At 40.0% G+C, this 144,179-nt stretch overlaps 2 protein-coding genes and 1 non-coding gene across 7 annotated transcripts; all 3 read left to right on the top strand.

The window, feature by feature from the left end:
* The first annotated feature begins 36,201 nt into the window (after nt 1-36,201).
* On the top strand, nt 36,202-43,914 carry SPP1 (secreted phosphoprotein 1). 5 transcript variants are annotated; one of them, XM_055297039.2, is made up of 7 exons: nt 36,202-36,350; nt 37,421-37,488; nt 37,598-37,636; nt 40,621-40,701; nt 40,967-41,008; nt 42,045-42,368; nt 43,070-43,914. In XM_055297039.2, the coding sequence occupies exons 2-7, from the start codon at nt 37,435-37,437 to the stop codon at nt 43,472-43,474; spliced, it is 945 nt and encodes a 314-aa protein (XP_055153014.1). In that variant the 5' UTR covers nt 36,202-36,350; nt 37,421-37,434; the 3' UTR covers nt 43,475-43,914. The 5 variants fall into 5 exon arrangements, with proteins under 5 accessions (XP_055153014.1, XP_055153016.1, XP_055153015.1 ...); XM_055297041.2 differs by lacking the exon at nt 40,621-40,701 and having other exon boundaries at nt 36,228-36,350; XM_055297040.2 differs by lacking the exon at nt 40,967-41,008 and having other exon boundaries at nt 36,228-36,350.
* Nucleotides 43,915-60,295: 16,381 nt separating this feature from the next.
* On the top strand, nt 60,296-60,460 carry LOC129492432 (U1 spliceosomal RNA). The gene has a single exon (XR_008660880.1). It is a non-coding gene; the product is annotated as a U1 spliceosomal RNA (small nuclear RNA).
* A 7,546-nt stretch (nt 60,461-68,006) lies between these two features.
* Nucleotides 68,007-138,795, top strand: PKD2 (polycystin 2, transient receptor potential cation channel). Its single transcript, XM_055297037.2, has 15 exons — nt 68,007-68,700; nt 80,411-80,524; nt 97,570-97,703; nt 99,642-99,892; nt 104,698-104,922; nt 108,116-108,344; nt 113,432-113,599; nt 117,150-117,331; nt 119,033-119,153; nt 122,932-123,030; nt 126,399-126,520; nt 126,787-126,904; nt 128,938-129,101; nt 135,827-135,974; nt 136,469-138,795. The coding sequence occupies exons 1-15, from the start codon at nt 68,106-68,108 to the stop codon at nt 136,703-136,705; spliced, it is 2,907 nt and encodes a 968-aa protein (XP_055153012.2). The 5' UTR covers nt 68,007-68,105; the 3' UTR covers nt 136,706-138,795.
* The last annotated feature ends 5,384 nt before the right edge of the window (nt 138,796-144,179 follow it).

Below are 144,179 nucleotides of genomic sequence, written 5' to 3'. Positions count from 1 at the left end.
CCCAGAAAGCAGAAGGGTAACCATAATCTAAGAATGAGTTTAAACCTGTGGAGGATCATTCAGGAGTGCACTTTGCAGAGTGAGCCAGGAACCAGCCTTTGTTTCCCTGCATGATTCTGTCAATCTTGCTTTCATGCTTCTTTCTTCAGCCTTTTCATAATAGTCTTAACAGTCATGTCAACACATCACTTATTACATATTGTTAAAAAGGATTGCTTTTGGGAGACTGTACTGAAAGGAGAAATTGCTGCCTTTTGCAATTTCCTATTTCTATTCTTCTGGTAGAAAGTCAATAAAATCTTATTTTAACAAAAACTAAAACTAAAATGTTTCATGTAATGTTTTTACAAGGAACATTTTTTAAATCGCTCTTGCTATAAAAATAGTGCTGCTCACTCCATCAGTTCTTAATTTAAAACAGATTTCCAACACCCTTAGAGAAGTTGAGTAATTTGCCCAAGGTCTGTGGCTTTCTTCATTATTCCAGCCCCAGCGCAAGGAAAATATTCTCTGTTTGGCTCTTCCCAGTTGCATAATGGAGAAAAAACTATCAGGACAATTTTCTTCAGTATGAAGTGGGAAGCTATGTTTTATTGGATTTTTTGAAGACACTCAAGCGTTTCATCTTTTTGACAAAATCAATGGTTCCTCTCTGGTTAGCAAAATAAATGGCAATTTAATTAACTCCATGAATGTTACACTTGAAGTCTGCGTGTCCACACTTTCTTCTTAGGAGTTAAAAAAAAAAAAAAATATATGATACAAATCCCTAGGGAATTATTCTTACTTCAGATCACTGAAAACAGCACAAGCATATTTTTTAAGTGTAGAATTGTCCAAAAGAAATTCTATAAAAAGTGGTTTCTATTTTTTTTGAGGCAGGGTCTTGCTCTGTTGCCCAGGCTGGAGTGCAATGATCATGACTCACTGCAGCCTCGACCTCCCAGGCTCAAGCCATCCTCCCATCTCAGCCTCCCGAGTAGCTTGGACTGCAAGCACTCACCACTGTATCTGGCTTTTTCATTTTTTGTAGGAATGGAGTCTTACTATGTTTGAGGCCGGGCTGGCCTCAAACTCCTGGGCCCAAGCAATCCTCCTGCCTCTGCCTCCCAAAATCCTGGGATTACAGGCATGAACCACTGCACCCATCCCTCCATTTTTTTAAATTGCCTTGCAAGATACTCATGGAAATACAAAAATGTTAAGGTCATGGCCACAAACTATACAAGGGCCATGTCCTCTATTAAAAAACAAAATGAAGACCAGGCATCAATGTCATTATATGGTACATTCTGGGAGAAGATTTAAAGAAAAACAAAAAGAGAGAGAGAGAGAGAGAGACTGGAAATGCTTTTTAAATGCCTCTGGAAATATTGTTTCTCTACTGTACTCCCATCTGTTTTTACTTTTCCATTTGTGGCCTCATAACGATGTAACAGGATCTGGATACATCATTCACCAAAATGACAGGTGAAGGTTTTGCCATCAACATGAGCTCATGCATCAGACAGCAGAAGCTGACTACATTTCTAGATCTGTGATTTTCAAAAGGTAAAAAAATTAAAAAAGACACCCTTAAGAATATGATACTCTGGTGGTTTCTGCAGAACACAAATGGTAGAGAAACCCGAAAACTATATTCTCTGTGGTGTTTCCCAGAAAACCTAGAGGTCCAGTCTGGGATAACTCAAAGAGGAGTTTGTTAGCACATTTATAGGTTTTGTAATGAGTCAATAGTCCAGACTTATCCTCTGGGATACCAAAACATTAGGGCTACACATAAGCAAGTCTATAGGAGATCATTTCTCCCAGGAGTCAGTAAATCAATGTCTAAATGTTTTCTTTCTTTCCTTCAGCCAAAATGTGAAGGACTTTATAGGCCCTGAATGCAAATAGAAAGATACAACTAAAATCAGCATGATAAAAAGCATTAGTAGAGAAGCTATTGAATCTACTACTATAAAAAAAAAGAAAAACTGAGACACCTGGGGAAAGGGGAGGCTGTGGGTGCAGTGTCAGCAGACTTAAACGTTCCTGCCTGGCAGCTCTGAAGAGAGCAGTGAATCTCCCACCACAGCACTCGAGCTCTGATAAGGGACAGACTGCCTCCTCAACTGGGTCCCTGACCCCCATGCCTCCTGACTGGGAGACACCTTCCAGCAGGGGTCGACTGACATCTCATACAGGAGAGCTCCGGCTGGCATCTGGCGGGTGCCCCTCTGGGACAAAGATTCTAGAGGAAGGAGCAGACAGCAATCTTTACTGTTCTGCAGCCTCTGCTGGTGATACTCAGGCAAACTCTGGAGTGGACGTCTAGCAAACTCCAGCAGACCTGCAGAAGAAGGTCCTGACTATTGGAAGGAAAACTAACAAACAGAAAGCAATAACATCAACATCAACAAAAAGGATGCCCACACAAAAACCCCATCTGAAGGTCACCAACATCAAAGACCAAAGGTAGATAAATCCACGAAGATGAGGAAAAACCAGCGCAAAAAGGCTGAAAATTCCAAAAACCAGAATGCCTCTTCTCCTCCAAAGGATCACAACTCCTCACCAGCAAGGGAACAAAACCGGGCAGAGGATGAGTTTGACGAATTGACAGAAATAGGCTACAGAAGGTGGGTAATAACAAACTCCTCTGAACTAAAGGAGAATGTTCTAACCCAATGCAAGGAAGTTAAGAACCTTGATAAAAAGTTACAGGAACTGCTAACCAGAATAACCAGTTTAGAGAAGAACATAAATGACCTGATGGAGCTGAAAAACACAGCATGAGAACATCGTGAAGCAAACACAAATATCAATAGCCAAATCGATCAGCAGGAGAAAGGATATCAGAGATTGAATATCAACTTGATGAAATAAAGCATGAAGACAAGATTAGAGAAAAAAAGAATGACAAGGAATGAACAAAACCTCCAAGAAATATGGGACTATATAAAAAGACCAAACCTATGTTTGATTGGTGTACCTGAAAGTGATGGGGAGAATGGAACCAAGTTGGAAAATACATTTCAGGATATTACCCAGGAGAACTTCCCCAACCTAGCAAGACAGGCCAACATTCAAATTCAGGAAATACGGAGAACGTTGCAAAGACACTCCCCGAGAAGAACAACCCCAAGACACAAATTCATCAGATTCACCAAGATTGAAATGAAGGAAAAATTATTAAGGGCAGCCAGAGAGAAAGGTCGGGTTACCCGCAAAGGGAAGCCCATCAGACTAACAGCAGATCTCTCTGCAGAAACCCTACAAGCCAGAAGAGAGTGGGGGCCAATATTCAACATTCTCAAAGGAAAGAATTTTTTTTTGTCAGACAAAAATTTAACTTTTTATGAGATTTCAGTTTTTCAAATACACAACTCTTACAGGTAACAAACCTGCATATTCTGCACATGTATCCCAGAAGTTAAAGTATAAAAAAAAAATTTTAATTTAAAAAAAGATAAAAATAAATGTCAAATTTGGGTACAGACATTCTTTTTCTTCTTATCTCACAAATTATAAACACAATATTCCAATTTATAATTAATAAAACCTTGATTATTTTAAATGAAAAAACAGTGAAGCTGAGTAAACAAGGTGAAATATGGCCTGTTAGGGCACTTCTATCATGGCTTTAATTAAATATTGTCCTAAATGAACAGAAAAGAAATTTAATGAAGCTTAATAGTGTTAGCTATATATATAGATAAATTATACATCCATATATATACATGGAGTATGTAGTTTTGGAAGGGTAACCTGAAGAAAAAAGGCATACGGAGGAAGAATGATGGTGTGCTGAATGCAGATAAGAGCTATCTCACCTGTTTGGCCTTGATGTTGGAGGGGATACTCTCCATCATCCATGCAGCTTTCACCTGGCTAACTCCTGCTTCCCATTTCAGGTTCTTTGTCTGATGTCCCCAGGTGAGGTTAGGTGTTGTGCTGTGTGCTCTGAGAGCAATGGCATGCTGGTAAATGTCTATAACTGGCTCTTTGAAGGAAAAAACCTGATCTGTAGCAATTTCCATGGTGTAAATACTCACACCATGGTTTATCTCGAGCTACCAACATGATGTCATTGAATGAAGAGTTAGGGAAATGTGTGCGGTAGCCAGTGTTAAGAACAATTCCACCACACAATGACAGCCATAAAGAATCTCAGGAGCAAGATCATCAGGAAATGATGGGGCATTTATTACCTTTGCTTTTTAGTATAATTTATCTAATTTATTTTTAATATAATTTATCTAATTATAAGTTTATATAACAATTTTTAATAATGTCTGTGTTTAAAATAAGCTTGCAAATTTCCCAGAAATTCAACAGTCAGCTCCCATAAACTGGCAGATGCCACCTCTTCCTCCTATCCCTGTTCCATAGCATCCTATATTTATCTCACAATAGCGCTACCATGATTGATTTTAATTGCTTGTTTAATTGTCTTTCTTCCCTGATAGACTTTATTCTTGATGAGGGCAGAGATTCCTTATACCTTACAATTGAGCTACCACAGTTCCTGACACATCATGTTTCAGAATTTTGTTTTATAAACAAATGAACAAAATGGATAAACAAATGTCACGGGTAACAGCCCTGGTCTCAGCACTAGCTACCAAGAGCCAGCCTTTGTGTTACTGCCAGAATGCACCAGCTGACTCTGCACTATGGATTGCATTTCAAAGAATTACTCAAACATCACCTACCAGAATTCAATGAATTAAGAAAGCTGTAACATACATAGATCAAAACACCATGTTGTACATTTAAAATATATACAATTTTAAAAAGAAAGTTATAACACAACAGAATATAAGTAAAGATAGAGTTTGGATGAATACTATTCAATCCATCCATTTAAGAAAGTTTTTGAGGACCTGTCATGTTCCAGGCACTAGTGATAAAGCAGTGAACCAAAGAGAAAATTTTCTACCAACATAGGCCTCACATCCTCGTGGTAGAGACAGGCAAAAAAATTAACTAATTAATTAATTACTGTCTTATAAAATGCCAAGTAATGATAAATTCTATGAGGAAACAGAGACAAAATAACGAAGACTGAGAAGTATGAAGATGATGAGGAAAGCCTTCTTGAGGAAGTAGCATCTGTGAAGACACTTGAGTGAGGTGCAGGAAACAGTCACGTGACCATCCGAGGGAATATTCCACGCAGAACGGACCACAGAAGCACAGGTGATGTGGCACACGGAGCCCAAGCATGTTGGAGAAATAGGAAAGACATACATATGATTGGAGTGGGGTGCGTTAGGGGAAGAGTGTACATGAGATGAGAGCATAACATGGGAACAGGTTATGCAGCGACTTAAAGGTCAAAGAAAAGATTTGGTTTCATCTTGTGCATGTGATGCTGTCAAATTGTCGGAAAAACAGTGTACAATATTTCACCAAAGCAGAATGAGTTGAGTGTGTGTGTGTGTGTGTGTGTGTGTGTGTGTGTGTGTGTGTGTGAAATTTAATCACCACCCTGGGTGCAGTTAGCTAATATTTGTAATATTCTGAGCAGTAGTTCACACACAGGAGCATTAAGTGTTTGGAAAACTATGATCAGGAGTACACATTTCAGAGTTGCTTTTAGCAAGTGCTTCAAATTTCCCCTTCTAAGTCTTCACCAAAACTTTTTTAAAAATAGCATTAGGGATATTAGAAATAATCTTACGTTGCTGTGATTAGTAGTATTTAATAAATATAATTGGCTAGAAAGTCTACATAAACACTCTTTTCCTTGCAGGAAAAAGGTGTAAAAATCCGGCAGGCTCAACAGTCTAACATTTACAGGACGCGGCTGTGGCTCTGAAGTTCTGTTCATCAGGCCTGCGTCTCCCCACCCCACCCCATCCCCTTCTGTCCTAAGTGCACACACATACACACACTTACATTTCATACAAGACTGTTTACCTGATCCTAGTAGATGATTGGCTCATCCTACACTGAAATATTGACAAGGCTGCCTTAAAGTGGATCTTGTGGAATGACAAAAGGACAAAGGACTGAACGAGATTGAATAAGTGCTTTTATATCTGTTTGCTAACAGTTGCTTATATGTGTGGCAGAATTCTGAACATTCCCATATCCTACCAGGGAGTGAAGCTATGGGGACGAAGACGAATGGCACTCATCCATGGCTAACTGGAGTGGTATAATGTGTGGAAAGCCTGAGGGAGTTGTTGGGCAGCATGGTAACATGCCTGACTGGCATTTTAAATTCTCATTTAGAGTAACTGTTATTAATTTTTGAATATTTAAAAGTGTTCAGTAGTAATTAGCACATAAGCTTCAAACTTTTTTTTTTTTTTTTGAGACGGAGTCTTGCTCTGTTGCCCAGGCTGGAGTGCAGTGGCATGATCTCAGCTCACTGAAAGCTCCGCCTCCTGGGTTCAAGCCTTTCTCCTGCCTCAGCCTCCCGAGTAGCTGGGACTACAGGCACCTGGCACCATGCCCGGTTAACTTTTTGTATTTTTAGTAGAGACAGGGTTTCACCATGTTAGCCAGGATGGTCTCGAGCTCCTGACCTCGTGATCCACCCGCCTTGGCCTCCCAAAGTGCTGGGATTACAAGCGTGAGCCACCGTGCCTGGCCTCAAACTTCTTTATGAAATAGAACTGTAATAAACAATCATCCCTTTCTGAGGAGAAAACTTTGCTGAGGAACAGTAGACATGAGTAGACTGATATGTGGGTGAAATGGGTGTTCTACAGAAGGCCTGTGCTTTTGAGAACCCTAAATCCTTCCAGAACTAAAGGTATTTCACATTTTAGTGTTTTTCTGTGAGCAAACTTAAGATTTGCTCAGTATGATGTTATTTACTCTGTTACTTCACACTTCACAGGGAACCTCTTTCTGTCACTAGGAAGGCTCAAGTGATAAAAGCAGAATGTTTCATGACTATTACTGCAAAACAAATAGTTATGCTAAAATATTTTTTACAATCCTGGAATCTCTGGGTCAGGAATTCAGGAAGGGCTGGGCTTGGTAGTTCTGGCTTGAGACTGCTCCCGCAGTTGCAGCCAAACAATGGCTAGAGCTGGTATAATGAGGACTGGGCGCCTGGGTGATAACCAGGCACCACCACCCCCACTCTGTCCATTTGGTTTCAGAGTTTCTGCATGTGGTCTCTCTGCATGGGCCAGCTTGGGCTTCCTTACAGTATAGCACCTCAGGGAAGATGGACTGTTTATATGGCAGCTGACTTTTTTGAAAACAAATGTGCCAAGAAAACATGATAGAAATATGTATTTTTATGACCTCATAAATCACATAGCATCACTTTCAACCAACTGTCTTGGTCACAGAAGTCACAGAGGCCCTCCATCGTCAAGGAGAGTGGACTTTGAGTCCCCTTTGATGGGAGGGATGGCAACATTACCCTGTAAGGAGAGCACACATGGGATGCTGCAAGATATTGTTGCAGCCATCTTTGGAAAATATAATCTGTAACACAGGACAATATGGGTATGCTGCACACAGACTTGACATCAGTGCCATCATCTTAGTCCGTTTGGGCTGCTATAACACAATCCCATAGATGGGGTGGCATGAACAACAGAGACTTATTTCTCACGGTCTGATGGCTGGGAAGTCCAGGATCCAGGTGCCAGCATGGTTGGGTTCTGCTGAGGGCTCTCCTCCTGGTTCACAGATGGCTATCTTCTTGCAGTGTCCTGACTTGGTGAAGAGGAAAGAGAAGGTAAGCTCACTCCTGCCTCTTCTTAAAACGGCACTAATCCCATCATGAGGGCTTCACCCTCATGACCTAATTGCCTCTGAAAGGCTCCACCATTCCACTGGAAGTTATGGTTTCAACATATGAATTTGGGGTGAGGGGAAGGACACAAACATGCAGTTCAAAACAGCCATTATAACGTGTTTCAAGAAGGATCATAGTATAATTGTTCACATCCATTTAGCCTTCACCATGTTCCCAGCACTTGCTAAGTGCCTTATGTGCCTTATCTTGATCTTCACAACATTTCTATGAGGTAGAGATGACTAATTCCTCCATTTCTCTGAGGAGAATTGGGTTTCAGAGAAATTAAAGTAGCTTGCTGTGCAATGTCCCTACCAACTCAAATCATAATATCATTAAAATAAAGCTGTAAAAACAAAAGCACAATAAAAATACCCAATTGATAAAAGGTTTCTCCCTTACATAATTAGAAAAATATAAATAATAAGGAAAATAACTTTATATTTTTGTTCTGTTTTGTTTTAATAAAATTATGTTCAGAAACTATCTGATGTATTGATAACTAATCCCTTCAATGTCTTCAGTTTTTATATCTACAGGCAGCGTGTTGTTCTAAGGTTCCATTAGTATTCAAGACGATAAAAACATTTTTTAATAAACCCTCCATTAGCTAGAATCCTATGTTCCCTGAGGACTGGAATTCACCATGGTTTTTCCCTAATTTCATTTAGATTAGAAATTTTTGTCGCGTTTTATTCCTATGATCATACGACATAAAAAATGGAAAAATCAGAAAAACTAGACCTTTCTCACTATCTGATATATCTTTTGAGAAGAAAATGAATCCTATTTCTTTGTTCTGTTGAACTTTTCTTAGGGGAGTTTTATTAAAGAATCATGCCGTTTAAAAGGAAATTTAACTCATCTTTCTAGCCCAGTTTACTCTTATCCTTAGGATTATATGTATAGAGAGAACTCTTCACAGGAAAACCTTTTGTCCAGAAAATACCCTCTTCTCTCATCCAAAGTCCCTGAAGTCTAAATATAATTATTGGAATCTTAACATGTAATTCACACTACTACTTCTTACAAAAAAAACTCAGTTAAAATATTGACAAGGCTTCCATAAAGTGGATCTTGTGGAATGAAAAAAGGACAAATAACTGAATGAGATTGAATAACTGCTTTAATATCTGTTTACTAAAACTTGTTTATACAAATGGTACTTGATATTTAGAATTTCTGAAACAAACCTGAACTTGAATGGAGCACCCTAGCCCTGTGGAGTGGGAATGTCTTTAAGACTTAGGGTCAGCCAGGAGAGGTGGCTCACGCCTGTAATTCCAACACTTTGGGAAGCCAAGGCAGGAGGATCACTTGAGCCCAAGAAGTTGAGACTAGCCTGGCCAACACAGCAAAACCCCGTCTCTACCAAAAGTTCAAGAATCATCCAGACAGGGGTGGCCTGTGCCTGTGGTCCCAGTTACTCAGGAGGCTGAGCGGGGAGAATCGCCTAAGCCTGTGGAGGTTGAGGCTACAGTAAGCCATGACCACGCCACTGCTCAATCGTGATAAAGCCTGAGCAACAGAGTGAAATCCTGTCTCAAAAAATAAACAAATGAAACAAGATTTAGGGTTATTTGGTTAAAAAAAAAAACAGGAATAAAATCCTTGTTCGTTTATTACTTTCAGTATCTGGGTAATGAGAGCAGTTTCACCAGTAATATTTACGTGAGAGCACAATCAGAGGTAATATTAACGTTTATATGGGCACCAAATTGTGGAATAACCCAAAAGGAGATGTGTAATTTCATTAGTACATCTCTCCCGGATCCTCAGCCAAGCAGAATTCATTGGATCCTCATTTGTTTATACTGTATCATTTTATCTCTTAACATATTGCATAGTAATCATTTCAAATCCTTGCTAGCTACTTACTTGTTTTGTAACCATAGGAAAAGTACTTAACATTTCTGTGCTACCATTTTCTCATCTGTACAATGGGAATAACAATAAAGTTATATCACAGAGTTGTTAGGATGTCTTCACGTTTGATAAATTAACCACTGATTATGTTTGTGTCTCTCTTCTGCACAGAACATTTAGGAAAAAAAGGAATTCAGAAGAACCAAACAAGACTCACCAAGTAGTTAAATACCTAGAAGTTAATCATATCTTATTATAGAGAGATAAATTCAAAAATTCCAGCCCTAGTGACATTTTAACAGGGCCTTGAGGATACACGCTAAGATACGCATAAAGGACAATATAATCGCAATCAAAGATTTTCTTCCTGAACTATGTTCAGGAAATAAACTATGTTTATTTCCTTTGGCCCTTGGCCATCTTGTTTCATTCTCTTGCCTCTCCTAATGAATTTTTCATCCTGATTCACTTTTGAACTGTTTTTTAGTTTGTTAATGTTCTATTTCTTTTCCAAACCTTTCAGTAGCTTGCTGCTTCCTGAAACAGTGTTTCCTAATCTACACTCCTTTGGCATTGACCGAGATCTCCTTCCCTTCAGTGCCTCCCACCAACTACCGTGCATCTCCTCTTGCCATGTATGACCCTGACTGGCATGAATCACCTCTCTCCCTGCCTAAACCAGAAAGGGCTGGACAAGGAGCTAGCCAATATGTAAACCTATGTCAACCAGGATAGGGAGGTGAGATGCAAAATTTAAAAGAGTCATTTTATAAGATTATGAGATTGGGGATAATTACCCACCCCTGCAAATATTCTTTGATTTTAAACAGGGTCAGGGGGAAGGAATATAAACATGGATAGACCTTACAGTTTTCAAATGTTTGAAGACACAACTAAGAATTTTGACAACTCCAGCCCCTTGTGAGAATTTGAAAAGCAGGAGTATCTCATATCTGATATTCTTGTACAGTGAAAACAGCAGGGACATAAGAACCTGGCATAAGAACCTGTATGTCAGTCAGGGTCATACATGGCAAGAGGAGGTGCACAGTAGTTGGTGGGAGGCACTGAAGGAAGGAGATCTGGGTCGATGCCAAAGGAATGTAAATTAGGAGACACTGTTTCAGGAAGCAGCAAGCTGCTGAAAGGTTTGGAAAAGAAATGGAATGTTAACAAACTAAAAAACTGTTCAAAACAGTTCAGACATAGGTCAAATTCAGCTTCTATCACTAAGTAGCATATGACTGTGACTGACTGAGACCTTCTGCTACAACCTCTTATCTGTAAAACATGTTTAATAATATCAACCTTACAGGAATGTTGTAAAGATTAAAGATAATATAGACCAATTGCTCAATAAAGATGACTTGAGTAAATGAGTGCTGAGAGTGCCCTGGAATTGCAAAAAAAGTCCCCAAAAGGGTGGAATCAAAGGAGCAGCTATTAGGATGGGAGAGATTAGGGAAGGAGAGGTTTGGAGAGTCAACTGCATTTCTTTGGCTTATTCATGTAAGGTAACTGGTATGGACTGGATAACCTTTTGTTTAAAAAGAATCCTGAAACCAGTGTATGACCAGCTGACAAGATATTTCCTTTTCTTTCAGAATTAGTACCTCTACAAATTCTTATTGTAATGCAAGTGAGTAAACTCAAGAGAGAATACGTGAAAATGCAAAAGGAAAACCAACCTCAACAAACCCTCACCCATCTAATGGCCCTGTGAGAACTTCAGCACAAAGAGAATAAATCACATTTGTTCCCACTGCACACAAAGATTGATGGTAAAAAGAATGCTATCACGTAACTCATTTATATTATAGAAGAAACTGTAATGTCAAAACTCATCCTGGGGCAAAGCACAGTAATCCAAGCACTTTGGGAGGCTGAGGTGGTAGGATCCCTTGAGCCCAAGAGTTCAAGACCAGCCTAGGCAACATGGTGAAACCTTGTCTCTACAAAAAAAATACAAAAAATTAGCTGGACATGGTGAAGTGCACCTGTAGTCTCAGCTACACAAGAGGCTTGGGTGGGAGGATCACCTAAGCCTGGGAAGTTAAGGCTGCGGTGAGCCATGATCATACCACTGCACTCCAGCCTGGGCAACAGAATAAGAGTCTGTCTCAAAAAAATAAAAATAAATAACTTTCATCTGAAGTCTGAAAGTAGATATCATTTTGTGTTTAACATACAGAGAGGTATTGAATAGAAAACAAAGTTGTTCTGCTTTAGAAATGGAACTAAAATTTGGGGATTGGGGGGTAAAACAAAAGAGAGAAAGGGCTTGGAAGCTATTATGGGCTGTATTGTGTGTCTCCCAAAATTCATGGATTGAAGCCTTAACCTCCAGAATCTCATAATGTGACTATAATTTGAGATAGGGTCTTGAAAGAGGTAATGAAGCTTAAATGAGGTCACTTAAATGAGGGTGGCCCTAATCCAATCTGATTATGTCCTTGTAAGAAGAGATTAGGACACACAGATGCTAGGGATGTGTGTGCACAGTGGAAGGGCCAGGTGAGGGTGCAGAAAGAGGGCAGCCACTTGCAAGCCAAGGAGAGAGGCCTCAGGAGAAATCAACCCTGCCTACAACTTGATCTTCAACTCTAGTTCCAGAACTGTAAGAAAATATGTTTCTGTTGTTTCACAGAATACACCCAGTCTGCGTCCTTTGGTATAGCAGCTCTAGCAGACTAATACTGGAGATGACAGGGAAAGGACGTGAGCAGGGCAATGCAGTGACCAAGAGTGAAAGCAAACAAGTCTAAGGAGAGACAGCCAGTAAGAAATGGTGGATAGATGGCCAATGGAGGCCACGGTAGAACCATGATGACTATTATTGAATTTTAACCTTTGGCTGGTAGTCAGTAATACTGTAATTCTACTGTACAACTCCAAGGCTTCAGTAATAGGATGCTATATATAAATATCTTGTGGGGGGTTGTATGTTTGTTGTTGTTGCTGTTTTAGTCAATGAAGGAATCAAGGCATTGTCTAGAGGGGGGCAAAATGATTTAGAAAAAAGATTGCAGTTGCAAGAAGCAAGAGGGAAGTGAAAACTAAAACTTCAACAGCTACAGATATCAGAGCAAGAGGAGACTGTGGAGACCTAACTTATCCAAGCAGCTGCTCCTGGGACCACTGGTGCAACTGGACAGCATGGAATGAATGCCCTGAGAGATGCTTGGTTTCTGCCTTGAAGGGCCCAGAGGGATTTTGGCATGCCTGGAAAGTGAATCTTAATTTAATTTTTAATTTTTTTAATTTTTAATTTTTTGAGACAAGGGTCTCGCTCTGTTGCCCAGGCTGGAGTGCCAGTGGTGCGATCACGGCTCACTGCAGCCTCAATCCCCTGGACCTAAGTGATCCTCCCACCTCAGCTTCCCAAGTAGCTGGTACTATAGGCAAGCACCACCACACCCCGCTAACTTTTTGGTAGCAATGGGGTTTCACCATGTTGCCCAGGCTGGTCTCAGATTCCTCAAGTGATCTGCCCACCTCAGCCTCCCACAGCAATGGGATTACAGGCAGAAAGTGAATCTTAAGTAGATAAGGAGAAAGGAAAATGTTTAATACATAGTTGTCATTTGGTGTACTACTTTACGCTGAATCTCACATTAGACAATTAAATGTATCCACTGTGACTGAGCTCAGATTCCTTCTGAAAAGATTCACTGTAGTAGACAGTTAATGTTTTTCAGATTTAACATTAGCGGAAAATAGGAGTTTAGATGCTATATGTTAAATCTGTGCTCTCAAATTTAACAGGTGATAACCCTGATTAGACTTAGACTAGTGTCTCAATACTCATCTTTGCCTTGATATATTGCCATGTGATGAAAATAAATACACTGACACATGATCAGTAATAAATACCTTGGCACATTAATGTGAAACATACTAGAAAGAATGAAAATGGATGGAAAAGATTCTTTCTTTGACATTCTAAATACTTCATTACCTCTAAAGTACACATAACCGTCTTAACTAACATGCAAAACAAATTACTGTGGAACAGGGCTACTTATTTTAACATTTCACTTTATTTTTTCAGCCAGCTAAAGAAAGATCTCCATGTAAGAAGAACAGAATTTTCCATCTGGTGACGAGATTTTGAAGAATGATTTTTTTAAATTATTGAATTTGTAGTAATTATTATTCCAAACAACTGACTTTTGAGGGCTCAAATACTGATCTTTCTATAATCGTAGTCTCGTCAGTTTCAGTTAGGTTCTCCAGTGTAATTCCTGACTTCTAAGATTGGGATTTGAATTATGCAATTTTTATCAGTTCAGCAAAATGTACACATGTGCTGTGGTGAGGGTTTCATCTTTCTGAGGTTATGCTTATGGGCAGGGGAGAAAAAAAGATCCCCAATGGATAAACTGTCATTATAGCTCGGTCATAGTGGGCTTTCCTAGACTTCTTTTTTACTACTTAAACAGGAAGCTAAAGAGACAAGAACTTTCTTCACAAACCTAACTTCACATATTTTCTTAAAACTGCATAAACCAGAGCCAAAAATAGCTGCCTGATAACTTCTTCTTTAACTCCAAGTTACTTTCCAAATTATACCTTTTTGTAACAGGAAACAAACTATGTTGATTGTATTTTGTACAGGATTATGCTTTCCATGATTTTCTAAAATAGACTAAAAGAGAAATTTTCATAACAGCCTCATTTGAACATAAGTATTTTGCTATTTAACACTATGAACACAATAAGCTATTGTAATACATTTATTATAACATAATGTTGCATCATATATATGTGGGTGTGTGTACATGTACATAGAGAGAGAGAGAGCAAATATATACATATATATATATATATATATAGAGAGAGAGAGAGAGAGAGTCTCTGTCACCCAGCCTGGAGTGCAGTGGCGAGACCTCGGCTCACTGCAGCCTTGACATCTCAGGATTCAAGTGGTCCTCCCACCTCAGCCTCCCGAGTAGCTGGGAATTCAGGCCTGTGCCACCATTCTTGACTAATTTTTTTGTATTTTTTGTAAAGACATAGTCTCACTTTGTTGCCCAGTCTGGTGTTAAACTCCTAGGTTCAAGTGATTCTCCCACGTCGGCCTCCCAAAGTATAAGGATTACAGGTGTAAGCCACGGCACCCAGCTATGTTATATATTTAGTTGTCAGCTTTTCTACAATCAGCTTTCACGCTAGAATTCAAACTCTTTGAAGGCAGGGGCTTTGTTTGGTTTCACTGCAGTTTCATTAACTGAATGAGTGAATTTCTGATTGTTACCTGTACATACTTACGTATCGTGTTTCTTTTGCTCTATAAAAATAACTAAATTAATTACGTCATAATATGAAGATGGAAAATAAAACATTCCTGCTGTTTCATAATTACAAACCTTAACAGAATTAATCCAAAAAACTGTATTACTCCTTTAAGCAATACATTGCTTACTTATTGTTTCTCTAGTTTTGGATTCTATGATTTTCAAATACAAAGGAAAATAAATGGAAGGAATAATAATAAAGCTACTTGGTAAGTTCACAATTTTCCCATGGTGATGAGATAACAAAAAGGGTGCATTTTTCAAAAATGAGGAATTATCTTGTATTGGGTTTTACGTATGTTTTTAAATTGAAGTGCATTTATGAACTTTCATATGTATTGTGAACAAAACCAAAATTTAAGTAGAAATATCTTTAATTGGCAATACATTTTATAATTTAAGCTTTTCAGTGGTCAGTAATTAAGTAAGAAACAGTTTTAATATTTTCTGCATTGGACAAAGTATGCTAAATGATAAGAGTAAATCTACTGTGTCTGGTCAAGCAATATATTCCAGGAGAATAAAAGATACTTTTTAAAACCATTTTGACCAATGAAATTAGAGGTAGTAGTCAGGCTCTTTTCTCCTAAGGAATGTTCACCAAGTTCCAGTCAAACCTGCCTACATTCAGCTCCTCAAGTACACACCCCAGGTCTTTTATTTTCTTGCAGACTGTGCACATACTGTTCTGTCTCTTCTGGAACATTCTTTTTCTTGCTTTTGTAGCAAACTCCCCTGAATTTTTTATGTCCCAGCTTATATGCATCCCCTCAGAGAGGCCTTCCTTGACCACACTATCTAAATAATTCATTTGTAACTATTGAACCTAATTGTTTATTTGGATTTCTTTGTATTATTTTCTTTCCTCTCCTCCCTCTCCCCATCCAACTGAAAGGAAGAACAGATGTTATTTCCCATGAAAAGGAGCATATTTCAAGCTTTATGGTAATTTAGAGGAGAAAGATAATACTTCTTTTGGGATGGCCAGGTAGGTTTTGCAGGACACATGCTGTTTCCTTCCACCACAATGGAATAAATAACATTCCTTCTCATGGACGCTAGCTCATACAACTAGTGTGACCACTGAGGGAAAAGGGAATAGTTACCCATTGATTCCAGCTTCCTTTCCTCTATCAGCTGTGTGCAATTGCTGCCCATTTGTCAAAATTTCCTGCTTTCACTATGTTCATGTTTTCCTCTCCTTTGCTCATAAACTTGTGAACTCCCTAAAAGTTGTGATTAATCACATTTACCTTAGCTACTCTGAGTATTTGTAGAATGGTGGAGAGTCTCATGGTAGGAGGGAGTCCAAGGACAGTGATGTGGTAGCATTTCACTGGCTACATAAACAAAATCAGAAGAAAGTCAGAAATTTGAGCTTTGGAGATCCCACAGCAACCCACCTCCCTTTGGGCCCAGGCCCATCATGGCCATTCACTCTCATTACTTTCACTTGCAACCTGTGTGTTTATTTCTAGTTCTATAAATGTTGCTCTATAATTGTCTTTAATAAATGCTCTGTCACACTTGAGCAGGTGAGGGCATTAAACTAGCCAAAGGCCAGAGTTGTCTCCAAATTCAGGGGAGAAGGGGCTAGTGTCAAAACACAGCCTGTGTTTGGAATAAATTGTCATAGGTAAATCAGTGGGTTTGCTATGAAGACGTAAAAGGAAAATGTGAGGCTGTTTCATGCTTCTTAGCTCAAAATCACAGGGATATACTTCTTATCTTTTCCAAGAAGAATCACATGACCAGCCTCACATTGGCATGCAAACTCATTTCCAGCCACATGAATCAAGTGAGATGGGAACACCAATGCATTTGAGTCAACAAAGGTTAACTTTGTTCTGGAGGGAAAAAGTGTTATAAATTCCCAGAAAGTGTGTACATGATTATTTACCATTTCCTAAACCTGAATACATTTATAAATAGTGCCATTTAGCTATTTTCAATTAAGTCTTTTGTTTCCAGAATTCTTATAGGGGAAATCCTGCATGGACCTTACCAGCTACCAAAGTCATTATAGCAGAACTTACAGCCTGCTACAAAATTGGTGTCCCAACAATGACAAAATGGATGTCCCCTCAAAAATGCAGCTGGCAGCCTTTTTTGCTGGGTTGATATTTGTTAATGTAAAGATTGGCACCACTATCCACTGGAAGGAAGCAAGGGATAGACATAGAGACAGAGACAAACAAGGAAACAAAGTTTCTATCAATTGTTTTCTATCTAAACTATTTTTAAAAGCTGCATTTGCACTTCTCGTGGAAAAGATGATGTAGCATAATTAGGACATGTGCTTATTTCCCTAAACAGCTCATAATTTTCCATCTGCAGAAAAATGTCATTTGACTTCAGTAAGCTGAAAACACTCAGGAAACAAAGGGAACATAAGCTGAATGTTGACCACAGTTTTAGATTTGATATATCCCAATATATTGCCCATCTAAATGCAGTAACTTTATTTTGTTGCAGATTCCCAAGTCCCAGTTATTCTGCATTCTCTGCTATTATAACACACAGTAGCGTTTCTCATCATGTATGTGCAGATTGTGCCCAATTAAAAGAGTTTTATTTTTAAATGTTTTTCTATTGCTGCCAATTTGTCAAATTTCCTAGCTATAACTGGTTTTCTCTTCTTTGCTTGTAAGATGGAACACCTGATAAACTAACATGATTTCCTACATTTAATGTCATATATAACTTTATGCATTTATCTAAAATGTATTTCCTATGCTTTGAATTTAGCACAAACTCTAGAATCTCAGGTATTGTTTCTGAGAGATAACATTCAACTTGCTGTGAGGCCTTCCTAAGTTCCAGGCACTTGGAACTAAGTAATCTTTGTATGTGTGAGCTCATTTAATCTTTACAACAGCATTCTAGAGGAGGTGCTATTTCTGCCGCTATGTACAGAAAGGCCCAGAGAGGTTACAGAGGCCCAGAAAAAGTAAATAGCTTGCTCGAGGTGCCTCAGTTAGGAAGTGACCAATGCAACATTCGAACTAAATTTTTTTTTTTTTTTAGACGGAGTCTTGCTCTGTTGCCCAGGCCGGAGTGCAGTGGTGCGATCTCGGCTCACTGCAAGCTCCGCCTCCCGGGTTCACGCCATTCTCCTGCCTCAGCCTCCCCAGCAGCTGGGACTACAGGCAAACGCCACCATAGCCGGCTAATTTTTTATATTTTTAGTAGAGATGGGGTTTCACCGTGTTAGCCAGGATGGTCTCGATCTCCTGACCTTGTGATCCGCCTGCCTCGGCCTCCCAAAGTGCTGGGATTACAGGCGTGAGCCACCGTGCCTGGCCAAAAAAAATTTTTTTGGGGACAGAGTCTCGCTCACTCACCATGGCTAGAGTGCAGTAGTACAATCATAGCTCACTGCGGCCTTAAATTCCTGGGCTTAGGCAATCCTCCTGCCTGGAACTACAGACGCACACCGCTGTGCTTGGCTAATTTTTTGTAGAGATGGGGTCTTACTGTGTTACTAGGGCTGGTCTTGAGCTCCTCAGCCTCCATAACTGTAAGAAATAGATTCCTTTTCTTTATAAATTTCCCAGTTTCAGGTATTTTGTTATAAGCAACAGAAATGGACTAAGACATCAATACATTCCCATTTTCTCTTCCACTTTTCTGTGGCTACACATAGTCATCCTTTCCCATCAGAGAGCTATTACTCAATCAAAAAAGTAGAAATTTTAGAACTCATGTAGTAGCTGGTCAGTCATCCAATGATATTACATCATGGGGATAAGCTTCAAGGAATAGTGTGTTTAAAATTGCAAAAGAAAATATATTAAATTAATGTGCAAAGGACCTTGACACAAATGCTCCATGCTTTGGGACATTTATTGAAATTTAGTTGCAGACTATTTCCTTATTGAGTTTTGCTTTTCTGCTTTCCTGGAATATAATCATAAAGCCAAATTTGACAAATTTATACTGGTAAATCACATTCTGCCAAATTACATTATTTCTTTGTACTCCCACAGAGATGTTTAATAACTATTTAGAAGAATAGAAAAGATGATAAGGACTCAAAAAAAGTAATGTTTAACTTTTATAAAGTATTTTAAAATAATTTCTCAGTTTCAAAAATATTCTTACCTTAAGCACTCATTATATCTTATTTAAAAAAAAAAAATTCTAGGATGTGTTAAAAACCACCCCCAAAACAGTAAAGTTTATAAGCTAATAGACATTCACAGCAACTTGTTCTGTTCTTATCCAATTGATACTTTCTTATCTTTAGTCAAAACAATGAACATTTATAACAACTTGGTCTGTTTTTACTAAATTTGGCACTTTCTTACCTTTAGTCATTCCCTCAAAAACTCCTATAACAGGCTTCTCTGTCTATGGAGTAGCCATTCTTTTATTCCTTTACTTCCTTAATAAACTCGCTTTCACTCTATGGACTTGCTCTGAATTATTTCTTGCATGACATACAAGAACCCTCTCTTGGCCGGGCGCGGTGGCTCACGCTTGTAATCCCAGCACTTTGGGAGGCCGAGGTGGGTGGATCACGAGGTCAGGAGATCGAGACCACGGTGAAACCCCGTCTCTACTAACAATACAAAAAAAAACTAGCCGGGCGTGGTGGCGGGCACCTGTAGTCCCAGCTACTCGGAGAGGCTGAGGCAGGAGAATGGCGCGAACCCGGGAGGCGGAGCTTGCAGTGAGCCGAGATCGCGCCACTGCACTCCAGCCTGGGCGACAGAGCGAGACTCCGTCTCCAGAAAAAAAAATAAATAAATAAAATAAATAAAAAAAAAAAGAACCCTCTCTTGGGGTCTGGATCCAGATCTCTTTCTGGTAACATCTTTCTGGTGACCACGGAAGGTACTATAGTGAGGAAACCCCCAACTCAAAGGCTACCTTTGGGTAAGTGATGGGGTCCGGTAGCATCTTCCTGGCAAACCCTGAAGGGACAATATTGAAGGTACCCCCGACCCAAGGGAAAATCATCTGTGTGCACCAATTGGCTGACTTTGGGTAAGTAGGGTGCATATACCTGGGTAAAGGATGGAATTGGGTTAGAGGCCCAATTTAGGGGAGTTACAGTCTCTCCTAAAACAGGGTGGGTAAAAGGCCCTTCTTAAGAAAATGCAAGGATGCTTGACCAAACTCGGGTCTGAGGCCCAACTTAGGAAGGTTGGAGTCCTTCCTAAGATTTAGGGTGTTAGAGTCCCCTCTCAGTAAAGTCCCTTTGGCTAAGAATGGGTTTGGCACTATGGGATGTTAACTATTATCCTCTTTGGATTAATCTGCCTTGCACTCTTTGCTGATCGCTATGGGTAACAGAATTAGGCATGTACAGGACCATGGGACACGAGGAGCTTTTTCCTCCCCAGAAGGGGAAACTTGAGAGCTGATGGGTCTGCTGGAAAAGATCCCTTCACTACCGACAAGTGGAAAATGCCATATTTTCCTTTGCTAAATCTGGCATCCCTATTGTCTAAGTACATTTGTGCTGCTGTAACAAAATTCCTAAAATTGGATAATTTATAAAGAACAGACATTTATTTATCACAGTTCTGGAGGCTGGGAAGTCCAAGATGAAGGCACTGGCAGGTTTGGTTGTCTGGTGAGGGCTTCTCTCTGTTTTCAAGATGGTGCCTTGTTGCTGTATCTTCCAGAGGACAGAAATGCTGTGTTCTCACTTGGTATAAGGGAGAAGGGCACAAGAGGGGCAAACTTCTTCTGTCAAACCCTTTGATAAGGACACTTAATCCCACTTATATGAGGGTGGACTCCTCATGACTCAATCACCTAAAGGCCACAGCTGCCAATACTGTTGAACTGGGGATAAATTTCAGCATGAGTATTGTAGGAGACAAACACATTCAAACCATAGTACTTACCATAGGGTTAAATATAAATTTCTGTTTTATCATGGGTTAAAAAATGTCTTGATAATCAGACATATTGAATGGTGATGGCCACCCAATAAGATGTGCTAGGTATCAGGGGAGAAACGAATATTGATCATTCTCATAAATAATCTTTTAAACTTTTTAATAAATTATTTGAATAAAATAATTTAGTTTAAAAATAAATAACTTGGATAGAAAAATCTTGGCTGTTCAGGCAAACCATCTTCTGAGACCTGTTCCTGCAATTAAGTAAGTATGTACCATTGAAAAACCATTTATCCTCTACAACTTTCTATTAATAAAATGACTGTAATTCCTTTCTTACCATGTTGAGAAGAAAAGAGGTAGATTCAATTGTGAAAGTTTCTTTATACCCATTCATCTCTCCCTCTGCTCCATAGACATAATCATTGCTGACCATTGGATGGGTAGCATTCTCACCATTTTGTCTACATTTTTATATGTGTGTGTATGTGCACGTTCTTTTTTATTTACAAAAGTTGAGCCATATTTTACATATTGTACTGAGACTTGCATTTTCACTTAAAAGTCTTGGATATCTAAAAGCACTTTTATTTATTTAATTTTACTAAATAGGTAATACATATTCTTTGCGCTGGGCTGAGTCTAAAATAGCCCACCATGATCCCCAATTTGTGGTATTCATGCCCCTGTGTAATTCCCTCCCCTCGAGTGTGGGATGGCCTAACAACTTGACCTAAGGAATCAATTATGGCAAAAATAATGGGATGACATTTTCATGATTAGGTAACACAAAATTTTGACTTCTGTTTTGCAAGCAGACTCCCCAGTTGCCTTCTTGGCTTGTGTGCTTTGATAAAGCAAGCTGTCATGTCGGAGAACTAGGGATGCCTCCAGAAAACAGATAAGTGGGAACTGAGGCCCTCAGTCCAATAGTGCTCAAGGAACTGAATCTTGCCAACAACTATGTAAGCTTGGAAGCAGATCCTTCCACAACCAAGCCTTTGAATGAGACTCAACCCTGACCGACACTTTAAAACCAGCTTCGTGAGACACTCTGATACAGAGAACCTAGTTAAGCTGTGCCTGCATTCCTGACCCACAGAAACTCTGAGATAATATATGTGTTGCTTTAATCTGTTAAACTGATGGTAATTTGCTGCTCAGCAATAGGTAGCTAATGCACACATTATACAAAATTTAAAAGCTATAAAAATTATTTCTCTGAAAATTTGTTTCCCTCCCATTCTTTCCTCTAGCCAATCAGATCCCTTTCCCAGAAGCGAACAAACACTGTTACAAGCATCAATTTAGATAGTCAATCTGAAAGCACTTCAAATTTTTAAAGGACCATGCATATTAAAGGTACTGATATTATTCTTATTACAATTCAAAGATTTACAAATGATTCTAAGACCTTTGATTAGTGAAAGTGAGAACATGAGACCAGCTTGGGCAAAATAGTCAGACCTCATCTCTATCAAAAAAAAAAAAAAATTAGCTGAGCAAGGTGGCACACGGCCTGTAGTCCCAGCTACTCAGGAAGCTGAGGTGGGAGAATCTCTTGAGCCTAGGAGGTCAAGGCAGCAGTGAGTCATGATTGGGCCACTGCACTCCAGCCTGGATGACTGAGCAAGACCCTGTCTCAAAAAAAAAATTTTTTTCTAAAGAAAGTGAGGACAACAGGGATAACTACAGAGCTATCTCACAAGAGACTGTAAAGAAAAGGCAAAAAAAATTAACAGGTAAGTAACAGACAAGTGTCAGATAAGTTACATGTCAAATGCAAGTAGGATTATTTACACCTGGTATAAATTCAAAGTACAAGATTTTGTAAGATTTTACAAGATTTTGTAAAAGGAACTGTTACTTATTACCAGAAAGGGATCAAAAGATCATTAAATACCTATCCCTAATATCATTGATTCAGTGACCCATGCTGACCATAACGCAAGGCATTATCAGGATGTATGAAAACAAAAGAGAAAGCATTGTATTGAATGGTTCAGAGCTATGCTCATGCATCTGACACAGTATATGGAATACAGTCCATTGCACCTCAAAACTGACTTGATGGAACTAGAAATGACAGGGTGGGGATGAGGGTGAAGGATTGACTCATATACTTGAGCTAAATAATAGACTAAAATTAAAAAGATATTTCATCTGGAATAGAGGTGAGCAAACTTTTTCTGTCAGAGAGCAAATATTTTAGGCTTTGCAGGCCATACGGTCTCTATCACAACTATGCAACTTTACTGTTATAGCACTAAAGCTACAACATAAAAGATGCGTAAATGGTAAATGAATGGGTATGGCCATGTTCCAATAAAACTTCATTTACAAAAATAATCTATGAGTGGATTTGAACAAAGGGCTTTTGAACTCCTGATCTAGAAAGATAAAGACAAATGATGCAAGCAGCTGAAGTCTTTTAGTTTCATCTGATTAAAAGCTTGAAGATATCAGAAAAGACCCAGATGCCAAGAAGAAACCCACCTCCCCACCTCATAATGTCAATTCCAGTACTGCTTTCTGAGTACATGGAATTGACTATCATTGAGGGCATCTTTTTTTATTTGAACTAAATCTGCTCTAATCTTCATTCCTTGTGATTTTCTGCCCTTTTAGAATTTAAGTTGTCTTAGAGCCGAAATGAAGCCACAAGTCAAGAACCATCCCCTTTTTTCTCAATGCCCTGCCTTCCTACCGTCTCTCTTCCAGCTGGGAGAGTCTAGGACTGGAATCATAGTGCTAGATAGGAAATACTGTTTTTAATAGAGGTCTCATTTTTATCTTTTAGGGTTCCTATCACGCTTTTTTTTCAAAAATGCATTTTGGTTAACTGCATGGATACATACAACGCATATTTTTAAATCATAACAACTGAAACTGATATTTTTATTTTGTTGTTTCAAAGCAACTAAAATTAATATTTACATGTCACTGTATAGAACTAAATGTTTTATATTTTGTGCAATATTTACTCTGACACTTTGCTTTCTTTTAGAATTCTTTCTGAATTCTTAGCTTTCTTTTAGTAAATTCCTCAACTGTTTACTATATACTTTTATGTTTCACAAATTTTTGTTAAAAAAAAAACATTCAAATCCTGTGTGTGGAAAAGATCTACGCACAACCATGTACGCACTCGAACCTGGTACAGTAGGATAAAAGTTTAATTGGTCTTATTTCCTAGTCTTAATCTGCGTGTCCACCTGGTTAACACTCAGGCTAGAAGATAGGACCACAAACAATTAGTCAGCTGCCAATTTTATAAAACTGCTGTGGAAGTAAAACATGTTTTAGAAAAATAGATTTACTGTATGTAGGATTTCTATCCTTAAAAAGTAAAATCTCTATACTCATTTATATTCTAGTCAGGGATTACAAAATGTTTGTAATCTTTGTAATCATCATCTTTGTAATCTTTGTAACGAAACTCTGTCACCCTTTTCCTTCTAAATTCAGAATAACATCATCTCTACGATAAACCGGATTCCTAAGAGACCAAGCTTGATGAAACAACATGTATGTTTTAAATCTTACTAGAGGTTAAGACACCACAATTTCACTTGTGTCTGAACCAACTCCTCGTAAACCAAAATAAAGCTGAAACCCCAGTCTGAGATGCTTTGGCACTGTCTAAAAACAGAAAAAGACCACTTTACTGATCCCAGCCTCCACTTCCTCCCCAACCCAGAGAAATGCGTGTACCCACTCTGCTGATATGCCACACATAACCTCTTTTGCTACTTCACTGAGAACTCTGGCTAACCCCTTAGCCCAGCTATGACCCACAGACCAAAAGACCACCAAAGGTTTAGGAATATCAGTGAAATAAATATACAGGAAAGGGTCAAAGCTTCAGCTCCCAACAATAAACAGTTTCTGACATAACCTACTGTTTCCTCTAATTATGGTCATCTCCATATGAGGATGGTAGAGTGCTTTAAAATTCTTCAAGTTTCCTAGAATTTACCTCCCACACAATATTTGATCTGGTGAGAGGCAACTAAGACTAAAATTAATCTGTGAACACATCCTTACTAGTAAACAGAAGTCATTCAAAACCTTCAGAGAATATGACTTTAAGTTCTCAAATATGACTAGATGGGTTGATTTTAACTTGATCTCTTATTTATTGATTGATTTATTTTTATAGAGACAGGGTTTTTGCCATGTTGACCAGGCTGGTCTTGAACTCCTAAGCACAAGCAATCAAAGTGCTGGGATTACAGACTTGAGGACCGAGCCTGGACAATTTAACTTGATCTCTAACTGCCACTGTCTACTTGTTAGCAGGTCAAAAAGCAAAAGGTATCCAAAAAACAGGTAGCCTAACTAAGAAGTAAAAGCAAATGGTGCTGTGCAAACAATTCAGAAGTTGCGAGATGAATTTATCATTTAGTGGAAGGCAGCTGTAGCCTCTTTCGTCTCAGAAACAAGCCAACTTAACAATATGTAATTATGTGGTATAGGCCAGATAAAATTCAGGTTCCCAGATTCTCAACATGGGACACTATCCACTAAAACCTATACCACAGCTGATTCTCTCCTTGCAAAAGTGGGAAAAACAAAAACAGAGGATCAAGAGAAGCCCACTATCCTAATCACTTATCTACCGATATTGCATACCATCTCCTTGTGGAAAAAATTAGTCACATACTTATTGTATAAAATAATCAACTTCAATTTTAACCTATTAGTAACCTCGCATGAACTTATTCTGGCTTTTAGAAATGGGGGAGCAAAAATTAACAGAAAATAGATACATATAAACTTATAGCACCATAACTTAAATTCCGTTTCATGAGTCAAGTGACCTGGAACACAGATGATAAAATCCAAAAGCTATGAACTGAGCAATATTATGCATATGACATTGTGTTAATTAAGGTAACATCTGCTATTGTAACAGATGTCAGGCACTAAAGGCAATAGAAACTTATTTCTCATTCATACTGATGGCAACGGTGTGCCATCCGGAGCTGTTGCTGTCATCTTGCCAGCTGCAGCTGGGAGGCGCCAGCGGTGGTGGCAGGAGCGGCTGTGGGAGCAGTAGTGGCGGGTTGCGGGGGAGGAGGTACCCCTGTGCCATATGTCCAATGTCCGGGAGGCAGCCGACTGCGCCACCCGGACCCTAGCACTGCTGGGCAGGACCCACCCCCAGGCCCAGAGCCTCCGTAGCTCCGACCCTGGCCCTGCGTTGCTGCTCTCACCCTCTGCTGCTGCAGGAAGGACGTGTGGAAGAGGCAGACAGTCTTCGAAGCCCACAGCCCTGGGGGCCACCACGATAGGGCCAGGCCAAGTCGCCCACGGGCAGGGGAGCAGCTGTCAGGCAGAGAGGGTCCCCAAGGCAGAGCTGGGTCCCGTGCAGTGTGATGCTTGCACACAGAGCGTGGTGGCCGGGCCAAGGCGCTGACCTGGGGCGCGTTTCAGAGCCCCATGGCTGGAAATGGGAGCAGTGCCCACTTCAGGACCCAGCCAATTTTTGCAGTGACAGCACCCACCCCACCAAGCCAAGTTCCTGCACCTTGGGAGAAGGCTCTGCACAGGGCTGACTGGGGCTGTGTCCAGGGGTTCTATCCCGCATTGAGGTGATCACCGGGCCTGACACTCTTGACTGCCAGGCTGGGCCCCGATCCACTCCAAAAGGGTCCCCCTCAGACAACGCTGCGAGCTGGGTGGGCAAGAGCCCCGCCCTCCCAGGAGCAGGACCTGGGAGTCTCTGCAGTCTGCACCCTAGGGGGCCTGTCTGCTCCTGCTGCCTGGTCTCTCCCTACTCCTGGCACCCACTCCAATCTTGGAGTGGGGTTGGGGCCAAGCCGGAGAGCTGTCATAGCCCAGCCGGGTGTGCACATGCTCCGGACAGCACTGACACACCAGCCCCCTGCCACCTCGGCCTCCTCCAGACTTTGGGCACTGATGAGTGTGGCGGGGAGGGAAGTGGAGGTGAGGATGAGGGCAGCTCAGTGCTGGCTTGCAAGTGCCCCTTTGTGCAAGCAGCCTGGGTGCCATGGACAGCCACAGGAGGCAGACCGGCTCCTGGGCAGAAGGGGGCAGGTCCAGATGAGGCCCCACCTTCAGGCCAGGGAGAGCCTGAAGTCTGGGGGTCAGGCTGCCAGTCCCACAGACCACAGACGAGTGGAGACTTGTGGTGGCTTTTCCAGGCCTGTCCATGGTTGCCCATGGACCAACTGGTGTGCACTTCTTCACCTCTGAGGTCCATAAATGCCCTGGGCTCAGCAACACCAGGGCAGAGGATGGAGAGATGAAGGGACAGCCAGCAGCAGAGAGGAGCTACCCACTCTGCTGAGAACTGAACACTTTTCGGGATGACCTGCCTATATCTCTGATAGGAGCTGAACACTCGTCAGGACACCCTAGCTATGGAGAGGAGCTGCCCACTGTGGGTCTTCTCTGAGGTGTTCTGTTGCTCAATAAAACTCCTCTTCGTCTTGCTCACCCTCCACCTGTCTGTGTACCTCACTCTTCCTGGTCACAGGACAAGAACTCAGGACTTGTGGAATGGTGATGCTAAAAGAGCTGTAACACAAACAGAGCTGAAATATGCCCCTTGCTCGCCACTTTGTGGGCAAAGAGGAGAGAAGAGCTGCAGCCCTTCAGGGAGCCCAGACGTGGGATCACCCTGAGCTAGGACTGTGACTCCCTTTTTGAGGCCCTGTGGTTCCCAGTGTCTCTAAGCCTCTAGGCACCACCGCATTCCCTAGTATGAGCCAGGACAGTTGCTTGTGGTGTGCCTGGTCCAGCCGCAGCCTTGAAGAGAGCTGGCACCCATGTTGGCACCTGGAGCTTCCTGCCCTGAAGCAGCAGCTGGCATGTGTCTGACTGCACAGTGGCCAGACCCTATGCTCACTCACACCCCATTGCCACTCCATGCCTGACTCACGGCCTCCCTTGGAGGCATGGGATCCAGGCCAGTAGCATGAGCTGAATGTAGCCTGCCAGGCTGAATGGGCAGAATGAGTCCAGTGGGCCAGAGCAAAACTCAGGCAAAGGCACCGCCGGCTGTATGTTTCTGGCCAAAAAAGCAACACTCCAAAGATCCTGTAACAATACGATATCTAATGCTAGGGTTCCAGATCAGCAGATAGCTCAAGTCATGTTCTCCCTGGGCTCTGCTATCCAAAATGCTTCAGTCCTCTTCATCTGGTGAAAGGGTAAGGAAGAAGACTATGGGGGAGGCACGCTTTTTGAAGTTTTTGTGCACTTCCACCTGGAAGTGAAACACGTCACTTTGGTTTACATTCCCTTAGCAAGAACTAGACATATGGCCACATCTAAATGCAAGGGAGGCTGAGAAATGTAGTTTCAGCTGGGCAGCTGCTTCCCAGCAACTACTCTGAAGACAACACATCTTTGGTGTACAGCCAACAGTACCTGCACAATTATTATGGTAGGTGCTACAAAGAATTCAAATATAGTAAGGCATAAGACTAACTATGAAACGTGTCTTTCTGTAGAAATATGATACTTGTTAAAATACAATAAGCAATTTGTTCAAAGTTTAGAGAGTCAAGAAAACTAATATTTAAGATCATTATATCTATTAAGTATGAAGCTAATGATATTAACCCACAATCAGTAGGTGTGTGCTTTGAACTGGTGATTCACAGCAGTTTGAGATTAGCAGAGACATACTGACACTTTCCCACACTGTATGGCTCATGACCATAGCATGACATTAGCTGGGTGGCATACGTGAAAAAATTAAGCTTTTGTTCTTATTAGATTTGAACTTGTTAGAGGCAAGATTTTTGAAAATCCTTACAAAATTTCTCTCATCAGTATCATTGGAACTTACAGCTTTTGTTGTATGGTTATTTGGGTTTTGGTTTTTGTTTCTTTTCATTTTAACCATGTTTGGTCAAATTTGGATGCTTATAACTTTGATTCACATCTTAGAAGTTAGTCTCTGGGGCCAGGCATGGTGGCTCGCGCTTTCAACCCCAAGACCACTTTGGGAGGCATTTTGGGAGCTGAGGCAGGAGGATCTTTGAGTCTAGGAGTTTGAGACCAGCCTGGCCAACATAGGGAGACCTCGTCTCTACAAAAATTTAAAAATTAGCCAGGTCTGGTGGTGCACACCTATAGTCTCAGCTACTGAGAAGGCTAAGGCAGGAAGAGCACCTGAGCCTGGGAGGTCGAGGCTACAGTGAACCGTGATCACACCACTGCACTCCAGCATGGGTGACTGAGCAAGATCTTGTCTCAAATAAATAAATAAATAAGTTTGTCTCTAAATATTAGCTCCTCAGTTGAGCTGCATCTTAGCATCCTCTTGAAAGCTTTTTTTAACACTGATGTGTAGAACTAAACACTTCCTTCCCTGGAACCCTACTGGCCCTGTAAATATACACCTAATATTTGTGCAAACAGTAAATGCGATCAGGTAAACAGAAGTGACTGGCACATTAAATAGCTTCTATTATACTTATCTGAAAAAATTGAGGTCATAATACCAAACTTATGTCATCATTATGAATATTAGACAAAATGCATATTTTTAAATCTAGTACTTTACAGGTGTCCCATAAATATATATACAATTACCATTATTGTTGTTATTATTATTGTTATTATTTTGAATATCTCTCCTTTTAAAAGGCAAAGACAGAAGTTTTGGGCTCACTCTTTGTTACTGTAGAAAAAGTAAATGTTAAGGGCATAATAATTACTAGAAAATTTCCTTGTTTCTTCGGGAAAACACAAGCAGCAGAAATTGCATTTAGCATGAAATGGCTGAAAAGAGGACAAACTGATTCTGGATGACTCGTGAACAATATCATTAGATACAAAGTGAAATTAATAGGTTGTCTAGACTAGTAAAATCCACAGATGCTTGGAAATGAAGGAGGTGTGAATGCGGGAAAGAAAAATCTAAAAACATCTCCAGATTATGGCAAAGCCCTATATGCCTGACCTGTTTAGCAATAAAACTACTCCCCAAAACCACAAGAGGCATTTTCCAGGAAAGAGGCAAGCCAATCTCTTCAGTCAGTTTCTCCTCAATCCCCTACTCTGGGTAATGAAATCTGAAAGAAATTCATGTGACCCATACTGGGAAAATGCCTCTAGAAAACCCATATTGTGGGAGGTAAGAATAAAAAATTCTCAGAACATGAAAGATTGATTTATTAAAATTGTATGTTGGGATTGATTTACCTCCTTTTTTAAAAAAAAAGTTTTATTTTTACTGGTATTGTTATAACAATGCTCATTAATTTTTATCTATAGTTTAAAATATAGCAAAACACATGATATTTTACTTAAAAACATCATAACTCTTCGACTTCACCTGTCCCCTGGTCTATTAAAGACTCTTTGTGTTAAAATCTTTCTTCAATGTGAACTTCTCTCAAGAGCATCTCTACGTCTACCATCTGTTTACTCCTCTTGTTGTAACGTCAATATTTTATTCCTCATGAACTTGAAAAGGAAACATAAATCACAGAATTTTAGAGCTGAAATCGACCTCTAAAATAATCCACATTAACTCTATCAAGGAACTTGAGACCCAGACAAGAGAAAGGATATGCCAGAACTCCATAGAAAAGAATTTGAGATGGGAGACGAGAAAACCTAGACTCTTCAAATTCTGCAATGGCATTTTTAAAATGTATATATAAATTATTTTAAGAACCCAGTAGGAGCTCCAGCCTCTTGGAGTTTATGCTAAACGCACATGCTACCTGTGGGTACCATAGGATTAAACATTATTAAAATAATGCTCCTTCATTCACTTGTTCCTCTAAACATTTACAGAGCGCCTAACAGGAAACTGTGGATACAAACATGAATAAATCCCAGTCCCTGACTGCTGGGAGTTTACTTTTTAGCATGAGGAGGACAAACATTTAAGGCAAGAAAGCTTCATCGGTGCTATGCTAGATCAAGTGCAGGCTGTCGAAGGAGTTAAAAAGTGGGAGTTGGTTGTTACTATTTAGACCAGAAAAGGTTTTATAGGGGATGCTTTGATGCATGATGTGCAAATATTTCGGAGACAGGTGCGGATGAGACTGGAGGGATATTCTAGATATAAGGACCATGCAATGTGAATAAAGGCATGGAGACCTGAAATAGAATGACACACTGGGGAACCCACGTGGCTCTGCATGATTGTTTTAGGGAGTACAAGGAGAGAAGTTGGGCAGAAATAAGGCTGGAGAGACAGAAGAATGCCAGACTCCAGAGGACCTCATGTTATGTAAGAAATAGCAATCACCTGGGCAGTCCTTTTTAGGCACAGGAAGCATGCCTGAAGTTCTCAGGTGTAATTCACTCAAGCTGAACACTATCTATATTGGAATCTAAAGACATTTAATTTAGGAGGACGGGGGCGGTGGTTGATGCCTGTAATCCCAGCACTTTGGGAGGCTGAGGTGGGCCAATCACTTGAGGCCAGGAGTTTGAGACCACCCTGGCCAACATGATACAATTTCAACTCTACTAAAAAAAAAAAAAAAAAAAAAAAATTAGCTGGGCATGGTGGGGTGGTGCATGCCTGTAATCCCAGCTACTTGGGAGGCTGAGGCACAAGAATCACTTGAACCCAGAAGGCAGAGGTTGCAGTGAGCTGAGATTGTGCCACTGCACTCAAGCCTGGGCGACAGAGTGAGACACAGTCTCAAAAAATAAATAAATATGTTTAATTTGGGGCTTTATGAAAGCAACAGAAAATAATCAGCAAGAATAACTCAATTTATGTAAGAACTATATACATGTCATAATTGAGCTAAATTTCTTCACTGAATAAATATTTTTGGCACATAATCTGCAGAGGGATTAGCATATCATGGAACCTACACTCTATGAGGAATTCAAACATTAAAGAAGAAATCAAATTTTAATATAGAATATTTTAAATTACAGGTTTAAGAAACATAAATGTTATGCCATGGGATAGGGGCATTAATGTAAATTATGCCTTGACAAGAATTGTCGAAACAAAAAACCTTAGCCAAGCGTGAACAGAAAAATATCTGACTGAGCTGCTTTTGTTGTCTAGTTTTGCTCCCCTTTCTTCTGATTTTGTTTTCTCTTTTGCACTGAAATTGTCACCTTTTCATATCAACCTTATGATAGATTCTCTACCAAAAATTACTCAAACGTCAGATTTTAAGTAAGAATTCTCACAAACCAATTTCGGGGAATGATTTTCTCCCCTCAAATATATTCTGCAAAATGACTGTCACTGACCGCTTATTGCCACAAAATGTCTTTTTCTGAACAAACAAGGTCCTCCTGCAGCTGCTAGACTATTTGTGCTTTTCCACCTTGTTCTATCTCCCTCTTTGGATCCTCTCTGATTACAGCCTCCTCTATTGTTCCCCAGGTTGTTATAGGTCTCGAGTTTATGCTGCTGTGGTTGATGTTGAGTGGGAAGGGGGACTTTCCGTTTGGATCCAATACCAGAATACCCATCCCTTCAACTCCAACGTGGACGCAGGGTCTCTACCATATACCTTCTCTACCCGGGGTGCTGCCAAGTTTACTGTTTAGCTACACCCCCTTAATCTCATTGGTTACTCAAGTTTCAAATTTCCTAGTTGATTTTCATGAATAAATGGGCTCCATGAGGGTAAGAATGGTGTCATTTAAGAAAAAAAAGGTTAGTAATTTAAGTCTACTTTAAAGAGTCTATCATTTAAAGAGCATTAGAATGCCCTCAGAGTTACTAATACTACTTTAATGAAGAAATAATGCTAGATTCTTGAGTACTGGCAGATATTAGATATCAATATATGAGATATACTCTGAATTCAAGCATGGTGCCTATGCATTGTATTCATAAGCAAAAACTATAAAGTCAGAATTCGTTGTCATAGATGCAGGGCTGAGTGGGCAATCACCAACGATTTATTGAGCACTTACTCCGTAACAGTTCTATGTGTCTAAAGGAAAACTGTTTTTCATTTGTTTTAAATTGAAACTAATGTTTACCAAGAGTAAGACCACTTTGTCAGGAGCTGACTTTTGTTGTCTAAGTTATTGAGCAATGGAATAAAAGGTTTTATGGTGGCTTTTTTTTTTTTTGTATTTCTGAAATGCTCTAATTTCATGTCTGAACTTGAAAATAGCACCCTCTTATCATCCACATTTGCTTGCTACCCTGTGATAAATAATGCCCCTTTTCCCAGTCTATATATGATGAATGGTGCTAGGCTTCCGATTAGCTTTAATTCCCAACTTCTTCATGACAGATTAGTGGTGTTACCAAAATATCAGAGTCATATCTGAACCTTGACTCAAGGGAAAAAATAATTACATATAGAGCTGAAAACGCTGAAATAGTTGGTTACACTTTACTAAGTAAAATATAATTAGAAATGTTCAAATAAACTCGAAGTGAGTTTAATAAAGTTGTCCACCAAAGTAGTGACATTGAACACTTACTTTTTATTATATGGGAATTTTCATGTAATTCAGGAAAAAGACCATAAGGATCTTTAGTTGTTTCCATGTGTCCTCTTAGTGTCTATAATTTAAGATCACAAATTACTCTTTGCATTCTAGTTTGACAACTAAACTTTTTTTACTTTCCACGTACAAGATTTATAGAGAATTTGTGCATTTTGACCTTTTGATTCTAACAACCAATCATTAGACAATCAAGAATGGAAACTTTGGAAATATTACAGATAGAGCCACTGTGATTTAAATTATTTAACATGTTAATTCTGACAGAAAATCCTACTCAGAAAAAACAACCAGAAGCAGCATGTTTGAGTGCAAACAGCAAGAAACATCAAGAAACACGACCTCCCCGATAGTCAGAATGGCGCAGCATCCATTTCCTACTTTACGGAATTGCCTCCCATTATAAATCACTTTACCTTCTCAACTCTGAAGCATCCCAGACACATTCTTTACCCGTGAATTCACAAGTCTTTTCTCTGAGAGCGGCCTTGGGACTAGGAACTTTTTGAATGAGTATAGAAGTCGGGAAGGAGACAATAGTGTCAACTTGGGATTGCCTAAGGCAACAACAGAGCGAAACAAGACCGCTTTGGTTCTCTGGGTCTCTGTCCCTGACTGCATAGCGGGTCATTGTTGGGAAATATTTCCTCACCTGGCATTCCAAGAAATGGAGAGCTCCACAGCTGTATATAATCCTGTCATTAAATACACGCGTGTTCTATTCCGCTGCAATTAAGAAAATTGATAGAACCAGATTGTGGTCTGAAATCTTTTTTCAGAACTGCTGCCATCGTGTGGCACTGTGGAGCTATGACCAGAAGAGTCCTGTAAAGGGTCATATGGTTCATCTCAAGATGGCTGGGCTCCAGCATAATCTAGTCCTATAATTAATTCTAGCTTCATATTGAATCATTCCCGTGGGCACAGAGTAAACTACAGTAAATCCTGTGGACATTTTGTTGTTTTTAGAATTTTCGGACTTCCCTCCACTAAATTGACAACATGACAAGCTTATGTGGGTAATATGTTTAAAGGAAAAAAAAAGTTTTTAAAAGCAGAAAAAATAAGTCTATTTTGCAACTCTATAATCGGTGTGCTTTCTATTTTATAGAGATAGTCATCATCTTACTTATTAAAATAGGGGCTTATTACCTACAAACCAATCATATCAATTCATCTGGAATACATCCAATTTAAGGGAGACATATTTCCCCCTACCAAATGTTCATGAAACCTATGAATTAGCTATATACTAACACTTCAAGATATTATTTAATCTATATTTATATTAAAAGCAATATTTGGCAAAAAGAAGTTGACACTTTAGAACTAATAAAAACCACAATTACTTTTGCAGCAACCTAATAATGAATAGGACCACTTATTTTTCATCTCAATTACACACAAGTCTTACAATAAAGGTGTAAGGTAAATAAATAGTGCAATCTGCATTTCACAGCTAAGAAAGCAGATGAAGATAAATAATCTCAAGACAATATTAAATATTTTAAAAGGACCCAGAGCTCTGCTATCCCTGAATTCTGCTCTAATATTCAGACTTCCCCTGTAATTTTCTTTTATTCAAACACCTTTTAAATACCTAGTAAAATGTTTTTTAATACAGAAATTTTTAAAAATGTTTTTCTTTTTAAGTAGCCTACTTTACATACCCTAGGAGAAAAACTAGAAAAAAAGATGATTCCAAAATCGAATCTGTTCCTTTAGAAATGTGCAAAATTTCCTTATTGATGCATACCATTTAAAGATCTTACATCTACTCTCATTTTAATAATCTATTCTTTTTAAAGACATTACAATTTGTGACTACCTGCCCCTCTTAAAAATTTCCTAATAGTTGGCCGGGCGCGGTGGCTCACGCTTGTAATCCCAGCACTTTGGGAGGCCGAGGCGGGTGGATCACAAGGTCAGGAGATCGAGACCACGGTGAAACCCCATCTCTACTAAAAAATACAAAAAATTAGCCGGGCGTGGTGGCGGGCGCCTGTAGTCCCAGCTACTCGGAGAGGCTGAGGCAGGAGAATGGCGTGAACCCGGGAGGCGGAGCTTGCAGTGAGCCGAGATTGCGCCACTGCACTCCAGCCTGGGTGACAGAGCGAGACTCCGTCTCAAAAAAAAAAAAAAAAAAAAAAAAATGTCCTAATAGTTAACACACATATAGTCTCTAAGATACACAGAGCATTTGCATCTAATATGTGCTAAGCATTGCTAGTTTAACATACTAATTCATTTAAACTTCTCAAAAACCCCATGATCTAGGTAATAGTATCTGCATTTTTATGGATGAGGAAACAAGGATAGGTAGGCTGGGCGATTTGCCCAAGGTTGCACAGGTCAGCAGTGACACAGCGGAATTCAGAGCCACAGTCTGGCTCCTGAAGCAGCCCTCTCAAGCAGTCATCCTGCTCTCATTCAGAAACTGCTTTACTTCTGCAACATCTAGAATAAATTACCATTCTTCTATTTTATATAGAATTTTATATTTTAACGTCACTAGTGCCATTTGTCTAAGTAACAAGCTACTGCATATTTGAAATCACAAAGCTAAGCTTGAGTAGTAAGGGACAGAGGCAAGTTTTCTGAACTCCTTGCAGGCTTGAACAATAGCCTTCTGGCTCTTCAGTAAGTATAATCATACAGGCAAGAGTGGTTGCAGATATTACCTTTATGTTACTTAAACCGAAAGAAACAAAAATCCATTCTATTTAATTTTACATTAATGTTTTTCCCTACTTTCTCCCTTTTTCATGGGATCTCTAAGTGCTCTTCCTGGATGCTGAGTGCCCATCCTGTAAATGAAAAAGCTAGTTAATGATATTGTACATAAGTAACGTTTTAACTGTAGATGTGTGTGTGCGTTTTTGTTTTTTTTTTTTGTTTTAACCACAAAACCAGAGGGGGAAGTGTGGGAGCAGGTGGGCTGGGCAGTGGCAGAAAACCTCATGACACAATCTCTCCGCCTCCCTGTGTTGGTGGAGGATGTCTGCAGCAGCATTTAAATTCTGGGAGGGCTTGGTTGTCAGCAGCAGGAGGAGGAAGCAGAGAGCACAGCATCGTCTGGGACCAGACTCGTCTCAGGCCAGTTGCAGCTTTCTCAGCCAAACGCCGACCAAGGTATGGCTTCAGTTTGCTACTGGGTTGTGCATTCAGCTGAATTTCTTGGGAAGTCCAAATTCTAAGGAAAAATATTTTTAATTGTAATGCTGTTAAACAGACTTAAATTTTCTAGCCTTTTTAATAAGCAGATTAGATACATTGCAGGTCTCCTGGAACAAAGGTGTCTAGATATTTTGAATGCCAATCAAATTTAAAACTTAAAAATACTTCCACTGGGTCCTCAAAAGAACAGAAACCACCGCTGCTAATCAGAAAATAGTGAAATTAAATTCCCCTTTGGAATTTAATTTCACTATTAATTTTCAATGGGTGACTGTGCAAGAATTTAAAAGAAAAGTGATCTTTTACGCTAATTAAACCGATTACAATGCTATTTTTTAAATGAAGTATCTCACTTTTAAGGGGAAGAAAACCCTTTCTGAATATGCCACTGCTAAATTTAGCTGTTAAAATATTCACCAAGATACCTGTATGACACTATGTAGGCTTATTATTACAAATAGAAAAGCTGTTGGCTATTGTCAATGTTTTCCTTTGAATTTCAAACTTTTAGAACATCTTACCTAAATAACAAATTTCAGAGATAGTTTGAGTTCACCTAAGTAGCACCTACTTAATAATTAAGCTAAAAGTCACATTTAAAGTACATGTTGGAAAAATGGATAAAGCAAATTTTTTTCACTTTTTTCTGTGTTTTTTCTTCTCTAAAAAGTATTCCCATACTAGCTTATTAATATAACTAAGTTACTGTTGATCTGTTTGTACGTTTAGAGAGCTAGATATATAAACTCTAGATATATAAACTGGAACTCTAAATTTAAAAGTTGAATAAATACAGACTTGCAAAATTTCCCTTTCCCTTGCCTAATAGTGAAAGATGGAGAATAGGTGGCAATATAAATATTAACTTGAAAGACTATAATACTAAAAAGGCATCTCTAAGAAGTAGAAAACATTCTATAGAAAATATATTTTATTTGTTATCATTTTGTAATGTGGTAGTATAAACAGTTATCACTGTTGTAACCTATGAAGATGTCAGCTATTCCTTATGAAATATTTTGCAGGAAAACTCACTACCATGAGAATTGCAGTGATTTGCTTTTGCCTCTTAGGCATCACCTATGCCCTACCAGTGAGTACAGCTGCATCTTAAAGAAAATTCCTGAAAATAACTCAATTGTGTGCTTCCATGTGCTAGGAGGACATTCTTGTAAACTTTCTTCATCTTTTCTGTTTCTAAGGTTAAACAGGCTGATTCTGGAAGTTCTGAGGAAAAGCAGGTAAGCATCTTTTAGGTTTTTATATAGTTAAATCATTTACTCAATTATGGCAAGAGGCACAAGAAACATATTTGCTGCAATAATACTTATCTTCTCAGTCAAATCCATTGGTTTACAAGTATTTATTGACTGCCTGCTATGAATCTAGGCCAGTACCAAGCACAGTATAGTTTTTAATAAATATAAGTTTGTAAAACCAACCCAGATGTTTTAAATATAATAATGTCTAGGCATGTAAGATGAGTTATATGTAAGATGAGTTATCGCGTGTAAGATGAGTTATATGAAGTTGTGACTTTTTTTCCCATTAGTCCACATACTGATCTAAAAGCAGAAAATTCCAGATTTGCTTTGTTTAGTGGATTGCTAAGTTTAAAATTCACATTGGATATTAGTCAGAACTGTTTGTATGACCATAATATTCACAATATTGTCTGAGATATTAGCTGAGAAGCCCATTGTGAAAAGAAAGTCTATGCGTGCTGTTTGTATCTATTGTGATTGTCAGCTGATGTTAGATCACATTTTCTAACCAAACATAAGACCAACCAAACGCTTTATTATAATTATTTGACCAGCACTAAAGACGTACCTACCCCTCCACAACAGATGAAACTGTGCCAGCCAAACAACAAATGAGCATTGTCCCCAGAAGCTTGGACAAAAAGGCACACAGAGTTCAATTCCAGTTGAACAGAATAAAGGCCAAAATAGAGTTGCCTTGGGGGTCACTGCAATTAGATTGCTTAATGAAGACATTAAAAGAAGTATTTTGTGTTCGTTTGTGTGTGGAGGGGTGTGTGTGTCTGTTTTTCAACTGATTTGAAAACACAGGTGTTGAATCCTAATAATAAACCAGAAAAATTAACATCTCCAGAGAAGATAGATGTCATACTATTTGAGGCAAGAATTAGTGCCTTTTTAATAAATGAAAATATGGCAAAGATGCATTTTAGAAGACACGTGGAGCTATAACAATTTAAGAAATCAGTGAAGAGCTCAAGGCTCAGACTTCTAGGATCCCAGAAACTTAAAGCTAGTAAAAAACTGGGGAAGTCTCTAAGGATATATGCCTGAAAATACACACTGGTTATCTGTGAGTGTTAGGATTACTGGGTGGTTTTTAGTCTATTCATTTTGCTTACCTTTATTTTCTTCATATTAGTTTTTAAAAATTATAAATGTAACTTATACATCCATTCTCTCTGAGCCTGTATTACATGTGTCATGAGAATAGATAGATAGATATGAAAAAGTGAAGAGAAAAACTCTGAACTCACCTGGTCCCGTTGTTTTTGCATCTTCTTATTTTATTTATTTATTTATTTATTTTTATTTTATTTTATTTTATTTTTTGAGATGGAGTCTCGCTCTGTCGCCCAGGCTGGAGTGCAGTGGTGTGATCTCGGCTCACGGCAAGCTCCGCCTCCCGGGTTCACGCCATTCTCCTGAGTAGCTGGGACTACAGGCGCCCGCCACCACGCCCGGATAATTTTTTGTATTTTTAGTAGAGACGGGGTTTCACCATGTTAGCCAGGATGGTCTCCATCTCCTGACCTCGTGATCCGCCCTCCTTGGCCTCCCAAAGTGCTGGGATTACAGGCGTGAGCCACTGCGCCCGGCTGTTCTTTCATCTTCTTAAAGCAAGGAACCCCTTCTTTCAGCAAAACTTTTCAGAGAAACCCAATACGAAGCTCCTCTGGTTAGAGCCAGCCATGAGAGAAACTCCAAGTACTTCTGACTGGTTCTGTCTCTACTCATCCACCCCTTAGGTGGCTGCAGAAGAGACTCTGTGCAACCCCCAGAGTTCTCATTCTCAATGACAGGGAAATGTAATGATTGGCCCTGGATGATTCAGCAAATCAGATGACACTTACTCAGAGCAATTTCCACTCCTCTGCAGTAGCATATTATCAGTATCTTCCAGATAAATAATTTGGCTAAAGAAAAATCCATTTCATTTACATCTTTGGCACCTTACAGCAATAGAACTTTTGTGCAATGATTTTAATATTATATTTCTACATTGTCTGTTAAGATACATATGGCTATTGAGCACTCAAAATGTGGGCTAGTGCAACTGAGGAACTGAATTTTTATCTTTTTTTCTTTTCTTTTTTGAGATGGAGTCTTGCTCTGTCACCCAGGCTGGAGTGCAGTGGCGTGATCTTGGCTCACTACAAGCTCCGCCTTCTGGGGTCACGCCATTCTCCTGCCTCAGCCTCCCGAGTAGCTGGGGGTACAGGTGCCTGCCACCACGCCCGGCTATTTTTTTATTTTTATTTTTTTTAGTAGAAACGGGGTTTCACTGTGTTAGCCAGGATGTTCTCGATCTCCTGACCTCGTGATCCGCCTGCCTCGGCCTCCCAAAGTGCTGGGATTGCAGGGGTGAGCCACTGTGCCTAGCGTTTCATTTTAATTAACTTAAATTTAAATAGCCCCATGTGGTTAGAGGATACTGTATTAGACATCACAGCCTTAAAGAGTTCCTTCTTGTTCCATGGACTGGACACAATGAAGATCAACAGTAATTAAGGTCACCTCTGGTTTAGATGTGCTTTATCTGAGAGGAAAATTCAGCCAGCAAACATACAAAAAGAAAGCACGGTGTGAAGTTCAGTGTTAAGAGCTAGTTTGCCTGCGTTTGAACCCTGCCTGGCTCTGTCATTTCCTACCACTTAACTGCACTGTGGCTGAGTTTTCTGATCTGTAAGGTGGGAATAATAATAATACCTATCTTACAGGGGAATGAGAGGATCAAATGAGTTCATATTTGTAAAGCAATTGGAAAGAGTGCCTAGCCCACAGTAAGTGCTATATAAGAGTTTGTTAAATGAATCTGCAAGAAAAAAAAAATTACAAAAAGGTACCTAAGGGTCCCGGTGACTATATGCTTGCATCAAGACTGGTGAAGAATGGTTGTTTTTTCCATTCATTCCTACGTTTCTTTTTTTAATAATGATAAACATGCAACTTTTTTGTAGCTTTACAACAAATACCCAGATGCTGTGGCCACATGGCTAAAGCCTGACCCATCTCAGAAGCAGAATCTCCTAGCCCCACAGGTATTTTTAAACTTCTCATAATTAAACTACAGTGATGAAAGATAGCCACAGTAAGGCCATTTGGGCTGCTCAGATGAATCCTGCCTGCCTGCTGGCAAACATGTCCTTAGGACATTGACTGATCTGCCATGTTGGCTTCTCCCTGTGTTAAGCCATCCACAGATGAGGCTGAAAAATAAAAACTGCTTTGGATTAAAAAGGTTAACTTTTGAATAAAAAAGCTAGCATGTGTGATGCACACTAACACGTGCCATTCCTTCTTCAGAATGCTGTGTCCTCTGAAGAAACCAATGACTTTAAACAAGAGGTAAGTTCTCATTTTCAATCAGAGGCCCATCATGCCTTGAAGAAATGAAAGAAGCCATTGCCTGGATTCTCTTCTGATGAAATTTCATTAGCAAGTTTCCCAGCTAATTGGCAGCCTAAAACTTGCTCATAAAGAAAACATGTATTTACTAAATATTAGAAATACTAGGTTTCCTCAGATAAGTTTAGCACTACAGAAGATGTTTATTAATGCCTGTTATTTGAAACATTAAGCTGCTTGCAATTTATTTAAGGTATTTTATAGATATCTAATATCTAATAAGCATCTAATTAATGCCTATCAAAGCTAAGATTTTGCCTTTAGGAAAGTTTTCTTTCCTAATAAAATAGTTTATTTGACAACTATTCTTTTTATTAGGATCATTCATATATTTGCTAAGCAAAGAGTAAATTTATTTTCCTTAAGATTCAATTTGAATATACTAAGAATATTAAAGCGAGTTAGATAAATTACCTAATATATTTGTCAATTTGAAATTTAATAGATTTTGTTTAATTCAATGGACAGTTTTGAGCTGCAGTTTATACACACATGCATAACAGAGTCACCTTTCAATTATCCATGCTAATAGGAAAGTGGTTATAAATTTTGGTACACACATTAAAATATGGATACTCTTCTCTTTTGATAAATCTCATTTCAAATAAAAAAACCAGTCTCATAATTATGTATCTGTGTCTACTACATCATCGAATTTAGTAAATAATGTTTAATATGTATAAGGAAAAACAATATTATTGATATGAAGATTATACTCACATATTTGGCTTGAAAATATCTATAAAAATAATTTTTGTTGGAAAGTAAGAAATGTTCCTCCGAATGTTATTAATCCCTGTGTTAAAAGAGAAATTAGAAGATGCTCACTTTAGCTCCTAAAAGCCATGGTGTGTACTGTGAATGCAAAGATTCTGAAACTAAATAAAAAGAAAGATAGTAAAAGACTAATGTGCTATAAAGGCTAAGGGAAAATAAAAACCCATACATTAATCTTCCTGGCCATCTTAATTTTCAGACCCTTCCAAGTAAGTCCAACGAAAGCCATGACCACATGGACGATGTGGATGATGAAGATGATGATGACCATGTGGACAGCCAGGACTCCATTGACTCGAACGACTCTGATGATGTAGATGACACTGATGATTCTCACCAGTCTGATGAGTCTCACCATTCTGATGAATCCGATGAACTGGTCACTGATTTTCCCACAGACCTGCCAGCAACTGAAGTTTTCACTCCAGTTGTCCCCACAGTAGACACATATGATGGCCGGGGTGATAGTGTGGTTTATGGACTGAGGTCAAAATCTAAGAAGTTTCGCAGACCTGACATCCAGGTAAATCCTTTAACAGACACACCTGATGGTTCTGACTAGAGCTCAAGCCTAGGAAACCACAGTTTGCATATCCATTCATTCATTCATCCACTCATCCATTCATTCATCCATTCAGCAAGAATTCATTCATATTCTACTTTATGATCATTGAGTACAAATCTTTTTCTGCTTGGCGGTTTTTGTGAATCTTCATAATTTCTCTCTAGATTTGATACTCAAACACAATTCTACTTTTTGAAATCCTGGATCACTTATTTTCAGATTAAAATAAATGGAAAACAACAATTATTTTAAAAATATAATGGTCATGTTTTGAAGTTAAATACCTAAGAGGAATTGTAGTTGCAAGTTACACTGAATCCTTAGCCACAGAATCTGGATTTGACATAGCCTTGCCGTTTACTATTCTCTTTACTTTTTAACTAACAGTTCACTTCCTCTTTATGTAGGTTTCAATATAATGAAAACTACCTCATAGGTTTCATTACATATGTAAGTGATGTACTTATTAAACTGAAGGAGATGCCATATATGAAAGGGCTTGGTAAAGTACTATACAAAGTAACATGCTAGGATTATTTCAGCCAGATTTAGACAATTTTTAGTATAAGATGGCCTAAAAGCTAGAGAGCGGAAAAGGATTACCATATTCCCATCCCTAGCTGTTCATATAATTCTTCTTCATTTGTGCCATGATTCAGTACCCTGATGCTACAGACGAGGACATCACCTCACACATGGAAAGCGAGGAGCTGAATGGTGCATACAAGGCCATCCCTGTTGCCCAGGACCTGAACGCACCTTCTGATTGGGACAGCCGTGGGAAGGACAATCATGAAACGAGTCAGCTGGATGACCAAAGTGCTGAAACCCACAGCCACAAGCAGTCCAGATTATATAAGCGGAAAGCCAGTGATGAGAGCAATGAGCATTCCGATGTGATTGATAGTCAGGAACTTTCCAAAGTCAGCCATGAATTCCACAGCCATGAATTTCACAGCCACGAAGATACGCTGGTTGTAGACCCTAAAAGTAAGGAAGAAGATAAACACCTGAAATTTCGCATTTCTCATGAATTAGATAGTGCATCTTCTGAGGTCAATTAAAAAGAGAAAAAAATATAATTTCTCACTTTGCTTTTAGTCAAAAGAAAAAATGCTTTATAGCAAAATGAAAGAGAACATGAAATGCTTCTTTCTCAGTTTATTTGTTGAACGTGTATCTATGTGAGTCTGGAAATAACTAATGTATTTGATAATTAGTTAAGTTTGTGGCTTCATGGAAACTCCCCGTGAACTAAAAGCTTCAAGGTTATGTCTATGTTCATTCTATAGAAGAAATGCAAACTATCACTGTATTTTAATATTTGTTATTCTCTCATGAATAGACATTTATGTAGAAGCAAACAAAATACTTTTACCCTTTTAAAAAGAATATAACATTTTATGTCACTATAATCTTTTGTTTTTTAAGTTAGTGTATATTTTGTTGTGATTATCTTTCTTTTGTGGTGTGAATAAATCTTTTATCTTGAATGTAATAAGAATTTGGTGGTGTCAATTGCTTATTTGTTTTCTCACAGTTGTCCAGCAGTTAATAAAACATAACCTTTTTTACTGCCTATATAATGTTTTTAAAGGTTTATTTTGGTTTCAATTGATACAAAATAATAGTACATATGTATAGGGTACTGTGTGATGTTTTGTTACATATATACACTGTATAATTTTCCAAGGGTAATTATCATATCCATCACCTCAAACACTTGTCATTTATTTGTGGTGAGAACATTCAATCCTCTTTTCTAGCTATTTTGAAGTATACGATACATTATTATTGACTATAGTCAAGCTACTTTGCAATAGAATACTAGAATTTATTCCTCCTAGGTAACTGTAACTTTGTACCCATTGACTAACCTCCCCTCATCCACCTTCCCACTCTCCCAGCTGCTGGTAATCACTATTCTACTCTCTACTTCTATGAGGTCAACTTTTCTAGATTCCACATATGAGTGAGATCATGCAGTACTCCTCCTTCTGTGCTTGGCTTATTTAACTTAACATCCTCTAGGGTTCACCTATGTTGTCAAAAATACCAAGAGAAAACATGCACAAACTATACATCTAAGAAGGAATTAAAATCCAGAATACATAAGGAACTCAAACAACTTAATATCAAAAAAAAGAAAAAAAAAGACAACCCAAATAATCCAATTTAAAATGGGCACAAATCTGAATAGACATGCAAATGGCCAACAGGTATACAGAAAAATGCTCAGCATCACTAATCACCAGGCAAATGCAAATCACAACCACAATGCGATATCATCCCACCCAAGTTAAAATGGCTTTTATCAAAGAGACAAAAAATAACAGACACAGGCCAGGATTCGGGGAAAGAAGGACACTCGTACACTGGTGAGAACTGTAAATTAGTACAGCCCCTATGAAAAACTGTATGGAGACTTCTCAAAAAAACAAAAATAGAACTACCATATTATTTAGCAATCCCACTGCTGAGTATATAACCAAAAGAAAGCAAATCAATATGTGGAAGAGATATCTGAACTCCCACGTTTATTGCAGCACTATTCACAATAGCCAAGATGTGCAATAAATGTAAATGTCCCTCATGATGAATAGATAAAGAAAATGTGGTATATACACACAATGGAATACTATTTGGCCATAAAAAGAAATTAAATCCTGTCATTTGCAGCAACATGGATGGAACTGGAGGTCATTATACTAAGTGAAATAAGACAGGCACAAAAAGACAAATATCTCATGTTTTCACCCATATGTGGGAGCTAGAAAAGTGGATCACATAGAGATAGACTGTAAATGGGTGGTTCTACAAGAGGCTGGCGAGGGTGAGGGTAAGGGGCACATGAAGAAAAGTTGATTGATGGGTACAAATATACAGTTAGAAGAAATAAGATCTAGCATTTGACAGTACAGTACGGTAACTATCAATAATTTACTGTATATACATTTGTTAAAAACTCTAAAAGACAAGAATTCAAGTGTTCCCGACATAAAGAAAAGATAAATGTTTGAGGAAATGGATATCTCAGTTATGCGCATTGAATCATTACACACTACATGCACGTACCAAAACATCACATGTGCCCCCAAAATACAGACAACTATTACGTATCAATTTTTAAAATAATCAATAAATTTAAAAGGAAACTATAAAGATATTAGATAAATACATGAGTGAGTAACTTCACAGTCTGGATGTGGAGAAACCTCTTCTAATGGTGAGAAGACAATGCCATGCCATAGTCCTTGTAGATATCATTAGTCAGGTGTAGCAGCCCCTTAGGCTCCCAACATACTTGCTTCAGTGGGTACTTCCTCACACTCACCTGCAGGTGATGGCTGGATTGATGGTGTTGTTCCTGCATGCTTGGCAAGGGGCTTGGCACTGTGCTCAAATCCAAGGGCATGACCAAGTTACTCCTGGAATCACTTATTTGAATAGTGGTACTATTTAACAACTATTCCCTGCACCACTTCTCTATTAGTCAGGGTTCATTCAGAAGACAGAAAAGAAACCAGTCACTTCAACAGGGAAAATTTAATTTAAAGAATTATTAACTAGAAAGAGGAGATTAACCAGAGAGAATAAGAGAACATTAACAATACCATGGGGCTGAAAGTGCCCATATAAGGAACAACTTGCAAAAGGAGGGGCCTTCTCCCCAAGCTGAGATTCAGACTTCACTGGAAAGGGTACAGTCACAGCCCAAGGGATGGCAGAGAAGTCTGCTGTGTTATCCTGAGTCAGAGCCGGTCCACAGTGGTCCAACTGGTGGGCTCAAGTTGGAAAACAAGAGACTTCCCACAGGGGTTCCAGCAGACTGAGGCCAGCAAAGAAGGAAAACCATGGGGCAGGCCAGCTGATCAGGAGGCTAGCTGGAGGGTGAGTGCCACAAGGTGCTCTGTGTGCACAGCAGTGTCCCTCTAGTGCCCTCTACTGACAAAGCTTGCCACTGTGCCAGCTGGCAAAGGAAGCATGTTCACAGGGTCCAACTCCGGCAGTATCACAGAGCAGGGCAAAGACAATGGATTTGGAGCAGGGAGGCACAAAACTGACAGCTGGCACAGGTCATTGGGGAAAAGGCCGATTCCTCCTAGACAACAGGAGTACAAAAATAAGCCTGGGACATTTTTTCATGATAGGATGAAAGCAAGCGCTCAAGGACAAAATGGGGTTCTATCCAAGGGACCAAAGGGCAGACTTGCAAGGGGCTTCCATCGGCCAAAACTGGGGTAATTTGAGCAATAACAGAGTAGCGACAGTAACGAATTATAACAAATTGAATTTTTAAAATTCCATTAGTATATAGTGATACTACAAGAGAGCATTAAAGAAGGAAAATTCTGCTTTACAGATGAATGTCAGCTAGTAATAAAAGTAGAAGGAATACTAACATTAAAAAATTATTTCACAACCCACAAGGAAATAATTCGGGAAGTGATCACTAACAAATGTTAAAATTATTGTGCAGAAGATGATTGAGAACATCTCACCTGGTCTCAGAATATTCACCTGGTCTCAGAATATTACCCCACAATTATTTAATAATTCCAAAAGAAAGAAAGTGCTTTTAACCAGAGAGACTTGTAGTTACCATCTTTAGCCAGTAATCAAACTTAATTTCACAAATGACACTTGTAGATATGTACCACCCAGTGTGATGCAATAAGAAATATGCAACATCATCTAGAAATTTTTGTAAAAAATGTTTACAAAATCAAATCACTAGAAAACAAGCAAATCCAGAATTTGAGCTACTCTATAATAGAACTGGTCTGAGCTTTTTTTTTTTCTTTTGAGACAGATTTTTGCTCTTTCACCCAGGCTGGCGTGAAGTGGCAAGATCTCAGCTCACTGCAACCTCCCCGCCGCCCCGGGTTCAAGTGATTCTCCTGCCTCAGCCTCCCCAGTAGCTGAGATTACGGGCATGAGCCACCACGCCTGGCAGTCTGAACTTTTTAAAAAGCAGAGTTGTTAGATAAAATACAGGATACTGAGTTAAATTTGATTTTCAGATAAATAACAAATTAGCTTTTAGTATGAGCACGGGACATTTTATGGTAAAAGATGATTCATTGTTTATTTGACATTCAGGTTAACTGAGCATCCTTTTCTAAATTTTCTAAATCTGCCAATCCTACAAAAAAGACAATTTGATAAGAGAAAAAGGGCAAGAGAGGAGATAGTATTCTAGATTAAAAATATACCAGGTATAAAAGGTAAAACATGGGCCGAGCGCGGTGGCTCATGCCTGTAATCCCAACCCTTTGGGAGGCTAGCTGGACAGATCACCTGAGGTTGGGAGTACCCGACCAGCCTGACCAACATGGAGAAACCCCTTCTCTACTAAAAATACAAAATTAGCCGGGTGTGGTGGCACATGCCTGTAATCCCAGCTACTCGGGAGGCTGAAGCAGGAGAATCACTTGAACCCAGGAGGCGGAGGTTGCGGTGAGCCGAGATTGCACCATTGCACTCCAGCCTGGGCAACAAGAGTGAAACTCCGTCTCAAAGAAAAAAAAAAAAAAAGGTAAAATATGAACCTTGATTGGCTCCTGGATTGAAAAAGACACACAGCCATAAAAAACCTTTTGGGGACAATTGTGGCAATCCGAATATACACAGTATATTAAATGATATTGTGGAATTATTAATAATTTTCTTAGATGTGATCATTGCATTGTACATGAAAGTTAATGTTCTTACTCTTGAGAGAAGTATTATGAAATATTTAGAGATGAAGTGCCATGGTTTTTGTAATTTACTTTCCAATGGTTCAGGAAATAATGGCTGGGAGAGTAAATGTGAAGGCGTAGGCTAGAGGTTACAAAGTAGCAGACATGGGGAATAAGCAAGTCTAGAGATCCAGTGTACAACATGAGGACTACTATTAATAAAATTGCACAGTATTTGGGATTTCTGCTAAATGAGTAGATTTTAGCTGCTCTTGCCACACACATAAAAAAGGCTACGTATATGAGATGATGGGGGTATGTTGATTTGCTTCACTATAGAAGCCATTTTACTGTCTATATGTATCCCATAACATCATGTTGTATACCTTAAATATACACAATAAAATTTCTTTTTAGCATTTTGGAAAGTGGTGACTGAATCTGTGGATGCTGCCCCAGGAGTGGGAGCTATCATATCCCTTCCTCTTCCAATCCATGTTGCCACCAATAAAGGCTGTTTCTAGAGTGTTAAAAAAAAATTCAATGGTAGGCTGTCATCAGGGGAAAAAAAATAGTAAGAAGTCAGAAAAAAGGTATACAGAAAGAGAAGAAACTATGGGCAAAGCATATTATTCTTTTAACTTTTCTCAAGGTTTAAAAATGTTCCAAAAACTCGGAGTAGGAGGATAGAGCAGGGAGAGCAGAAAAATGTACAATGAATAATGTCCATCAGATAGTGTCTCAGACATATATATAAAAGTCTCAGAACTATTCCCTCATTATTCACCTCACAAGATCATAAAAAGGCATTCATAAATTTTTATAAATAAAAAAATGTCAAGACCAATTTCCCATCACCTATGCATTCTTCAATAACCCTGTAGACACTCCCTTTGATGCAGGTCTTCTTTAGTCAGAGAATCTTTTCATCCCTTGCCCATGGCAATGATATGGCCTAACTGTGAATGAAAGTATTTGTCCTGGTTCCTGGCATAGCCTTTTCTCCTCTGCCACCCCCAGTTTTTCAAGTTTCTGGTAACAATGGCTCCAAATCCTGTTTGATTGCAATTATAGCATAATGGCCAAGTTTCCATGGGATTCAGCTTTGTCAGTGGAGCAAGGCAGAGGCAAAGAACTATAATGAGCAATTCTGATATTGACCTGCACTGAGCATGCAAAAAGAACCTTAAAAATCTATTTGTAGAGATTAAAGAGAAGATTATTTTCTACTTCACAATTTTATAAGGTGGTTTTTTATACTTCTTCAATTTAATAGCTCACTTACTGAAGCATAATTATATTCTCCACTCAAAACATCCAGAAAGCATGCATTCTCTAAAACATTGCGAGTTGAACTTCAACATTATTTCAATGCAGTCTCTTTGACTTACCTATTTTATTCTAAATACCATAGTGACTCATGTTTGACTAATCCAATGTGATTATTTTAATCCAGAGTGTAGACAGATATTGCATATTAGATCCAAATTTCTGATAATATTCCCCCAAAGATGCAAACACGTAAGTCCCAAAGACCTATGTAGCTGAATCTGCTCTTCTAGTCACATGGAAAGAGCATAGATCAGCAACCAGAAAGAGAAAAGAACGGTGGCCTCTGAGGCTCCACCAAAAAAATGTGGCGCAGACCTAAGGGGAAATCTAAAAGTAGGATGCCAAAGGTGTCCTTAGTATTACCGACATCATTTATAATGTATCGAGGTTTCATTTTGAAGTTATTATTGAGTAAAGGAACAAAATTCTTGCAAGGAAATGATACATCTAACTTTTTGAAGGTTGGGAGCAAGAGGGAGGGGAGGGCTTACTTTAGGTACAGCTCAAATACTTGAATTTCCCATACGTCATCTTCTTTATCATTCCAGATACAGGCGGTGGAGAGGAAGCAAAGCAGGTACTGACAACCATGCAGAATGCAGCCAGGCTGGACTTCGCAGTGCCTCCTGAGACCCCTCGGGTGGTGGTGGGGGTCCAATAAATGATCCAAGTTCCAATCTCAGGAAACTAGAAGAAAAGCCAAACAAACCATCATAGGCAGAAGAAGGGAAATAGTAAAGATATAAGTGAAAACCAATGAAATTGAAAACAGGAAAGCAACAGAGAAAATTAAACAAAACGCTGGTTTTTGTAAAAAAATTAATAAAATTGAAAATCTTCCAGTGAGATGGACACAGATAAAAAGAGAGAAGACACAAATCTCCAATATCAGGAATTAAACAGGGGAGATCCCGCAGCCATTAAAGGGCTAACAGAGGAAGACTACTGTTATGAGGTGAATGTATTCTCCCCACCCAAAAAGAAATGTTAAAGTCCTAACCCCCAATATCTCAGAATGTGACCTTATTTGGAAACAGGGTCATTGCAGATGGAATTAGTTAAGATGAGGTCATCAAGGAGCAGGGTGGGCTCCTAATCCAGTATGATGATGTCCTTACAGAAAGAGGCCATGTGAGGACAGAGACACACAGGGAGAATGCCATGTGACAACAAAGGCAGAGGTTGGAGTTATGCAGCTACAAGCCAAGAAGTACTGCAGATTGCCAGCAGCCACCAGAGCTAGAAAGAGACAGGCAAGGATTCTCCCCATGGGTCTCGAGGGAGCATGGCCCTGCTGACTCCTTGACTTCAGGCCCTGGCCTCTAGAACTGTGAGACAATATATTTCTGTTGTTTTAAACCACCCTGTTTGTGGTACTCATTACAGCAGCCCTGGAAATCCAATACACTATGCAAAACTTTATACTCATAAATTCAACGACTTAGAAGAAATCAACCAACCCCTTAAAAACCATAAACTATCAAAACTCAGTCAAGAGGAAGCTGATAACCTGGATAGCCTTATAAGTAGTAAAGAAATTCAATTCATAATTTAAAAGTTCCTAAAAAAGAAATCTCCAGGCCCAGATGGTTTCACTGGAGAATTTTACCAAACATTCACAGAAGAATTAACACTAATTTTACACACTGTCTGTCTTCCAGAAAATAGAAGAGAACACTCTCCAATAAACTTTATGAGACCAGAATTACTCCGATATCAAAACCAGACAAAGATAGCATCAAAAGAAAAAGAAAGAATAGCATAGATCAATATCTCTCACAAGTGTAGACACAAAAATGTTAGCAAATCAAATTCAACAATAGAAAGAATAATGCATCTTGATCAAGGGGGATTTACTCAGGTACACAAGGGTTGTTCAGTATTTAACAATCAAACAATATATTTTATTATATCAAGAAGCTAAAGAACAAAAATCACGATAATATCAATAATGTGGCTAACGTATTTCACAAAATTCAACATCCATTCAAAATTTACCAAAATACAAAAACAAAAACGCCCAGAAACTCTCAGGAACAGAGGGGAAGTTCTTCAGCCTTATAAAGAGCATTTGGGAAAATCTACAGCTAACATCATTCTTAAGGATGAATACTTAAGGCTGAATGCTTTTCCTCTAAGATTGGGAAAAAAGCAAGAATGTCACCTCTTGGCCAGGCGCAGTGACTCATGCCTGTAATCCCAGCACTTTGGGTGGCTGAGGCGGGTGGATCATGAGGTCAGGAGATCAAGACCATCCTGGCTAACACGGTGAAACCCCGTCTCTATTGAAAATACAAAAAATTAGCTGGGCGTGGTGGTGGACACCTGTAGTCTCGGCCACTTGGGAGGCTGAGGCAGGAGAATGGTGTGAACCCCGGAGGCTTGGAGGCAGAACTTGCAGTGAGCCGAGATTGTGCCACTGCACTCCAGCCTGGGCGACAGAGCAGAGGGAGAGTCCATCTCAAAAAAAAAAAAAAAAAGAATGTCACCTCTCATCATTCTTATTCAACATAGCACTAGAAGTTGTATGAACTGTAATAAGGCAAGAAGAAGAACTAAAAGGCACACCAATTGGAGAAAAGAAAATGAAACTGTCTCTATTTTCAGATAACATGATTATCTATGTAGAAAACTCTAAGAAATCTACAAAAACACTCCTAGAACTAAGAGTTTGGTAAGATTGCAAAATACAGATCAGCTCACAAACATCAACTGAATTCCTATATTGTAACAATGAACAAATGGAAACCAAAACCGAAAACACAATACCATTTACAATTGCTTCAAAGAAAATGAAATATGTAAGTGTCAATCTAATAAAGCAGTGACCTTTTTGGCACCAGGGACCAATTTCATAGAAGACAATTTTTCCATGGACTGGCAGGAGGTGGAGTGGGGAGGATGGTTTGGGGATGAAACTTTTCCACCTCAGATCATCAGGCATTAGTTAGATTCTCATAAGGAACATGCAACCTAGACCCCTCACAGGAGCAGTTCACAATAGGGTTTGTGTTCCTATGAGAATCTAATGCCACTGATCTGACAGGAGGTGGAGCTCAGGTGGTAATGCCTGCTGGCCCACCACTCCCCTCTCGCTGTGTGGCCTGGTTCCCAGGAGTCCACAGACCAGTATTGGTTTGTGGCCTGGGGGTTGGAGACCCCTGTAATAAAGCATGTACAGAATCTGTATAAAGAAAGCTACAAAATGCTGATTATAAAAAAAAAAAAAAAAACACCTAAATACTTGGGAAGACACAACATGTTCACAGATTGGAAGGCTCAACATAGTAGACAGGTCAGTTCTTCCTAAATTGATCTGCAGGTTTAACACAATTCTTACCCAAAAATCATCATCATTTTTTGTAGACATAGAGAAATTTATTCTAAAATTTATATGGGAAGGTAAAGTCTTTAAGAATAACCAAAACAATTTTGAAAAAGAACAATAAATCACTCTTTATGATTTTAAGGCTTATTATGTAGCTACAGTAATCAAGAAAGGGTGGTACTGGCAGGAGAATGGAAACATTGATCAATAGAACAGACTGGAGAAGCCAGAAATATATCTACATAAACATGCCCAATTGTTTTTGACAAAAGAAGGAAAACAATCTAATAAGGAAGAGGAGATGGTCTTTGCAATAAACAGTGTTGGAGCAATTGAATATCCATAGGCAAAAAACAAAAACAAAAACAAAACCCTTAACCTCACACTTTATACAAATATTAACTCAAACTGGATCAGAGACTTAAATGTAAAATATAAAACTATAAAGCTTCTAGAAAAAAAAATAGAAGAAAATCTTCAGACCTAGGACTAGGCAAATAGTTCTTAGACTTCACACCAAAGGAATAATCAATCCATAAAAAGAAATAATTATGAATTAGACTTCATAAAAATTTAAACCTTTGCTCTGTGAAACTTCCTGCTAAAAGGATGAATAGATAAATTACAGACCGGAGAAAACATTTGCAAACCACACATCCTGCAAAGAACTTTTATCTAGAATATAAAGGTCTACACAATAGCTACTCATAGTGCAGAATCCACAAGTTAAATGGCTTAGTCTCACAAGACTGTCCTCACTTCAGACACCAGTCCTCACCAGTCCTGGGTCTCCAGGGTACCCATAAATGATGTCCAACTTGGCTACAAATTCAGGGGTTTCCATGACCTCCTTTCAGGTTTAATAATCTGCTGAAAACAACTCAAAAAAACTCAGAAAAACATTTACTCATGTTTACCCGTGATATACTTTGGCTGTGTCCCCACTCAAATCTCATCTTGAGTTGTAGTTCCCATAATCCCCATGTGTCGTGGGTGGGAGGAACCCAGTGGGAGGTAATTGAATCATGGGGGTAATTACCCCCATGCTGTTCTCATGATAATGAGTGGGGTCTCCAGAGATCCGATGGTGTTTTTTTTAGACCGAGTTTCACTCTTCACTCTTGTTGCCTAGGCTGGAGTGGCATGATCCCGACTCACTGAAACCTCCACCTCCCAGGTTCAAGCAATTCTCCTGCCTCAGCCTTCCTGAGTAGCTGGGATTACAGGCATGTGCCACCACACCTGGCTAATTTTGTATTTTTAGTAGAGACAGGATTTCTTCATGTTGGTCAGGCTGGTCTCGAACTCCTGACCTCAGATGATCCGCCCACCTCAGCCTCCCAAAGTGCTGGGATTACAGGTGTGAGCCACCGTGCCTCGCTGATTCGATGGTTTTATAAAAGGCATTTCCCGCCCTTCGCTCTGCACTTGTTGCTGCTGCCATGTGAAGAAGTACATGTTTGCTTCCCCTTCTGCCATGATTGTAAGTTTCCTGAGGCCTCCCTAGCCATGCTGAACTGTGAGTCAATTAAACCTCTTTCCTTTATAAATTACCCAGTCTTGGGTATGTCTTTATTAGCAGCATGAGAACAGACTAATACAACTGGTTTATTATAAAGGGTACAACTGAGGAACAGCCAAATGACATAGATGCGTTAGGCAAGGTATGGGGGAAAGAGGGGTGTGCAGAGCTTCCATGCTCTTTCTGAGTGTACTACCCTCCCAGCAACTTGATTTGTTCACCAACCTGGAAGCTTCCTGACACCTATGCTTTAGGAGGTTTTAATAGAGGTTTTATTGCACAGATACGATTGATTATACCATTGGTCATTTGTGATTGAACCCAATCTCCAGCCCCTCTCCCCTTTCCAGAAGTCAGGGAGGCAGACTAAAAGTTTCAACCCTCTAATCATGGTTTGCTCTTTCTGGTTACCAGCCCCTGTCCTGAAGCTATCCAGCGACCCTGGCCACCAGTCATCTTATTAGCAAACAAAAGATACTTGCCACTCAGGACAGTCCAAGTGTTTTAGGAGCTGTATGCCTGAAACCAAGGACAAAGATGAAATATATTTTTTATTAAACCACAATAAAGAATTCTCAAAAGTCAAAATTTAAAAATCAAACAATCCAATTAGGGAATGGACAATAGACATGCCCTGACATTTTAACCAAAGAGGATATATAGATGGGAAATAAATACATGAAGAGATGCTCAACATCCTTAGCCATCGGAGAAAAGCAAGTTAAAATTGCAATAGCATATCACTCAGACACACCTATCAGAATGACTAAAACTAAAATTAGTGACAACATCAAATGCTGGCAAGGATGTGGAGAAACTGACCACTCATACAGCTGGTAGAAATGTAATATAGCATAACGACCCTGGAAAATACACTGGCATTTTTTTTAACTTAGACTTACCTATGATCCACACATTGCACTCTTGGCTATATATCCTAGGGAAATGAAAACTTATTTATTTTCATACAGAAATTTGTATATGTTTAGAGCAGCTTTATTTGTAATAGTCTAAAACTGGAACTACCCAAATTTACTTAAATGGGCAAATGCTTGAACAAACTGTAGCACTGTATGCATTCTATGGAATACTATTCAGCAACAAAAAGGAATGAACTACTGATACACACAACTTGGATGAACCTTGAGGAAATTATTCTGAGTGGAGAAAGCCAATTACAAAAGGACACGTAGTGCATGAATTCATTTATATAACATTTGTGAAATAACGTAATTATGGAGATGGAGAACAGATTAGTGGTTGTCAGAGATTAGAGATGGAGGAGATGTAACGGTGTGGCTATAAAGTTGTAACATGAGGTAGTTTTGTGGGGATGATACCTTTATTTTGATGGTGGTGACAGTTATGCAAAGCTACACATGCAATAAAATTGCATAGAGCTATGCATACATGCAATAACTGAAACCTGACAAAGCTCTATGGATTGTACTGATGTCAATTTTCTGGTTCCAATATTGCACCTGGTTTTGTAAGATGTTAACACTGAGGAAGGGTTGGTGTAGGGTACACAGGACCTCCCTGTATATTTCTTGGTACCTTTCTGTAAATCTATAGTTATTTCAAAGTAAAAAGTTTAATTACAAAAAAATACAGAACTAATCTCCCATCATACCGTCTTTTCTAATTTTCACTAAAATGCCCATGAAGAGAGAGAATAAAGAAGATTTACACCAATGAATCATCTGAGTATATCGTAATCGCTCCTAACCAGAAGACAAAAAAGTGTACACAGATTTTTACTCCAGATTTCCCCAGATTTTGCTTAAGGTAAAAGAAATCAAGAAACAGGAGGAGGAGGGGGAAAAGGGGAAAGAGGAGGACAAAGAGAAGAAGAAGCAGGAAGACGAGGTGAGGGGAGAAGGAACAAAAGAAAGAGAGTCAAGGGTGATGTCATGTCTATAGTCCTAGCTACTCAGGAGGCTGAGGCAAGAAGATCCTGTGAGCCCAGGAGGTCAAGGCTTCAGTGAGCTATGACTGCACCACTGCATTCCAACCTCAGGAACAGAGCGAGACCATGTCTCAAAAAAAAAGAGGAGAGAAAACAAAACCACTTACCTGCCCACTGTCTGATGGCTAACTCAAAGATGAAGAACTTGTGCCAACAAGAAAGGGTTGCAGTAATTCCTCCACCTTCCATTAACGATCTGAAAGACAGTAATGTTCTGTACTGTACCCTTTCCCTGGTATCTTTATTTATCAGAGCAAAGATGCCAAATCCCAGAAAACAATTGAGCAGGAAAGAGAGACGGAAATAAGACTACATCAAATTCTGAAAATTAATTTTCCTGCAGATAAAGCAATATATGTGGATTAGAGATAAAAATAACCCTGGTAGCAGTATGTGCAAGGATTATACACACACATTTTTTTTTCTTTTTGAGATGGAGTTGCTCTGTCACCCAGGCTGGAGTGCAATAGCGTGATGTCGGCTCACTGCAACCTCTGCCTCCCAGGTTCAAGCGATTCTCCCACCTCAGCCTCCCAAGTAGCTGGGACCACAGGTGTGCGCCCCCACATCTGGCTAAGTTTTGTATTCTTTTAGTAGAGACGGGGTTTCGCCATGTTGGTCAGGCTGGTTTCAAAATCCTGACCTCAAGTGATCCACCCACCTTGGCCTCCCAAAATTCTGGGATTATAGGCATGAGCCACCGCTCCTGGCCTACACACACATTTTATGTTGACAAATTCTTTATTTACTGGGACATTAGAAAATTACATGTCAAAGAATGCTTAAAGATATCCATTAATAGAATTTAACAGAGGCTATATAGCTTGCAAATATGAAGGACAAAATAAAGAAAATGGTACATAAAGCGAAAACTAAATCATTGAATAACAAGAACATATTTTTAAAGAGAAAACACTGAAATAACAGAATGATGAAAGAAATCAATTGTAACAACAAATATAAATAGATGAAGCCTCTCTGTTACAACAAAGAGTCACATGATGGAAAATAATAATAATAGATCCTACATCATTTTTTGTTTCACTTTGCTTTAGATGTTTTCCTTACAAATAAAGTAAAACATTTTTAAAGATTTGTAACATTACTGTTAAATAAGAAGTAAAATTTAAAAACAAATAACATGAAATGAAACAAAGAACTTATTCTATCTACATTGTTAAAGATCCAATAAAGATATGACTTCATAAACCACTATGCAGCAAATAACAGACCAACAAAATATTATAAACCAAAAACCATTACAACCACAATGAATAATTAATAAAAACATACAAATAGTGAAAATTTCAACTTATTACTTGGAATCACTTAGATTAGCTTAGAAAATTGGTGACATACTCAGCAGAATCGTTTCACAAGGAGTCATACAAGACAGACCAGCCTTTACTCTAGGCTAGTTTGGTCCTACTACGGAGGCATTGTCCTTCTGAGTATTCTCTTCAGCACCTCATACCGTATAAGATTTCTCCACTTCAGATGACAAAAACTTGAGAAATTTCCCCGTCTATGTGAACATCAGGAATTTTTCCACCTGCTTCTTCCTGGTAGTTCTTTCCCTTGCCTCAGATGGGTTCCCCAAATGCATGCTCTGAAAACTCAAGAGAAACTCTCTGGAGGTAGCTGGAGCTCTTTCTCTGCACAATACTCTTTTTTTAAGTTCTTTGTGAATTCTGTCCACTTTGACTTTCCCCAAATTCTCAGTGAACTCTGTCTTCTCAATTGAGTAAGACTGATAGCTTGGAATCTCTCTCTAGGGAATCGGTGGAGAAACCATAGGGTTTACTCCCTTTGTTTATCTTCTTTGAAAAATTACTGTTTATACTGCCTGTTGTCCTATGTTTGAGAACCATCCTTTATAAATTTTGTCTATATTTTTTTTTAAGTAAGAGGGTAAATCTGTCCCTGTTTCTCCATCAGAGCCAGGAACAGAAATCCATTAAAAATAATTTTAACTTTAAAAATGAATGAAAAATATAAAATAAAATACATGACCATGGAAAAATGAAAAGTGAGCTGGCAGAATTCACAGGAGGAATTAAAGATTTCAAACAAATAATTAGGAAAAGAAAAGCCACATTTAAAACCACAAAATCATGAATGGTACAATAATATGAAGGTCAAGATTTATAAAAATCCCATTAAAAATAGAAAACGACAGAGAAATCAGAAAGGAGATAATACAGAAACATGACACAGTAGCTCAACATATGCATAATAGGTATTGCTAAATTTACAGAATTAATGAAACAGCAGATTATTTGAAATTATAAAAGAAGAAAACCTTGTTAAAATAAGGAAAATTTGAATTTGCTGATTAAACATGCACAGTATCTCCTAGGTAAATAATTATGCTGAATAATCAACAGAAAGATGTATCTGAGAGCAGGATAACGATAACAATAGTAATAATAATAATTTCACTAAACAGACATAACTTTTGGGCCAAATAATAATAATAATAAAATAAAGTTATCTACTCAGCCTGAGAGAAAAACAATGGGTTTAATTTGACCTCCTACTTTTCCCATAACAACATTTAATGGCAGAGGAAAGTGGAGGAATATTTAGAAAATCCTAAAGAGGAGGAGAGAAGAATAAGCCAAAAATATAATGCCCAATCCATTCATTTTATGTCTATGGTAACAGAAAGGCCTTCTTAATTTTAAACAGATTTGGGGAATAATGAAACATTAATGGGTTGTTCTTTGAAAACAAATAAAAAAAAAAAAAACACCTAATAAAAAATCTACTCCAGAAGGATTAAATCAAGAGAAAAAAATTCAAGGAAGAAAAATTCATGTTTGTAAAGTACTGGTAGTAACTAACTATTGGGTACTGTGCTCAGTACCTGGATGACAGGATCTTTCATACCCCAAATCTCAGCATCACACAATATACCCAGGTAACACACCTGCACATGTACCTCTGAGTCTAAAATAAAAGTTGAAAAAAAAAGAGAAAACTAGCTTTATTTTTAATGGTTTTCTTTAATGTAACAGCGGTGTGTAACTCAGTACAAACATTGAAGGTGATCAGAAAACTCATGAATTTTGATTATAGGAACTGTGGAATATTCTATATATATCTGAAACTTATAGTTACTTGTTTTAGGATATCCATAATAAAACTCTTTCATGTGGTTTTCTGGATCATTGTTTTCAGGAATAAGCTTGGTGTATAATATGGAATGCTCTTAGAAGTTGGATCTGCATATTTTCTCTTTTATCTCTGTAAATTAAACAGTACTAGGAACTGTCTTCTATAAAATAGAAATTTAACAATATGTTAATGACTATAAAGATAATATGCTTTTAAAAAAGTACTGGTAGTGAACAATGAAAAATTTAAATATATAAAATAAGTTATATTTACTGTTGTACAACAAAATGAAAGTTTATAGACTTTGGCAATGTAATAAAAGATATTTATTTTAAAAGGTGTTTGTTGGTAAAAAGTTTACAATTGCTAATATCCTTATCTTTAAGAAGAAAGGTCAAAGGCTACTCTATTAGTCCGTTCTCACACTGCTATAAAGATACTATCCAAGACTGGGTAATTTATAAAGGAAAGAGGTTTAATTGACTCACAGTTCCACATGGCTGGGGAGGCCTCAGGAAACTTACAATCATGGCGGAAGGTGAAGGGGAAGCAAGGAACTTCACCTGGTGGCAGGAGAGAGAAGTGAGGATGCAGGAAAAACTGCCATTTATAAAACCATCAGCTCTCATGAGAATTCACTCACTGTCATGAGAACAGCATGGGGGAAACTGCCTTTATAATTCAATCACCTCCCTCCCTTGACATGTCGGGATTACAACTGGAGATTAAGATTTGAGTGGAGACACAGAGCCAAACTATATCAGCTACTGAAAAAAGTTGATAAATTTAAAAAAAAAATTGAAGATAAGCCACAGACTGAGAGGAAATATTTGCAAAAGACCTATCTGATAAAGGATTGTGATTCAAAATATACAAAGAACCCTTAAAGTTCAATAAGAAAATAAGCCACCGATTGAAAAATAGGCCCAAAAGATTACCAGGCAGGGTAGATACCATGACCACAAGGGTAGTTTTTCCTAGGGCAAGGCTTCTCTATTCCACTGAAGACTTGCTGATCCCTGTGATTTCTCCAAATGTGGGAGACTCAACTGCATAATTTGTGGTAGTAGCATACTGAATTCATGCTTTTCCCTGGTAAATAAAAGGAAAAAAATGAGCCAACAACCTGAACAGACACCTTACCAAAGAAGATGTACAGATGGCAACTGCGCATATGAAAAGATGCTCCACATATATGTCATTAAGGAATTGCAAATTAAAACAATGAGATCCAATTGCCCGCCCATTTGAATGGCCCAAATCCAAAACACTGATAATGCTACTGCTGTTGAGGATGTGGAAAAAGAACTCTTATTTATTGCTGATGGGAATGCCGTAAATAATATTACAAAGACGTGTACCTGTATGTTCATTGCAGCACTATTCATAATAGCAAAGACATAGAGTCAATCTAGGTGCCCACCAATGATGGATTGGATTTTTTAAAACATGGTACGTATACACTATGGAATACTATGCAGCTACGAAAAAGAACAAACTCATGTCCTTTGCAGCAACATGGATGCAGCTGGAGGCCATTATCCTAAACAAATTAACATAGTAACTGAAAGCCAAATACCACATGTTCTCACTTATAAGTGGGAGCTAACCATTGGGTGCCCATGGATAAAGATGGCAACAATAGACAGTGGGGAATACAAGAGGAGGGAGGGAGGGAAAGGGGCAAGGGTAAAGTTGAAATTATTTTTTAAATTTTTTAAAAGGATATTTTTTGGCTCCTGGAGTCCAGGGGTGGATCTAGCTTCAATTAGTTCTAACTCAGGGGTTCAAATGATGCCCTGAGAACCTGGTCTTTCTCTGTCTCTTTGCTCTGGTCTCTTAAAATACAGATTCCTAGGACCTAGCTGAGACATAATGAATCAGAATCCCTAGAAGTTAGACTCCAGAATCTTTATTTAAAATAAAACGAAATTAAAAAACCTTCCCAGAAGAATGTCTTAAAGCTCTTAGTGGTTAAATGTTTTATCCATGTATAGCAAGCTAGTTACAAGCTTCTTGCAGGCATAAACAACTTCTTTAGCATCCTAATCATATCTAAGATTGTACGAAGTGGACATAAAACAGGTACTCTGCAAAGTCTGGTAGATCAGGGAATGCTGGAAGCCTCATTCATGTTGGCATCAAAAGGTATTTGAAAAAAATTCTGATAAGCTTTGGAAAAATCTGGGCTATGAAAATTGGATTTAAAGTTTTTTTAAAAAACAACTATACCTAAAGAGTATTAGTGAATAAACTAGAGTTGATGAAGAGAAGAGCCTCACACAGTATTTCAGAGAACTCTTGTTCTTGGCCCCAATTTGTTTAAAATTCTTTTGAACTTGGATAAAAAACATAGATAATAAATATCATATCTGCTATCTGACAAAACCAGGAGATGGCACATAATAAAAATGTATTTCATAATGTTCTTGAATAGCATGGCCACCCAAACATTAGTTCAATTTTAGTATTCTTCCAGTATCCACATTATAAATATTTTTTGTATCTCTATTGTTGGCGCCATTTTTCCCCTAAGCATTAACATTTTGGCTGCCAGCTTGTCTGGACTTACATCTTTAAAACTCTAAATCTGGTGGGAAGAAAAGCTTTTCTTTTCCAACAACTGGAAAAAAATTTCTGGCCTAATTTTTTTTTTAACAGAACAGGATAACATACTCGTGAAATACCATTCACAGGGGCCAAGGGGACGTGATGCTGATTGGCCAAGCCTGAGCTCCACAATCACCACTTGGGAGCTAGCAGTGGTGTCAGCCACACCTGAGACACATATAGGAAGAATGGCAGCAGGGGTGGGTAGGTGGGGGTGTCCCCAAGAAAATTTGCACTAGAAAATGGACTGGCTGCTGAGCTGCAATAAGCCAGGGTCCCTGCTCTCCAGGAGCTTATGTGCCACTCAGGAAGACATCTATGTATCTATGTGAACAGATATTTTCAGTATAAGGTGGAAAATGTTGGAAAAAAGGTTTACAGGATAGAGAGGCATGTAAATTCAGGCTGGGGGCCAAGATTGTGTCTATGGAAGGTTCCAGGGAGAGATGAAGTCTGAGTCTAGAAAGATTCCTAAGTTTTTATGGGTAGAGAAGTTGAGAATGATCTATGGATGTTTCCAGGCAGTTTAACTATAAGATTTGATCTCATTGAACGAAGGAATCATGTCTTATCTTTGTCACTCTGGAATGCAACACAGTGCCTGACATGTAGCGGACACTCAATACATATTTTATAAACGTATTAATATTCCTTCATTAGTCCTCAACAAAAATTCCATGGGGGATTTATAAGATGGGTATTTAACCATATCATCCAGAGAAGGAAATTGAGATAGAGAGATTAGGTCATCAAGATCACGGAGACAGGGATGTATGCAGGCCAATCCAAACCAAAATCTAGTCAGAAGAAGGCCACAAATCCTAGCTTTATGTTATTAAAGCAGCAAAATGAGAAACAAAGTAAAGTCAAAGTCTTACTGTGGTTAGTAGTTCTTCTCATAGAGCCCAAAACACCAGATTTTCTTCTAATGATTTCAGATGTCAAGTGGTAAAAATTGATTTTACAATGTTCTTGAGTAAATAAGTACTAGGGAAAAAAATGAGGAGGAAACATGTTTGTTTGGGTAAATTGCTAAGCAACACCACACATGCCAGAAACTCCTTTTGGATTTCCTCTCGAGGTGGAGACCGCGAAACCAACGGGTACTTCAGTTTATGTCTGTTTCATCAGTTCACACTGGAAAATAAAAGCCAAACAGGCAATTCTAATAACACAAGAGTCAGAGGTGTGGAGGCCACTAATATTAAATTAGACTGAACTGTTTAAGGTTGCCTTTTAAAATGGCTCCTTCCAGCGTCCACAGTGGCACTAAGACTGAGGTGAGATTTGTGCAGCGTGTCCAGGAGGATCCAGCACACTGATGAAAAAAAAAAAAACAAGCAGCAGCCAGGCCATGTTATCTATCCCACTCAATATTTCCAGACCCTACAGATGATGGAAATTTGTAATGTGACAACAGGATTGTGGAAATAAGATGAAAAAAACTTTGTGCATGTCACTTATTTAATAATGGAAAACGTCTTATTAGAAGTAAGGTCTTCAGACGGGTATTAAAGGAAGGAATTCTGTGGGTAGGGAGAGAAATTTACAGCCTCAGGGCCTGCTTGAGCAAAAGCTGGGCACTCTAAAGGGGAGAAACAAATTAACATAAAAGCACAAAAGGGAACTTTAGTAAGCCAGAAGGAATGAATAAGTATTTGAACAGGAAATATATTAAATGGCTGGTGTTGGGTTTATGAAAATTAAGATTGAAATTAATATTGAAACTCCAAAACGTAAGATTTAGGGTGCAATGGACCAAATGCTATTTAAGTGGTATTACACGAAAATTGCTGTGAATTTTTAATGATTACATTTCTTACAATAATTTGTAAAGAAAATTTTGGGTAAGCACACATATAACTCTGAATTATGTATGTGCAGACACATTTCCAATCAATTTGAATTCTTTTAAGGGTGAGGATATAGTTTCAGGAAGAAGATTTCAGATTTTGTTTTAAATAGGAACTGACACTCTAGAAAGAAAAAAAAGGCCTATTTACGTTATCATTAGCTATAGAGAGTCTGTACTCCTTAACATGCATCTGAGGCTTCCCATGATCTGGCCCTACCTACCTTCCCTACCCATGCCAGCGTGGGCAATCTCTTTTCTGAATCCCCTCAAACCCTGTAAAATATTAGCTCACCTCTATGAGAGCTGGGCTTTTCTCCTATTTAATGAATTGCCATCTCTCCTAGTATTGTGCCTGGCATATAGTAGGTGTTTAGTATTTGTTATGGAAACCTCTAGGATTGGCATGGAGGCCTCCAGAAACTCACAGCCTAGCTGGAACAAAGACATCCACAAAAGCAATTATAATAGATGAAAATAATTATCATAATTAAGATATAAGAGATAAGACCACTTCTAACACTAACAAAGACATCCACAAAAGCAATTATAATAGATGAAAACAGTTATCATAATTAAGCTATAAGAGCTAAGACTACTTCTAACACTATTAGCACGTACATGTCAGACGGTGTTCCACTTGCTATGGTCTGGGTGTTTGTGTTCCCCCGCATAATTCATACACTGAAATCCTAACCTTCAAAGTGATGGTATAAGGAGGTGGGGCCTCTGAGAGGTGATTACATCATGGGGGTGGAGCCCTCACACATGGGATGAGTGCCCTTAGAGAAGCAGCTCAAGGGAGCTCTTTTGCCCCTTCTACCATAAGACACAGCTAGGAGGTGCAGTCTATGAACCAGAAAGTGTACCCTCACCAGACAACAAATCTGCTGGCAGCATGATCTTGGACCATCCAGCTTCCAGAACTGTCAGAAATAAAGGTTCATTGTTTATAAGCCACCCAGTACATTTTATATATATATATTTATATATATATATATGGCTTTTTTTTTTTTTTTTTGAGATGGAGTCTCACTCTGTCACCCTGGCTGGAGTGCAGTGGCACGATCTCGGCTCACTGCAAGCTCCACCACCCGGGTTCACACCATTCTCCTGCCTCAGCCTCCCAAGTAGCTGGGACTGTAGGCGACTGCCATCAAGCCCGGCTAATTTTTTGTATTTTTAGTAGAGACGGGGTTTCACCGTGTTAACCAGGATGGTCTTGATCTCCTGACCTCATGATCCACCCACCTCGGCCTCCCAAAGTGCTGGGATTACAGGCGTGAGCCACCACACCTGGCCATGATACTTTTTATAGCAGCCCGAATGAACTAAAACACATGTATTAATTCACCTAATCCTCACAACAACCCTATGAGGTAGGCATTATCATTATCCTCATTTTTGGCAGTACAAGGAGATAAAGTGACTTTCCTAAGGTCACACAGCTAGGAAGTAGGGAGCAAAATCGGAATCCAGGCAGTCTGGCTCCAGGGTCCTTACAATGAATTAGTGACGGCAGGCACAAGCATAGAGTAACCTGACTCAAAGACCACTGAATTTTCTTCTAAGTCTGGGATTCCAGATGATTGCTTCACTAGTGCTAACAGTGAAGTATAGAAATGTGGGGGAAATATTTATGAAACCTCTTCCATTTGGAACACATTGGTGCTTCTCAAACTTTGGATGCCTGAGAATCCCCTGTGAAGATTCAGAATTTCAGGACTGGAATCCGGAAGATTTTGAGTCAATAAGGTTGGAATGGGGACCCAGTATCTATATTTTTAGCAAGTGCTCCAAGTGATGCTGGAGATCTTCTGATCACAATTTGAAAACATTGTACTAGGCCTATTCTCCAGAGGACCCTTTGGCTCAGATTCTGCATTCTCTTTCCAGGCCTGGCTCTCCTCTGTTGGAATGTGTCTGTAAAAATCCGTTGACTCTGCAGTGCTGGTGGTGCTATTCAGGACATCTTCAGCTTCAGAAGGTCCTTGGATGACAGGCACCATAACCCTTAACCCACTTAGTAATCTCTGATTTTTGGTCTGTCTCCTCTTGAGGGCCAAGGCTGTATCATACTCCACTCTACATGCCCAGATCTTAATTCAGGGCACAGGAAATGTCTTCAGAATGAACTGATGAATAGCATGAGCTAGGGCTGTGCCCCAGACCCACTAGTCTTGCCTTTGAGAAGCTCACAGTTAAGAGAAGAACATGAATATCTAAATTAGTAAACGGCGGGATCAGGTAATAGGTAGCCACAACTACCTAAATATTAGCAGCATGTTATATGTGCCTAGGGAACAAATGAATAATTCGTTAAGGTGGATGGATGGCATGGGAGGCCATGCTAGAGTAATAGATTAAGAGCTGTTATAGCTAAATTGTGTCCTCCCCAAAATTTCTGTGTTGAAGTCCTAACCCCCATTACCTCAGAACATGACCATACTTGGAGACAGGGTCTTTACAGAAGTAATGAAGTGAAAACAAGGTCATGAAGGTAGGCCCTAATCCAATATGATGTATAAGAATAGACAATTAGGACACAGACGCATACAGAGGGAAGAGGGAAGACGGCGTGAGGACACAAAAGCGGGGCCATCTGCAAGCCAAGGAGATAGGCCTCAGAAGAAACCAACTCTGCCAATACCTCGTGAGAAAATACATTTTTTTCTTTTCTTTTTCCTTCCTTCCTTCTTTTTTTCTTTCTCTCTTTCTTCTCTCTCTTTCTTTATGAGACAGAGTCTCACTCTGTCACTTGGAGTGCAGTGGCCCGATCTCAGCTCACTACATCCTCTGCCTCCCGGGCTCGAGCGATCCTCCCACCTCAGCATCCCGAGTAGCTGCGACCAAAGGCACACGCCACAAAGCCTGGCTAATTTTTGTATTTTTTGTAGAGACGAGGTGAGCAAATAAATTTCTGTTAAGCCACCCAGTCTCTGGTACTTTGTTATGGCAGCCCTGACAAACAAATATAGGAGCAGATTATGAGAATTTAGTAAACCAAACCACAGAAATTAAATTTTATCCTTTCAGCTGCCAGAAGCCCACAGAGGTGTCTAAGCATCAACGTGACAAATAAGCAGCTTTGGTTCTGCAATATAACCTGGAAATAGTGAGGACACCGACGTGGAGAATAGAGATGGAGTTGACAGGGATCAATTGTTCTAATGCGGAATAATGCAAGACATAAGATCAAGCCAGCAGGAGTGAGAAACAGAGATCATATCAGGGAGATATTTGTGGGGCAAAAGTAACAAGAATATGTGGTGTAGGCGGTGGAGGGTAAACCGCGAGCCTTCCATGAAGAAGAGTGGCCTGGGAAGTGAGGAGGACAGCGAAGACCCAAACCTCACCTTGGGATACGGGAAGTGAAGCAGGTTCCAGAGAAGGGGACAAGATAATGGCTTAGGGTAGGATAAATTTCAGACAATTGCAGAGCATCACGTTAGATGTGTTCAGAAGAGTGGAAATAAAGTTCTATGCCTAGGCCCTCATGCAGGATTCTGTTGCTAGAAGTCAGTGCTGGGAGACCGGAGGGAGACCGGAGATCACGGTGGAGGCACCAGCGATCCGAGAGTCCTATGACGAATCCCTGGGATCCCCACAATGTGTGGAGACAGATGCCAACCAAAGATCGAGAAAGCATCTCCAAACCAGGAAAATCAGGGGCAGGAGGCCCGCCAAATGCACAACAAGTCAGCCTTGGTAGTTTGCAAATGGAAAGATTTCTTTGCCCTGCTGGAGACTTCAGCTCAGGCTGGATGTCGCCAATTCACACCATCTCACCAAAAGGTTCTTTCCCTGCACTTTGGTGAATCGAGGCAGAAGTTGTTGGTGGTTAACGGGGACCCAAGAGTTCTCTCAGCGTCGGGCAGGCATCGACAGCTCCAGGAGCCCTTTCCCTGCAGGCGGGCTGGCGGGTGAGCGATTCCCTCCCTTCCCAGGCCTTCCCGGGAATGGAACGTGGGCGCCCGCGCCCGGGCTCCGGTTCCACTTGGAACGCGGACCCGGGAGCCGCTGGGCAAGCGCGCAGACCGCGGGGGCGGCTCCCTCGCGCCTCCCAGCTCAACGCGCCGCGGCGGATGGGCGAGGCGAGGCGGGGCGAGGCCAGAGGGAGGCGGGCCAAGGGGGCGGGCGAGGGGACGCGGGACCGCTGGGAGGTCGGGGGCGGGGAGCAGGAGGCGGCGGGAGCTGGGAAGAAAGGAACATGGCTCCTGAGGCGCACAGCGCCGAGCGCGGCGCCGCGCAACCGCGCGCTGGACGCCAGTGACCGCGATGGTGAACTCCAGTCGCGTGCAGCCTCAGCAGCCCGGGGACGCCCAGCGGCCGCCCGCGCCCCGCGCGCCGGACCCGGGCCGGCTGATGGCTGGCGGCGCGGCCGTGGGCGCCAGCCTCGCCGCCCCGGGCGGCCTCCGCGAGCAGCGGGGCCTGGAGATCGAGATGCAGCGCATCCGGCAGGCGGCCGCGCGGGACCCCCTGGCCGGAACCTCGGCCTCCCCTTCTCCTCCGCTCTCGTCGTGCTCCCGGCAGGCGTGGAGCCGCGATAACCCCGGCTTCGAGGCCGAGGAGGAGGAGGAGGAGGTGGAAGGGGAAGAAGGCGGAATGGTGGTGGAGATGGACGTAGAGTGGCGCCCGGGCAGCCGGAGGTCGGCTGCCTCCTCGGCCGTGAGGTCCGCGGGCGCGCGGGGCCGGGGGCTTGGGGGCTACCACGGCGCGGGCCACCCGAGCGGGAGGCGGCGCCGGCGAGAGGACCAGGGCCCGCCGTGCCCCAGCCCGGCCGGCGGCGGGGACCCGCTGCATCGCCACCTCCCCCTGGACGGGCAGCAGCCCCGAGTGGCCTGGGCGGAGAGGCTGGTTCGCGGGCTGCGAGGTAAGAGCGCGCGACCCGCAGCGGCAGATGCACAAACCAGAACGGCCATCGCCCGCTGCGGCAGCTCCCCGGGCTCCACCTCGCATCCCCTCTGCGTTCCGCCTCCCTTGGAAGCGCATTCCCCACCTCCGCTAATCCTGCCCTATTTCCGGTACCCAGCGCGGAATTCCACTGCTCTTTTGTTGGGGCACATTTATTGGATACCTTCTTCTTCAGGATATGTCACCATCGTCTTTTTTACTGAAAATTAGTGAAAGGCTAGTTAGAGTGAAAGAGTACATCTGGGGTTTTTGGTTTTTTTTCTTGTAGAGGAAAAAATGAACATTACTTGTAGTGTAACTGATGGTAGTTGCAACTGCATATTTGCTAGTGTCACAAAATCTAAAGGAAAATGTTATAGTCACCCGTGGTTTCCTTCTTGCCTGGATGCTCCATTGTCCCGGGCTGAAAAGGGTAGCAGTACAGTACATATAATATCAAGTTGTGGGAGGAGTGTGGCAGATTGTCATTGATGCATTTTTTTGGTGATGTATGTGGTTGTTTTGGGGAGTGGGAGCTGTTGAGAACACCACAAATAGAATAAAATAATATCCGTGAAGTTATTTGGCCGTTTCTAATTCTAGACATTTTTCTAAAAACAGTTGCAAAGGAAAGATTACATTGTTTAAAAAAATTTTGAAGTATGATTTTAAATAACTAAATTAATGTTCTTTGAAATTCCACCAAAATGATGAAGTCACCAGATAGCAGCTGATAAATGTGTCCGAGTCCAGTGCGCCCAGCTCTACAAAAGGCAGAAGAGGAATTTTCAAATTTGCCAGTGCCCAGTAAGAGGACGTGAATTTTCCAATACCAGAAGAAATTATCTTTTTACAAATTTTGTCAGAGATATCCTTGGAAAAGTATTTCATTTGCTTTTACCCTCCAAATTATTTTAATCTATATTTTTAAGAGTTTCCATTCTCAGTTGAGTTTTTCTTGTTCTTCCCCTTCTGTCAGTTTTGAAAGTCTTGCACAAAAACAATCCAGGTGTTGTTACAGCAGTGTGATTAAAACCAGGTCAGGCCTACACTCAAATCCCAGTTCCACCACTCATTAGCTGTATGACCTTGAGCAAGTTACTTAACCTCTCTGATCCCCAATTTTTGGATTTTTTTTTTTTTAAAGAGATGATCATAACGCTTAGGCCTTGACTCGTTGGGAGAATTAAATGAGTTAAGACATAAAATGTGCAGCATGTATTTGTCATGTTGTTAGCGCTTCAGAAATATAAATGTAAACATTTTGGTACTTCTTTTATGGAGGTACTTATACTAGTTAGTTTTATTCAAAGCATGGTGGGGAACAAAAGATCCTTTTTGGATAACCTGTGTGAGTAAATTAATAAAACACTAACACTTTTTAAGGTTCAAAACTGGATTATTTATATGTTATTTTACACCATTTAAAATGTGCATTTTAAAAATATTTACTGAAGTGAGAGAGATGTTCCTTTTAAGTTAATAAATAATGGTAAGTTGCATGATCCTTTTAACTCAGTTTAAGCATTTGATAACACACCTAACCTTGTTTGATAAACTCAATAACAGAATATAGAGAAATAAAATATATATTTCATATGACTATGTATGTAAATTTATTTCTTTTAAAGAAAAATTTCAGGAAACAAAATGAATAAGCTCATAGTCATAAAACCTCTAGCCAAAGTGTGTCAATGGTCTGATTTGTAGGAGAGCAGACTCAGGGCTCGGGAATTTTTTTTTTTTTTTTTTTTTAAGAGGCAGGGTTTCACTCTGTCACTGAGGCTGGAGTGCGGGGAAGCGAACGTAGCTCACTGCAGCCTCAAACTCCTGGGCTCAAGCTGCCCTCCCACCTCAGCTTCCCAGGTAGTTGGGATTACAGGTGCAAGCTGCTGCTCCTAGCTGAAAAGTTTTAATTATATAAAATGTTTAAATAAATTGTTATTCCTTTCTTTTATGAAGAAATATAATTGATATTCTTGTCACTTATTAAATAAGCAACATTTGTTAAATATTTAGCACCTACTGTGAAGATAGCACTGTGCTAGCTGCTATGAATAAACTAGAATAGCATATCACTGTTTTCCTATGGACAAAAACCCAGAAATGTAAAATAAATAGCCATGAATGGGTGGAGATTCCCCCTGCCTCCTTTGGATACTAATGACAGAAATCTTATATGCACTATGTAAGCAGTGCCCTAGGATCAGAACAGAAAGTACCTTGCAGTTTTTAAAGGTAGGAGAAATGACTGAAGTTTGGAGTGGTCAGGAGTTTCCCTGGAAGTCTCTTGCCTTTGTGACTTTGTATAACTCCCTCAAACTACCTGAGCTTGAGCTCATTTATAAAATGGAGGAGTTGAACCTAGCTTCCAAGGTCCTTCCTAGCTTCACCATGCTCTGGTCTGTTGTTTAATGGCATGAATCCAAGATGGACAACAAATGGTCGATTTTGCTCCTTCTACAGTAAATAGATCTATCTTCTTAGCAGAAGTAAAATAGTAAAGAAAGAAGACATGTTTGAGGCCTGTTTGCAGGATGCATTGTATCTAATCAAGGAATTGAGAATGTAGCCCTAAATATTAGGAAGGAGTTGAAAGTTTCTGAGCAGGAACAGAACATACTGAAAGGAAATTGAGTCAGCAGCATGGTGTACAGGAGAGCTTGGCAGAGAGAAAGGAGGCAAGAAGACCTGTGGGAGGCAGCCAGTAAGGAGGTGAAGAGGGCCTGGACCAAAGGAAGCCAAGGATGACTGAAAGATTTAAAGATGAAGCCCAGATTTAAAAGCATCCTCAAGTATTTGTTTATTCTTTTCTTAGCAAATTCTTTTTAGTACAAAGATAAAATATGGCACTCTGAGTCACCAAATTTTCTGAATTTCAGAAGTTGAATGTTTTTCTGAATGTATCAACCTGTTAAAGTCAGTTCCTGTTTGTTATTTTAGGCATATATTCTTGGGCTTTTTTTTTTTTCCTAGAGAAACTATGAAGTACTAGCTGTACAAGTCAGGGTGGGCTAAGCTGCTAAAACAGATACCTCCCTCCCCTTCAATACCCTGAAGAACAAGAAGTTAATTTTTTGCTCATGTAACATTTCAGAGAAGGTATTCCAGGTTAGCAGCAGCTTTCCCCCGTGTGGTTGGTAAGGGATCCAGGCTTCTTCCCTGCTGGCTCTCCCAGGGCCCTGTCATTGCCTCTGTGGTTTAGGTTCTGGTGGAGAGTGTGAAGAAGGCTTGTCACTGCTGTTTCCTTAAAGGCCTTATCCTAGAAATGGCCCACATCACTTTCACCCATGACCCATTGGCAAAGTTCTTAATCATTTAGCCAAGGATACCTACAAGGGAGGCTGGAAAATGTAATGTAGCCATGTGCCCAGGAGGGAAAAAAATGAATTTCAGCAGATGGTTAGTGATGGCCTCGTTAGTGTTCAGGCTCAAATGAAATAGTAAGTCGACTCTTATTTCTCCTAAAATAATTGGATCTTGACATTGAAATTGGTGTGCTGATTGTATTTAGTAAGTGACCTCCCAATGCAATTATTTTATTTTGCCATACTTTATGTAATTTTTATTTTTTCTGCCTTCTCTTTTGATGTCTAAAGGGAAGCATAATTAGTTATTGGAAAGGTTATTGAGACTTAAAAAAAGATTTGAACTTGGCTTTGGTTGATGCTACCACACAGAAACTGCAAACATCCAACTCACCGCTCTTAGTTGCTGCTTATGATAGTCTATGCACAGTGAGTGATGAATTTAGCCTGTCTTGAGGCTTCAGAACTTAGTCTTATGTCATCACCAGCAGAGCATTATCCTAAATTACAGGTTTTCGATGGGGGAGAGGGGCAGTTTTGCCCCTCAGGGGACATTTGGCAATCTCTGGAGACATTTTTGATTGTCATACCTGGGGGGATGCCCCTGGCATCTCCTGGGTTGAGGTTAAGGATGCTGCTTACTAATCTACACTGCACAGTACAGCCCCCCCCACACACACTACAAAGCATTCTCCCACCCAAATTGCCAGGAGTGAGGACTTTGAGAAACCCTGCCCTAGACTGTTAAATTCAAAAAGAAATAATGGTTTATTGCTCACTGTGTGCCAGGCACTGTGTTAAACTCCTTATATTCATAGTTCCATTTTTATCCTCACAACTACCTGTGAAGAAAGAACTCTCATCCATCATCACTTTACTGTTGAGGGCACTAAGTCTTCTAAAGGTTAAATGACTAGCCCAGGGCCACAACTATTAGATGTTGCAGTCAGGATTTAATTCCAGGCACCTTGTGTTGAAAGTGTTTCTCATCCACTATGCTATATGCCAGTAGTGCCCAAACCTAACTTTAGCCAGCAATTGTCTGCATCTCTTTAGTTTATGAACATTTATTTATTAGGACATGCAGGATAAATCGTACCAACACAGTCCGTGTATCCAGAATTCTAATTGATCTAGGGAGTGGAAGAGCCTGCCTCTCTTATTTATTTTTTTTAATTGGTGTGAAATATACATAACATAAAATTAGCCATTTTAACCATTTTAAGTATATAATTGAGTGACATTAAGTAGATTTATTATATTATGTAAATGGACTTAACACGATTTATTTCCAGAACTTTTTTATCATCCCAAACAGAAACTCTGTACTCATTAGACAATAACTCCCTGTTTCCCCATTCCCTCTTGCCCCAGACCCTAGTAACCTCCGTTGTACTTTTCCTCTCTGTGAGTCTCCCTGTTCTAGCTACCTGATGTAAGTGAAATCAGACCATGTTTGATCTTTTGTGTCTGGCTTATTCACTTAGCATAGTATTTTCAAGATTTATCCATGCGTGCAAATTTCCTTCCTTTTTATGACTAAATAGTATTTCATTGTGTGTGTACATGTGCACACACAATGAAATACTGTTTAGTCATAAAAAGGAAGTTTGTACACATATATACACACACACCAAATTTTGTTTATCCATTCATGAGTTCATGGGCATTTGCGGTTTTTTTCCACCTTTTGACTGTTGTGACTTTCCCTTTATTTTTAATCTGAACTTTACTCCATCACTTCCTCCCTTTCCTTTTTTATTCGCACCATAATTTTGAACAAGCAGACTTTCTATTTTCATTACTCTGGGGATTTTTTTGAGGGAGGCTTGCTACCCTTTGGGGTTGTGATAAGGTTGTGCCAGTAACAGAATTCATGCAGTCAAAAACATTCATGGGACTTTCTTTTGTGATAGGTACTAGGGATGCAGAGATGAATAATACAAGGTCTCGACCTTCAAGGAACTCAGGGTTTAGTAGGGAAAACAGAGGTATAAGTAAGTCATTGCAATGCCAGGTCCCAGATATGGGAGGATTCCAACAAAGAGAGGATAAGGCCAGGCACAGCAGCTCATGCCTATAGTCCCAACACTTTGGGAAGCTGAAATGGGAGGGTCACTTAAGCCCAGCAATTCAAGGCTACTCTGGGCAACATAGTGAGTGGCAAAAAATACAAAAATTAGCCAGGCAGGGTGGCACGTGCCTGTAGTCCCAGTTATTTGGGAGTTTGAGGTGGGAGAATCAACTGAGCCTGGGAGATTGAGGCCACAGTGAGCTGTGATCACGCCGCTGCACTCCGCCTGGGTGACAGAGTGAGAGCCTGTATCTAAAAAAAAAAAAAAAAGAGAGGATCAGATTTACCTGGAGAGGTCAGAGAAGGTTTCCAGAGGGAGTAAAACTTGAGCTTCATTTTGAAGAATGATGGGGGGGGAATACAAGGAGGAAAAAATAACAGGAACAAGATCTGTTCCTGTTACAGCAAACCTGTAACTCCCACCATGGAATGGGCACATTTTCCTGTAGACAGTTGGAGCCAGTGTGGGCTTCAAGCTTAGGGGGCTGATATGATCGCTTGTCAATCTGAAGATGACTCTTGCAACAATGTAGAGGATAGGGTGAGGTGGGTAGGCTGGTGGGTGACAGACTAGGTCAGGAGAGGGCTGACCAAGAGGAGGAGGGGTGATGAGGGCTGGAACCAAGGCACATGAGCTGGGATGGAAAGAAGCTAGATAGAAGGGAAACAAAAACCGTCAGAACTGTGGAACCAACTCCATGGGAGGGATAAGAAGAAGGCCTATTCTAGGGTGAAGCCCAAATTTCTGGCATGGTACCATTAACCCAAACAGAAAGAGTAGATTTCCAGAGAAAGAAAAACAAATTTTGGGGGAGGTGAGTGTGAGCTGTCTAGAGAATATGCAGGTAGAACTACATGTTAACTGTAACATATACTTGTCTGCCCCTCAGGAGATGGCTGATTAAGAATTCAGGATTCAGGCCAGGCACGGTGGCACACGCCTTTAATCCCAGCTGCTTAAGAGACTGAGGCGGGAGGATTGCTTCAGCCTGGGAATCCGAGACCAGCCTGGGCAACATAGCAAGACACTGTCTCAAAAAAAAAAAAAAAAATCAAGATTCAGGAGTCAATATTACTTAAGGTAGCAACTGTCTATTCTATAGAAAATGGACAAATAGAGATAAAAAGCCACTTCCCTTTCTGAAAGTGTCCCTGCAATTCAAATGAATACTAGGAAGGATTGTATTCATTCTTCTAAACGAGACTCACATGTGTCTTAGCACAAAAAGAGGATTCTTTTATGATATAAATGCACTGAGAATTTGGTCAGGCTATCACAATGAACTGATAGTTCATATGGATTTGAATCTTTATACCACTCTGAAATCTGGACCAACTGGGCCTCCGAAAGGCCATTTTGCAGATCTGGGCTTGTTTCTGAAGCTACATACAGGCCTCTTCCAAGCACTCTAAGTGTTCCACAAATAATATTTCTAATTCCCGGGACAACCCCACAGAAAGGTACTCTTACTCCATTTTTAGATGAAGAAGTGGAGGCTCATGATGTCAGGTAAGCTTTCTCAGCTCTGAAGCGGTTAAGCCCTCGGTTTAATATCATTTGACTCCAAAGCCCTATGTTGCACCATGCCTTGATAATAGGCCATATGGGTTTCATGTATTTCAGATGGGGCAGGTTAGTGTGAGGTGGAAGATCCACAATTAACCTTTTAACCATGGAACTGAAATATTTATAGATGAAGTGATACAATAGCTGGAATTAATTCCAAAATAATTGGGGTGGTACTGGTCCGTGGCCTGTTAGGAACCGGGCCGCAGAGCAGGAGGTGAGCAGCAGGCCAGTGAGCGTTACTACCTCCTATCATGTCAGCAGTGGCATCAGATGGGTGACGATGTAAATGAACTAGGATTGGCATTGAGTTGATATTGTTGGATCTAGGTGATAGATTTGTCATTATATCATTCTCTCTTTGTGATATTTCTGATATTTTCTAAAATAAAAAGTTGTAGTTATTTATTTATTTAGATGAAGTTTCACTCTTTTGCCCAGGCTGGAGTGCAGTGGTGTGATCTCGGCTCACTGCAGCCTCCACCTCCCAGGTTCACGCGATTCTCCTGCCTTAGCCTCCCGAGTAGCTGGGATTACAGCCTCCCAAATAGCTCACCACCACACCCAGCTAACTTTTGTATTTTTAGTAGAGACGAGGTTTCACCATGTTGGATGGGCTGGTCTCAAACTCCTGACCTCAGTTGATCCAACCACCTCAGCCTCCCAGAGTGCTGGGATTACAGGCGGGAGCCAGTGTGCCCAGCCAATAAAATGTTTTTGAAAGGATTTAGATAAAATAGTTGGGGAAATGGCATTTTTGTTCAAAGCCAACTTTTGTTTGTAATATCTTTTGTGCTTGGAGTTCTCCATTACAGAGTTCCCCAGTGTTCATATTAATAAGTAACATTGTGCAGAGGAATGCACTGTTTAGATCAGCAGTCTCCAACCTTTTTGGCACCAGGGACCAGTTTCATGGAAGACAATTTTTCCACAGACCTGGGGTGGAAAGTGTTTGGGGATGAAACTGTTCCACCTCAGATCATCAGGCATTAATGAGATTCTCATAAGGAGCGGGCAATCTAGGTTCCTCACGTGCCCAGTTCACAATAGGGTTCTCACTCCTATGAGAATCTAATGCCACCGCTGATCTGACAGGAGGCGGAGCTGGGGCGGTAATGCTCGCTTGCCTGCGGCTCACGTCCTGCTGTGGGGCCCAGTTCCTAACAGGCCATGGACCAGTACCCGCCTGCAGCTTGGGGACTGGGAACCCTGCTTTAGATGATGTACTCTGGCTTTGCATTCTGGCATTAGCTAAGCCCCCTCTTAAAGGAGATTGGGTTTATACTCTCATTCCGTTGTTCTCCCTAACACCTGGAAACATTGAATACCTGCAATGCTGGGAAGTTACTCCCACCACAACTAGAACAGCTGTGGGAAAGACAACAGTTGATTTTGAAGAGTGTCACCAATTTGCACATGACTCCATCCTTAACCATTCTTATCCTATCAGCTCTGCCAAACATGGAGAATAGTTGGCTACAGGACAGCTATTTTTCCTACTTGTAGATGCAACTGTTTCTCACCCATCAGGATGTAAAAGGTCCCTGTACCCTAAGACTGGTCCTACATACACACCCAGTGGGAAAATGGGATGAAAAATTTAAAGCAGTAAATATTTGAGGAAGTAGATAGAGTAATTTAGAAAAAGAAAATACACAGGGCCAAGCACAGTGGCTCACATCTGTAATCCCAGCAATTTGAGAGGCCAAGGTGAGAGGATTGCTTGAGCATAGGAGTTTGAGGCCAGCCTAGGCAATGTAGTGAGACCCCACCTCTACAAAAAATTAAAAACTTAGTTGGGCTTGGTAGTATGTACCTGTAGTTTAAGCTACTTGGGAGGCTGAGCTGAGGCGGGAGGACTGTTTGAGCCCGGGTGGTCAAGGCTGCAGTGGGTCATGATTGCGCCAGAGTACTCCAGCCTGGGTGGTAGAGTGAGACTCTGTCTCAAAAAAAAAAAAAAAAAAAAGAAAAAAGAAAATATATGGATGTATATCATATAAAAATATAAATAAGGGAGGCCGAGTGCAGTGGCATGCCTGTAATCCCAGCACTTTGGGAGGCTGAAGCAGGAGGATCACTTGAGGCCGAGAATTTGAGACCAGCCTGGGCAACATTGAGACCTCATCTCTGCAAAAAATCAAAAAATGAGGCGGAAGGATGGCTTGAGCCCAGGAGATCAAGGCTTCAGTGAGCTGTGATCACACCACTACACTCCAGGCTGGGTAACAGAGAGAGACCCTGCCTCAAGATAAATAAATTCATACATACATACATACATACATACATAAGAGGACTTGTTTCTTTCCATTTGAAATGTTTCATTCAAAGGCTAGAATTAAATTGCCATAGGCCATCACAAGTTTAGCTTGAATAAAGTATTATTATTTTTTCGAGATGGAGTCTCACTCTGTCACCCAGGCTGGAGTGCAGTGGTGTGATTTTGGCTCACTGCAACCTCTGTCTCCTGAGTTCAAGCGATTCTTCTGCCTCAGCCTCCCATATAGCTAGGATTACAGGCGCCTGCCACCACACCTGGCTAAGTTTTGTACTTTTAGTAGAGATGGGGTTTCACCATGTTGGCCAGACTGGTCTTGAACTCCTGACCTCAAGTGATCTACCCCCCTCAGCCTCCCAAAGTACTGGGATTATAGGCATGAGCCACTGCACCCAGCCTAGCTTGAAGAAAATTTGATAGGAGTTTGTTTTTTCTATTTATAGGCCAAGCAATACCATGTATAAATATTAAGAATCATGGCTGTTCCTTAGTGCCTAGTCGTTTATAAACCATGGGAAAGAATGAAATCATTGACCAAATGAGACAGGGTAACCGTCTTCCCTGGGAGTAAAGAGACTAGCAGTCTCTATTGACATATATTTTAGGCCTGGCCTCCAAAAGAAATTTACACAAAGAAGTGATGTATTTGTGTCCAGGGCTACCGAGCCTAATCTTTGGCTGCCTCTGTGTTATTCTAAGTTGTAATTTTCCGTGTCATCTAAATTTGTAATAATTCTTTAATATGATATGATAGTGTTTCAGTGAACAAACATTCTGCTTGTTGCATTTCTTCTGAGTGAGTAATTCCCTGACAACTACCAGATCTTGGCAGAAGCAAAGTTGGTCATAAGTTATGCTCCACTCTCAGTGTTGGTGAAATGTAAGATGCGTAACACAGTGTTTTTGAATTCAGTGCTGATTTTCCTAAAGGACATTTGGAAGGAAAAAAGAAAATGAAAGGAAATACCCAAATTCAGGAATAGAACTTACATATTATTATACGACTTAAAAAATACATGAACACTAATGATGAACTCATTTTTTCAAAGTAAAAGGCCTTATGCTATTTTTTCCCATTTCCCTGTGTGGCTTAATTGTGGCGAAAGTGGCTGTGTGAGTTTCCATTATTGAAGGAGTTAAGGTCTGTGGAATCAAAGCATGAGACAACATGAAGGGACCAGGTTGGTTTCCATTTAACAGCCAACCTAATCTAACTGAAAGGATTGAGAGGTTTGTCTTTTTTGGAAAGTGTTAAGTTTCTTCCAAGTAACCAGCAATGTGACTTTACCACACTGTTCATTAATGGGGGTTTGGATGGCCACCATGTCTGCTGCTGGCTGAGTCCAAAACTGCGGTCACTCTCTCCAGCAAGCTCATGGAGGGTTACGTCATCTTCACTCAGCCAGCCCAACGCTTTTTCCATCTGCTAAAATGTAGAACATGGTTGCTGATTCTACTCTTTCTACAAAGAAAGAGAGGGAACATGGATGAATTGCTGCTTTTAAAGATTATATGTTAATTGCCGTTTTAAAAATCTGCTAAGCTAAGCACGCTTAGTGTAATCAGTCACCATGGAGGTTTTTAATAGGACAGCTTCTGCTTTTATGGAGCAGAGTTATTATGCCAGTGGGTTAGAAGCATAACATGTTTCTATAATGAAGTGATTCTCCATCGAGGACTTCTTTTCATCAGGGGTGACCTAAAAGGTTATTACTTGAAATATAATTACATCATATTCTTAACTGGCTTTAGTAGTAGGATAATTACAAAGTTGTATCCACCTCAAATAGGAAGAACTGATAAGTTTTGCACAATTATTTAACTCCTCTGTTAGGCCTTCCTTATTTCCTGTTCTCTTTTTAAAATTTGACTAAGATATTGCTAATGGGCTTGGGAGCCTATAAAATGATCAGGATTGGGCCGGGCGCGGTGGCTCACGCTTGTAATCCCAGCACTTTGGGAGGCCGAGGCGGGCGGATCACGAGGTCAGGAGATCGAGACCACGGTGAAACCCCGTCTCTACTAAAAAATACAAAAAATTAGCTGGGCGCGGTGGCGGGCGCCTGTAGTCCCAGCTACTCGGAGGCTGAGGCAGGAGAATGGCGTGAACCCGGGAGGCGGAGCTTGCAGTGAGCCGAGATTGCGCCACTGCACTCCAGCCCGGGCGACAGAGCGAGACTCTGTCTCAAAAAAAAAAAAAAAAAAAAAAAAAAAAAAAAATGATCAGGATTGTTGCCTTATGTTTTGCATGTTTGGGGTAACAGTGGAGTCAGATGTACTCTTAAAAAAAAGGTAGGCCTACAAAACCAGTTTCTCAGTTGCATTCAAAATTTGATTAAAAAAAAAAAAGGGGGAATCTCCCTTACAGGTGATACTATTTAATTTGTGCTTTATTTTCCCTTTTGCCATTCATGAGATTTCTTAAATAAAATGATATCTTTTCTTTTTTTCATTATTATTTTAAAGGTCTCTGGGGAACAAGACTCATGGAGGAAAGCAGCACTAACCGAGAGAAATACCTTAAAAGTGTTTTACGGGAACTGGTCACATACCTCCTTTTTCTCATAGTCTTGTGCATCTGTAAGTAGAATATTTCCTTCCACTAATGGGAAAGTTTTGAAAAGATTTGACCTATCCAAATCATAATTAAAAGGAAGTGTATATGCACCAGAGGGGCAACTCGGAAGTTACCTTCTTACCTTTGTTTTTAATTCTAATATTTTTATTTGGGCATTTGTTTATTGACTGTCTTCCTATGGTAGAATGCAAGCTTTATAAGAGAAGGGCCATGATTTGTTCTCTGCTGTACCCCCATTTCCCAAAACTGCGGATGGCAACAGAAGCTCTGAAAAATGTACAAGAAAGAAATTTTGTAATTGTGACTAAATTGTGACCAAGTGCTAAGTGACTATGGACTTGCATTTAACACCGGAAGGGAGAGACAAAGAGTTCAATTCCAATTTAGAATTTGGTCACGTTCTCTTCTGCACTCTGGTAAACATTAATTAAAAATCAGCATTATCTGACCAGCCAGTTCATCGTCAGTGGTGATGATTTTCACTATGAGATACGCATGGCAACTTGCCAGACACCAAGAAACCAAGTTAGAGGATTTTTGTATTAGATTTCTTAACAATGAATACAGTATCACTATTATTACACTATCATCATTATTGTCGTACTATTATTACATCAGTTAACATAAAGTCTGCATAAGAATTGTTTCCAGAAAAATGACTTTCCAAATTTAACTTTCAGGAAATACAAATAATGCTACTAATATTGCTTTTATTGGCATATACATGTAAAAGTCCCCCTCTTTTGGATTTGGATATGTTGTGTCATTGCCTCATTTTAATTCATTATTTCTTCTCAATCTTTAAATAATTGCTGGGCTTTTATTCCACAAGAAACTTGCTATAGGCCCGTCTCTTTCCTCTTCTTTCCTTCTTTCAGTTTGTCTTCCCATCCTCTGGTAGGGGGAGGGGAAGGACGCCTGAGCTAGACTAGCTGTAGGAACCATTTGTCTCAAAATCCGGAAAGCCACAGGCGATGGATTTGTCCTCTGAATCAAAGGGCATTCGATGATGGATTTCTGTCATGTCTCATCTAAAGTCTTCACGAGAACAGATGAGGAAGCAGATTTATGACCCCAGAGCCTCCTATCAAACTCCTGTGAGAAAAGCGTTCCTTTTTTTTTTTTAATTAGAGACAGAGTCTTGATCTGTTTCCCAGGCCGGAGTGCAGTGGCACAATCATAGCTCACTGCAGCGTCGAACTCCTAGGCTTCAGTGATCCTCCCACCTCAGTCACCCAAGTAGCTGGGACTACAGCTGCACACCACCATGCCCAGCTAACTTTTAAAACATTTTTGTAGAGGTGGGGCCTCACTTTGCTGCCTATACTGGTCTCCAGCTCCTAGCTTCAAGTGATCCCCCTGCCTCAGAAGTGCTGGGATTATAGACATGAGCCACCGCACCCAGCCTGGATGTGATATTTTTATGTTTTAAATTGTTAGGGTTTAGAAACTGAGATTGAGTTTGCTGCCTGCATTAAAATGGTGCTTAAACATTAAACTGCAGTGTCCTTAAATATTAACAAGTTGATTAGAATTACTAAGTTCTTTTCAAGCTTTACATATACAGACAAATTTCTTATGCAAAATAGAAGGTAACCCCTGTACATAAGTCTAGAATTTTAGCAGTCCCCAAAACTGACTGAGCATTAGAATCACTCAGTGATTTTAAAATACATATGTGGTTTGCCCAGATCTACTAACAGAGCCTCCATAATATAGCCTAGAGAAACGAGTTTTTAGATGCAGTGATAAATTTGGAAAGTAAGCCAGAGAAGTAAGCTAAAGACAGAGAGTTTTAGGAAACATGCCTAAAGTCACATAATGAATTGGTTTTCTTGTTTATTTGAGAATATTGTTGCTTTTTGTTCTTTTTCACGCAAATCACATTTTATTTCCTATGTGAGTAGCTATATATTTAAAAATTTTGTTTTTGGAATATTGTAGAATCTCTGGTTAAGAAGGCATCTTAGCAGTCATATGGTCTGACCTCACTGAATGCTAAAATTCTCTTTAAAACATCCCTTTCAGATGGTTATTCATCCTGCCTCTGATTGAACAAGAGTCCCAGGTTAAGGGACTTACTTCTTTGAAATCGTTCATTTCAGTTTTCTATAGCTATGTTAGAAAGTTCTTCCTTCAGTGAAGCCAGAGTCTATCTCTTGTAACTTCTACCCAGTTGCACCCTCCAAGCCTGCCTATACCAAGTATCTTTTTTCCATGTTGCTTTTCCAATTCAGCTCTTCGGAAGTTTGGAGACAAATACCTAATCTCCCCTAAGCCTTCTCCAGGTTAAGCCTTTCCAGTTCATCCAGCTGTTGATTATGTGATTGGAGACACAACTTTGAGTAACTCCCTTGATGGAAAGTCCCTCTGGTGCGTGTTCTGTTCATCAGAGTCCCTAAGAAAGCACATGAGCCTCACCATGGTGAGTGGGGCCATGATACTCCTAAACCAGACATTACACTGTGGCTTGTGCAACCTACCATGGCCAGACTCATGAGGTTGTCTCATCATATAAATAATTCCTTAGTCTCTTCACCAAAAACTGTGAAGCACTGTGTCCCCCAGCTGTATGTGAGCTAGCCTGGGACCATAGCGGAGGACTCCTCTTTCAACCCTGTTAAATTTCATCTTGTTAGGATCTGCCCATTTTTCCATTCTGTTGAAATTATCTTGGAACTGGATTCATTCATCTCACATCAGCTATTCCCCGAAGCCTCACAGTATCAGCAGTTATTATCTATATCCATATCCTTGTAAATTATTAAACTAAAAAAGATTGGTCTAAGAACATCAGTCCATTAATCAAGGCTCTTTGGTTGGAGTTCACTTCATTATATTATCATCCAGCTCAGAGTGTTCATAAACAAGATGACAGGAAAGACTTTTCCAAATGCCTGTCTGAGTAATTCCACCATTCCTCTGATCTGTGAGCTGTTGACCAGATTAAAAAGGAAGTGAGAATAAGCAGGCAAGATTTATTCCTAGCAAAACCTTACTGGCTTCTAGTGACTGAGTCCTTTCCCTATTGCTTACCAGCTATCTTTTTAATTACTAGTTTTAAAATCTTGCCAACAATGTCAATATCAAATGACCAAGAATATCAAACTCATTACTCTGTATGTAAATGAGATAGTGTACTTACCCCTGTGGCTTAATGTATTAGGCTGTTCTTGCATTGCCCTAAATACCTGAGACTGGGTAATTTATAAGAAAAGAGGTTTGGCCAGGCACTGTGGCTCAGGCCTGTAATACCACTACTTTGTCAGGCTGAAACAGGTGTAATGGTGAGCCAAGAGTTCAAACTTAGCCTGGACAACAAGGTGAAACCCCCTCTCTACAAAAAATACAAAAATTAGCTGGGCATGGTGGCACGCACCTGTAGTCCCAGCTACCCAGGAGGCTGAGGTGGGAAAATTGTTTGAAGCTGGGAGTCAGTGATTGCAGTGAGCTGTGATTGCAACACTGCACTCCATCCAGCCTGAGCGGCAGAGCAAGACCCTGTCTCAAAAAATAAATAAATAAATAGAAAAGAAAGAAAAAAGATTTAATTGGCTCATGGTTCTCCAGGCTGTAAGGGAAGCATAGCTCCAGCATCTGCTTCTGGGGAGGCCTCAGGAAGCTGTTACTCATGGCGGAAGGTGAAGCAGGAGCTTGCACATCATGTGGCAAAAGCAGGAGCAAGAGAGTGAGAGTGGGGCAGGGAAGAAGCCCCACGCTTTTAAATGACCAGATCGCGTGAGAAATCACTCGTTAACTCAAGGACAGTACCAAGAGGATGGTACTAAATTATTCCTGAGAAATCCACCCCCATGATCTGATCACCTCGTACCAGGCCCCACCTTCAGCATTGGGGATTACGTTTCAACATGAGATTTGGATGGGGACAACATCCAAACTATATCACCTTGTATTAAGTAGGTAGGGTTTTAGAAAGCAGTTTGACATAGAAAAGTACAGATTTTTTTTTGCATCAGACAGACCTGAGTTAAAATCCCAGCTCCACTGCTAACATGCTAGGTAAATGTGGGCAAGTTAATTAACCTTTCTAAGCCTTTGTTTCCTCACTCGTAAGACCAGTATTTGGAAATATCATTGTGAAGGTTAGAAATAATACATGAAAAGATCCTAGGATGCTGTCTGTCATACAGTAATAGTAGTAAGAAGTTATTCTTGCCAAAGATTGTTGAGAATGGCAGAATTATCTCAGTTCTAAGAGCTATAGTTTCTAATTATTTAAGCCCAGACTCAGATTCATTTGGAGCAACTAACTGCTCACCAAGAGCTTATTTTCCATGTTACGAATGAGGTTATGTCCCCTGTGTTTTAAAAATCAGTCTACTTAACCAGGAGAACAGAAATGACATGAGAATTAAGTAATCTCACTTTCTCTGTAATTTAGGATTTATTCCTACTCGGAACCTGAGAGTTGCTATGAATTCGCCATTAAAGCACTTATTAATATACATGGGTTGCTGTTATAAATAGCAATAGTATTGCTATTGTGTGGGTTAGGTGTTAAAGTTAAAGAAAGGAATAAAGAATATTTAGGAGTTCTTTGAAAACAGTGTCTGGGTACGGTGGCTCATGCCTGTAATCTCAGCACTTTGGGAGGCCGAGGCAGGCAGATCACTTGAGGTCAGGAGTTCAAGGCCAGCCTGGGCAACTTGGCGAGACCTCGTCTCTACAAAGTATACAAAAATTAGCTGGGCATGGTGACATGCACCTGTAATCCCAGCTACTTAGGAGGCTGAAGCACAAGAACCTGGGAGGCAGAGGTTGCAGTGAGCCAAGATTGTACCACTGCACTCCAGCCTGGGCAATAGAGTGAGACTCTGTCTCAAAAAAAAAAAAAAAAGAGCAAGAAAGAAAGAAAGAAGAAAGGGAAAGGAGGAAGGAAGGAAGGAAGGAGAGAAAAAGAAAAAAGAAAGGGAAAGGAGGAAGGAAGGAGAGAGAGAGAAAGAAAGGAAAGAAAGAAAAAAGAAAGAAAGGAAAAGAAAGAAAGAAAGAAAAAGAAAGAAAGAAAAGAAAGAAGAAAAAAGAAAGGAAAAAAATGCAAGGAAGGTATTTGGTGAATCTATAATAAAAATATATTTGCAATTTCCTTTTTCTGTGCTCTCTACTCATTTTATAAAATTGAGTAAAAAATCTGTAAGTTTAAACACAATAATAGAAATCACAAAAGTTAGCTGAGTCAACATTGTAGAAATGTAATATTTCTGTATGTCAAGTAATAGGCAACATTAAAAAGCAGAAAGCATGGCCGGGCGCGGTGGCTCACACCTGTAATCCCAGCACTTTGGGAGGCCGAGGCGGGTGGATCACGAGGTCAGGAGATCGAGACCATCTTGGCTAACACGGTGAAACCCCGTCTCTACTAAAAATACAAAAAATTAGCCGGGCGCGGTGGCGGGCGCCTGTAGTCCCAGCTACTCGGGAGGCTGAGGCAGCAGAATGGCATGAAGCCGGGAGGTGGAGCTTGCAGTGAGCCAACATAGCGCCACTGCAGTCTGGCCTGGGGGAAAGAGCGAGACTCTGTCTCAAAAAAAAAAAAAAAAAAAGCAGAAAGCAATTACAAAGAATGATTATAAGAAACATCACAAAGGGTTAGTATTTTAACACATTTGAAGCTCCAAAATCACTGAGAAAAACAGTAGACGTCCATAAATATTTTATAGAGTAGAAAAAATAGGCCAGGCATGGTGGCTTATGCCTGTAATTCCAGCACTTTGGGAGGCTGAGGAGGGTGGATCATGAGGTCAGGAGTTCAAGACCAGCCTGGCCAAGTTGGTGAAACCCCATCTCTACTAAAAAGACAAAAATTAGCCAGGTGTGGTGGCAGGTGCCTGTAATCCCAGCTACTCGGGAGGCTGAGCCAGAGAATTGCTTAAACCCTTAAACCTGGGAGGTGGAGGTTGCAGTGAGCCAAGATCGCACGACTACATTCTAGCCTGGGCAACAGAACAAGACTCTGTCTCAAAAAAAAAAAAAGAAAGAAAGAAAAGAAAAGAAAACAAAAGAAAAAGAATCCATGGGCAGACACAGTGGCTCATGCTTATAATCCCAGTACTCTAGGAAGCCAAGGTGAGAGGATCAATTGAGGCCAGGAGTTCAAGGCCAACCTGGGCAACATAGCGAGACTTTGTCTCTATTAAAAATTTTAAAATTAGCCAGGCATGGTAGCGCACACCTGTAGTCCCAGTTACTTGGGAGCCTGAGGTTGGAGAACTGCTTGAGCCCAAGTTTGAGGCTGCAGTGAGCTATGATTGGACCACTGCACTCTAGCCTGAGCTACAGAGTGAGATCTTGTGTCGAAAAAGTAAATAAAAATTAGCCAGGCATGGTGGCACATGCCTGTAGTCCCAGCTACTCAGGAAGCTGAGGCAAGAGGATCACTTGAGCCTGGAAGATGGAGACTGCAGTGAGCTGTGGTCATGCCACTGCACTCCAGCCTGGGTGACAGAGCAAGACCCTGTCTCAAAAAAAAAATAAAAGAAAATAAAAATAAATAAAATTTATTCAAATACAAAAGTGATATGGTTTGACTCTGTGTTGCCACCCAAATCTCATCTCCAATTGTAATCCCCACGTATTGACGGAGGTTCCTGGTAGGAGATGATTGGATCATGGGGATGGTTTCCCCTATGCTGTTCTCATGATAGTGAGTGAGTTCTCATGAGATCTGGTTGTTTGATAGGTGTCTGTCGCTTACCGCTTCTTTTTCTCTCTCCTGCTGCCTTGTGAAGAAGGTGCTTCCTTCTCCTTTGCCTTCCACCATAATTGTAAGTTTCCTGAGGCCTTCCTAGGCATTTGGAACCGTAAGTCAATTAAACCTCTTTCCTTTATAAATTACCCAGTCTTAGGCAGTTTTTTATAGCAGTGTGAAAATGGTCTAATACAGAGACTTGGTACCAGGAGTGGGGTACTGCTACAAAAATAACGTGAAAATATGGAAGTGACTCTGGAACTGGGTAACAGGCAGCAGTTGGAACAGTTTGGATGGCTCAGAAGAAGACAGGAAGATGTGGGAAAGTTTGGAACTTCCGAGAGACTTGTTGAATGGCTTTGACCAATACACTGATAGTGATATGGACAATGAAGTCCAGGCTGAGATGATCTCAGATGGAGATGAGGAACTTATTGGGAACTGGAGTAAATGTCACCCTTGCATGTTTTAGCAAAGAGACTGGCGGCATTTTCCCCTGTCCTAGAGATCTGTGGAAATTTGAACTTGAGAGACATGATTTAGAGTATCTGGCAAAGAAATTTCTAAGCACCAAAGCATTCGAGAGGTGACCTGGCTTTTCCTGAAAGCGTACAGTTATATGTGCTCACAAAGAGATGGTTTGAAATTGGAACTTATGTTTAAAGGGGAAGCAGACTGCAACAAAAGTTTAGGGAGTTTGCAGCCTGACCATGTGGTAGAAAAGAAAAACCCATTTTCTGGGGAGAAATTCAAGCTGGCTGGAGAAATTTGCATAAGTAACGAGGAGCCGAATGTGAGTTGCCAAGACAATGGGGAAAATGTCTCCAGGGTGTTTCAGAAAATCTTCAGGGCAGACCCTCGCAACACAGGCCTAGAGGCCTAGAAGGGAAAAATGGTTGTGAGCCAGGCCCAGGGCCCAACTGCTCTGTGCAGCTTTGGGACATGGCACCCTGTGTTCCAGCCACTCCAGCTCCAGCTGTGGTTAAAAGGAGCCAAGGTACAGCTAGACCATTACTTCAGAGGGTACAAGTCCCAAACATTGGCAGCTTCCATGTGGTGTTGGGCCTTTGAGTGCACAGAAGACAAAAGTTGAGCTTTGGAAGCCACTGCCTAGATTTCAGAGGATGTATGGAAACACCTCGATGTCCAGGCAGAAGTCTACTGCAGGGGCGGAGCCTTGTGGAGAACCTCTAATAGGGCAATGCAGGGGGGGAATGTGGGGTTGGAGCTCCCACACAGAGTCCCCACTGGGGCACTGCCTCATGGAGCTGTGAGAAGAAGACCACCATCCTCCAGATTCCAGAATGGTAGATCCACCAACAGATTGCACTCCATGCTTAGAAAAGCTGCAGACACTCAATGCCAGCCTGTGAAAGCAGCTGCAGGGGCTGTACCTTGCAGAGCCACAGAAGTGGAGCTGTCCAAGGCCATGGGAGCCCACCCCTTTCATTAGCATGCCCTGGATGTGAGACGGGATCAAAGGAGATTTTGGAGATTTAAGATTTAATGAATGCCCTGTCAAGTTTCAGGCTCGAATGGGGCCTGTGACCCCTTTGTTTTGGCCAATTTCTCCCATTTGGAATGGGAACATTTACCCAATGCCTGTACCCCCATTGTATCTTGGAAGTAACTAACTTGCTTTTGATTTTACAGACTCACAGGCAGAAGGGACTTGCCTTGTCTCAGATGAGACTTTGAACTTGAACTTTTGAGTTAATGTTGGAATGAATTAAGACATTTGGGGACTGTTGGGAAGGCATGTTTGGTTTTGAAATGTGAGAAGAACATGAGATTTTGGAGGGGCCAGGGGTAGAATGATATGGTTTGACTGTGTCTCCACCCAAATCTCATCTCCAATTGTAATCCCCATATGTCAAGGGAGGGACCGGATGGGAGGTGACTGGATCATGGGGGCAGTTTCCGCCATGCTGTTGGCATGATAGTGAGGGAATTCTCATGAGATCTGGTTGTTTGGTAAGTGTCTGGGGCTTCCCCCTTCTCCCTCTCTCTCCTACTGCCTTGTGAAGAAGGTACTTGCTTCTCCTTTGCCTTCTGCCATGATTGTAAGTTTCCTGAGGTCTCCCCAGCCATTCAGAACTGTGAGTCAATTAAACCTCTTCCTGCCTATTCTTAGACAGTTCTTTATAGCAGTATGAAAATGGACTACTACAGAAAGTATTTAACTTTAAACTCAGTAGTATCCAAAGAAGTAATGAAAATGGAGAAATGAACAACAAAATCATAGTACAATATGGTATGTACTAGGACAGGAAGAGCCCTTTTAAGAAGAGATCTATGTATTTCTATTTATTTATCTCTGAAAGAAGGAAACTTTGCCTTGTATTCTGAAAAAGAAAGGAATATTTTATTTTACTTCTAAAAATCTTACAAGGATGCTAGTCTAAATACAGTTTTCCTAATTTGCCAGAGAATCCATGAAGATTGACTTGATAACAAGATCAGTGAAGTAAAGGTCAGTGAGTTAATCTCACAGCAGCTGCAAGCTAATTCCATTTCCAGTGAAAAATGTCTTGATAGTTCCCCACATATCTTTTCCCACAAACAGTTTCAGTCTTAAGATCCCATTTGCAATCCATGAGAAGTAACTATTAAGCCTTCGACTATGGCTGGAGGGCTCCACGCCCTTTCTGATAAATTGACTGGACAAAAACTCAATTTTAAAATGACAAGAAATAGAAGATGTATAGATATACTTTAAATGTGACCAAAATGGGTTGTGAAAACACAAAACACAATATCCAAAAATTCTGGCAACACAGTACACTGTAGAGTATTGGTGGTTTACCCTTGCTATTGCATGGCTGAGCTTACTGCCACTGCCCAGCATTGCAAGGGCATCAAACTGCCTTTCACTAGCCTAGGAAAAGATCAAAATTCAAAATTCTAAGTACAGTTTCTACTGAATGCTTATCACTTTTGCACCATTTTAAAGTCAAAAAATCAGTAAGTTGAACCATCATATATCCAAGATTGTCTATATGTAAATATTATATATCTTTCTCTCACTTTTAAAACAAAATAATACTAGCCAATACTACCATTCTGAAAAGCACTTGTGTCAACAGCCTTTACCCCTGAAAGATTTTCCTCACAATTTTACAACTGTTACTTACAATTTTCTTTGAAATGTTGACCAAACCTGGATTAAAAGATTTGGGGGTTTTAGTGACTGTATTTCACAAACTCTCTTATTGATTCTGCAGTCTCACTTCTGCCTCCTCAAAAGCCCTCACCAAGGTCACGGGGGATGGCTCTTTTCAGCCTCTTCCTGGCATTTGGTCCAGTGGCATTTGGCATTCTAGGACTTCCCTCTTTGGCTTTGATAACTCCCTCTCTTCCTGTGTTCCTCCTTGCTGTGTTCACTTGCTTCGCTTTCTTCTTTCTGAAGCATGTTTACACAATGTCTTCTCTGATTGGGCCTGTGATGTTCTTTAGGTCATCTTTTCCACAAATAATGCTTCAACTAGTACTCACGTGCCAGTGACTCCCACGTCCCACTCATGAGCTCTGAACCTAGTACCAGCTTCTGCTGGACATCTACAATGGGATCTCTCACAGGCCTCTCTCATTGGTAACATGCCCCCGCCTGAACTCATCTCCCACGCATCTATCCAGCCATGCTCTCTAGTTCACCTGAACCCTGGGTGTCATCCTAGATGCTTTCCCTTCCCAGTCTTCTGTGATCATTCTGCCTCATCAGAGGCTCTCTAATCTTCTTTCCTATATCGCTCTTGTCCCTATTTTAATCCTAATCATCTATTTCCTGACTTATTCATTCCTTATGTTGGTCAGTAATTTAATTAAAAACAGATTTAGGCCCTATCCTTAAATGTGATAAGTGATATGAAAGGAGATGATTGGGGAAAAGGATTTCCCTCAAGGAAGGCCTCTCTGAAGCCTGAAGCAAGAATGAGAACGAGTCAGACAAAGAGAGAATTGTATGAATGAAGGCTCTGAGGCAGGAAAACACTCAGATCATGCCAGAATCACTTAGAAGCAAAGTGAAGCCAGTTCCTGGAGAGCAGATCATCAGATGAAGATGGAAAGGTGACCGGGGGCCAGACCTGTAGTTTTGGTGGGCCTTGGTGAGGGATTTACAGTAGGACACCCCATGGTTTAAGTATGAAAGTGACAAGATTCCTTTAAGTTTTAAGAGGCCTTGAAATATGAACCACAGATTAGATGGAAGCTACTCTCCCTGTGTCTGGGCTTTTTAGAATTTCCAAGCACTGCTGTTTCTGGAACCAGATTAATACAAGTCACTCTTCCATTTATCTATGTATTTATTTGAGACAGGGTCTCTGTCACCCAGGCTGGAGTGCAGTGGCATGAACACAGCTCACTGCAGTTTGGGGGCTCAAGAGATCCTCCTGCCTCAGCCTCCCATGTAGTTGGGACCACAGGCACCTACCACCCAGCTAATTTTATTTGTTGTAGAAATGAGGTCTCATTTTGCTGCCCAGGCTGTCCTTGAACTCTTGGGCTCAAGTGATCCTCCTGCAACATCCTCCCAAAGTGCTGGGATCACTCTTCCATTTAACATGCTATCTCAACGTCAAGATAAACTTTAAAATCTTTAGATAATAGGCTGGCATTTTACTTAAACGATCTTTACTTACTTCTTCAGAACTGCCATTCCCTATAAATATCTGGTTCTTCAACCACATCAAACCACTTGTGATCTCAAAAAGCCTCAGTGTACACTGTCCTTTCTGTCATTCTGATTCCTCCTCATCCTTCAAAATCAGCTCAAGGGCCAGATCCAGGGAGAAGCTTAGTGGTGCCCACCCGAACCGGCCCCCTCCTTCAAGTTGTGCTGCCATTCGGGCCCACCTCTTCACACAGGATTGTCAGACCAGACCAGCGCATGCGTTCACCGCCCTCACAGGGATGGGATGCAGCTGTGCACCTCTCAGTGCTGACACCTGGAGAGTCTCACGAAATGTTGACAACATGGCCTGTTTCCATTTCTTGTTCACTAGCACTTCTCATTTACTAACACACAGAATTTCCTGTGGTATGTCTACTTAATCAGTTCAAGCCTAAGAATTCCTTGATTTGGGTATAGTGCTTTGCATTTATATACTGATGGTCCCCAACTGATGATGGTTCGATTTATGATTTTTCAACTTCATGGTGATGTGAAAGTGATACACATTCTATAGAAACCATACTTTCAATTTTGAATTTTGGTCTTTTTCCAGGCTACCATACTCTAAAGATAGAGCCACAGCTCCCAGTCAGCCATGTGATTATGAGGGTAAGCGACCAATACTCTACGGTGTATTGTATTGCCAGATGATTTTGCCCAGCTGGCCTAATGTAAGTATTCTAAACATGTTTAAGGTAGGCCAGGCTAAGCTGTGTTGTTCATTCAGTAGGTTAGGTATATTAAATGCATTTTCAACTTACAATATTTTCCATTTACAGTGGGTTTATCAGGATGTAACTCCACTATAAGTCAAGGATCATCTTGTATAGCACTTTTAATTTATAGAGTCCCTTCAAAAGTTTGTTTGTATTTTATTTCCACTGCATCCCTGTGAGGATGCCGTAAGATATACAGCTAGCAAAACAGTTAGTTTTCCTGTGCAAAGTGATGGCTTCATCTTGTGGCAGATCACCTGGAATACTGTGGCCAAGGCATCTTGGTTCTACTGTCTTTATATCTAGTACAGTTATATTTTTATGGCAGCTCTGATTTCTTCTTTGGCCCAAGGGTATTAAGAGAGCGAAAAAATTTAATTTCTTAACAGATATATATATCTGTGTCCAGTCATATATTTAATTCAAACCCTTAATATTCCTAGGTAATTTTTGTCTACTTTCTCTGTCAAAGATTGAAAGATACAGGGTTTCAAGTTTCCAACTGTAATTGTAGTTTTGGTAATTATTTTATTACTAACAGGTATTGCTCTGTATATTTTGACATTCTGTTATTCAATACATAAGAATTCATTACAGTTAAATCATCATGTATAGTATAATTTACCAATGTAAAATAACCTTTTTATCAAACTGAATATTCACCTTATAATGTCCTCTGTCAGAGGATTATAATACCACTTAAAACCTTTTAAAAATATTTTGTCCCTGACTTATTTTCCCATTCATTTATTTTTGGCTTTGAGTGGGTTTCTTATAACAATTCTAAAGATGCATTTTTATTTTTTAACCAATATTTAAAGCTTTGTAATTTAGTAAGAGTCTAAACCATTCACATGCGTTTTTTTGTCAAATTTCTATTATTTAGTATTTTCCTCTCTTTTATATTTTCCTGTTATTTTCCATTTATATTCTTTTGTTAGACTGGAAATTTTTTCTTTGCTTTTTTTATCCTAGTGATTTGGAATTTATATAATATATACCATTCTACAATACCCTTTATTTGTTTTTAATATTTGAACCTATATTTTTCAACATTATTAAGAATAAAATAGTATTTGTTGCTATTTTGAAATGATAGACCATGTTTTTAAGGCAGGTTGGTGGTTGTTAAGGCACCAGTATCAGCCAGGCACGATGGCTCACACCTGTAATCTCAGCACTTTGGGAAGCCGAGGTGGGCAGATCGTTTGAGCCCTGCACTGTGGCCAATACTATGGTTTACTGTATTTTGTTCTAGTTTATTTTATGGAAAATGGAAATTCAGTGGTTAAGACAAGGATTAAATAGCAGAAGAAAGATGTGTACATATGTACAGATGTATGTGTCCTTTATATGTTTTTTAATACTCTTGTCTCCTTTCTGGTCCTCATTTAAGGTTATCTATTTCATGCAGTAAATTTTTCTTCACAATTCATTTCATTTAGAGAGTGAATGCTACCTTCCAAGTGGGCTTTCTCCAGTTTCCTTTCAGGGACTTAATGGAGAAGTGATGTTAACAGTTTTATGTTTCCATTGCATTTTACAGTGTGAAGATGTCTTCACATATATTTCTCCATTTGAGCTTTACAAAAACTCTTGGTATTATTTTCATTATCTAGATTCCAAAATCAGGTTTAGAAGAGTTAAATAGTTGTCCAAGATCTCAAGATGCAAGACCCACAATCATGAACAGAGGCAGATGTTCAGGATGGAGGCAAGCTGAAACTCATAACCAAATCATTATGACTCCAAATTCAGGGGTCTTTTAGCTGCCACCTGCATGGGCTCGTGGTGTAGCTGACCACCAGAGTTTGTAGAGCTGTCATTCAGGTGTGCCATGGACTTTCCTGGGACCTGGCACAGGAGAAGGACTGAATTAACGTTTGCTGATTAAGTATCTGTTACAGGCTGGGCTCGGTGGCTCACGACCATAATCCCAGCACTTTGGGAGGCCGAGCAGGGAGGATCACTTGAGCTCACAAGTTTGAGACCAGCCTGGGCAGCATGGTGAAACCCCGTCTCTACAAAAAATTTAAATATTAGCTGGCCATGGTGATGCATGCTTGTAGTCCCAGGTACTGGGGAAGCTGAGGTGGGAGGATCACTTGAGCCCATGAGATTGAGGCTGCAGTGAGCTGAAATGGTGCCACTGCACTCCAGCCTTGGCCATAGAGCCAGACCTTATCTCAAAAAAAAAAAGTTACAATAATCATCCCTTCAAAGCTGGAAGGCATTATTTACCTGTCTGTCCAGCAGATGGTGCTACATAACCAAGGGAATCTGTTGCTTGCCCTTGGTGAAGCTATTAAAGCCAATACAGATCTTGAGAATTTCAAAAGCAAAAATCAATACTGGATTATGAGTGCTCTAGGAAAATAAAGAGATAAATTTTCAGTTTACATACTTATATATAGTTGTACCATATTTATAAATAAAAATATATAAATAATTTATCAAAATTCCTTTTTAACAGCAACAACCACAGTAAACCCACAGGTTAAAAACTCCACAACAGTCTATATTAATCAGTCAATCCAAAGTACATTCCAATTCCAAGTTAATTGAAAATAATCAACTTAGTCATTTGGTTGGCTCTGAGCAGCCTTCACTGCTTGCTTTTGTGTCATGTTTCTTTCTGTCCTCAATTGGCTATAGACTTACAGACGGCCTTTGCAGAGGACAGTGTACTCATGTCCATCCTTTGCATCCTTTGTGGGAGTTGGCTAGGCAGCACTCTCCCTGGGGACACTGTGAACTCCTCTTCCTGAGTGCAGAGATCACGTCTTGTTCATCTTCATGCCCAATACCTTGTTCCATAAATATGAATGGATTAGAATTCTAAACTCTTAACTCTGCCCCAAGACAGTTCTGAGAGGTAGTAAGTCATATAACACCTGAAGAGGACTGTTCTTGTCTTAATTACATTAGGTTATAAGATGACAGGTGAGGGAGCCAAACCAGGGGGCCTGGAAATTATTCATACATCTCTAGATACAGTATGCAAGTTGTGTGTATTATGTGTATTTACTGTGTAATTGATTGCTTCAGATGAACTCCCAAACACACTCATGTTTGGATCATTATTACCTACCCTTCTCCTTAAATCTTAATTTCCTATGATGCTTGAAAGGGAAAGAGGGGCCAGGTGTGGTGGTTCACACCTGTAATCCCAGCACTTTGGGAGGCTGAGGTGGGTGTATCACCTGAGGTCTGGAGTTCAAGACCAGCCTGACCAACATGGTGAAACCCTGTCTCTACTAAAAATAAAAAATTAGCTGGGCATGGTAGCACATGCCTGTAATGCCAGCTACTTGGGAGGCTGAAGTGAGAGAATCGCTTGAACCTGGGAGGCGGAGGTTGCAGTGAGCCGAGATCACTCCGTTGCACTTCAGACTGGGCAACAACAGTGAAACTCCGTCTCAAAAAAAAAGACAGAGTAGAGGGAAGAGGCCTGCATGGAGGAGAGATTTACTAAATAGTACTTAATCCCAAAATAATTTCTATAGGTTTGAATATGATCCCTGAAATTTATTATAGGTTCAGGTAAGTATTAATCACGGGTATTCAGAACTGTCGTTTAAAAAATGTATAGAACATGTTTCCTTCCCCTTGAAACTTTTTATCAGCTAATTATAGGAATTATACCTGCAACCATTAAAGCCCAGAATGAGACAGTACTTGGTAAAGTGCTGAAATTTATAATAAACGCATTATAGCAATCCAAGTAAGGAGGAAGAGCCACCATTATTGAACATTTGTTAAGTGTCAGCCACTGTACTAGGTAAATTTTAGTTATTATTTTTATTTAGGCACCAAAAAATCCATGGGATAGTTGGTTATCCCCATCTTACTGAAGAGGAAACTGAAGCTCAGAAAGTTTAAGCAACTTGCACAGGTCACATAGCAAGTAAAGAGCATGGCCAGGAATCAGACCCTGATCTCCTTTGGTCTACTAAGCTTGTAAAGGATCTTCCCGCCTCCTTCCAAGACCATTCAATATAATCAGTAAATGTCCATGGCAAGGTTGTAGTTTGAGTTATAGAATTCCATTCAAGATTTGATTGGTAGGTGGGAAGCAGATATGTCTGCGTCAATCAGTATCCTAGAAGAAGGAGATGATGAACTCAAGTGGTGATTAAGGGAAGTTTAATGAAGGGACTATTTACAGAGATGTGGTGGGGTTAAGAGAACCAACAAGGGGAAGTGATGCACTCAAAAAGTTACTACCTCCAGGCTTTAGGGGATTGGGGGAGGGAGTGGCACAGTGTGAACCTAGTGTGGTTGTGAGCAAAGGGATTCCCTCAGCAGCCATGGCCAAGATTAGAGTCTCCGCTGCCAAATTGCATCCAGGTGGTGAGGGAATGGAGAATAGGGGTGGGGGAACAAACTCTGACCTTGGTATCCCCAAAGGGCAAAGGATTCCAGGTGGTACAGTTCATAAAGTTTAGCCTCAGGGCACAGAACAGGGCAGAGAAGAATGGAGAATTGAGCTGGAGGAAACAAACAATGGCTTGCCCATGCTACTGCAGGGAGAGTAGGTGGTGTGCACAGCAGGAGGGTGGGGAGCCCAGCATAGCTATGTTGGGGCCTGTGCAGATCAGCCTCACTGGCATGGAGGATCTGAGCCGAGAGGTGGTGGAAGGTGAAATCGAGTAGGCATGTTGGTAGTCCTAAATGTCAAGTAAACGTTCCTGATCTTACATTGATACTCAATAGCCAATTTTGTTTCACATAAGCCAATATTAATATTACATATTTCTTTTATAAGCCAGAGATATAGGGAGATATCCTAGAAGAATGACAGAGGAAAGGAAGGCAAGGGTGAGAGAAGACCTTGTGTGGATATTTGTCCAAAATGTTTATCCACAGGAACAATCCCTTCATGAAGGCTGCTGGTGTGTGAATGTGTGCTGGTTCCCTTGGGGTGTTCATTTGGATCTTTCTGTGTTCCAGTGACCTACGGCATGATGAGCTCCAATGTGTACTACTACACCCGGATGATGTCACAGCTCTTCCTAGACACCCCCGTGTCCAAAACGGAGAAAACTAACTTTAAAACTCTGTCTTCCATGGAAGACTTCTGGAAGGTATTTGCAAATAACTTTGAAAGTACCTCTTTATCACAGAAAATTGTTCATTTGGCTTCATCATTTCAATGCATGAGTATCGACAGGACCTGCTTTGCATTTAACACTGTGTGAGACATAAGTTATGGTGAGTTGTTAGAAGTTACTGTTCCTACTCTCAAAGAGGGGTAAACTAACATTGAGAACTTTGCCTGTGCCTTGCACTGTGCTGAGTGTTTCATACCTTACCTCGTTTAATTTCTATAGTAACTCTATAAGGTAGGTACTAAGAGTATGCCCTAGTTTGTTAATGAGGAAAATGAGATTCAGGATGCTTAAATGCCTATGGTCACGTGGCTAGGGAACAAGAAAAATTGATTTTTTTCTAGCCGGACAGCTACTTCTTCATCCTAGTTTGTAATTCATTCCATAAGTCAAGATTCAGTAAATATTTATTGAGAATCTCCTAGAATGTAAGGCCAATGAAAGGCAGTGTGGTTCTTCTGTCTTGCTTCGCCTTTTGTGTTTTGTCTCTTTGTTGATGATGGCATGTATCCCCAGCTCTCAGAACAGTGCTTGATACAAAGTAAGCACATTCTTTCAAAGGTCTGCCGTTGGTGGGGCTTGGTGGCTCACGCCTGTAATCCCAGCACTTTGGGAGGCCAAGGCAGGAGGATTGCTTTAGCCCAGGATTTCAAAACCAGCCTGGGCACAGCATAGTAAGACTTTGTCTCTCCAAAAAAATTAAAGAATTAGCAGGGTGTGTGTGGTGGCACACACTTGTAGTCCCAGCTACGCAGGAGGCTGAGGTGGGAGAATCACTTGAGCGTTGCTTGAGGTCGAGGCTGCAGTGAGCCATGAACATGCTACTGCATTCCAGCCGGGGCAACAGAGTGAGACTCTTTCTCAACAAAATCCAAAAAAAAAAACCCCAAAAACAAACAAAAAAGGTCTGCGGTTGTGAAGTTCAACCCAATCCAGCCCCTTCCCAAATTGTCACAAATTCCAACATAGTAGTATAGCAATGAGTGATACCACAGGAAAAATATTAAACTGATCCAAGGGATATGGGGCTTGGAATCTAAGAAAATTGGAAGAGAAATTGAAAAGGAAATTATTATTTCTCCTTGGGGAGATAGTTTCTAAAATTCTTACTAAACCCTGGGGTCAGAGCTGTTGATTTTAAGGATAGAGACAACTGGGTCACAGGAACCTATTCATATATAAAAGTACTTGGCATCCAAAACCACACTTGTATAATATGAATCTTTTACCATCTGAGTAGGGCAAATCAGTCTATCTCTGTTGATCATCTGACAAGGATAGCACACTGAGAAATAGATCTGTCTTCCCCACAGGCATAGCTAGTTGTACAAACTAACAAGAGACTTTTGTATACACATTCCATGATGATAAATGCCAATCTCTAAAGGGATGAGGAGGAATTGGAGAGTTCACCATACAGCAAAATAGTCCAGACAGGTGAAAGGTCTATCAGATGCCAGGCTGGTAATCAAAACTGTAGCCTTTTCTCTAAACAAAGTTTAGAACCATGATTATGTAGGACATTATTTTAATAAGGGAAAGTGGAGTTCATCATGACCTCACCTTTAGTCTAAGAACAAAAATCAGAGCTGCCAAGTATTAAGTACCCACTCTGTGCCAGGTGCACTAACTATGCAAATCAGAGCTGCCACGTATTAAGTACCCACTCTGTGCCAGGTGCAGTAACTACGTAAAAGATGGGTTTTCCAGATGCAGGAACCTTGGTTCAGAGGACCCTGCTCAAGGCCTCATAGCTAACAAGTGATGGGGCAAGATGCTATCCCAAATCTCTCTGACAACAAAACCTACTATTTTCATAGAGTTGCCAAATGCTTGGTTATGCAAACGTTCCAGGCAGGGACAAGACAGCGGCTGAGCTTGGAACTTTTTCAAAGATGTTTCCTTTGCTTTTAGTTCACAGAAGGCTCCTTATTGGATGGGCTGTACTGGAAGATGCAGCCCAGCAACCAGACTGAAGCTGACAACCGAAGTTTCATCTTCTATGAGAACCTGCTGTTAGGGGTTCCACGAATACGGCAACTCCGAGTCAGAAACGGATCCTGCTCTATCCCCCAGGACTTGAGAGATGAAATTAAAGAGTGCTATGATGTCTACTCTGTCAGTAGTGAAGATAGGGCTCCCTTCGGGCCCCGAAATGGAACTGCGTAAGTGTCTGTGACTTATTGCCACTTGGTGATATTCACTCATTTATTCTCTGACCTCCCACCATTCATTCATTCATTCCCTGACACCTTCACCAAGGCAAAAATAAGTTCAGTGACTCTTCAGTGCTTATATTTAAACCTTGGCCAACTTGACCTTTGACTTCTCAAGTTTTCACTACTTTTTAGCCTTCTTTTAGTTTCTACATGCATATTTTTCAGAAGACTAAATCGTTGACCATATGACCCCCCCAAAAAAAATTAATTATCTGAGCCTTTGAAAATTTCATTTAAGATGCCCTGGGCCCTGTTTTTATAGGTCCAGTAACGTCATCCACTAAGTTATTTAACAGCAAGTTTTCTGGTGCAGGAACTCTTTTTTTATAGATCTTGCAAACACGTTTTTGTTCAGAATGGAGTTATTTAATGTGTAAGCTTGTGAGGCAATTTTTTATTAGGTTTAAAGCCCATTTTATTCAACTGTTTGAGATTTTAGATATATATTTGTATACATGCATATTTACAGGGGCTTTTTGTACACTTTGGTACCCCTACTTCAAACATCTTGTGTATTAAGGGAGGGCACTTACTATTTTAGAAGTATTATAGTTATTATAAAGAAACAAGAAGACCTCCAAGGCCATTTCAGGGTGGGCCTTTGCGGTTGCTGTCCCTGGGTACGTCACTGGTCAGAGTCATCTCTAAGCTTTGCTCAGCTAATTCTGTCGGTTCATCTAGGTTCTTTTCTTGGAAACTGAGTTGCCCAGAATCCACATTTGTTACTATACAATGGGCAATCACCTTTTCAATTAGTATATTCTTCTTGTACCATCCAGTGTATACTCTATTTAATACCAGAACCCATAAGAAACAAATTTAGTAAAAATCCAGGTTGGGCACAGTTTCTCATTCCTGTAATCCCAGCACTTTGGAAGGCCAAGGTGGATGGATCACTTGAGGTCAGGAGTTCAAGACCAGCCTAGCCAACATGGTGAAACCCTGACTACTAAAAATACAAAAGTTAGCTGGGTGTGGTGACATGTGCCTATAGTCACAGCTACTCGGGAGGCTGCGGCAGGAGAATTGCTTGAGCCCGAATGGTGGAGGTTGCAGTGAGCCGAGGTCTCATCACTGCACTCCAGCCTGGGCAACAGAGCAAGACTCCACCTCAAAAAAAAAAAAAAACAAATTTAGTAAAAATCCAGAGCTTTAGAACAAAGGGACTAAATAGTCTCAAAAGACATTATCATCCAAGTTATGATAGTGATTTCACTTTCTTTAAAAAAAAAAATATTACAGATGGAGTCTTTCGATGTTGCCCAGGCTGGCCTCAAACTCCTGGGCTCAAGCAGTCCTCCAGCCTCAGCCTCCCAAGTAGCTGGGACTATAAGAATATGCCACCGTGCCTAGCTTTATTTTGCTTTCTAATGTGCCTTTTTGTAGTTCCCACAAAGCATAAGCATGCCTTCATCTGTGGTACCCTTTCCAATATTTTTTTATCTCACGTCACTAATAAGATAAATTTATACGGCCACTGCTCTGTGCCAGACATTATTTAAGAAGTTATTTCACGCATTATCTCATCTGCCTTCACAAAACAACTCTAAAATAGGTATCATCTCCATTTTATAGATGAAAAATCTGAGGCTCACTTGCCCAAAGTGTCACAGCTAACAAATGGGACTGAGCCAAGATTTAAGCAGCCTGACTCCAAAACCCATGTTTCGTCTACTAAACCTCTTCCATATTAATTCCTCCTCCATATTAATTACGTCGTTAGGGTGGCTTCTTGATGCTCTCAGCTCCTGAGGGCAGGGAGCAAGCTTCCTGAGGGCAGGGATTCTATTTTGTTAACTCAAGTACTCAAGCTTCAGTACTCAAGCTTCCTGAGGGCAGGGGTTCTATTTTGTTAACTGCTATATTCTCAAAGCCTTGAACAGTGCCTCATATGTAAAGATACTAATAAATATGTGTTGGATGCATGCATGAATGAGTGATTTCTACTCCAGGGTGGATTGCCAAAGGGCACCTTCCCTGTCATATCTAAACCATCCCTTTATTCTCCTGCGTTCTCAAGTCACTCCCATTTCTTCTTCCCTTCAACTCCAAACTTCTTGGAAGAATAGTCTTCATTTGCCACTTCCATTTCCTTACCTTCAGTTCACTTCTTAAAGCTTAGGTTCTTGCTTTTGACATCTCACCAGGAAGCTACTAGGGACCTCTAGTTAGCAAATCCACTGAACAAATCTCAGTCTTTATCCCCTTCATCCTGTCTGCAGAAAGTGGCAGTGTTGACCGCTCATTCTTTTGGCTTCCATGAAGAACTCTACACTTTGGATTCTTTTAACTCTGAAACCCCTTTCTCTCACTTCTCTTCTCTTATTCCCAGGTTCTATATTCGTATCTCCATCTTTTCTTTCTTTACTCTCCTTCCCATGACATTCAGATGGCTTCCACTGACATCTTTATTTGGTGACTCATCATTTCTTCAACAATGTGCCAGGCATGTTCCCATTGCTAGAAGTCCCCCCTCTTCTAGCAATGCCCTTGATGCTGGAGAAACAAAGCAGTAGGAAACAGAAGAAATGCCCTTTCTTCACAGAGCTTGCATTCGAGTGATACAAGACACATCTCTATTCCACCTGGATGTCCCACACCTCTTATGATTTAATATGCCCCAAACTAAACTCATTTCTTATGGGCTCTGCTCTTTGTTCTGTTAATGGCACTGCCATCTTCCTATTGCCCTGAAAGAGACTCTGGAGTCATTTTTGAGCCATGTTTCCTCCTTGCCCCAACTTCCAAATCAGTTACCAAGTTCTGCTGGCAGTCACTGTGGTGACACTCTCACTCCTTCCTTTCCCTTCCCAACTTCACTGAGTGAGTTCAGGCCTCATTACCTCTTGGTTATTGCAGACTTTGCTAATGGAGCTGTGTCAGGGGTCCCTAAGACCACTCCCAGGTTCAGTGATTCACTAGAAGGACTCAGCATAGAGGCATCCTTATAGCTAAGGTTTATTATGGTGAAAGGATACAAAAGAAAAGGCACATGGCAATATCTGGGGAAAACCTGGTGTAGGCTTCCAGAAGCCCTCTCCCAGTGAGGTCACATAGGTTGTGCTGAATTTCTCCAGGAACAAGTTGTAACAACATGTGTGAAATGTCTATCAGAGAGGTTAATTAGAGACTCAGTGCCTGGGGTGTTCACTGGGTACTGGTACTGGTTTATGACTAGCATGGGCCAAAATTCCCGACTCCCAGCAGGAAAGCAGGTGTTGAGTGTAAGCCACATTGCTTATACAAATAGCACAGGCACAGCAAGCCTCTCTTACTGGTCAGGGAAAGTTGTATACTAGTGCAGGGAGCTGTTTATCAGTCAAGTTCCCAGATGCCAGCCAAAGTCCATCCTTGCAAACAGGCCTTCCTAAAGAAAGGCCATCTCAGGCCTGCTGTGTTAACTCTTTTCTGCACATGAGCCTTCTGTTCCTCCCCACTCCAGTCTTCCCTGCTGCCACCAGACCAGCCCTGTTCTGTGCCTCTTAGAACTTTCCCTTCACAGACTCCTTCATGTTTGCCCTTCACAAGCTGACCACAGACCACCTTTCAATCTACCATTCTTTATCTTATGGGAGCCAAACTGAACTAGTTACTTCTTCTCTTGACCAATGGCTCACGGTTGAAAATGCCCTTCCCATTTGTATTAGTCTGTTCTCACAATGCTGATAAAGACATACTTGAAACTGGGCAATTTACCAAAGAAAGAGGTTTAATGGACTTACAGTTCCACATGGCTGGGGAGGCCTCACAATCATGGTGGAAGGTGAGGAGCAAGTCATATCTTATATGGATGGCAGCAGGCAAAGAGAGAGAGCTTGTGCAGGGAAAATCCCCCTTATAAAACCATCAGATCTCGTGAGACTGACACACTATCATGAGACCAGCATGGGAAAGACTTGCCCCCATGATTCCATTACCTCCTACCAGGTTTCTCCAACGAAACATGGGAATTGTGGGAGTTACAATTCAAGATGAGTTTGGTTGGGGACACAGCCAAACCATATCACCATTCACCTGTGCAAGTCCAGATCCTACTCACCTTTCATGGCTCAGGTCCAACACAGCTTCTTCCTAAAGCCTTTTCTAATCCATCCCTCCACTGCCAGATCCCCAAATAAGGACAGCTTTCCTCTGACCTGCCAGCCTAATTTCTTTACTCTTTTGCTTCTTATTATTATCCACCTTGTATTTTACTTGTTTAATTATAACTCATTTCCCTACTTGTTATAAATTTGGGAGGGAAAGGACCTTTATATCCCCATTAGTGCCAAAGAAGCATCTGTTTTCTAAGAGATCCTCTGAATATTTGTGGATGAAATTCCCAAATGCTGACAATGCCACTTGATGAACTTGTCCCTCTTTTGGCTGTAATTTTCTCTGGGGACCTCAAGTCATCTAGTCCCTGAGCACAGTTACCCAGAGAAGGCAGCCGTATAAACTGAGCAGAGGCTCTAGAGCAGAGCAGAGGCTCTAGGGACAGACAGCCCTCGCATTGGTTCCCGAGTCTGCCCTCAAAAGCTTTGGGACTACATTGACCTCACTAAGCCTCGGGGCCCTCATTCCTAAAGTGAGGCTAATAACAGTATGAGAATTAACCAAGAAAACACTTATGAACTACCAGGTCAGGCACATTGCCCAGCTTGATAGGCCTTAATACATATTTTATTTTACAAGGAACCAGCTGTCCTTGTAATTGCCTCAAGTGTTCCACTGATTGTAACTGTTTGTTTTTTGGTTTTGTTTTTAATCAGTTGGATCTACACAAGTGAAAAAGACTTGAATGGTAGTAGCCACTGGGGAATCATTGCAACTTATAGTGGAGCTGGCTATTACCTGGATTTGTCAAGAACAAGAGAGGAAACAGCTGCACAAGTTGCTAGCCTCAAGAAAAATGTCTGGCTGGACCGAGGAACCAGGGCAACTTTTATTGACTTCTCAGTGTACAACGCCAACATTAACCTGTTCTGTGTGGTCAGGTGTGTACTGAGGACATGCATCCCTCCTATTTCTGTGTAGTTGTACATACATCCTATTCTGGGGTTAGCCAGAAAAACCTTTGCCTGCAGTTAGCTACATGAGGATGCCAAGGACCCAGACGGATAGCAAGGGAGGGGTAAAAACTGAAGGCTTACTGAAATAAAGGATATTTGAGGAAGGGAGTTGGGATCCTAGAATATTATGAGTTGGAAAGAACCTTAATTGTGATCCAAGTTCATCTCAATGCTGGAACCTTTCCAGAAAAAAGTATTGTGTTTTTCTAACACCTGTCCTTACCTATTATAAGGATGGTCAGTGCCACATGTTCCATCACCAACTCCCCCAGCCATCAAATCTTGACTCATTTCCTGGAGTTTCTCACTCTCAGTTGAGCCTCTGCTATTAGCACACAAGCACAGTAATTGGAGTGCTTGTAGGATGCTCAGTAGGATACCCAGGTTACCTGCTCGTGCTCAGGACTGCCAAAGGCACATAAAGTTCCTTCCACATATCCTGGGATGTTGCCATGATGACCCCTCTGGGAGACAGTAATGAAAATGACAAAGATTCCACTGGCTTGTCTGGGACTCTTCTTCGTTCATTTATTCAGCAAACATTTATTGGACACTTAATATGGGCTAGGCATTGTTCTTGGCTCTTGGGACATGTCAGCAAACAAAATAAAGATCCCCACCTTTGCAGAGCTTGCATCCAACCAGGAGGAGACTAGAGAATAAACATTAAACAATAAACAATACAAATAAATAATATAGTATATTAGAAGGTAATAGGTACTATTAAAAAGAAAGAAAAAGCAGAGCAAGAGGGAGTCAGAGCTCACCCACTTTAATCTTCCTGGTGAGCATGTCAGCAACACCCAAACATCACTAACATGGATTATTGCATGTATATTTACACACAAGATAAGAATGGTTTATTCTTATAATAGTCTTTGTCATCATTCTTGAGGTTAAATTCAGTTCTGCTTTACATGGCTTGTTGGATTGTCCCAGTCCTTGTATTTAACAACATTTGCAGAAAATAGTACCACATTAAATCAGTTATAGGTTATCCCTTATCCAAAATGCTTAAGACCAGAATGTTTGAGGTTTAAGAAATTTTTCAGGTTTTGGAATGTCTGGATATATATAATGAGATATCTTGGGGATGGGACCCAAGTCTAAACACAAAATTCATTTATGTTTCATAAATGAAACCTAATGCACATAGCCTGAAGGAAATTCTATTTTTCCCTTCGGGATGTTGAATAAACTGTTGTGTGCCTGCATGTTGACAATGACCTGTCACATGAAGTCAGATGTGGAATTTTCCACTTGTGCTGTCATGGCGGTGTTCAGAAAGTTTGGGATTTTGAAGCATTTTATATTTCAGATTTTCAGATTAGAAACACTCAAGCTGTCCTTGCTCACAGTGGCCAAAAAAAAAAAAGAAAGAAAGAAAAGAAATACTCAACCAGTAGTCGTTATCACTAGAAATGAATGAAAATCTATTGCAGTTAAGTATTGAGTTTTTCCTAATTATTCCAGTGCAGATGAAAAGAAAAGAATAAAAAGGAAGAGAATAAAAACAGAGAGACAACTCTGGTATTTTAGTAAATTCTATTTACAGAAGGTCTTGAGTATTTCTTTTGCTTCCTCCCTTACTTTAAGGATGAACATTGTTAAGACAACTGCTTCATTTCTCTATACTGTTTTTCTAAGTTTCTGGAGGTGGTTGACTACTACAGGGCCAGAATGGGCCAGAGAAATGACTTGACACTTGAAGGCCACTTCCTTCCCTTTTGAGTTCCCAGTGAAGCTGTCACATACAAGGCTCTTGGCTTCAGAGTTGCTCTCCTGAGGTTTTGGTTCTCACCCCTACTCTCCAACACATCAAAAAGGAAGGAAAGAACAGGAGAACTGACAATGAAAAGGAAGGAAAATTTTCACACTTCTCTGACCAGTTCTGATTTACCATAGTCCTGTTTTTACTTGATTATTGCTCATGCGTGTGTCCTGGATGCTCAGGTTCCAGGTGCAGCGACCTGTCCTGTAATAGCAGAGATAATGATGGCTAGTAGCTGACTAAAGGGCTTTTAAATCTCTCAAAATGAAGCAGCTAGCGATTCTATTTCTAGTCGGGTAAGGAGTCTGTATCATTAACTGAATCACCCAACTTTCTCAGTGGGACACCTACAAAATGGGCATTTGACAAGAAAAAAACCCTCAGTCCAGTTATGGTAAAGCACTAAAGATCAGAGCCGTCAGTATGGATGTAAAACAGTATATGTTTTAGACAATCAGATATCTATTGAGTACCCACCTATTAACTATAAGGCTCTGGGAAGAAGAGAGAAAACTACCCTGGAGGACAAACTGTTTGATGCTATTTAGGTGTTACCTAATGAATGAATGAGAGACTCAGTTTCTATCTTTATATATGGACAAAATATATCCTGCTTCTCAACCAGATGACACGTTTTGAGTGGATGGCTTATATTTCTTTATATTCTTCATGTTGCCTAGTAGAAGGATTTGAATTAATAGAAGTCCTAGGGCCAGGCACGGTGGCTCACTCCTGTAATTCCAGCACTTTGAAAGGCCCAGGCAGGAGGATGATTTGAGCCCAGGAGTTTGAGACCAACCTGGGCAAAAGGACAAGACTCAGTCTCTGCCAAAAAAAAAAAATTAATTGGGCCTGGTGCTGCACACTTATAGTCCCAGCTACTCAGGAGGCTAAGGCAGGAGAATCCCTTGAGCCCTGGAATTTGAGGCAGCAGTGAGCTATGATTTCAACACTGCACTCCAGCCTGGGCAACAAAGCGAGTCCCTGTCTCTTAAAAAAATAATAACAGAAGTCCTAGAAAAGTTTGTGTGTTGATTTACTTTTACATTAAAAGTATATGGCATGTTGAGCAGCGTAAATATAGAAAAGTATAGGGAAGACTGAGCAGGAAGTACTCCTTTGGGACTGAAAGACCTCAGGAAGTCTTATTCCTTTGATGGCACAAAATTCTACAAGTATGGAATTATTAGCTATGATAAAAATGTTTTGCCATTAGTTTGGGGGGGACTCGTGGTAGCAGTTTCATTACCTTGTAACGCACGAACAGAATAGATGGACATCCGTTCCTGGCTATATTCATGTGTTGTTGTTGTTGTTATTGTTTTAATTGTTCTTATTTACATGCAGGTTATTGGTTGAATTCCCAGCAACAGGCGGTGTGATTCCATCTTGGCAATTTCAGCCTTTAAAGCTGATTCGATATGTCACAACTTTTGATTTCTTCTTGGCAGCCTGTGAGATTATCTTTTGTTTCTTTATCCTTTACTATGTGGTGGAAGAGATATTGGAAATTCGCATTCACAAACTACACTATTTCAGGAGTTTCTGGAATTGTCTGGATGTTGTGATCATTGTGGTAGGTTTGAGAACAACACCAAATGTCCTATTCTGTTCTACAAGCATGTTAACTAGAGTCTTTGATCTCCTCAGCATCGTGGATCTTGATATTCCCAAAAAAGAATCTAAAAGTCCCCTTCAATTATATCAACTTCTGTTACTAATTATTTTCTCATTTTGCGTGAGTAACTTTTCTGGGTATGAAGTGGAGAGGTATTTACAGTATGCTCTCAGCCACACTAATAACAAGAATATCTCAGTCATTCATATTTGGCTTTAGTATGCCATATGAGATGTGGAGGAGAAAACAGTTTTTTTTTCACTAATGATATTTTTCTTCAACTGCTGGTAAAAATCAATTTATATTTTCCTGCACATGTGTAAAGTTACAGCAAGAAAAACTTGTCGGCCAGGTGTGGTAGCTCATGCCTGTAATCCCAGCACTTTGGGAGGCCAAGGCAGGAGGATCACTTAAGCCCCAGAGTTCAAGACCAGCCAGGGTAACATAGTGAGACCCTGTCTTTACAAAAAAAAAAAAAAAAAAATTAATTAGGCATGGTGGCACACACCTGTAGTCTCAGCTATTCCAGAGGCCAAAGTGGGAGGATGATTTGAGCCCAGGAGGTTGAGGCTGCAGTGAGCTATAAATGCACCACTGCACTGCAGCCTGGGTAACAGAGTGAGACCTTGCCTCGAAAAGAAAAGAAAAAAGAAAAATCATCCTGAAAATATTTTGGGTGGCAGAGAAAACTTTCTGCAGTTTAAAATTTTCTACAAATAGTCTACAGAGTACAAAATGTAAGTTATATTCATCAAAGTTTTCTGCATGAGGTACAAGAAATCAAAGGCAGGCCATGCAGGGTGGCTCATACCTATAATCCCAGCACTTTAGGGAACTGAGGTGTGAGGATCACTTGAGGTCCAGAGTTTGATACCAGCCTGGGCAATGTAGTGAGACCCCATCTCTGAAAAATAAAAATAAAAAATAAATCAAAGGCAGAGTCATAATCGAGACCATGACACCATGTAAATTCTGTGTCTGCCCTTGACTCTATTATAACTTCTAAGATTGTTTTCAAGATGTTTTCCCTTCATCCTTATCACTTAATTAAGCATCAGTCACTTCCTTCCTGTGGCTTCAGTGTATAAAAGAATTTTTACAAGCTTTTCTCCCTTCAGCAATAACAGGTAACCTTTTGCTAAGTCCAATTGTACATTTAAGCATATAACAACATGCTTAATTATTAGATGCTTACAAGCTTTGCTTGGCATAGGTGTACCATGTATTATTTATGTCTTTCCTTCCCACTGTCCTATGATAGCCATTACCTTCTGAAATCTCAGTAAATGATGCACTACCCTATTAGCATTCTCTCTTCTGTTAGCCCTCCTCATGAGAATTATTCTTTCCCTCATCCCACTCCTAAAAATTCATTTGGCCTTTGCGAAGCATTTAGATCAAGTCATTATTAAACTATTCCCCACTAGAATTATTAATAGTTGATAAAATACGGAAAATATATTATTCATAGTGAGTGAAAGAACACTTAAAGCATGAAAAAAAACTACATGGCCATATATTGCATGGCAATAACTATATTAGCAGCAATAATAATTGTAATAGTAATAATAATAATGGCTAACACTTTAGAAGCTACAGTGTTAGGCATTTCCGGGTGCTTTTCATGGTACAGAAGCTCATTTCTTCCTCATACTAACCCTCTTCACTACTCTGCCACTGCCTCTCAAGCCATGGATATGTGCACTTTAGAAAGAGTTTTTACTTATAGTAAAAATTCCTGTAGAATAGATAGTGTTGACCCCATCAGACCATGATGCAGTTAGAAGTGCATCCGTCTTTTATGATGGCCATGTAACATCACACAAATCAAGGTAAACCCTTGATCCCCAAATTCTCAATGTATTAATAATGAACAGAGTTACACAAGAATTTTAGCATTTAAGGAAACAGGAGAGACAGTAGTACTGGAAATAATTTTTCAGAATATTTCTGTTCGGATTGATGGCAGAGTGCAGGCCATATATGTTGACAGTTATTCCAGAACACTATTATTGTTTGGAACTATAAAGATGCAAACCCTGCCTCTTGGCTTATATGGATTTATTTATGTTTAGGCCATTGAAATAATGGTAAAAAGGTAAGTGTGATATGCTAATTAAGAACAGACTTCCTTTTTATTTTTTAACCAAAGAACTCAATATCAACAAAAGACTAGTCAGTGGTATTCACCCTTTTTGATCATACACAACCTATCAGTGAAAGCTTTGACTACACACCCTAATGTATTATCTTTATTTGTAAATTGTGTGCCTACTTTGGTGTAACAGGTACATCCGTAAAACATACACATACATAGAATTTTAAAGATTGGGATAAAAGTTAATACAAATAGAATTCCAACACTTTCTTACCACCTACCTAGAAGTTGTAACATTTTTTTCCCATAGCCCAGTGAATTGCCTTGCGCCCGTTTGGCGACCAATAGGAAAAAAGGCGATGATATCATGGAAATTGTCTCTTTGGCTCAACAGCCACAGCATTTTGCAAGTATTTCTTTGACAATTTGCTTCACTGTGCTTTTCAATTTTTTTTTTAAACAACGCTTAATACTGCCAGGCAACAATTCAGACAATGTGCTTTTTGTTTATAAAGAACAAGGAAGGGCTACTGGAATCCCACTTGTCCTTTGAAACATTTGCTGACCAAGTGTAGAAGTGAGGACATGCTTTCTGCTCACCCACAAAACACACCCTGTGCTCCACTGGACCTTCAAACCAATGGAAAGAGCCAACACTTTTTGTTTTATCTAGCCAAAATTTGCTTATGCTTACCCAAAACCTGAAAAGAAGTTATATTCTAAATATAAATATAATCACATCTGAAATCACTTTGTAATTTTCATTATTTTCCTTGTTTCCCCAACATATGTTCTGAAGTACACAGGCTGCATCAGTCAGCCATTTGTCCTGAGCAATAGTCTTTCAAAACTAGCAGAATTGCTTGAAAAAAAGAAGACTATTAAGGAATTTAAACTCAAATAATTTATTGACCACTTGATAGGTTTTACAGGGTAAAATTTTTTTTTTTTTTTTGAGACGGAGTCTCACACTGTCACCCAGGCTGGAGTGCAGTGGCATGATCTCGGCTCACTGCAAGCTCCGCCTCCCGAGTTCATGCCAATCTCCCTCCTCAGCCTCCCGAGTAACTGGAACTACAGGCGCCCGCCACCACACCCGGCTAATTTTTTGTATTTTTAGTAGAGACAGGGTTTCACCGTGTTAGCCAGGATGGTCACGATCTCCTGACCTCGTAATCCGCCCACCTCGGCCTCCCAAAGTGCTGGGATTACAGGCGTGAACCACCGCGCCTGGCCCAACTAATTCATTTATTCAACGAGTGTTTTCTGAGCACCTACTATGTACTTGGCACTGTTCTAGGCACTGTGGGTATAGGAATGAACAAAATCACCCAAATCTCTGCCCTCCCAATTTTCTGGTATGGAGAGAAAGTTTTGTAGATAGGAATGAGAATCCCACAGAAAACTCAGGAGTGATATAACAACGCAAGTGCTTGCAAAATCTCTCTCCTCATCTTTCATTCCCTATTTGGAAGGAAAGGTTTCAAAGACATTGATCTTGTATAAATGACCATCTTCATAATTTTATAAACATTTGTCGTGTGCAGAGTAAAAACAACTGGACTGCATAACAAATTGTACCTAGTGAGAGTTGGGTAAAGAGTTACCGTTGGATCCAGTCCACCAACCCAGATGTTTTTCTACACGTATTAGCTGAGATGAGCTCCTCATCTCAGGAGAAGCCTATTCCCACTGCAGGCCTTCTTGAGCCTGCTGTGTTCATCATTCCCACCACCAACACAAAAATACAAGATTGGCTCTGGAAATCCTTCACAGATAAGGAAGGAAAGGAAGATGGTGAGGTTGGCTTTTTAGCTGTGATCAGCAACCAGGCTGGTCTTTGCTGTGAGAATCAATGGGACCATGATCTTGATGGTCATCTAAGGAAGGGAGGGCTAATGAAGTGGTCTCTGGCCATGATTCCTAAGAAAAGAGAATGGACAGCAAAGATCGCAGCACCTGCCACAGCCCACCTGCTGCAGATTCAGACCCCCTGGTGGGGCCAGGTTGTTATGACTAACACCTAGCACTGTCTACATTTAGTGGTGATGGATGCCAAGGAGGGGGCAGTGTCCCCTTGGATCTGATTGTAAAGCTTAGAACCAAAGCATATGTGGGAAGTTGTAGGTTCATAAGTTAAGGGACAGAAATGAGCAAGAGAGAAGCCCTTGGCTCATATATTCCCACTGCAGGCGTTCTTGAGCCCTCTGTGTTCATCATTCCCACTGTCTTTCAAGCCCAAGCTCATTCTTTGTTCTCATGGGCACTCCTTTTTAGGATATCTTTTGTCCCTCTTCACTGCGTTGTGTGATACCAACTCTTTAGTAGTTTTTTGTGTTATTTAACTTCATGTGTTTATCTGCTCTTGAGTCTCGAGGGCAGGATTTATGCAGTTTACTTCTGTTTATTCCTTTTAGCCCTTGCGCAGTGCTGTATACATAGACATCTACTATATTTTTGTTAAACAGAGCAAAGAATGGCTGGCAATTGGAGAATGAAGAGAAACCGAAAAATTTTAAATTTAAAAATCACAAATAAAAACAGAGAGCAGGATGAAGGCAAGAAAGCAAGAGGGTGGAAAGTGATTAAAATGAAGGTGGCAGAAAAAACAGAAAGCATTCCTCTTTGAGTTTGAGTCTGTTATAGTGTGATCTCTCCTGTATATGCATGTACGTGTGTGTAATGCATATGTGCACACGCGTGCATGCATGCCTTCATTGAGTTTCTATTCTGAACTAAGGAAATGCAAGCAATATATTGTTTTACTTATTTTATGGCAGGGCTTAACACTTTCCATTTGAGTGTGTGACTTAAGAATGACGTTGGGTAAGTATAATGGTGAGCCCTTATAATTAATACATTGGTGAAGAAAAATATACTAGTCATATTAAGGTAAGTTTCATATTTCTAAAACACTGTAATAAAATATAAATATTTTGCTTTCCAGCTATCAGTGGTAGCTATAGGAATTAACATATACAGAACATCAAATGTGGAGGTGCTACTACAGTTTCTGGAAGATCAAAATACTTTCCCCAACTTTGAGCATCTGGCATATTGGCAGATACAGTTCAACAATATAGCTGCTGTCACAGTATTTTTTGTCTGGATTAAGGTAATTTATAAATTTCATGTTCTACATTTTAAATAATATTTTCTTTAAAAAAAAAATGAGTTCCACAAAATCATGGAATACTTGAATTTGAAATTCAAGTGACCAGCCAAAGCTGCTTGATATTTACTTTGTTTTGAGACAGGGTCTCACTCTGTCACCCAGGCTGGAGTACAGTGGTATGATTACAGCTCATTGCAGCCTCGACTTCCCAGGCCCAAGCGATCCTCCCACCTCATCCTCCAAAGTCACTGGGACTACAGGCATGTGCCGCTATACCTGGCTAATTTTTAAATTTTTTTGTAGAGACAAGGTCTCACTATGTTGCCCGGGCTGGTCTTGAACTCCTGGGTTCAAGTAATCCTCCCACCTCAGCCTCCCAAAGTACTGGGATTACAGGCATGAGCCACTGTGCCAGGCCTCATATTTTACATATAAAGTAAACTATTGAGACTCATGTGATCATTCCTCTATCACTGTCAATGACATACTTCTGCTATCTGAATTAGTGCAAGATCAGTTCCTATAGGTTTTGTTTAACAAATGCAGTAAGAGGCCTTTCAGTGTGTTAGCTGGGCCTGGGGCCCCAGGCTGCTAACAGATGAGATGAACAGGTGAAGGAAAAGGAACTCAGAGAAAGAGAAGGAAGGAGCAGGTGGAGGGAAGGGGAGAGTTGCTGCACTTGGAAATGCTTGCTGGAAGGGATTGCCTCTTTTCCAGGTAGAGGCTGTAAGGGAAGCTTTACCTAGAATTAAGGTTGGAACCGCTTCCAAGTAGTTCCTTGCTCACTCATTTCCTTATTGTGCCAAGATATAATGTGCATTTCCATGTGTGTGAAAGGTTATGACATTTCATATACAATGAGCATCAATTCTGGAGATGCAGGAAATTTCAATAATTCTCAGGCAGCAGCTGCCATCCCATCCCAGCACAGGCTCTGATTGTGCTGTCCAGACAGTAAGTACTAGCCACATGTGCCTATTTAAATTCAAATTTAAATTAATTAAGCTTAAATACAATTAAAAACGCAGTTCCTTGGTTCTACTGACCACATGTTAAGTGTTCAATGGCTGTATGTGGCTACTGCCTAGGACAGTGGAAATGTAGAACATTTCCATCATCACAGAACGTTCTCTTGAACAGCACAGTTCTAGAAAGTACTTACCCGTTATGTACTTTTCTGAGTTGGTATTCGTACCTAGAAGGCCTAGACTTGAACCAGGCACAGTGGCTCATGCCTGTAATCCCAGCATTTGAGGTAGGCAGGTCCCCTGAGCCCAGGAGTTCGAGACCAGCCTGGGCAACATGGCAAAACCTCATCTCTACTAAAAATACAAAAATTAGCTGGGGGTGGTGGCACGTGCCTGTAGTCCTAGCTACTTAGGAGGCTTAGGCGGGAGGATTGCTTGAATCCAGAAGGCAGAGGTTGCAGTGAGCCAAGATCGCACCACTGCACTCCAGCCTCAGCAACAGAGTGAGACCCTGTCTCAAAAAAAAAAAAAAATGCATAGACTTTATCCTGTGTTTCTCATGCTATTTATTTATTGACATGCTTGTTTAAGAGAAGCCATCACTAAAGCACAAAACCTTGATCACAGCATAGTAATAATAATAGTAATAATAATCAAATAGCAAAAATAATAATGGCAATAAGAATGTTCTGTGGTGATGGAAATGTTCTATATTTCCATTGTCCTAGACAGTAGCCACTAGCCACGTATAGGCATGGAACACTTAACATGTGGCTAGTAGGACCAAGGGACTGAATTTTTAATTTATTTAATCTTACTTAATTTAAATTTGAATTTAGATAGCCACATGTGTTTGGATAGCACAGTCAGAGCCTGTGCTGGTGACAGGATGGCAGGTGCTGCCTGAGAATTACTGAAGTTTCCTTGATTATTATTAGTTTAATAATAATAATCAAGATAGTAATAATAATCAAGATCTCAGCTGGGTGCAGTGGCTCACGCACTTTGGGAGGCCGAGGCGGGCGGATCACCTGAGGTTGGGTTCGAGACCAGCCTGGCCAACATGGTGAAACCCTGTCCCTACTAAAAATACAAAAAAAAAAAAAATTAACTGGGTGTGGTGGCGGGTGGCTGTGATCCCAGCTACTTGGGAGTCTGAGGCAGGAGAATTGCTTGAACGAAGGAAGCAGAGGTTGCGGTGAGCTGAATCGTGCCACTGCACTCCAGCCTGGGCAACAGAACAACACTTCGTCTCAAAAAAAAAAAAAAAGATCTCAAATGAATTGGGATTGTATTAAGTAATAATACAGCAGTCCTCAAAAAATATTTCACTGTGGCCAGAAACAATGTATAACAGACCTTTAAGTAAACTTCTAGAGATTTTCCTGCATGTGTCTCAGGCTATTGTGTTTTATTTAGTGCTTCTCTTGGAAATGTCTTGCCCCTCGATACTTTATCATTAAGGTCTTTAAGGCAGGGATCATGACTCTGCTTCTAATATCTCATCACGTGCTCTTCCACTGGGGCTTCTACCTAGAGCTACACAATCTGGGCAGCCATCCTCAGTGCCTTATCTACCAACATGTTCAATATGGCTTTGCAGGGTTCACTGTCTACCAACATGCTCAATATTTCTTTGCAGTCAGGCAGAGCAGGCTTTGCAGTTCAGGCAGAGCAGCTGGCTGCAGGCCCCAGCTGACTCCTGGGGATAGAATGCCAATATTTAAGGCATTGCAGAGATTTGAGGCAATGTACATAAAGCCCTCCACACATAACTGATGCACAATAAATGACAGTTAATATTATGCAACAAGAATTTCCCGGGGGGGGTTTATAATTTTTATTTGTGTGGAGTTTTTTTCCCTCTCTTTTACTTTAATCCTTTTTGGGGGGAAAGCATCACTAGTCACAGTTCACGGCAGCCTCGACCTCCCAGGCTCAAGCAACCCTCCCACCTCAGCCCCCTAAGGAGCTGAAACCACAGGTGTGTGCCACCACACCTGACTAATTTATTTTTACTTTTTAGTGAAACAGAATCTTGCCATATTGCCCAAGCTGATCTTAAACTCATGGGCTCAAGCGATCCTCCTGCCTCAGTCTCCCAAAGTGCCGGGATTATAGATGTGAGCCACTGCACTCAGCCTTTTTTTTTCTTTAATTGTAGATAGCATAAAACCTACCATTTTAACCATGCTTAAGTGTACAATTCAGTGGCATTAAGTACATTCACAATGTTGTGCAACCATTGCCATTATGCATTTTCAGAACTTTTTCATTATTCTAAATTGAAACTTTGTATGTATTGAACACTAACTCCCAGTTCCCCCAGTCCCTGGTAACTTCCATTCTACTTTCTGTTACTATGAGTTTGACTATTCTAAATACCTCATTTAAAGAGGAATCATACAGTATTTGTCCTTTTGTGTCAGGCTTATTTCACTTTGCATAATGTTTTCAAGGTTCATCCATGTTGTAACGTGTCAGAATTTAATTTCTTTTCAGGATGAAAATAATGCTTTATTATATACAGTCACACCATTTTGTTTATCCATTCATCTATTGATGTCTTCTCTCTCTTACAGCTCTTCAAATTCATCAATTTTAACAGGACCATGAGCCAGCTCTCGACAACCATGTCTCGATGTGCCAAAGACCTGTTTGGCTTTGCTATTATGTTCTTCATTATTTTCCTAGCATATGCTCAGTTGGCATACCTTGTCTTTGGCACTCAGGTCGATGACTTCAGTACTTTCCAAGAGTGTATGTAAGTATATATGAAATTAAGAAGAAAAATTTAATCAGAGTTGTCACTGCTTCTCAAGAATAAATCTTCATATGAGGTTGCTATATGACCACTAATTATTTAAAGCTAGTTATTTTAAATAAGAATTAATTACCTTTTCCCAAAACATTGATCTACCAATGCAAAGAAGACAATGCATCCTGAAATGCTGATGCTTAAGATAGCAGCCCAAAGTAGTAAAATATAGTTAACAGCCATAGGAAACCAACACTGTTCTGAAGACTGAGGTTTTCTTTGCACCAAATACAGATGGTAGCTTCTAGAAGGCTGTTTGCCTATATTCTCACTCCTGTTGAATATTATTGCCATATATTTAGAACTTCAAGTTATTTTCTAAGGAAAAAAGCAAGATATTTCTAATATTCTGGGGTAAACTCAGACCAGTACAAGAATTTTCAGTTTTTTTTCCAAAGATCCCAAATGTGAAATAAAACAACAAAAAGCAGCCAGTGTCAGATTTCTATGCCATTTAGAAAGGAGTTAGTTTAAAAAGGAATGGAGGTAATAGAGTTTTGTGCATAGATATCTCTAATTAATATTGCTGTTGATAAAAGTGATTTTGCTAAGACCCAGCACTGACAACACTTGGCCACTTTGATCCCATTTTAAGTACTTGTCAGAATATTGGATCTTTGAACACAAACCATTTTGGGTTTTTTGTTTTTTTGTTTTGTTTTGTTTTTGAGGCAGGTTCTTGCTCCATTGCCCAGGTTGGAGTGCAGTGGTGCAATCATAGCTCACTGCAGCCTTGAACTCTTAGGCTCAAGCAATCCTGCTGCCTCAGCCTGCTGAGTAGCTGGGACTACAGGTGTATGCCACCATGCCTGGTCAATTGTTTACTTTTTTTATGAGAAGGGATGTCACTGTGTAGCCCAGGGTGGTATTGAACTCCAGGGCCTCACACTATCCTCTCACCTCAGCTTCCAAAAGTACTGGGATTACAGGCATGAGCCACCACACCAGGCCCTTTTTTTTTTTTTTAAAGACATTTTTAACTTTAGACCCAGGGTGACTGTTGTCAAGGTTTAGAGTTAACATGTTTTACCTAGATTATGTGTTGAAATGTTATAGCCAATTGCTTTATAAGTTATTGAATAATAATTGTATTTTCATTTTTCTTTTCTTTTTTTTTTTTTGAGATGGAGTCTTTTTCCATCGCCCAGGAGGGAGTGCAGCAATGTAATCTCATTTCACTGCAACCTCTGCCTCCCAGGTTCAAGCAATTCTCCTGCCTCAGCCTCCCAAATAGCTGAGATTACGGGCGCACGCCACCATGCCCAGCTAATTTTTGTATTTTTAGTAGAGATGGGGTTTCACTATATTGGCCAGGCTGGTCTCGAGCTCCTGACCTCGTGATCCGCCCGCCTCGGCCTCCCAAAGTGCTGGGATTACACACGTGATCCACCGTGCCCGGCCTGCATTTTCTTTTTAACCAAATGGAAATAACCTCTGTAGCATGAAAGCATTTTATTATTGCAGAAGGCTTTAATTGCTGATATAAGTAGCAAGACTTTTTAAATGGGATTGACAATTTTCTATTATTTGGCAGCTACCTATACTGCTAAAAAGTTCCAAAAATATGAAATCATCTTTAAGAAATGTTGCATCAACTACTAGACATTCTTTGTTTTTGTATTGTGGTATTTTGTTTTATTTTTATAGCTTCACTCAATTCCGTATCATTTTGGGCGATATCAACTTTGCAGAGATTGAGGAAGCTAATCGAGTTTTGGGACCAATTTATTTCACTACATTTGTGTTCTTTATGTTCTTCATTCTTTTGGTATGTACATTTTTATTTATAGTGAGGTTCAATTTAAACTTCATACATCCTTGTCTTCTCTTTTCTCTCACACTTTATGTCCTATCGTTTTTAAATAAAGACCCAGGAAGTAGAAAAAAGTGTGGATGTTGGAAAACTTATTTTCCTTTTATTAATTCACAGTTTTGAGACTCATATCAAATGTCTTTTCTGTGGTCTTTCATTGATCCATATATATGTGTCTATTCAATGCAAAAAAATTAGATCTCTTCCATGGTCTTTCATTTCTCTCTCTATGTATGTATCTATTCAATGCAGAAAAGAAATTAGATCAAGTACAAATTTATAAAGATACCTAAAATAGTGCTTTGCCTAAAAAGCAGAATATGCCTACATGCCTTTTAAACACATACGTCAGCACTTTCATAGTCACTTGCTAGTGTGACTTTTCTCTCTTCTTTTCTTTTTAAAAAATAAGAATGGAAAAGCAAGCTAGATCTAAGATGTCGAGTAATAGTTGAGTGAATCATTGCATGTCAAAATTAGGATATTCTGTTTTAGATTATTTATATCCCATTCGTCTAGACTGCCTACAGAGAATATTCAAATAATTAAGTTTAAAACTAAATGTAACAATGAATGGAAATTGCATTACAATTATTTTCAAAAATAATTTTTTTATTCTCTTGATTTGGTACAAATGAACATTTTGAATGTTTTCGCCCTAAGTTAATTAAGATTTTTTTAAGGTGTTTTGTTCTTTTTCTTAACATTTATATATTTACTTGTCTACTGAGAAGGTGTTAAGCCAGCTTAATTTAGGCAGTATTTTTCATCTAAACACTAACAGTCATCTTAAGAACAATTTTCTTAAGAAAATAGCATTTTTTCCATTTCAGTACATTGTGTAAAGATCCCTTGAGGAAGGTTAAGTGATCACATTTTCAGTAATTCAGTGTAATAACTCTAAAGTCAGTCCAGGTATTACTGGTTAAGTGTATGGTATTTATTGATGGGGTATTAGATGTACTGTATTAATTTCCTATTTTTTAAAAAATATTTTTTCCGGGGAGACACAGCCTCTGGTGTAAAACAAAGGTGTGTTCCCTAGCTGTACTTTAACAGGACTGAAAAGGTCAGGAATATCATTCGAGTTCATATGTATCTTGCTGTTTGCATGGATTATGGCTCATTTTTAAACTTACACCTCTTAAGCTTCTTCTTCCTATCATATATTAAAGAAAACAATGGAGAGAGAATAAGCCTCTGTTACTCTACCATTGATAGTACTTTGGATTCTAGAGTACCTGAATCTCTAAGAAGGCAAAAACCAGGAATTGAGAGTCCTGCACCTGACCCTTCAGTTGATCTCAGGCCACCTAGTTTTCTCCGTTTATCAATCTGCCAAACAAAGGATGGATAGAGTCGTGGCAACTGGAAAGGCTCAAATATGGAATTGTTTGAATGTGGTCCTTTAGTAGGCAGCCATCTTACCAGATCTAGAGTATTCAGTCGTCTTACCAGATCAGTCACCAGAACATGAAAAGAAGCTCTTAGTTTCTATCTTTATACTAAAATTGTTTTTTGTACGACTGCACAAAAAAGAATTGCTCTTCTTGCACCTCCCAGAAATATAGATGGATGGATACATACATACTACATACATACATACATACATAGACACATACATAGATAGAAGTCTACTTTCAATACAAACCTGTCTTTTAAAGAAATGACAAGCTGAGCATAGGGTTGGCCACCTTTCTGAGCTGATTGCCTGGTATTAGTTTATTGCCCCTGTTTAACAAGAAGGCATAGTGTTATGAAGTGGCTCAGCTGAACCAGGATAACCCCACTCTTCCCCCACATCAACAGGAAAGACATCCTGGTGCCGATGTCCATCTGATAATTCAGGGAACCTCGGGAGACAGGATGGAGAGGAGGGTGAGCTAGCTTCCTCTTCCCACACCTTCAAGAGCCTTTCTCAAGCACTTCCTATTTTTTGAAATCTCTTTAGAGGTCCCAGACTTTGATCCGTTTCAATTAAGGTATTGGCAGGCATTAGTTAACAGCCACTTGGAAGCAAAAATAGAACATTAGATCCCTGAGTTGGAAGAGAGAAGGCAGAAGATGTTACTTGGACTGCAATTATCTGCACTTGGAATTGAGCATTTAGTCAAAAACTTATATGTATTCTGTATTCTATTCTCGTTTCTGCTACAGAATTGTAAACAATATTCTTCCTTAATGCAGAGATTCACAGCCCACTAAAATAAGAGTGTTCTCATTTGTTCATTTTTCAATCATTTAATAAATATTTACTAAGCCACTATATCCGTATATATATATTATATATACTGTATAATACACACTGTGGTGTTTTTTGTGGATTGTGTACTATGAGGTAGTATGTTAGATACTGCCAGTACCGGGGTAAGGAAAACAGCCTGATTCGGTCCTTACGAAGATTCCGCAGACTTTTGGGGAAAACAGACATTATCAAATAGAAATACTTGCAAACCACAGTTATGTGTTAAAAAGGAAAAACGAAGAGCATGTAAAAAAAAAGTGGGGGTGGGGGACCTGTCTCCTGGATACAGTGCTTCAAGAAAGTCTGTTGTTGGAAATGCAAACCATTACTACTGTGGAAGGGAAAGGTCAGAAAAATGAACTCACCATTACTGAATAATAATAGTAGTTATCAATTAGGTAGCACTTACCTGCATCAGGACCTGTCCCGAGCACTTTACATAGATTGTCTCACTAACCAGCCCAACAAATATGTAAGGGAGATACTATTATTTTTCCCCTTTTATTAATGTAAAACAAATAATTATTTAAAATTAGACTTAGAAAAGTAGAGCAACAATCTTAGCAGTGCTAGGACTGAAATCCAAGTTTGCTTGACTCCAAAGTCTATCTCTCTTCCAGAAACTTTTTCTTTACTATCTCCCTACTAGGCCTGCTGTATCCCTATTTGCAACAGCCTTTTAAACTCTTTAAAAATGTGTCCTGTAAATTTCATATATGATTATATAAAAAAACTTGGAATAAGCATACAATTCTACTTATCTGTGTTAATCGTTGAAATTTGAAGAGCTTTTTAGAATTCTATACCCTCCAGTAGTGTATGTAAAAGTTTCTAAATATAGAGAACATAGATAGGCAAAAATAATATTAAATAAAATAGTCTCACCATTCATAGGTAAATATACTAATATTTTGTTGTATTTTATTCTTGTATCTTTTCACAAAGTATATCACAACATTTTTCCTGTGTCATGACTTAACGGAGAAAATAATCTTCCCAAAACATGTGGCAGCAAAACTATTAATTTATGACATCAGGCCGGGCACAGTAGCTCATGCCTGCAATCCCAGCACTTTGGGAAGCCGAGGCGGGCAGATCACTTGAGGCCAGGAGTTCGAGACCAGCCTGGCCAACATGGTGAAACTCCGTCTCTACTAAAAATACAACAGTTAGCCAGGCGTAGTGGCACATGCCTGTAATCCCAGCTACTCAGGAGGCTGAGACTCAAGAATTGCTTGAACTCAGGAGGCAGAGGTTGCAGTAAGCTGAGATTGCACCCCTGCACTCCAGCCTGGGCAACACAGTGAGACTCTGTCTCAAAAAAATTTTTTTTTTAATAAATAAATACTAAATTTATGTCTCCATAAAGCACTCAGATTAGGAAAAAAAGGATAAACAAAAAGGCATGTGTCAATTTTTTGATTAATGTTTCCAAATTATATTTATGTTTCTTCCTTTAATTTTTGCTCTCCTTTCATTTACAAACAGAATATGTTTTTGGCCATCATCAATGATACTTATTCTGAAGTGAAATCTGACTTGGCACAGCAGAAAGCTGAAATGGAACTCTCAGATCTTATCAGAAAGGTAGGAAAAGACTTAATTCTCAGAATTCTTCTGTTTCTGACATAAAATGAGCATTGTTTCACCCAGATTTTCAAATCAACATTGATCCATTGAAATTGTTTGAAATAAAGAATACATTGCTGTATTTCAGGAATAATTTAAATGTTCCCTGTCTTGGAGTCTTGATGGATATACTGCTATCTTGAATTTTAATTCTGGGAATCCTTTTATGTCCTGGAATTAAATTCTCAACAATCTTTTGACACTTTAAGAGCTGAGCTGAAGGTTCATCACCTTTATTATTTTGACGTCTCCTCTGGCTGGCTGTCACTTCAGGATCCTGAGTTGAGAATAAACTAAAAGGGAAGATTATATAAAGGGATTTCCACCTCTTCTATCTCAATTACCATTTTAAAAAAATAAAAAGTTTTAGAGGAAAATACTTAGTAGTTCACCCTTTACCCTTGACCTTCCACGGCAGTTTTAAAATAAGCAAAGGAAAAGATTCATGAATTCAGGCCATAGCCTGGGGCCTGAGAACTTTTACTTATGCTCCTTCTCAGGAAGGGTTTCATTGTTAAATAGAAGGGCAGGACAGGAAAGTTGGGCCCTTTGTTCTTCTCAATGTAACTGCTTTATTTGGTTTAAAGTATAAAATGTTTACAACAACAAATAGCCACATTTAAAATACACAGTTTGTTTCCCAACATCATTTTGCTAAGTCATAGTGGCTCCTTAACTATAATTGTTTTTATCAGTCCAAGCCTTAGGATTATGTTATCTATGATACATGTTATAATAGAAAACTTAAGTCTCTTAAAACCAAGTCCTTGGGATGGGACCTAAGATTCACATTATCTTGATTCTGCATAACAGTTGCTTACATTTTAGCAAATCTCCAGTGTGTATGCAAGCACTCCTCACTTGGCACAATTCTGATACACACAAACTTCGGTTACCCCAGTTTTGTTATTTATCACCACCTTCAACAACACAGTTCAAATTTCAGTTATCATAGTATATTAACTCTGAGTAACAGCACAAAGTACAAACTCCACTGCTAGCTCTTCAATATATAGATCGGTTACCTGAGTAACAGATTTGCAGGCTAAGCAGGCTCACTGGCCAGTCATGACCCTATTTTCAGTCTGTTACTAATTGGTCACTGAACATCTGCTATCCAATTCACAAACAAAGCATCTAGTGTTGCTTCCTTGTGTTCCAGTAATAAGCCCATGTGACATTTTACAAAAATGGTTAATTGAAAAAGAGAATGGGTGCAGTGACTCACGCATGTTGGGAGGCCAAGGCGGATGGATCACCTGAGGTCAGGAGTTCGAGACCAGCCTGGCTAACATGGTGAAACCCCATCTCTACTAAAAATACAAAATTAGCTGGGTGTGGTGGCAGATGCCTGTAATCCCAGCTACTGGGGAGGCTGAGGCAGGAGAATCGCTTGCACCTAGGAGGCGGAGGTTGCAGTGAGCCGAGATCATGCCATTGCACTCCAGCCTGGGTAACAAGAGCAAACTCCGTCTCAAAAAAAAAAAAAAAAAAAAAAAAAAAAAAGAAAAGAAAAGAAAAAGAGAATGGGCTAGCAAAGAAATGAAAAACGGTAACACTGGAAGTGAAATTCAAAACAGAGTAATGGATTTATAGAAGAAATAGCTCAGTGAAGAAGAAACGGGAGTGTTGACACTGCGATCATTCAAGGGATCCAGATACAGAGCCAGAAGAACTTAGGGCAGGTCTATCAACTTAAATGAGGAAAATAGCTGTGATAAAATGGATGAAGATGTCTTGAGGAAATGATGCCTGCCAAAAACTTCACATTAAGGGAACCCTTATTAGACGTATTTCACAATAATGAAAGTACAAAAGAAAAAATGTTGGGGCTGGACATGGTGGCTCACTCCTGTAATCCCAGCACTTTGAGAGGCCAAGGTGGGTGGATCACTTGAGGCCAGGAAGTCGAGACAAGCCTGATCAACATGGTGAAACCCCGTCTCTATTAAAAATACAAAAATTAGCCAGACATGATGGTGCACACCTGTAATTCCAGCTACTCGAGTGGCTGAGGCATGAGAATTGCTTGAACCAGCGAGGCGGAGGTTGCAGTAAGCTGAGATGGCACCACTGCAATCCAGCCAGGTGACAGAGTAAGACTGTGTCTCAAAAATAAAAAAAAGAAAAGAAAAATATGTTGGAAGCTGATCCACATTTAAGAAGGAATATGACCATTCACTAATGCATAGAAAAGAAGTTCACTCCACACTGTAAAGTGTACAGTGTAATATTATACAATGAAAACAAGGCAAGTGCTGTTTAAACTACTGTGGATTCATTTTTTACAAAGAAATAAAACACTTTAGTTTTTAATGTTTTTAAAGTTTTACATTTTAGTGTATTAAATCAATATTAGTTTTCTTCTTTTTTAAGCTCCCTATACATTTATAACTGACACTAAGGGAGTGTTTAATGTTTTGATTAAAAGTTGTAAAGATCACAGAACAATTGTAATTCTTCCCACTGATTATTCAGATCATTTTGCACAATTTCAGCTTGCATGGTCACTTACAGTGCTGCACTATGTGCAAAGCAAGGTCAGGTCTAAAGTTTGCTAGTGAAAAATCCTCGGCCAGGGGCAGTGGCTCACGCCTGTAATCCTAGCACTTTGGGAGGCGAGGCAGGCAGATCGCTTGAGCTCAGGAGTTCAACACCAGCCTGGGCAACATGGTGAGACCCTGTCTCTACAAAAAAAAAAAAAAAAAAAATAGCAAGGCGTGGTGACTCGCACCTATAGTCCTAGCTACTTGTTGGGGGCTGAGTTGGGAAAATCACTTGAGCTCGGGAGATCGAGGCTGCAGTGAGCCAGAATCACGCCACTGCACTTCTGCTTGGGTGACAAAGTAGTAAGAACTCATCTACATTTCACTGGGTTTTTTGTTTGTTTGTTTGTTTGTTTGTTTATACACACTTAGGGAAATTACTGTCTAGGAGATAGATAATATAAAAAATTAAGATGCAGTTCATGATTCAGGTTTCTTGGTATTCCTATGAACTGTTGCACAGTCCTTTATGCTCTGAGGCAGACAGCTATAGCATATATAGTAATTTTTGTTTCTGTCACATAAACTTGAATACACATATGAGTAAAAGACCCTTAGTTCTTCATGACTTACTGAAAGACCCTGACTTTTTCCATGTAACTCTTCCACAAGTGTTTTATGGAAAACTGGATACATTAATTATCCATTGATCCAGCACATACTTGTTGAATGGCCAATGTACACCAGGTTTATAGTAGTTACCACTGTGAACGGAAAGTAAAACAAATGCAAAAGGAGAATACACTAAACCAAGTCTTTTATTTTTTCTCTCTCTGATAGGGCTACCATAAAGCTTTGGTCAAACTAAAACTGAAAAAAAATACTGTGGATGACATTTCAGAGAGTCTGCGGCAAGGAGGAGGCAAGTTAAACTTTGATGAACTTCGACAAGATCTCAAAGGGTGAGAATCATGCTTCCTGAGGTTCTGAAAAATTCCTGCTTCTAAAGATAAATTCCTGGTGATAAGAGTATTTCTAGCCTAAGGGCTCATACGGATACATATATTTTTTTTTGTATCAGAAGCAGGTATCTTTCTGGAACATGTTATAAGAGGAAAACTTGCCCCCATTTGGCGATTTCTCCTTTCCTCCTGCATTTTGATGTCTGTGTTTAGGGTGAACTGGGTACAAGGAATGATTTTTATCTGTATCCTCTCTCTAATTTCAGGAAGGGCCATACTGATGCAGAGATTGAGGCAATATTCACAAAGTACGACCAAGATGGAGACCAAGAACTGACCGAACATGAACATCAGCAGATGAGAGATGACTTGGAGAAAGAGAGGGTGGGTCTGGTTTAGGAGAACCGGATTTGATTTGGTACCTACAACACCACAGATGTATCAAACACTATAGAAGTAGTGGGTTATTGAGTCTCTTGCCCATCTCCCACCTCTCTCTCTCTCTCTCTCCCTCTCTCTCTCTCAGTCGGTTTATGTGTTAGTACCCTGTTTGTTCCAGAAAGAATATATAACACAATTATGTATAAAAATGGATGGTTAGCATGATATTAAAAAGTCAAAATGAAAAGCAAGCAAAACAAAAGTAAAAATAATAGATTATTAATGAAGCTTAAAAATGCATTCATAAAAACACATATGCTTATTAAGATTGGGCTACAAATTGGGCTCTAAGCTTGCTGGTAATCAGCTTGAAAAGAGAAGCCTGATTAGCTGCAGAGTCCACAATGTCTGTGAGAGTGAAGAAAGCAAAAAAGGACTTACCAAGAGATGTGAAATTATTCTGGTTAGTTAGTGGCTATTTAAATTGTTAACTTTTTTTTCTTTTTTTTTTTTTTTTTGAGATAGAGTCTTGCTCTGCCTCCCAGGCTGGAGTGCAGTGGCACAATCGCTACTCACTGCAACCTCCGCCTCCCGGGTTCAAGCGATTCTCTTGCCTCAGCCTCCCAAGTAGCTAGGACTACAGGCGCACACCATCATGACCGGCTAATTTTTCTATTTGTAGTAGACACAGGGTTTCACCACGTTGGTCTCAAACTCCTGACTGCAAGCAATCTGCCCACCTTGGCCTCCCAAAGTGGTAGTATTACAGGCGGTAGCCACCATGCCTTTCCTAAATTATTAACATTTATAATAAAATTAACAGCCTCCTTCCATTTGAATACTTTTTACAAAATAGTTAAAAGTAAACATAAGTGGGCTTTTATAGTCAGAAAAAAAAATTCAAAGCTTTACCATTAACTTTCAAAAATAAATGGTTAAACAGCAACAACAAAAATCTGTGGTAACTGAGGTACAGAGAACACAGATGAATGTTATTACAAAAGCCACTTTCCTAAGAGAAGTCTAGAACAGTGGTTTCTAAATGCCACTCCATAGAACAGTGCTAGTAGGTGACAGACTTCTCCAGTCACAGTGAAATTTAAGCATAAAGGAAATGAGGAAAATTTTTACAAGGCTCTATTTAGACAAAGTTCTTATTCTGACATTACATCCTTCCTACTTTGGAGCTGTTGAATGTATTATCTTTTATGAAAAGAAGGTGATACAGGTTGAGCATCCCTAACCCAAATATGTGAGTCTGAAATGCTCCAAAACCTAAACCTTCCTGAGCACAGACGTGATACTCAAAGGTCGTGCTTAAAGGAAATGCTCTCACTGGAGCAGTTTGGATTTGGGGTTTTCAGATTAGGGATGCTGAACCAATAAGTATAATGCAAACATTCCAAAATATTCTTGAAAATCCCAAATCCAAAACACTTCTGGTCCCAAGCATTTCAAATAAGGGATACTCAACCTCTAATATATTTCTTCACTTCTTTATTTATTTTATTATTATTTTAAGATGGCTCATGGCCCACTGCAGCCTCAAACTCCTAGGCTCAAGTGATCTTCCGACCTCAACCTCCCAGGTAGCTCAGGTAGCTGGGACTGCAGGCGTGCATCACCATGCCTGGCTAATTTTTAAAAAATTTTTTTGTGGAGGCAGAGTCTCACCTTGCTGCCCAGGCCAGTCTCGAACTCCTGGCTTCAAGCAGTCCTCCTGCCTCAGCCTCCCAAAGTATTAGGATTACAGGTGTGACCACTATGCCTGGCCCGTATTTCTTCATTTAGTTTTTTCTTTGCCTGCTGTGTTTTTAATGTTCTTTCTTGTTCAAACAAAAAGTTGGCTATTCCTTGCTGTTAGTTAAATTTGCCAATCTATGAAACTGAAAAATGCAGGAACCCCAGCCTGGTGTTAAATACAAAGAAATCCCAGGTAAATGCACGCACCCAGTTCCTGCTTGCCCAAGTCCTTGGTGAGGCTTCTGTGGGGTCTCAGTGTTCTGCTCCTCACTCAGTGACCCCTTGTTCTTCAGGAGGACCTGGATTTGGATCACAGTTCTTTACCACGTCCCATGAGCAGCCGAAGTTTCCCTCGAAGCCTGGATGACTCTGAGGAGGATGACGACGAAGATAGTGGACATAGCTCCAGAAGGAGGGGAAGCATTTCTAGTGGCGTTTCTTACGAAGAGTTTCAAGTGTAAGTATAAATGAATTGGCAGAATTTGTGTTGACAAGAGTCCACATGAGACCAGGCAATTTCCCTCATCTCTCTGAATTCACTCCTTTCCATTACTAATCATCCAGCTTTTAAAAATAACTTGTACTGGCCGGACGCAGTGGCTCATGCCTGTAATCTCACCACTTTGGGAGGCCAAGGTGGGCAGGTCATGAGGTCAGAAGTTCGAGACGAGCCTGGCCAACATAGTGAAACCCCATCTCTACTAAAAAAACAAAAAATTAGCTGGGCATGGTAGTGGTTGCCTGTAATCCTAACTACTTGGGAGGCTGAGGCAAGAGAATTGCTTGAACCCAGGAGGTGGAGGTTACAGCAAGCCGAGATCGTGCCACTGCACGCCAGCCCGGGTGACAGTGCCAGACTCTGTCTCGAAAAAAAAAGCACTTGTCTATTGGTGTTTTGTCTCTTACATAATATGTTTACTATAGGAATTAGCAAATAAGAGCAATAAGAGCAAAAGAAAACATTAACATTTCCCATATTTCTACCAATGAAAAATGTTTATTGGGTGTTTGTGTCTCTATTTGCATGTGTTTATCAATGTTTCTATATATTTTTATGGCCTAACATACGGTTTATCCTGAAGAATGTTCCTTGTGCATTTGAGAAGAATGAATATTCTGCTGTTGTTGAATGGAGTGTTCTGTAGATATTTGTTAGGTCTAGTTTGTTTATAGTTTTATGCAGGTCTCCCATTTCCTGGTTGATCTTCTGCCTAGATGTGGTATTCATGTTTGAAAGTGGGGTATTAAAGTCTCCAAATATTATTAGTTGGAGTTCATCCCTTCAATTCTGTAAGGTTTTGCTTTGTGTATTTTGGAACTCTGTTGTTGGGTGCATACATATTTATAACTAGTATATTTTCCTAATATATTAACCCTATTTTCTCTCTCAAGTTGATGAGGCTAAAGAAAAAAAAGAATTGATCCTGTTTTCATTACAAGATGTTATCCACTTTATCTCTAGTAAAATTCTTTGTTTTAAGTATTTTTTGTTTGATATTACTGTAACCACTCCAGCTTTCTTTTGGTTGCTGTTTGCATGATAAATCTTTTTCCATCCTTTTACTTTAAACGTATTTATATCTTTGAGTCTAAAGTATATCTCTCCTGTAGACAGCATATAATTGGATCTTATCTTTTTATCCAGTTTGACAATTTCCGTTTTTGATTAGATTGCTTAATCCATTCATTTCATGTTATCATTGATATAGTCGATTTCTGTCTGCTATTTTATTTTTTGTTTTCTAGCTTACTTTTTTTTGTTCCTCTTTCACTGCTTTCTTGTACATTAAGTGAATATTTTCAAGTATAACATTTAAATTTTTTTAATGATTTTTCTTTTTTTTAGTCATTTTCTTAGGAGTTGCTCTAAGACTTAGTTTATACAATTAACTTATGAAAAATTACTTCAGATATATATTAACTGAATCTAGTGAGATATAGAAATATCATTTCTATTTAGCTTTTTTCCTCTTCCCTCTTTTTGTGCTATATATTCATCTATCTATATGTATATATAGTCATCTACATATGTTGCAAATCACATTGTTAGAACAATACTACATTTTTATAACACATTGTGTAATATATAGTATATAATTTTATATCTCTTAATGAAGCTGAGAGAAGAGAAAGTATGTATTTATAAATTTGTATATTAACCTACTTTTTTACCATTTCTAATTCTCTTCTTTTGCTCCTCTGGATTCAAGTTATCATCTGTCGTCATTCTCTTTCTCCAATACAGCTTTGCTACTGCCTACCTCCTATTATTGTCAAATATATTACATTTCTATTATAGACCTTCAGATCCAACTATGTACATATTTTTACACAGCTGCTTTTTAAATCAGTTAAGGAACAAAAGGAGAAATACACATATATACTATATTTTATACCTATGCAGTTATCTTTACCAGTGTTCTTTGTCTTTTCATGTGGATTCTGATTACTATCTGGAGTCACTTGCTTTCAGCATAAGGAATTTCCTTTAGTATTTTTTGTAAAGCAGGTTTGCTAGCAATGAATTCTTTCAGTTTTTGTTTATCTGAGAATGTTTTTCTTTCTCCTTCATTTCCTCTGGCTTGTATTGTTTCTGATGAGAAGACAGCTGCTAATTTTACTGTGGTCCCCTTGTACATGATGACTCAATTTTCTCTCACCGCTTTCAAGATTTTTTTGGTTTTGTCTTTCAGTATTTTTACTATGATACGTCTGGGTGTAAATCTCTGAGTTCTTCCTACTTGGAAAGTGTTTTTTCTGCTTCTTTCACTTTCTCTTCTTCTTTGGGACCCGCATTATGCATATGCTTAGGGGTATCACATATTTCTCTTAGGCTCTGTTCATTTGTCGTCATTTTTTTTCCCTCACTGTTCTTCAGAGTGTATAGTCTGTATTGATCTATCTTCAAGTTCACTGACTTGTTCTTCTGTCAGCTTGCTCAAATCTCTGTTGAGCTCCTCTAGTTATTTATTTATTTATATATATATATATATATAGAGAGAGAGAGAGAGAGACAGGGTCTCACTCCATCACCCAGGCTGGAGTACAGTGGTGTAATCATGGCTCTCTACAGCCTGAACACCTGGGCTCAAATGATCCTCCTGCCTCAACCTCCCAAGTAGCTAGGACTACAGGCACATGCTGCCATGCCTGGCTAATTTTTTTAAAAAAATTTGTAGAGATGGCATCTTGTTATGTTGCCCAGGTTGATCTCAAACTCCTGGCCTCAAGTGATCCTCCCGCCTTGGCCTCCCAAAGTGCTAAGATCACAGGTATGAGCCACCACACTTAGCCTGAATTTTTTATTTATTATACTTTTCAACTCCAGAATTTCTATTTGGTTCTTTTTTGCAATCTCTGTCTCTGTATTCTGTATTTGATGATATCCTGTATTTGATGAGACAATGTCATCATAACTTCCTTTTTTTTTTTTTTTTTTTTTAAGAAATAGGGTCTCTCTGTGTCACCCAGGCTAGAGTGCAGTGGCATGATCCTAGCTCACTGCAGCCTCAAACTCCTGAACTCAAGCAATCCTCCTACCTCAGCCTCCCAAGTACCTGACACTACAGGCATGAGCCACTGTACCCAGCTGATTTTTATTTTTTGTAGAGATGGGGTCTAAGTTGCCCAGGCTGGTCTCAAACTCCTGGGCTCAAGTGATCCTCCCTTCTCAGGCTCCCAAAGTGCTGGGATTACAGGCATCAGCCACTGGACCCAGCCTCCTTTATTTCTTTAACCATGGTGGGGTTTTTTATTATTTGTTTGTTTGTTTTAACCTGTTTGAATATATTTATATTAGGTACCTTCAGGTCTGTGTCTGCTAAGTCTGACATCTGGGCCCTCTCAAGGCAGTTTCAGTTGTCTTTTTTTTTTCTTCTTGTGTATGGGAACATTTTCCTGTTTTTTTGTTTTGTTTTTTGTTGTTGTGTTGTTGTTGTTGTTGTTGTTAAAGGTTGGACATGTTAGATAATATATTGTAGGAACTCTGGATAGTGATTCCCTTTCCTCCCCAAGACTTGTTTTTATTGCTCTTTGCTTGTTTACTTTTTCATACAGTCTGTTTCCCCACAGTGTCTGCCTCTGACTTTATTCCTTAGAGGGCACAGCTGTGGCCATATACGTCATCACTCTGGGAAGACAGTGGTTTTAGCAGGGTGCTCATTAACTTTCTCTGACCTCTTTGTTATATCCTGCCTCTGTGGGTATTAGACCCAGTTATTACATTTCCTTGTTTACTGATTGGTCTATTGTTTTCCAAAATGCCTTGGGATATAATTTGCTCCACAGTCTGATCCACTTAAATTTAGGCCTCTTTCCAGGGCTAGTTTTAGAGGCCAGTCTTTTTTTTTTTTTTTTGAGACAGAGTCTCATTCTGTTGCCCAGGCTGGAAGGTAGTGGTGCAATCTCAGCTCACTGCAGCCTCAATCTCTCAGGCTCAAGCAATCTTCCCACCTCAGCTTCTCAAGTAGCTAGGACTACAGGTGCACACCACCATGCCTGGTTAATTTTTGTATTTTTTATAGAGCTGGGGTTTTATCATGTTGCACTGGCTGGTCTCAAACTCCTGAGTTCAAGCAGCCCACCCACCTCAGCCTCACAAAGGGCTGGGATTACAGATATGCACCACCACGCCTGGCCCTTGAGGCCAATCTTTAACTGTCTTCTTAGCTGTCTCTTTCCCTGGTTCTCTCTGGTGAACTAGCTGGTAATTTGTTTATCTCATGAGGCTACCAGATTCCTCTTAAATGCTTATCCCCACAATCTCCATTGTTTTCAAGAGCATCCTTAGTCTTTAATTTCCTCACACTTTATTCCAAATAAAGTCTGTTCACTTGAGAAGAGTTCTATATTCTATGACCTGTGTCTCTCCCCATGAGCAAAACTGTGCTACTGCTTTACAGAGCCAGGGACAGTGGCCCACCTCTCTGTGACATCCTGCTTTATGAACAAGTCACTGGGCTCAGATGGCAGTCTCTGATTTTCTCACCTTGCTTCTTCTGGCATGGAAACTCCACCCTACAGGTGGGAACTGAGTGGAAGAAGAGAGCCCCATTCCCCTTAGCCACTCTTAACAGGATTAGAACCTCTGCAACATGCATTTAAGAATGGGAAAAGGCTGGGCACAGTGGCTCACACCTGTAATCCTAGCACTTTGGGAGGTCAAGGCAGGAGGATTGCTTGAGCCAGGAGTTCAGGACCAGCCTGTGCAACATGGTGAGACACTCATCTCTACAAGAAATAGAAAAATTAACTGGGTTGGTTGTGCATACCTGTAATCCCAGCTACTCGGGAGCCTGAAGTGGGAGGATTGCCTGAACCTGGAGGCAGAGGTTGCAGTGAGTCAAGATTACACCATTGCACTCCAGCCTGGGCAACAGAGTGAGACTCTGTCTCAAAAAAAAAAAAAAAAGAAAAGAGTAGGAACATTGAGGCTGGGCATGGTGGCTCATGCCTGTAATCCTAGCACTATGGGAGGCCAAGGCAGGAGTATCACTTGATGCTAGGAGTTCAAGACCAACCTGGGCAACATAGCGAGACTTTGTCTCTATTAAAAAAAAAAAAAAAAGGCTTTAAAAAACTTTTTTAACAAGAGTGGGAAAGCCGGGCACAGTGGCTCACACCTGTAATCCCAGCACTTTGGAAGGCCAAGGCAGGTGGATCACCTGAGGTCAGGAGTTTGAGACCAGCCTGGCCAACCTGGGGAAACCCCATCTCTACTAAAAAAATACAGAAATTAGCTGGGCATGGTGGTGCACACCTGTAGTCCCAGCTACTCGGGAGGCTGAGGCAGGAGAATCACTTGAACCTATGAGGCAGAAGTTGCAAAGTTGCAGTAAGCCAAGATCACGCCACTGCACTCCAGCCTGGGTGACAGAGCAAGACTCTGTCTCAAAAAAAAAAAAAGAGTGGAAATGTTAGGATGAGAAATGCTGGCAGCCTGCCCCTCCCTGGGAGATACTGTAGCCCTAGACTAGAAGTTGGGGGAGGAGGGAGCCCTGTGCTCTTAGCTGCACCCATGTGAAGTTGTGCTTCTATCACATGAGCTGGGGACAGGAGAAAAGGCTCAGATTATGGCTTCAGTGCCACAGAATCTCTTCATACTAAAATTTAGTAGATTTTCTTAAATAAATGCTTTTTCATTTGCTGTACACCCTTAAAAGTTTTTAGAAATTTTAAATATTTGAGTTTTAAAAAATAATTTTCAACAGTTACAGTTGTTTCACTAAAGAGAGAGTCTACAGAACCCTCTTGCCACTATTGCAGAGGTTGTCTTTGGCTTACAAGTTTTTAAAATATTTGTATATATTTTTTAAGTTCAAAATAATAGAATTGTAAGTGAACATGCTGTTTTCATACTGTTTTTCAAGCTTTATTTAAAATGTTGTAAATCTAATTCTATTTTATTAAATAGTCTGCCACAGTATAATGTCTGATGTCTCCTTAGAATTTTATTGTATGGATGAACAATGATTATTTAATTTCCTACCAATTGTTGGGTGTTGTTTGTTTGTTTGTTTGTTTGGAGACTGGGTCTCACTCTGTCACCCAGGCTGGAGTGCAGGAGTGTGGTGGAATGATCACGGCTCACTGCAGCCTCAACATCCCAAGGCTCAGGTGATCCTTCCACCTCAGCCTCCCAAGTAGCTGGGAGTACAGGCACCTGCCACCACGCCCACCTATTTTTTAGAGATGAAGTTTTGCCATCCTGCCCAGGCTGGCTCGAACTCTTGGCCTCAAGCGATCTGCACACTTCCACCTCCCAAAATGCCAGGATTACAGGTGTGAGCCATCATGTCCTACACCCCCATCAATTGTTTGATGTAGCCATTTTTCAATGATCTGCGATTAAGAAGCAGCACTCTTTTACAGCCAAAAATTACACATATACTTCTATAAAATTTTCCTTTAGAAAATGTTCTAAAAATGGAATATCTAAATAAAGGGTTAGGCATACATTCTGAAGACTTCTGATACGTGCGGACTTGCAGGAAAGCTGTTTCAGTTAACACTGCCACCAGCGGCATCCGACAGTTTATCTGTAAAGCTTGAGACAACTTAGAAAGTGTTTCAAATGATTGTGTTGCTTAAGAAAAAAATCTTAGCACTTCCATTTGAAAAGCCAGTGGGGCTGAAAAGACAATGACAAGCACTTTGTCCCTCTGTACTGTGTTTTCCTTGCAGCCTAGTGAGACGAGTGGACCGGATGGAGCATTCCATCGGCAGCATAGTGTCCAAGATCGACGCCGTGATCGTGAAGCTAGAGATTATGGAGCGAGCTAAACTGAAGAGGAGGGAGGTGCTGGGAAGGCTGTTGGATGGGGTGGCCGAGGTCAGTAGTCATGAGCTGAAACACCACTGCTGAGATAGTGTTATTAATGAAACGTATGTTGGTGGCAGTTGTATTTGAAGTATTGAAGAAGAGTAAAAAAATTTACATTTATAGAAATTCACAATGATGTTTCCATTTACTCTCATTTTCAGATTTTTTTCTCTGAAACAGAAACACTCTTTCTGTAAAATATCTTTCTATAACACATCAAAGTAGTCATATTGTCTAACCCTTACGCTGAGATGTTTATCTTTCTCCGTAACTACAGATAAAATTATAATCTGGAGGTGTTACTTTCTTAATACTCCATATGCTAATGGTCCTGCTTTCACTGCAGGGTAGAATGAAGTGAAAAATTGCTCCAGCAACTCTGAGATTTGCTATTATATGCTGTAAATCTCCAGCCTTACCAAACTACAGATTATTTGGTCCCTGGACTTCCTAAGGCATTTCCTTCTACTGCCCCCAACACCGGTTTCTTTTTCCCTTTTTAGGATGAAAGGCTGGGTCGTGACAGTGAAATCCATAGGGAACAGATGGAACGGCTAGTGCGTGAAGAGTTGGAACGCTGGGAATCCGATGATGCAACTTCCCAGATCAGTCATGGTTTAGGCACGCCAGTGGGACTCAATGGTCAACCTCGCCCCAGAAGCTCCCGCCCATCTTCCTCCCAGTCTACAGAAGGCATGGAAGGTGCAGGTGGAAATGGGAGTTCTAATGTCCACGTATGATATGTGTGTTTTAGTATGTGTGTTTCTAATAAGTGAGGAAGCAGCTGTTCTGAATTGCTGTAACAAGCACACTATTTATATGCCCTGACCACCACAGGATGCTAGTCTTTGTGACCGATTGCTAATCTTCTGCACTTTAATTTATTTTATATAAACTTTACCCATGGTTCAGATTTTTTTTTCTTTTTCTCATATAAGAAATCTAGGTATAAATATTGAGTACAGGAAAAAAAATCTTCATGATATATATTGAGTGGTACGCCCAGTTGCCACCATGACTGAGTCTTCTCAGTTGACAATGAAGTAGCCTTTTAAAGCTAGAAAGCTGTCAAAGGGCTTCTGAGTTTCATTTCCAGTCACAAAAATCAGTATCGTTATTTTTTTCCAAGTGCGTGAAGGAAAATGGGGCATTCCTTTCCACTCTGGCATAGTTCATGAGCTTAATACATAGCTTTCTTTTAAGAAAGGGGCCTTTTATTTCAACTACCTTCCTGGGGTAAACTTTTCTAAAAGATAAAATGGAAAAGAACTCCAAATCATAGAATGGGTATGTAGTCATTATGATAGAATCTGTGTGAATGGTTAAGATGAATGTTAAATACTATGCTTTTTTGTAAGTTGATCATATCTAATGTCTATGGGACTAACTGTATCACTTAATTTTTACATTATTTTGGCTCTAATTTGAATAAGCTGGGTAAAACCACCAATGATCAGTTATAGGATAAAATGGCATCTCTAACCATAACACAGGAGGGAGCCCTAAGTTGTCACTCAGTTTAATTTCTTTTAATGGTTAGTTTAGCATAAAGATTTATCTACATATTCTTTTTCCCATGTGGCTCTACTCATTTGCAACTGAATTTAATGTTATAACTAATCTAGTAAGACCAACTTACTAAATTTTTAGTATGCACTGAAAGTTTTTATCCAACAATTATGTCCATTTTAAGCACAATTTTAAGAGAGTTTTGAAATTCATAAAGCATTTGGTTTTAAACTATTTTAAGAATATAGTACTCAGTCAGGTATGACGGCTCACACCTGTAATCCAGCATTTTGGGAGGCCGAGACAGGCGAATCACTTGAGCCCAGGAGTTCAAGACCAACTTGGGCAATGTGGCGAAACTCCATCTCTACAAAAAATGCAAAAATAAAAAATATAGTACTCAAGTATTCTTGATCCTGTGTTTCGAAACTAGAATTTGTAATCCAAATGGAGCTCAATCTAATAAAAAAGAGGTTTTGGTATTAAAAGTTCATACATTAGACAGTATCAGCCAAAATTTGAGTTAGCAACACTGTTTTCTTTATGAGAGGGTCTCACCCAAATTTATGGGGAGAAATCTATTTCTCAAAAAAAAAATCTTCTTTTACAGAAATGTTGAGTAAGATGACATTTTGAGAGCTAATAAGCAAAAGAGCATGCAGTGCTGTTGAATAACCCTCACTTGGAGAACCAAGAGAATCCTGTCGTTTAATGCTATATTTTAAATTCACAAGTTGTTCATTTAACTGGTAGAATGTCAGTCCAATCTCCAATGAGAACACGAGCAAATAGACCTTTCCAGGTTGAAAGTGAAACATACTGGGTTTCTGTAAGTTTTTCCTCATGGCTTCATCTCTATCTTTACTTTCTCTTGAATATGCTACACAAAGTTCTTTATTACTACATACTAAAGTTTGCATTCCAGGGATATTGACTGTACGTATTTATGTATATGTACCATGTTGTTACATGTAAACAAACTTCAATTTGAAGTGCAGCTATTATGTGGTATCCATGTGTATCGACCATGTGCCATATATCAATTATGGTCACTAGAAAGTCTTTTTATGATACTTTTTATTGTACCGTTTTTCATTTCACTTGCAAACTTTTGCAGAATTCCTCCTTTCTACCCATAAATTACATATATTTTTCTTCTTTAGTCATGGAGAATTCCCCCCTCATCTCTTCCCTATTATCTTTCCCTGTGTGCTGGTGTTATTAAAAAGATGTTACATATGCAAGTCTTTCTTGACAATCAAGAATGTTATTAATGTGTAATACTGAGCACTTTACTTCTTAATAAAAACTTGATATAGTAGCAGATGTGAGAGTTGTCTGTTTTCTAAGTAGTAACAGGTAATGTGCCTTTTATCATGAGACTTTGACTTTGAAAAAGGCACCTTCTCTATGTCCGAAAACATTAATTGGCATGTTTCTCTGTTTATTACACCAGCTACACAATTCAGGTACCCAGTTAGCCTTTAAGCACAGGGCTATCATTTATGGCATTTTTGCTTTTATTTTCCTGAACGAAGATTCCAGGGCAGGTGGTTTATTTGAGAGGTGTAGGCAATAGGGATAGTGGAGTGGGAAAGAAGGGGAGAAGAAGAAAAGATGCCAGTAAAGGGCGTGTTGTCTAGCTGCATAACAGATAGGCTGCTGAAGCCTAATTCCTGTGGTAAAATGCTGAGAAACAGTGTAGGACAAACTAGAACAAACAATTCAGGCTTATCCCAGCTGAGGGGCCAGGACTTTGGTTGAAAGACCACTCTGGGAGAATGGTAGTCATTCCCTAGCACATCCAGTAGACAAAGCAGCCTTTGCTGGCTTCTGAGCAAGCCTGCAGGCAAAGAAATGCAGACACTGGTAGTTGAAAACCAGCAGGCATACACTGAAGTGCCACACGGTCAAGGTGCCCACATTATACACTATGTATGATCACGCATTGTTCATTCCTAAGGGATTCCTTCCCCTTAGAATACTACAAATGGGGCTCCGTGGAGTTGTGCCACATGGTGACTCTCTATGTAGACCACCCATAAAACGGAGAAGTTTAAAAGCGTAAAGAAAACAGCACTAGGCTAAGACTCCGGTCCCCACTCTATACTTCCTAGTCATGTGATTATGCCAAGACAACTGGTCCAGTTTCTCTAAGACTCTATTTCCTCATTTGTCAAATGGGAAAATCAATACTTGTCTCCCTCATAGGATTTTGCTTGTGCAGTAAGAATATGTATGTATGAAAGCTCTTTAAAGCTGAAATTTCCATTACAAATGGAAGGAGGTACTATGGTACCCAGCCCAGTGACTTGCTCAGCAAGTTACAATCTGTTGAATCAGCAAAAAGGAAAGGAATTCTTGACAACTGCAAATTTGAAAGATAAATAAAGGAGACTGATGTTGCGAAATGATAATACTTACTTAAGTCTTCTGTGTTTGTATTTCAAAATTGGGCTCTTATTTGTACAGTTTTGTGTACTGCTTTTTCACTTCATATTGTATCATAAACATTCCATGAAACCCTGATTTCTTTTTTTTTTTTTTTTTTTCGAGACAGAGTCTCGCTCTGTCGCCCAGGCTGGAGTGCAGTGGCGCGATCTCGGCTCACTGCAAGCTCCGCCTCCCGGGTTCACGCCATTCTCCTGCCTCAGCCTCTCCGAGTAGCTGGGACTACAGGCGCCCGCCACCACGCTCGGCTAATTTTTTGTATTTTTAGTAGAGACGGGGTTTCACCATGGTCTCGATCTCCTGACCTTGTGATCCACCCGCCTCAGCCTCCCAAAGTGCTGGGATGACAAGGGTGAGCCACCGCGCCCGGCCAAAACCCTGATTTCTATTAATAACTATGGAGTGAATCAATATAAGTTAATATTTATGAAGGCTGGACACAGTGGTTCACATCTGTAATCCCAGACCCTTGGGAGACTGAGGCAGGAAAACTGCTTGAGGCCAGGAGTTCAAGACCAGCCTGGGCAACATAGCGAGACCCTGTCTCTATAAAAATAAATTATCTGGGCATAGTGGTACATGCCAGCATTCCCAGCTATGCAGCTGAAGCAGAAGGATGGCTTGAGCCCAGGAATTTAAGGTTACAGTGAGCTATGATCACACTACCACTGCATTTCAGCCTGAACTGAGTGGCACCCTGTCACTAAAATTAAAAAAATATAGAATATACGAATATGTGATACATGTCAATTAATTCATAAGTTACACATTTTTAATTCATATGAATTAACCAAAATACATCTGCCCTGTTGGGCATTTAGATTGTTCCCGTTTTTTATTATTACCACTAATGCCATGACTAACATATGTCGACATAAATTTTTTTTCACATATCTAGTTATTTCTTCATGGAGTTCTGTATGGAGAAATATCTGGAAATGTAATAATTAGGTTAATCTATGTGAACACATGGTCTTGACACATATTACCAAACGATTTTTCAGAACATGTAGACCAAGTCGTATTATAACCAAATTTATGAGTACCCATTTGTCCACCTGCAAACACAGAGAACTTTTTTGTAAAAAGTGTTTATTTTTATTTAAATTTAAACAGAAGAAAATTGTGCATAAAAATGAAGAAATTGCTGAATCTCAGATACTGCTTCACAAAAAACAAGATTTCTTAGAGTTTCTTCTAGACTTCAAAAAGCAGTAAACACCAGCCTGGGCAACATGGCAAAAACCCCATCTCTACAAAAAATAGAAAAATCAGCCGGGCATGGTGGTACTCGCCACTGCACTCCAGCCTCGGTGACAGAGTGAGACCCTGTCTCAAAACAAAAAACAAACAAAAAACACATACACGCACACAAACCAATAAACAAAAACTTTAAGAGGTAGAGATGTTTTAGTGGATGTAAATTTAAGTTTCAAGATAGTAAAACATGGCCAACATTTTTAGAAAAATCACAGACCACCACTCCTCTCTTAAAGGAAAAAACAACCTTTGATGGAGAAGATTAATATTTGTCAGTAAGTGAAAGTGGCATCAATCTTACAGTTCTGTAAAGGTTTGATTTTTTCATATGGATCATCTGTGTTTTTTCTCTTACCAACTGTGCTGGTTCTTTTACTGATTAAAAGAAATATTTATCTGGTTCAAGTTGGTGTTTGCATTTTAAAAAGAAAGAAATATCTAATACTACTGGGGAAAGGGTCAACTCAAAGATGTACTTAAAACAACCAGTGGTCCCTTATCACACCATGTAAATGGTAAGAAGGTAAGGGCGTGCCATTGAAATGGCAGTATTATTATAAGCCACTTGAGCTCTGCTGCATCCAGAGGGATGAAAAAATTGAATATGCTGCACCTGTCATCATGACCCTGCCAAATGGAGGAAGCATTGGGAATATTTGGTCACCCAAGAAAATGGAAGGATCATGGTAAGAGCTATCTTGAAAATATAAGCTATTTTCTATTTATAAGTAATAGCTAAAAGATGTCAGTAGCTTGGAAAACAAAACGGCTTTGAGAAATGCAATATTCATTAAGCAATGGAGGCAGCCAGTGCTCCCAGAAAATCCAAACACCTATGAACTTCAACTCTAAAGAGATGTATTGGATGGTCATAGAGCTAATGCTGTCAACACAAATTGTTTTATTTATCCTGATCAGTCTATTAGCTTATCAAACAAATCTGAACATACCATTAAGTTGAATGTGCAGTTGCAGGTTCAAAAGTTGTTCACTGTTGTCTGTTTAATCTGAGTCCAGTCTTTGAACTTAAGAAAAAACAAACTAGAAACACATGATGAAATTTTCTAATGCCTTATTTATTTTATCCTAGTCTGTTCTTTAAATGAAGAATACACATTTTTTTTTCATTTGATCAAAGCTTGGAAAACATCATTCTCAGTAAACTATCGCAAGGACAAAAAACCAAACACCGCATGTTCTCACTCATAGGTGGGAATTGAACAATGAGAACTCATGGACACAGGAAGGGGAACATCACACTCCGGGGACTGTTGTGGGGTTGGGGGAGGGAGGAAGGATAGCATTAGGAGATACACCTAATGCTAAATGACGAGTTAATGGGTGCAGGAAATCAACATGGCACATGGATACATATGTAACAAACCTGCACATTGTGCACATGTACCCTAAAACCTAACGTATAATAATAAAAACAAAAAAAAACAAAAACAAACAAAAAAAGGTTTTAAAGGTTTGAAAAGCAATCCTCCAAGTTTCATGCTGAGTTCAAAATAAAAATGTTTTCATGTTCAGGCCATTATATGTTGCCTGATTTATCTTGAAATCCCTTCCTTTGAATAAGACCAAGCAAAATCTGTTGTCTTTATATAAACCAAAGCAGTTTCTTGGTCAATAATTCTTTTTTACCATTAAGATTGCCAATACGATACATTCTGAGTACATACATACAATTTATATATATATATATATATATATATATGTATTTGTTTTTTTTGTTTGTTTTTTGAGACATAGTCTCGTGCTGCCACCCAGGCTGGAGTGCAGTGGCGAGATCTCCGCTCACTGCCGAGATCTCCGCTCACTGCAACTCCGCCTCCCAGGTTCATGCCATTCTCCCGCCTCAGCCTCCTGAGTAGCTGGGACTACAGGCACCCGACACCACACCCGGCTAATTTTGTTTTTGTATTTTTAGTAGAGACGGGGTTTCACCGTGTTAGCCAAGATGGTCTTGATCTCCTGACCTTGTGATCCGCCCACCTCGGCCTTCCAACACAATTTATATTTTTGAAGGTCCCTTTATGTGTATTGTGCCATATGCGTCTCACAGCCCCAATAAATGCTTTAGACGTTTTATCTTATCCACCACTATTACATGCTCTCCTTCATCTCCAGACTACCCATTTCGGCCATTGCCCTTATAGGGGCCCATTCTGATAATTTCGGATATGCAGAAAAATAAATCCTATTTATGCGTTTAAATAAATAGATTTATACTATAGACCTTTCTTTTTCTTACAATGCTTTTGTTAAGGTGTATTTCTTCTGCAGTGTGTAGCTCTAGTAAGTCATCCTGTTGATTGTGTAGTGCTTCCTAGCATGCAGCCACATTTTACATAGTATCCATTACTATAGCAAATGGTTGGCCCTAATTCTATTTCAAAATCTTTGGGCTGGGCATGGTGGCTCAAGCCTGTAATCCTAGCACTTTGGGAGGCCGAGGTGGGTGGATCATTTGAGGCCTGGAATTCATGACCAGCCTGGCCAACATGGCAAAAACCCATCTCTACTAAAAATACAAAAAATTAGCCAGGCGTGGTGGTGCATGCCTGTAGTCCCAGCTGCTCGGGAGACTGAGGCAGGAGAATTGCTTGAACCCAGGAGGCAGAGGTTGGAGTGAGCCAAGATGGCACCACTGCACCACACTCCAGCCTGGGTGTCAGAGTGAGACTCTGTCTCAAAAAAAAAAAAGAATCTTTGTAAATTCTCTTATTGACTTCATAAGTGTCTCGGTGGGTATATAACAGAAGTTGGAGTGCTGAATCCCAGGCATATACTCTACCCAGAACCATCAGGTTGCCCTCCAGAATGACTGCACCAGCCTACAATCCCACTACATACATGAGAACACTGGATTTAGCCATACTCTCACCAGCACTGGTACCATCTAGCTTCTTCATCTGTGCTAGTGTTTTAAAAGTGAGACCTCATTTTATTTTGCATCTCTTAGATTCCTAATAAAGTTGAATATCCATC

The sequence above is a fragment of the Symphalangus syndactylus genome, chromosome 10 (assembly GCF_028878055.3).
Source record: "Symphalangus syndactylus isolate Jambi chromosome 10, NHGRI_mSymSyn1-v2.1_pri, whole genome shotgun sequence".
Classification (NCBI taxonomy): Eukaryota; Metazoa; Chordata; class Mammalia; order Primates; family Hylobatidae; genus Symphalangus; species Symphalangus syndactylus.
Note: the sequence above shows the minus strand (reverse complement) of the source record. Positions and strands in the feature narration are given on the sequence as shown.

Coding starts and splice junctions, on each gene's coding strand:
- SPP1 (XM_055297038.2), top strand. CDS start 38,272: ATGAGCATTGTCCCCAGAAGCTTGGACAAAAAGGCACACAGAGTTCAA. Junction 38,404..40,620: donor TAATGAAGACATTAAAAGAA/GTATTTTGTGTT, acceptor ACTTTTTTGTAG/CTTTACAACAAATACCCAGA. Junction 42,369..43,069: donor TTCGCAGACCTGACATCCAG/GTAAATCCTTTA, acceptor GCCATGATTCAG/TACCCTGATGCTACAGACGA.
- PKD2 (XM_055297037.2), top strand. CDS start 68,106: ATGGTGAACTCCAGTCGCGTGCAGCCTCAGCAGCCCGGGGACGCCCAG. Junction 108,345..113,431: donor TGGATGTTGTGATCATTGTG/GTAGGTTTGAGA, acceptor TTTGCTTTCCAG/CTATCAGTGGTAGCTATAGG. Junction 129,102..135,826: donor TCTTACGAAGAGTTTCAAGT/GTAAGTATAAAT, acceptor TTTTCCTTGCAG/CCTAGTGAGACGAGTGGACC.